At 39.5% G+C, this 106,523-nt stretch overlaps 1 protein-coding gene across 1 annotated transcript; it reads right to left on the reverse strand.

Moving 5' to 3' along the window:
* Positions 1–9,706: 9,706 nt before the first annotated feature.
* pitpnm3 (PITPNM family member 3) lies at positions 9,707–104,369 on the reverse strand. The gene is made up of 23 exons (XM_062419869.1): positions 104,250–104,369; positions 93,198–93,339; positions 92,771–92,851; positions 90,340–90,507; positions 90,126–90,221; positions 66,466–66,576; positions 48,025–48,095; positions 47,638–47,858; positions 34,640–34,829; positions 32,170–32,292; positions 31,455–31,642; positions 27,787–27,944; positions 27,062–27,232; positions 20,734–20,934; positions 20,025–20,173; positions 16,610–16,726; positions 13,386–13,502; positions 13,127–13,275; positions 12,738–12,887; positions 12,308–12,491; positions 11,976–12,104; positions 11,421–11,821; positions 9,707–9,817 (listed from the first exon to the last, which is right to left on the reverse strand). The coding sequence occupies exons 1-22, from the start codon at positions 104,367–104,369 to the stop codon at positions 11,492–11,494; spliced, it is 3,366 nt and encodes a 1,121-aa protein (XP_062275853.1). The 3' UTR covers positions 9,707–9,817; positions 11,421–11,491.
* Positions 104,370–106,523: the final 2,154 nt, after the last annotated feature.

Raw genomic sequence — 106,523 nt, forward strand, 5'->3', positions numbered from 1 at the left:
GTTTTGTTAATGACGGCAGTGGAAGATATGAGCTCTGCTATGAAGGGACGCACCCTCGACCTAGGCCTGACTAAAAACTCTCTCTCATTGATAGACCTTGACTCCTGCATCAAGGCAACTTCTCCAATTCAGAAGCGAACAGTATGTTCCCGCATGTTTAATAACCAGTGTGCCTAAAACCTCTCATCTATTTTCTCTGATTGATATAATAGCCTGACTCAACCCTCGAACATTAATGCTACAGTCAATAATTTCAATAACCATTGTTCCTTTTTTGTTAGATGCCATCACGCCGATCATGACCAGGTCAGTAGTAGCCACCAAATCATCTCTGTGAATAAATTATACTATATGCTATATGCAGCTGCAAGCAGGACTGCAGGAGGGCTTAGCACAGATGGAAGAAGACAAAACTCAATGTTGATTTTCTACACATGAAAGAGCTTTTGATTTTGCTCAACAGCTTAATTCTTATTTGCTACTAAGAAACACAATCCCCGGGCTCTGTTTAGCATAAGAAATCAGCCTGTACATCTCTGCCACCTCAGCTAAAGATAATTGTATTAATCTTTTTTTGTCAACCAGATGAATAGAATCAGATCTAACATTGTGCCCCTGTCTTCTGTTTCTGATCCACCTAGTAGTGTTTTCAATTTACTAACCCATTTTGCCCCCATTACCATACACAACCTTATAGAGACAGAGACATCTGCGCATGTCTTCCTGCCAGCTTGATATCTTGCCCCCTAGATCCTTCAAAGACGTCCGACCTGTCATTGGCTCTGCTGTACTTATTATAAACATGTCCCTCACTTGGTTATAGAGACATTGCACAACGCGTCATACCCCGAAAAGCACGCCCACTGGAAGGGAAAAGAATCAGTAGCATTATATGCAACCAAGGGCTGAAACACTCTAGCTAGCCAAATACATTAGATTTCAGCAACTAAAATGACTTCTCAGCACACCATGTCAGCCAGAGAGGAAAAGGTAGTTTATACACGGTTGCCAATAAAGTTGGAATAAAATATTTTTTTACCTCTTTCCATGAAATGATTGTGACAATGTGTTGTAATCTTGATAGATAAAGTGTATATATTCTCAAAATTGTATTGATCAATCTCATTGCACCTGGTCAAAGGTGATTACTGATGTGTATAAATAGAAAATAAAAAGAGGAATGTTTCTGAAAACTTTATGGGCGACCGTGTATTAACCTGAAACTTGCTATATAGTATATCTTCAGATGCAATACATGGATGCAACGGCTGACATCCCATCTACAGTGAAGATAGCACTAGTTTGCCACATAACAGGCTGGCATGACACTTTTCACAACTGATATGGCGACCACAGTTTGTAAACATGGGCGGGGAAATTACATGCACAGAAAAACAGTAATTTCCCATTTAGGCTTTATTTACAGTCAGCATTCCAGTTGAATCCATTAGCTATTTCTGTGATTTTAAACACTGCAAAACATGAGACCATTATTATCGGCCTCTGACTTAGAATGTACCTGTCATAGTCAAGATGCCCTGTCACGTCTTCAGCTCGTTAAAAGATGCGGAAACTTGGCTATTAAATAGCCTCACTGCATTGGCTGCCAGTGAAGTTCAGGATTGATGCTATGATTCTTTTCATCACTTACAAGGCACTACACAGTTGAGCTCCTACTTACATTTCTGAGCTACTAAGCCCTCACACTACCGAGCGGTCACCTAGGTCTCCCAACCAAAACCTGTTGGCCATACCATGTGCCACACTAAAAAAACAACTGTGATTGTGCTTTTGCTGCAATCCCGTAGTCCCCCTCCTATTACATCACCTGAGTCTGTTCACTGTTTAAAACAACATTTTTAACTAAAAAAGTGCTTTACATCAGGTGCTATATAAATAAAGTTTCACTGACTTACTTACTTACGCAACCTGTCACCTCTAATGTCACTGTGAGCAGTGATGTGTGGCACAGGCATCTGACCCTCTCTTCTTCAGGGTATCTCAACAGATTTATTGTTATTCTTTTTTTTATTCTTGGGCAGCGGCTTTTAAAAGTCTTTATAATTTCTTGTGACCCAGAACTGAATTTAGAGGATGTGCAGCAGTCTAACGTAACAGGATTTTTTGCGCATCCAAGCCAACAAGCCTCCAGCCAATACTATCCAGAATAAGACCCATTTTTAATCTAGCTGCAGTGCATCCCTGGTCATTTCCTTAACTTTAACCAGACAGCTACACTATTTATTCCAGTGGTACCCTGGCGGCAGACAACTTAGGTCAAATAGAAAGCTGGGATCATGGCACCAATAAACTATATTATTACTCATAATAACAAACTTCATGACACATGGAAACTCCCCAGAAACTACTATACTAAAGCAATTTTAAAAGATTTGATTTCTATATATTTTGACGTTAATAATAAATCTGGTATGACCTCATTAGTACAAGTGCTTTGATGCTGGCTTGCCAGAGGGGGAAAAGTTTATCTCAGTCTCTTCTTGCTGATCTCAGAAATGTGCCTTGGTTAAGAATGTGTGCAGTCTTTTATTTACACTATCTTAGGATACTGCTGTTGTGCAGAAACCAGGCTGGCTCCAACAAATATCTCTCTCTATATCTTTTCCTTGCTGTCTCTGGGCTGGTCTGGACTGTTGATCTATTCAGATTTTAATGCATTCCTCATTGCTGCCCTGGCATCCAGAAATCACCTGCCAGATCACAGGACAAATTAAAGCACGGTCTACTGTTTTGGAATAACAATAAGGCTGATTCAGTGGTGCTGCTGACGAGCAGAGCTGGAGGTCATGGTAAGTGTTAAGTTGCTGCTAGGTAACTGACTTGTTTTGTGTTGCTGAGCATAAAGTACATGAACCAAGGTACGTGAGGATGACGGTTTCTGTCTTATGCAAGCTTTATGTTGTACATTTGAACAGTAGCCCTTAATCTACATGTGTTGTATTAAATATGCTCATTAACATGAGCCTATTAGCATACTGTAGAATGTCTTGTGAGCAAAGTGATTCTCAGAATGCAGTGTGCAGTAATAACACTGACAAAGTCTCTCAACTGGCATACTTTAAACACATCATCTGAATCCTAAATCCCTGCATCAAAAGCAAACACTGATTCAAGCCCATCAATATTTCTCTAGACAGGCCATGTGACCTGAAAAAGAAGCCTCATATATTCAGAAGAAAATGGTGCTATATGAGCAAGAATGACAATCATGCATTGTGTTTATTGACAAATACACATTGTTAACCCTTTATCAGGCAAATAACTATATTTGGTAGTGTAACTTCTATACACATCCAAATTAGCCTCCCCATATCTCTCTGTGAGGATGTTGAACCATGTAGATTTTTTTATATAACTTTTTAGTAAATTTTATCCCATAGACCAGTGAGGAGCCATATATGGTAACTTCATTAACTTTGACTTGCAACATAAAAATGAAACATTTTGAAAAAAAGTCATGTAATATCCCCCCAATAACTCTCTTGGGAATTTCCAAATATTTCATATTTGCAGGTTTGGTCCCTGTTAACACATAAAATATTCAGGATGAAAATAACAGAACACATAAATAGACTGTATGTGTGTGTGTGTGTGTGTGTGTGTGTGTGTGTGTGTGTGTGTGTGTGTGTGTGTGTGTGTGTGTGTGTGTGTGTGTGTGTGTGTGTGTGTGTGTGTGTGTGTGTGTGTGTGTGTGTGTGTGTGTGTGTGTAGTACATTATTGTGTATGTGACATAAACATGTTATACAAAGTGTTACATTTTGATTCAAGCAATAAGGTTTTAGGTATTGGCCAGATGTGACTGATCCAAATTAAACACAATTTCTTAATTGGTATCATAAAATGTAAAATATTCTGCTCCCAGTTATACCTTCTTTCACTCTAAACTAAACTTTTATTGCCACCGTAATGACTGGTACATAATATCACCTTAGTTATTACCATGTTTCAGGTATTGAATCAGAGCCCAAATTCAGGGATCAAATTTGGGAGGTGTTGAATCATTAGTGTAGACGTTGAATGAAGCAAAAATGTTTTGTCTCACAGTGATTTACATTAGGTAGCTTATTCAGGAGTTTCTATCATATCACATGGTCATATAAGGACCTATAAACTCCAACAGTAATTCCATTACATGTGTGTATACAGAAAACTATGACATTTTGACCTGAGGCAACACACCAATTTTTAGGGTAGGGGGTGTGGGTGGGCACATTTTATGATTTATATATCAACATGGACTCCCAAAAACTGGAGTGAAATATTTTTTTCTCCAAAAAACTATAATTCATGCCATAGAGGGTTAGATGAAACAAACAATTGACCTCAGAGTCTGTCTTGTGAAGTGTGAGATATTTATTTGCCTTTGTTATCAACACAAATGTAAAACAGTAAAAAGGAAAAAGAAAAAAAAGTACTGGTTGAATAAAGATGATGTGCTTCCACTAGGTCAGTGGAGCAGTGTTGGTTTTGTGGCTCTCATTTCTATAGCACCACACTGATTAGTAAAGCAGCATTCCTACTAAGGAAAATTAACTTGATTCAAGATATTGACCAGCTGAAGTGACTCATGGGAAAAACAAATTACAAGAGAAAAACACATACTGTTTTAACATCAAGAATAGAAAACATAAATTAGGAGCACTGTGAGCCAGAAATAACTGCTAAGTTGAGTCATAGCTTTCACTGTGGTTGACTTTAGCTATCATTCCTGTGAATCATGAAGCTTGCAGTATGAGATACCAAGCAGCATGCCTTCCTTTTGCAGGGGATGAATTTATTGCCTGTTTTCCCAGACCATTTGTTACTAATGGTGTTTAAATGTGGCTTGGAGAATCACAGCTCCAGCTCATTAAAGCAGATGCCTGGGGTAAGATAAAAACACTTCATACAGACCCATGACAGAGGTCGTTGTCCCTGTCAACTCCACTATGATCAAAGCCATTCATCAGTTTGAAGATCTGCTCAGTTATCTGTTAAATGGCACATTTCTGGAAAAATTATTTAAACAGCTGAATTATCAACAGCTGAATAATCTCCATGTTACTAACACTTTATATAATGATCTACCTCAACTCAACCACTTCATTACTGAGCAGCTAAAAGGTTGTTGACGTATTCTTACATTATAGTTGTAGTTTTATATAACAAATATTGAAACATTTGAAAAAATAATCTTATCACAACATCCATTTAGTAGCTGTTCTGGAGTTGTTGTTTCTTTTTATCATATTGCATGATATTCAACATCAGCAGATGTTGTTTGCTCAGTTGTCATGGAAGTGTAGATGTTCATATATTTATTTTTAGTCACACTAGTGGGTGTGTCAGGATAGCAAATGTCATTCTTTTAATTGGTCTCTTTGGTCCAGACTGAAATATGTAAACAATAATTGGATAGAAACTTTGTACGGTCATTCATGGTTTCCAGAGAATGACTATACTGACTTTTTGTGAACCCATGACTTTGTGTTGACATTTTGATGGAAATGTCTAAACAATTATTGAATGGACTGCCACGAAGTTGCACACACTTATGCCTCCCTCACGATGAATCGTAATAACTTAAAGCAAATGTCAGTGCTAATTACAATATGTCAGAATGATAACACGCTAAACTAACATGGTGAACATGGTTAACATTATATCTGCTAACATCAGTATGTTAACACCGTCATTGTTAGCATGCTGACATTAGCATTTAGCTCCACTGTGCCTAACCACAGCCTTACCTGCCATTATGTATGTCGACTCTTGTTTCTGAGCACTTTTAAGACTGTCTTGTCCACTTGAACATGAACGTTCGTTTTTGTCATTTCAAACAGCAGTTGACCAAATTATCTAACAAATACTAATTAATATTTTACAACTAGATTTGTGCAGTGCTCTCAAGTTCCATGAAAAGTTTGGCGTGAGATTACACAGACATCAGGGAGGTCCGTTCCAGGAGCAGAGCTATAAGGACGCTTTGCTCTCACACGTGCTGCATTGATAGTCACACAAACACACACACGCACGCGTGCAGTCAGTCTCTAGCGTGCGCTCTTGCTCGTTCGCTCCAGATTCCGTGTGATTGGATCTCATTTACGGGCGTCAGGGAGCCCCTATCAATATGCGGGAGAGTTGGGATGTATGGATTACTTTCTGTATATAATATATTAATTTCTGTGCGGTGGGATCTACCACTTTTCAGGGTGAGAAATGATAGGTGTGGCGTGTGAACTGCTTGAAATGCGTGTGTCTCAAGGTCAGTGCGTGAGACTTGAGGGGTCTGATTTGTGCATGCCTGAAAATGATGTCTCTTAAATTTTGTAGTCTAGTGTAGCACTAAGCAATGATAATGACTAATTGTTTGATTTCCAGCAATCAGCACTGTTTTGAAGCCTAATGGCAATGCAAGTGCTGCTCTGATAATTGTGTGACGCAAAATAAAGCCAGCTGTGGCTGCAAGAGCACAGTCTCCCTAATGTCTTTAATCCATCAGTGTGAAGTCTAACCAATTTATTTATAGGTCAGATGATTTAGTAAGTGAATGAAAGAAAGGGGATAAAGGAAAGTTGGAGTCAGGTGTCTAAGTTTGACTTTACAACCCAGTAGGCCATGAAAATCTAAATAAAAGGATATCGCATTTAGGTCTGATGCCCTACAGTAAAAACCCTGTCTTTGAAGTTAGCTTATCGTAGGTGATTCCGGTTCCATCTTTAGAGATGAGGAGCATGTGGGTCAGAATAATAAGACGCTACTGCAGCAAAACTAAACTCTTCAACTGTGAAATATCTTTATTTACGCAATGAAAGACGGACTGAGTCCAATAAACACAATAACATGTTCATCATCACAGGAGATCTGTACAAAACAATTTTCTTTGCAATTTTCTTTTCCTCATTTGTCAAAACACCAGTGTCATATATTCATAAAACCAAAAATAATACCACAAAAAAACAAACAAACAAAAAAAATAATTACCAAAGCAAATAAACAATTTTCCAAAACCCCCCAAAAAACAACAAAATACCGTCACACCATGGTTTAAAGCTTACATTTTAAGTCACAAGAGGTGTTAATAAATGGCAAATTAGGTCATACCCAATAGTTAAATCATAATTTAGTGAATAATAATCATTTGACAACATTAATTTGTACTTATTAAGTGGTTAATCATATTTATTTAAAGATAATAATTGAATTGAGAATTAAAGACAATTCTCTCAGCAAATACAATAGATTTATACATTAAACAACATATCCTGATGTTGTCAAAGTGGAGTGAAACTTAAATGTATTTATAAGCTTTGCCAGTTTCCATTAAATAAAGGAGTGAACGTCTGAGGTAAAAGCAAGAGAGGAGAGAGTATTCTTAATCTAGAAAACACATTTTTTGCATAAAATTTGGTGGCCAACTGTATGTCCATGAATTATTATTCACCACTTATTTACAAAGAACTATTCTTCTATTGGTTAAGTGTACCACAAATGTGACAACTGATCATCATAACTTATGACAATATCAAATAATAAACATGCCCAGAACAGTCACTATTTAACCATTAGATCATGTATCATATTATTTGCCATTTACTAACATTGAAGTAATGAAATGCTGTTCAGCTTAAATAGTTCACTCTTCAAATGAATCATCATGGCAGAAAAATATCACGATGTGTAATATAGACTGATGGAGTCACTTTGATTATTTTGTCTACACTGATGGGAATGATCATCTTGTTGCTTGGATAACAATATTTCAGTATTAACAATCTAAATGCAGAACAAAAAACAAGTTAAGTATTTTAATATTGTTTCTACAATATTATACAATTACCAAGGAATACTAATTAGTGCACTGCAATTACAGGGGCGGCACTACAGGGAGTCATACATACTTGGTAGTAATCAAATAGCTAATTACTGGAACACCTATGGTGTACAGGAGGCGAAAGAAAAAGAGTTAAAGATAGCTCCCTCCTGGCTTGCAAGTTCCACTCTTCACTTTCAGTTAAATCAATACACCCTAAGAACTCTAAAGCCCCTTTTCTTTTATAGCAGTTATAAAAACTTTGACTATATAATCATCTGACACACTGCTTCAATCCAAACCTATAAAAACACATGTTCAGTTTCAAAAGCCGGCAGTAGTTAAGCTGCAGTGAGAACACACAGGTATGTTAACACCAGCCTCGCTGTGTCCTCGTCTGTCTTCGTGTTCACAGTAAATACAACTCCACAAGAAACACTAAGACACTCACACACACACGCACGCAGGCACGCACGCACGCACGCACGCACGCACGCACGCACGCACGCACGCACGCACGCACGCACGCACACACACACACACACACACACACACACACACACACACACACACACAGAGTACCTAAAACATGTCAAAGCAAAATATCGACTATAAAATGCACTTTGTCTTGAAGAACAGTAAAACTCATATGCTTTGGTTAAACAAATAAAATAACTTTGTATCTCTAAACAACATCAAATACAATTTAAGGCAAAAATCAACCATTAAACAAGTCAAACAACAAAAGGTTCAAAAACATACATTGAAAATATTTCTATTTACAATATTTCCTCATAGAAAAATATGTTTGACTTGCACAGAGTTTTAACATGGCCACAGTAAGACTCAAATTCAAGTGCACAAGACGGCATCAGATTTAATCACAAATCTATTGGTTTCAGTGCCGCTGTAATAAATGGATGCAGGACACCCTTATGGAATTTCAACTGGCATGGGGCCTAATGTACAATATCCTACATGTCACTGCAACTACCAAGCAACTAAGATACCATTTCCAAAATGGAAATTGTCATTTCAATTATGCAGATAAACAAGTTCTGATTTAATTTAACAACTGTGTCTATCAATCTGTAAACTTTTTTTTTCAGTCATATCAACACTGTACGACAAACTATTTGTGTTGAATCCTCCAGCAGTAGCAGTACCCAACGGACAGCGACAGCACACAATCTGCAGGAAAAAACAAAATCTACAAATACAACTAAATACAAACGCAACTTAATCCAAAGCCACTACAGTATACTTCAATAATGCAAATGAGACCTCAAGGGTTGAGCCTAGCAAGCCGTGGACCCAGTCTGAGGTGGCTGTTGACAGGAATGTTCTGCCTGACTGGTTGAGGGGAGCAGGGAGGGGGTGGTGATGGGGGGGCACTGTAACAAGCCAGCCATAATGTGAGGGAGACATCTAACACTGGGAGTGAAATGGAGGCAGAAAATGACGTTCGTCGAGCTCGTGTACGGATTGAACCTAAATATCACAGTGCTTCTGTGTCCAGAGGCCCATACAGGGATGGTGATGTGTGTCCAGTATTTACAACGTTGGTGGTTTAGCACAGGAGTTGGTCAACATGACCACCTGTCAGCACAGCAGTCAGAACAGCACCAGAGTGTGTGGTGCAGCATCTGGTAATCTGTGGGCTGGGGTAAAGTCTCAACAGGTCACCACACTGTTGCTACATTTTTATCATTTGAAACGTGTGTGTGTGTGCATGAATATGTGTGTTTTTACTATCTGAAGTACATTCTTCGGATTTTACAATTAGACACAATTTGAGTTTAACACAGACATTTGCAAAAATCATTGCCATCCCCCGACTTAATATTTCAGGCACAAAGACTAAGGGGCATCATTCACCGGGCAGGTTGTGAAAAAGGGCCAAACAGGTGGAAAATTGTTGAGGGCCAAGCAGGAGGTAAAGCTGAGCTGGGAGGGACACCAGCTGAGGATCCGATGTGCATGTACAGGAGATAGAGGTGACACTGCAATTACGAGAAAGGACAATTAATGAAGTCTACCACATTCAAAGCAGTGTTAACACACTGATTAGTGTTTTGTGTGTCCTGTATCAGCATATTTGTTTCTACATGCTCTCATAATAAGACACTTCAATCTCCATAATTGCATAGACAATATTTCCAAATCTAGAAATTAATGCATTTCAAGCAGTACTTGTATAATCATAGATGAATATACATTCTGTTGTCGTAAGGAGCTGCTGCAATAATAGTGTTTTTTAATCAGGTTGCCACAGAAAAGTGTACTTGTCAACATTGAGAATAATCAGCCAATTGTAGTTACTTTCCTTTTTTTGTCTCTTTCTTCTTTTCCTCCTTCCATCTAATTTTCATCTTTCTTTCATGCTCTTTGACATAAGTTAATTTGTAAAAAATAAAAATGTGACAGAAAGTGTGGAGACCCTAATGTATCAGGTACACCACAGAACAAAATCTAATCAAGGCAGACATTTATTCACTTTGTAGGAACTCAACATATGTGAGCAAAATCAATCTGTGTTTTCCTCAGCGCTTTCGAAGCCTCAAGCTCTTACAGGTTTAAGAGACAATGCAGTGAAGTAGAAGGTGAAAGGCTGCATTATTTAAGAATAATTTATTAATAGTGCCTTACTGTTTGCTGTTGTTATTGCAACAGTGTGGGAAACAATAAAACTTTAATCTGCAATGGGAAAAGGTGTACTGTCACATTTTTCCGCATTTTGATGGTCTTTCCTAGCATCTCATCAGCCTCTGCATGATCAGAAAAAGAGGTAAAGGTGTTTTCCTAGCACAGCATACAGTAGGTGCTTTGCAAAAAATGTCTGCAGCACACTCAAATATCACCACTTGGTTGATGTTTGCTTATTTTATCCCTATTTTGGTTCCCCACTGGTGTTAATCAAGAAACTAATTGGCGCCTCATGACAGCATTTTCTGCTTTGGCATTTTCAAAATGTAACCAATTTGTTTACAGCTGTATCTACAGTGTTGTTTATCCCTCTGTATGAACACCATCAGGCAAACTACCAGTTTTATACAAATAGTTAGCTTCATTGGGCCATTTCAGCATTTGGTTTTAGTCTCCAATTGCTGTGTCCTATCAAAACAATGGTATTAGCTACAGAAGTCAGACTTCTAACATCCAATGTGGTGTACAGAGTTAGATTTGCATATAAAACTGATCTTAAAGTGTAGTTCAAACTTATGTCACAACCCTAACCCTAACTTTGGTTATAATTTATATAGTTTCTGATAATGTTGTACTCACCAAGACAACAAGTCAGACAGCTTTCAGACAATCAGACTGTCAGGTTGTCAACATGTGAACTGCTCAGCAAGATTTAAACCACATTATTTGGAAGTAAAACTATAAGTGAAATGTAATCACAGGAACTCATTCTGAACTGTGAGGATGTTTGCTATGGACAGGTTGGGTTATAATTGTACCATTCACCATTGTTTTCTCAAGATGGGGCTTCTATATTGGTCTGATTGGCTTATTAAAACAGTGGGCAAACCTACAAAAATAAGTACATTGTAAAAAATGAATAATCATTTAAAATTCCAGTATGAAAGTGTAAGATCTAACCTTGGCCCAGGACACTAAGACCCCATTGTTCTCATCTATCCTCCTGCAATCTTTCCATCTCTTTTTTGACGTCAGGGAGTGGTGTCTCCACGATGCATGGAGGCCCGTCCCCACGTGCCTTGTCCACCACCTCCTCCACTTCCTCCTCCCCCATGGTCCTTATCTGACTCCGGTTGGCTCTGGGCTCTCTCAGGCTTGGGGTTAGGGGCAAATGGTGGGTCAGGTTGTTGGACCGACATGGTCCTGCGCAGGTGGGTGCGCTTACAGAGGAAGTCAGGCTTCGCTGAGAGACCAAATGAGCCTTTTCGTAAGACCATACGAACTGACGGGGATTTCTTGGGTCTAGCTCTGTGCCCAAATTGAAGGGTTGAGAGGTGTGCTGCGTATCCCTCGCTCAGGAACTACACATACCACACAGAGAAAAGAAATAGTAAGAAGATCAAGGTAAATAATAACAACCAAGAAGAAAACTAATACCCCTCAACTTAAGTAAGCAGACAGAAACACAATGAAAAGCTATTAAAGGAAGAGCTTAAAGACACTAATAAAACCTACCTGGCACTGGTTTTGGTACTTCTTTGAAGGTCTGCCAACAATATAAATCTGTGCGGGGCTGAGGCCGAGCATATTGTAAACAGAGATGTCCTTCATGGAGCCGTAAGCAGAGTTGATCTTAATGTGACACTGGTAAGAGAGGAAATAATCAGTTGGAGAGATTAATTTTGATGCAGCACAACCAAGACTACAACACTGTGAGCTTGCAAAAGAGTGACACAGAGGAAACAGGTGGAGAGATCACTGCGGGGCAGAGAACAAAATGTGTCACATGCTTTATAAGAACGATTAACTGCCCAGTTAATGTCAGATGGCCTGTCTGTCAAGTGTACCTCCTGTATGAGGTTCCTGAGGAAGATGGTCTTTTGTCGCAGCGGATCGTGCACCAGGCCTTCAGAAAAGAAGATCATCCCATGGGGAAAATTGTGCTGTGACAGCCAAGATACCACACGCTGCTTCTGCATATCAGGACGGCCTGTTATATAGATGATCAGATATCCCAGGTCCTGCCAGTGCCTGCATGTAGAAACACAAGATCAACACAAGACTCAAAGTTCTATCACGAAAAAACTCAAAATTATACTCAAATGCTTAAAAAATGTGGTGTGCAAATAAGCTGATGCATCTTCTGATTCCTTCTGATACTTTTTTAAAATCCCCTTTAAGATGTGAATAATTTACACAGACTTGCACTACCATCATGCTATCTACCTTATACACACACACACACAGACACACACACACACACATTCAGAGTCTGACCTGACGACATCGACAGCGCCAGGGCGGACCTTTGGGTCACTGCCCATGATTGACACGCTGGCAGCGAAAGAGCCGTCGATGCTGAAGACCACACACTCCATGCCTCGCGGCAACACAGTCAGGTAGGCCTCTGCACTCGTTTGATCCCCCCTTGGTATAAAAAGAGTGAGGGAGGATATAGAGAACAAGAGAAAGATACCATGAGAAACTGTTGTCGCTACATGGTTGTTAATCTATTACAGGCCACCATATACATGGCACTGTCTGGTTAGAAGCTCAAGTAGGAAGAGCAAGGACATAATTCAATAATTCTCTCTTTTTTCTATGTATTGCAACATTTGATTTGATAATGCAGTGCTCTGTGAAGGGCAAGCTACATGGATCCTTACTTGACCACCATTTTAATCGGATAGACTCCCAGGCCCAGCTTCTTGCTTTTGGGTATGGTATATGTGACTCTGCCGCTGCTGTTGGTCACCTCAGTGTCAAAGTGCACCCAGCGGCCAGACTGGGGTTGTGTCATCATTAGGATGTCCACCTAAGATGGGTCAACAGGTAGAGATAAATGTACTGGAAGTCTTTGATACACAAATTTACAGCACACTAGTAACTTAGAGTGAGAACAATAAGCTTGTTGTTTCTTTTCACCTTTTCTCCAGTTAGGGTCACCATGTCCAAGGGACCATACATGAAGCGACCAACCAGAGTCTGCAGTCCATCTTCAGTGGCAATGACATCATTCACCCTGTGGTTTCCAGTGACATTCTGGGGTAAGTGACAAAAAGCAGCATAAAAGACAGTTTAGTCAAGACACCTTTCATTCATTGCTCAAGTGATGCTCTGGAACTAATCTTAGCATTCATTGATGAAGACCTTGGGGATGTGGGTGAAAGCATGACTTTTAGTCAAGACTGTTATGTCACAACCTCAAGTATTAAACTGCATGCTAAAATCTGAGCTATTTTGACACAGACTGTCTATCATCTCCCAACAGAGCCTGAGATACACAACATTGGACAAATATGTAAACAAATTTAAATCTGTTAGTAATGGATCAAATTGTAATGTTAAAAGGTTGCAGATATTCCAGATGCAGCAAGCAGGCAGCATTTTCAGTAGTTAATGAACCTAATATAATATTCAGCAGCTAAAAAGCCAAATATTTTTTTCTCAGGAGTTGGTGGAGGTCAAACCAGAGTTTAAAGAGTGTAAATGTTACATGTACATTCGTCAGGTGGCCAGAAACACAACCCCATATTAATGCTTTCTCCGCATCTATTGGATGTAAAAATTGGCAGTTGTATGCTAAAAACAACACCATATCAATTTTGTAAGCTGACAATATATCAACGAAGCTTTCACATGTAAATAAATCACATATAACTAAATGAAATCACAGGAGGAGGCCGGGATGTAAGGGGAATTAACATGCTAAAAGGAGGCAGTGGTGTATAGTAGCAATGAGGATGCAGCAAATAAATTGAGCACCACCACAGGACATTAGATATATATGTAGAACATATGACTATGAAAGGTCTTCCATGTATACCTGAACTACTGAAACTCTATTAAAATCACCAGAGGTGTTTGTCCATGCATGACCAATATTTACTAGCCTTTAGGACTTACATCACATTACAACAGGAGGGATGGTGGCTGAACCTTTTACTGCTTTAATGTGTTACATTTCCAAATTTCACTGCCCAGAAAAATGTTTCTAAAGTAAGCACTGTGCGACCTTACACAAAAGAGTTTTGACTCTCTACATTGCTTCTTTGTCTTGCTCTTTTCTAAATATTGCACCATTTAGTGCGTACATCCGAGTGAGGCAGCCGATAAACACTATTCTGAAATCTCCTCTTACTGACATGGTTGCATTTTAATAGCATATTACGAGCAGCCTAAATGCACAATTCTCAGACTCAGCCAACATGAAAGAAACTTGAATTTGCCTACCAGCTTCTCTGCCATTTCTGTAACCTTTACTATATCCAGGGAGATGTGTCACACATGCTCTTTTCCCAACACCCTGTGTTTTTTCCTTGAAATTAGCTTGTTACTCTGTTGATTGTATCATGTCCTACAAGCTCGTGCAGGACTTATGACTAAAGTATCAAGAGCTTGTTCAATTTCTACTTTTTCACTGAACAGAGTACTTAAAATAAAATATGTATAAAACAAAGTAAAATAATGCTACTATAACCAAAGATACGATTTCAAGAGTAAACAAATGCAACTCAAGTACGGCAGCAACAATAAATTTAATTGTTTTTTACACCTTTATTTGATGCAGTGTTTTCATCAGAAGTGAGAGGCTGCAATGGCATTTTGTTTTCCTCAAAATGCTCTGCTCTGCTGTTAATTGATTGCACTCACAGAAAGATAATGGAGAATCTGCACTTAACAAATAATGCGATGTGCAATGTGATCAACCATGTTGCAGTTGCATTTTACTGTTTCAACACACTGGCTAATGATAATTGATTTAAAGGATGTGACATCTAACAAGGATGTTCAACATTTCCAGCTGTTATCCTGCGTTAGCTTTGACAACAATTAATTATTTGCCTGCACGAGGTCTCACTAACTGATGCAGTAATTTCACAAATGCAGAGTAAACAACATATATGTGTACACCTGCGCACACACACACACCCACCCACACACACACCCACCCACCCACCCACCCACCCACACACACACACACACACACACACACACACACACACACACACACACACACACACACACACACACACACACACACACACACACACACACACACACACACAGTACATACAGCATTACAGTCTGCTATTATGGCCTGACAGAGTTCAACATCTAGTTAGACTTCCATGACATAGTTTACTTGGAACTCTCTGTGCAGTCATATGTGATAACAAGAAAGCAACATGTACCTCCATATCACCATCCACTCAAAAATTGCATAAGAAATTAATTGGAGAATCAGACCCCTGACTGTGAAGGAGCAGCATGTACAAGAAACAAGAGCCATACTAGTGGTCCCTCTCCAGCTGTGAGAAACGCCTCTTACCAAGAAGAGGAAGATCAGAAATAGATGCCAAGCCCTCTGAATAGTATCACACTGCAGCAGGTGAGCTGAATGTGGCCAGATTGAATCAGCACAGCTCTAAATATCCACATACTGAATGGTATTCAGGGCAGTGGCAACTTTTCAGAGCTGCTTTTCTTTAAGCACTTACATCAGAGACATTACTTAGCCAAGGTGAGGCATGAACACAATGAGACTGAGAGAAAAAGTCAAATATAGATACATATATATGTTTCCATGGTACTATGGTTGAACCATAGGGCTGAACAGTTCTATTCATAGCTCTCATGAAAATTCTTGTCTTTAGAAAATGGCAGAAAAAAGTGTATTCAGTGGATAGCAAAGTGACCTTGATTGTCCTGCTCTACAGGGCTCAGAAGCATCAAGTAATTGTGTTTGTCTGCATGCTTCAGTGCTTCAAGGTGAAAGTGTGGGAGTATTTTAAGAAATTCAGGCCAAACCATTCATGCAGACCATGGCACTAAAGCTCTAAAACCTCAGCAGTTAATCATAACTGTATTTCTAGGTTGAATGAATGCCATGAATTTTGCAAGAAGTTTGAAAAATAATTTCTGCACTGTGTGCATGTGTGTGTGTGTGCTTGCATATGTAGGTGAATGAGAGGCACCTTAGAGACAATATTCCAGGTTGTATAATATCTTTTGACCAAGCCTTACAATATCCATGAATGTGTCAACACAAAGTTTGAATTAAATTAAATTCATATTTCTGTTATCCTACAGAGCAAACTAGGACACAAACATAACTGTACAACATAGACTATCAAATAATTTATTACCCTTAGTTTGACATGTGTCCTCCTTCTGAGCCACTTTTCTCGTGGGCTGGAGGGAGAGAACGGAGCTGAGTCCAATTTGTCCGCTTCCTGGGTCTTCACACAGTCACATCGCATGAGCTGTGAACAAATAAATAATATAAGGGTAGGCTTTTACGTACACACACAAACAAACACACAGTTGAAATCACATCCTTTCATTATGTAGACAGAACAAGTTTGTCTATCAGTGATGTCTCTAGTCTCACCTGAGGACTTTCTGCAGATTGATGCAGTGAAGGATAAACAATAATAACGTGGAAGGTTTACCATCCAAAGCCTTGAAATTAAATCTGCTGCTATGTTTAGAGATCATAAATCACAATCGTAATGGAAAGCTTTTGTGACACTGACACAGATTAAGGGCTAAGGGATGATATGGAGTACTTGAAGAAAATTGCCACTCGTTAGTTGAAAGAGGCCATGCATATCATTCCTTACTCAATCACTGGGTGCTTGAACCTGCAGTAGAGAGGCCCACAATGGAAGACATTCCCTTAGACACTGAATTTTTGGCTGAGAGAAAATTAAATGATTTTAACTATAAATAACTACTATGACTACTATAAATCACTAATGCAGGAAGCCTTTCTGTGCAGCTCTTAAATTCCATGACAATCCACTAATATGACGTGGCATTTACTGGAGATGAAAAGCACTGAACCAAAATAATGATCTTTGGGTTTATTAACTTCCTGATGGCATTGATAGCACTTTTTATTTCCTGTGTGCTCAGCAGGGTGAAAAATACACTTGCTCTTGGAGCTCTACATTCTAATTATCAATTTCCAGTGGTTCCAGTGCCTTTTAATAGGACATGACGTAACACACTTTTTTTTGTCTTCCTTTTTTTTGTCTGGTATCTGAGGATTCAGTGAGCAAATTATCATCACAGACTCATAAATACACACTATGCATGAATGTGATTACTGTTAAAGATGTGATATTTTCATGGGCTGCTCAGTTAGCAAATGGAGGAAGTACAAAGTTTAATTCCGTCTTAGTGCTTAAAATATATGCACTGGTGGCACTATAAGGCTCTTCTCATCAAAGGTGGTGACTTCAGTCCTTATGGCTTAAGAAAGCCAAGAAATAACTTGGGGCTTAAGTTGAGCACACATTTGCAGACCTTTAAAATTCTACTCAAATGCTAAATAATAGTTGTCACCACACATTTAATGGTTGACTTTTGCAGTTTACAGTCATGCCCCTTTACATTTATTCAACCTACCCAAACCACAAAATCCTGGTTAGATTTGTTCAGATCCGAGTCATAAAATCAAATATGTTTGGAATAATTATGATGCCTCCCACTGGCCTCAGAGTGAAGTGAGGTGTGAGGTGTGAGATTAATACTACACGTCTTCACACAAGTAAAGTAAAAAAATAAAAAATGTACAAATGTCAATGGTGACCTTCCCTTTTTTTCTGCAGACCACTGCACAATCAAGGCTGAAACATGGTAGAAATTGGTCTTCATATCATTGTGTAATGTGTTCTCAGCTGTACATCCATATGTAATGATTCAGGACAAGATTCTTGAACTAACAATATTTATGTTCAACATTGTTGATATACATATATATTGTAGCTGACTTTGTAAACATAAAAAAACGAGGCAGACTATAAAACACCATATTTCACCACCTCAAACTACAGTATGTATTTACCTGAAAACTTAAAGAGGATGCAGCATCTAAAACATGATATATGTCCGCACTATCACTTTTTATTCTGTCAGATTTTAAACAATTTTATTGTACTAACTTTCTCCTCTATTTCTTTTAGTAAGGTTTTGTTGTCGCTGTGTCTTATTTAAAGAACTTTGAAATACCCTGTGTGTGAAATGTCTATGCCATGTAGAATAAAAGTCTATATTCTTGCTGTATGTCAAGAAGATCAAAGACTCACAATGGAACTTTCATTCTGGCAACTACACCGATGAGCCACAACGTTAAAACAATTGACAGGTGAAATAAATAACATTTATTATCTAATTACAATGGCACTGATGTCCGAATAATGAGTCCTGCCACACTGCAAAAATGTTCAGGAATGGTTCAAGGAACATGAAAACATGAAACATTATCAATAAAAATGTGTATTCCTATCTTTACTGTATGTCTCTGTTGACATATTTCAGAAACTGTGTGGATACATGTAGGCAGGCATGCTTGAATGAGACCCTGTTAATGTTTCTTAGTTTCAAAACAGAAAGTCTACACCTGTAACTAAGTTAACTCTGACAGTTTAGTGAGAATTTTACCTTATTTACAAGTGTCTCTTTTGGGGTTTACTGCAAATAGCCTTGCTTCTGTGGAAAGGTATTTAAGGTTTGGCTGTGTCCTCACTTGTCAGAAAGACAGCAATCTTTTCAGAGGCATGTGTATGTTCTCTCTCCAAAATGTACTGCATTGTATTTTGATTACACTACTTAAAAACTGCCAATGCTCTTTGTGTGCAGGTGTTTCTTAAGTGATAAAGGCAATTTTTCCACAGCACAAGACAAAGAGTTCAAGGTGTTGCCTTGGCCTCCAAATTTCCATGATCTCAATCCGACTGACGTGCTGGAAAACAAGTCAGAACCCTAGAGGCCCCACCTTGCAACATCTTAATGCCAAATACCAGAGGATACCTTCAGAGGCCTTGTTAAGTCCATGCCTTGATGGATCAGAGCTGTTTTGGTGGCACAAGCGGGACCTACATAATATTAGTCAGGCGGATTTATCGTTGTGGCTGTGTACTTTGGTGTAGTGGTGCCCTTTGCAAGGACTGTCAATGAGGTATTTACGGTAATAAACAAGAGACTGCATAGTTTCTAACAGAACGCCTCCACTCAGTGTCTCCACTTTCTTGCTGATAGTTTTTTTATACAGTATTACAAAGTTTGAAACATATTAGTTTAAATTTCCTAATGTGAAAACTGATGATGCAGTGACGGCTCTCGACTTCCTGCTGCTCTCAGTTGGTAATAATGACGTCAAAGATGTAAACAAACCTGGAGGCCATGTGTTTGAAAATTACCACAATTGTTACAAAAGTGAATACAGTGTTCATATGTAAACTATGCTCTGAAAAAGGGACTTGGCACATGCCATATCCTTTGTCATTTTGTTTCATTTATTTCCAGAGCAACTTGTTTACAAAACCTCTCTACCTTTGACTTGGAAACATTCATTCTCAGTGTTTAAACTCTAAAATGATCTGCTCTGAAACAGCATTCAGATTACGTTAGTTGGAGTTAAGTGTACTTATAAAATAATACATACATTCATATACAATATCTTCCATTGCAAAATAATGTAAAATTAAAAGATACATTTGTAGTATTAATTTGGATAATACTTAAACAATAAGGCTGTCATTAACACTCCCCTACCTGCCGGAGAACAAAGGCTGCTACATCAGTGGATTCCCAATAGGAGGCATGAAAAAGGTGAGGCAGAGCTACTGTTGGGAAGGCAGTCAGCACATCAGGGCAGTACAAAGCATAGTCCAGTCTCTTGGAGCCCCACCAGCTACTGGAAACTGAAACACACACAGGTTTTCAGTTACATGGGTAAAACTGCGGTCAAACTGTGAAACCTCATGAACCTGAATTAATCTGCAGTAGATAACAAACAATAATAATAAAATAATATATATATATATATATATACAGGGTGTCCACAAAGTCTCTTTACAATTTAAAAAATTCATTACAAAAGCAATTGATGAGATATGTTAATCAGATTTGTTCTATGTACTCAGTGGTTATCAGAGTTTTTAATCACATTGCATTTGTGTATCGTCTATCGAACAAAGATACGGGACATCAACGACCTGAAGCAAAAGATCACTGATGCCATTGCCACCATTGATGAGGCTATGCTGCAGCGAACATGGCAAGAAATCGAGTACCGCCTTGATGTGCCTCGTATAACTAGTGGTGCCCATATAGAGGTGTATTAAATTATTATATTTCCACAGATTTGTCTATTCATTTGCTTTTGTAATACATTTTTTAAATTATAAAGAGAGTTTATGGACACCCTGTATATAGATGAATAAGTAAGACAGGACAGCGTCTCTCCTTCCCTTCCACTCACTGTTAGTGATGGCGTTGCCCAGCTGGCCCATTGAGCAAATCGACATTTCACTTTCTACACTGGTCACGCTGGCTCTGCGACCTCCCTCTTCTCCTCCTCCTCCTCCTTCGGTCTTTGCCTCAGAGGAGGACTGTGAAGTCGGACCCCCAGGATTTTGCTCACCTTCAAAAAACACATTTGGATGTCCTTGAATACTCTCGGCTGGGGAGGATGAGAAGAGGAGGGAAAGAGAAGGACAGACAGAGAGGAAAGAAATGCTTTGATCACACAGCTGGCCACAATCTTTAAATCAATGCTGTTATTTTACCTAATAAGATAGTGTTTTGCTGTGTATTGACTTGCTTTACGTTTGATCAAGGAAATTCAAAGACAAAGTAGTACTATGACATAGACAGCTTCTTCTCACTTCATGGAGTTGACTCCAACTGCATTGGAAGTCCCTCAAAGCATCTTGCCCTTGGCTGCAGCTGACAAGTAAAATAATTTATCATGTTGGGCTCTTCTCTCCCACCAGCATATCTCTGCGTGACTCTCCTATTTGTTCTGTGATAATACTATATAATAGGAAAATGAGAATTTTCCCCGGGGACCTTATTTTAACTGGATGTGTGGATCTACCAACATTGGTTCAATAGCACATTTATTTTAAAAACTATAATACAGCCTGAGGACAAAAGGAGACTTACTGAAAGTAATACAAATTCCACCTAATGGCTGACATAGCTGAACAACAGAAAGCTGAACAACACAACATAAAGCCTGTTTCTTTCTTTGGGATCCGTTAAAGAGCGCTCCCTCACAGTTTCCCTCTTTTACCTGTATTCTGAGCAGTTGAAAGGGTTAGCTTATATAAAATGTTTACCAGAACAAATCATATCTGGGTTGGTCTTTTATATGGCAGGATTGCGCTGCATTTCTGTAAGAGAACAGATTCCCTTAACAGTTTCGCTTGACACTATTTTTCTGTGTTTACATGACTTACACTCAGACTTAATACAAACATTAGCATTAGAGGCGCTACCTCCACTGGTAGAGGTCATAAGTGCCTGCCTGCGTTCAATCATTGTAACTGGGGATCAGTTTGTATGTGCATGTATCAAATTATCACCCAGAATATTGAGTTTTGCTTCACAAAGCAGCGGGTTATTGACAGATTAACCCTTTTGCTGTCATCTGCTCGAATTAATGGTTATAAATCAACTGTCAGATGCAGCCACATGTTGCGTGTTTGTGTCTGTGAAGGACAGCAGAATAGGGATCTTGTTAAACGCTGCTCTTGTTAAACGTGGAAAGAATCGATCACAGCAGTCAAGGCAAGGACCAATCAGGATTTGGGCTTCTTATAATAATGACAATGATGGAATCTGACAAATGGTGAATGTGTCAGTGTTGCCAGATTGGATTGTTTTCCATCTAATAGGTCTAATAGATTGTTTAGGCTGGTTTAAATCAATTTTAGTCATTTTTAAAACTATGACTTTTGCATTCTGCTTACATAACCAGATATCACTGCGTCCTTTTTGATTGACTAGCATGCAGATTCACAGGAAATGGGTTCAATCCTAGTTCAGACGATAGGTTTAAGCTCAGTCGATGTTCTGTGTGCATGGATGAAAATGTCTGCAGCTTGTATGTGTTTGAAAAAGAGAGTGAGTAAACAACATTTTATTATCTTTGACAAACAAAGTAGGGAAAGTCAATTAATTGTCATTTGTAAAGCAAAGCTTGCTTCAACTTCTCAAATCCAAGGATTTGCTGCTTTCCTAAGTTTGATGGGAAATTTGATGGGACATTTTCTGAGCAGAAAACAAGTGTAGAAACTGTTGTAAACAATCAACAACAGTTTCTACACTATTGTTTGTTTGCAACCCAACCGCAGATGAAAACATGACTGTTATCCTGAAATGTGATACTTACTGTAAGATATGATGAGCAGAAAATGTCAGTTTTAGAGGACCTATTATTGATGGATTGAGTAGTAATCCTGTGCTGAGGTGCAGTGGTCAAATCTTTGTTTGTTTGTTTGTTTGTTTTTGAAAAGTAATTACTGAGTTGGAAACTGTCCACAAAAGATTAACATCCAGTAGCATACAAAGGGGCACTTTATCTTGCATTAGATACCATCAAATCAAAATCTGTTGTTTGGACTGTTATGAAAATAATGAAATGCCACACAAATCCTAATACATATTCCCAAATCAAAATCTCATTAATAACTGAAGCCAGGATCATTGCGTACACAATACAGTGTATTTTTCTTCCAGTGATTTCACCAGTTTTATTGAGGTTTTTATTTATGTCACATACACAATCATGTGCCATACACACACACACACACACACACACACACACACACACACACACACACACACACACACACACACACACACACACACACACACACACACACACACACACATAAACACACCATAAAATCTGTTGTAATGTAATGACTCCTGCCCTGAATCTGACACATTTGTTGACACACACACACACACACACACACACACACACACACACACACACACACACACACACACACACACACACACACACACACACACACACACACACACACACACACACACACAAAGAAACTGAAAGTTGAGTTTATAGAAAACTGCAAGGACAAGGTGGGACTACATGGTGAAAAAAAATAAGGGGGAGAAAAGAGCGCTTATGTGTTTGTGAATTGCAGAGAAGAAAGGCTTTTAAAATAATTACAGTACCATTCAACAACCAGTATGGAAAAAGAAAGATTATGATTGAAGCAGGAGGCTGGAGAAAGTGAAACAGCTGATGACAGTGGTAAAAGGAAGGACAAGCACAGAATTCATAAGGTGAGGGGGGATGATTACACTGTGGCCTTGAAATGCCTTTGTAACAAAAAAAAGACTGAAAGAGACTTTTAACTCATCACTCTCCCCTTCAGCTCTTTCCAAGCAGCATGCTATTAGGAAATAATTTCATGGTGAGCAAGAAAAAACTAGAACATCTTTACATTAAAGCACCATTACCCATGTGATCAATACTGATAAAAAATGACTAATTGCATGTGCGCTTGCTGTCTTCGCTGATCATATTTTCCTTTTGGACCATAGCTGAAAATCAATAAGAAGAGGGCTCATTCTCTCTATATTAGCAGCATTCATCATAATAAAAGCTCCACTGTTGGCAGGTGTTGATGTCAAAGTCATACCCATAGGAGCCTGATTTGATTGCCTTTCATAAAAACTAATTATCATATTACAGAGCAGGAAATGGGTGATGCATGCCACTGTTTCTTCTGCGTGCCTGTGTGTGTTTGCATGTCTGTTTCTGGCCATGTGCACCGGTCTATGGTTTTTAATTTAACATGTAATTTCACAGCATCCAAACCCGATCAATGGAACAGGGATGCAAACCCATAATTAAAACCCAGTATAGCTGCAAGCCTATGCTGTGTTTCTGCTTTACACTCCATCACCTTTATCAGCACTACTGCCTCTGAGAGGCGTCAAGCATCCCACTTTGTGACTCGCTGAACATGATTAAATTAATAAATCACAGCTTGGGCAGCCAGTTCATGAGGGTGAAATCACTGTGTCATTTACTATCACGTGTCATATATATGTTCTATATAGGAACAAAACACAAGGATTACTCATGGATTCCCTGTTGGAACAGCAAACAAATAAACTGATTGACTCTAATTTATCATGAACATCTAAAGAATGGCACTTTTGTATGTTTGAATTACTTAGTCGGTTACTTAAGCCACTTTAAGAAATACATACCATTATTGGCTTCGTCTATCTGCAAAATTAATATCCCTGTTGGCATTCAAACATAGGTTTCTGTTATGTAACTGTTCTGTTTTGACTTTATTCAAACATGACAGGATATTAACAGGAAAAGCCACAAAACATATGCAAAATTTGGTAACTAGTGCACATGAGTGAGAAATGGCACAGGTTGTATGTAAAACTTATTTTGCTGTTAAAGCCTTGTGACGTCCCAGCTCTCTCTCTTTTTGCCTGCTGCTTGTGTGGTTGGCTTGGCTCTTCGGCTCAGGAGCCAACAGGTAGAGTTGGAGAGGACATCAGGAAACCGCCTACACCTGCATAATTGGGCCTCAGCCTATTTAAGTGGCTTAATATCTCACTTTTCTCTCTTCTCTTACTCCTAAGCCTCCAACAGTTTGGTTAAGGTTTTGGATTTACATGCATCATACATCACGCTCATCCACACACTGCATTCATTACTGACCCAGCTGAGTAACATTATAATTATGATATTTTTTAGCTTAAGTTGACTAAAGTAATCTTTACAAAATGTATTCATGTCCTTCCTTTTTTTGGTCACAGACTCTGGATGACTTTGTGACAACCCTTGCCCTCATTTTTCACAGTGTATACATTTTTATCCTGAATTTTTCTCAATAGATAGAGAAGTCTCAAAGACCAAATGCATAGTCTGACTTGTTCACACTGTAGCATTTGCTGGGAATTCATACGTTCATCTATGCCTTGTGCATTGATGAAAGCTGAAAATGTAGGGACACATATACAGTGTCTATAAAAAGTATTCACCCCCTTTTAAAAAAATGTTTTTAAACAAAAAACAACTCTTTAATGTCAAAGTGAAAACACATTTCTACAAAGTAATGTCAATTAATTAAAAATATATAATGTAAAATAGGTGACTGCATAAATATTCATCCCCTTTAAAATGACTGACCTAATTCAATAGAGGTCCAGCCAATTATTACTAGTATTCTCACAAATAGTGAAATGGAGATCACCTGAGTGATTGTGTCTCAACTGATTATAGTATAAAAACACCTGTGTCTGGAAGGTCCAGTTATTGGTTAATCAGTATTCCTGCTATAATTACACCATGAAGACAAAAGAACACCAAGAAACTCCAAGAAAAGGTCATTGGAAAGTATAAGTCAGAGGATGGATACAAAAATAATTCCAAGTCACTGAACTTCCCCTGGAGTTCAGTTAAAGCCATCATTAAGAAGAGTATGGCACATCTGTAAATCTCCCTAGAGCAGGCTGTCCTCACAAACTGAGTGAGTGACACCTGTGACTACTCTGAAAGAGTTAAAAGCTTCAGCAACTGAGGTGAAAGAGACTCTACATACAACAACTGTTGCTTTATGGTAGAGTGGCAAAGAGAAAGCCACTGTTGAAGAAAACTCATATTAAATCTTGACTAAAGTTCACCCAAAGGCATGTGGGAAACTCCAAGGTCAACTGGAAGAAGGTTCTTCGGTCTGATGAGACCAAAATGGAGCTTTTTGGCAACAAGGCCAGGTCCAAGGAGTTCAAGTTAGTTAGTTCAAAACATGATGCCCATGAGTGTTTAATAGACACCAGCTGGATAATCATTATCTAAATAATTTCAGGTGTCCGTGTACAAACTTCAAATAAATAGTGTGCTAAATGCTATATGTGAAAAGTCACATTAACTAACAATCTATCACACTGTTCTCTGTAAAATTGTCTGTAAAAAATGATCAATATATATATTGAAAACTAACTACAAACTCATTTTCTATATCAGTGAGATGGCACATCAGACAAAGCTCCTTTGAGTTATACATATTCCTACTGATTACATGTTGAGTAACAGGGTTTCATATTTAAAGCCTTGCACCAAACCACAAAGGCTTATCTTCTCATTTGAGTTCATGCTTGCAGGCTGTTAGCACAAGTGATCTGCCCTACTTTCTCTCAGTGAGGTAGGTGGATAGAGAGGCAGGGGAACGAGGCGATGCGTCATAACGGCTGTTTAGAGTGAGTCTCTGTCCCAAAAGTGGGCTAAAACATGCTTCAAATAAATCAGTGACTCATTAAGGACTTAGTCTCTACAACCAAGCCCTCCAGGGGGATTATAACAGTACTGTGCCACATCTAGCAGACTAATATCTCACATACTGTGCACGATCCTTGGAGAGTGGTGCCAGGCTAAAGGTAATGCACCACAAGAAGATGAAGTATAATTACTTGAAACTTCAGGCTTTGGGGGCAGGATTTGACTCTGTCTCTGCAGGGCAAGCTCAAACAGATGAGATCAAGCCTCTGTGTATCGAGGCTCTGTGTATGTACATGTGCACCCAAGAATATTCATATTACTGAGTCATAAAATCTCTCCACTGCTATAATCTAGTCTCAGCAACAGAAATTCTCAAAGGTTTCACACCAGCTTTGAAATGCAAAATCCAAAAGGTTATTAATATGGCAATACAATTATACCAGAAAAGAGATTAAACAATGAAATATTCAGCAGGAGCTGCTCTCGCATCTCCACACACTGGCAGATTGATTTCCTTTCTTACCTATGAGCATTGAGCGTCCATCTCCTAGAGGGTAGCGCTGGTAGCGTGGCACAGCAAATGGTGGCAACTTGTGGAAGAGAGGCTGCAGCAGTGGCTCTAGTCTGGAGGCTGAAGGGTCCGAGGGGAAGAACAGGTTGAAAATCTGAGAGCAGGCTGGATGAAGCTGGCTCACTGAGGGTCAGAAAACATAATGGACAGACATGACATGAGTAATTTTTACTGGTTTGAGATTTTGAAATAAAATAATTAAGGCTCATTATTTTTTGTATGTATATAAAAAATCCAAATGAAACACAAACACAAACAGTTATTGTATTGTGTTATAACTATGCATTTACATTTTCTTCCCATTTCAGTTAATGGAAGCAAATTTTATGTGAAGGAAACAGGAAACAACTTTGGGATGAGTAGAGAGGTTAATCGAGGTTAAAATCAATGTAAAACTGAGATGATCCATTTAAAACCATTTCACAGAAAATCAGTAAAAAGATTCAGAAGAAGATCAGAGAACTGATCCATGCATCTATGTCATATTTCACTCACATTTCAATCTCAGTTGAACACTTCATACATGTCAGTGCAGTTAGTTCTTTGTAGGTGACTGATCACCGCATACTAATGAACACATGAAGAATGTGGCTGTGAACTTTGTTTGTGCATGTACACATACAGTACATGAAGAATAGTGTTCTCTCATATACTTTGCGTGTGTTTTTGAGTCTTACCCTGGACGGCAGGCAGCACTGTGCGTCTCATGGCCAGCACCAGGCCCAGCGGACAACCCAGCAGGAAGCAGTCTGACACCTCAAAGTCAAATCGACCTGGGTTCAAAACCAGACTGGTGCTACTGCCTCCGCGCACCTCCACACTCTCTTTCATCAAACTGGGGAACAGACACGGACATAAAATGTGGAATGTTATCTTAACGGCATATATATGACAATGTACACTTTCTCCTTCGTGCTGATTGAGTGTGTCCATAAGCTTAGAGCAAGGGTTAAGAGCACACTCTTGATGCTTGCTCTGACAGGCACATTTTGGTAAAGAATCGCTTATGCCCACGTTCATGTTTCAGCATCAGTATGCAGTATATTTCACTTGACAAGAAAATGGATGAACCTATAGGCTACAGGATTAGTGCACCATTAAACTGAATGGCTTTGTTTCTATTCCAAGGGAAATGTGGGGGTAATCAGATTTTAATTGTCAGCACTGTGCATACTGAAACTGGGATGGTAAACATGGGTCTTTACACAGATGAGTCAGTGATGTTTTTGCTTTGTCCTGTTTCAATTGTAGGCTGGTTTGTTTTAACATTCTGTGGTCGTTGTCAGCACTGGGCCTTTTATGACTCAGCTTCACAGGCTGCTTCATGCTTACGGCTGTTTGAGCAGCCGTAAGCAGAGCTGTTCAAAGCAGCCATGACCCTCTGTTGCTTGACGAGATCGCTGTGCTCTCTAGCGAGCCAACATTTCCCCATTAAGTCCTGCGTGGGGAAAAAGGATTAGCCATCAGTCTCCAGCCATCTTTAAAAGCCAAATAGATAGCGCTTTGATCTACTTCTGCTTCGATTTTAGTTTTTGGTGTTATTTCTCATAATGAGTCCACTTCTTCATACCATGCAGTTCAGAAATGACTGAACAACTACATGCTACTTCTGCAAAACACTCATGTCCCATACCAACATGTTAAATGTATTTCAACAAAAATCTATGCGCTGAGTAAGTGGCCCATTTCATTTGCAGGCACATAAAAATGCTGTGTTTTAGATTTTTTTTGTGCCTGGATGGGCTTTTGTGGAATTCAATATATCTTCCAATTTGAAGCTATAACGCGTGTCACTTAACTGCACAAAGTTACCAATATGCTAAATAAATACCACAAATATTGCATTAGCTAACTGTTATCGAGTTAATGGTTGACATGTTTTTATGAGTAATAATGAGCAATGAGCATACAACGTGTCTCAAAATGCCCAGCCTTTCAGCCGCAACAAATAGATCTGACGCTGTTGCCTCCCTATTAAGCTTAAGTATTGTGAATAGATTTCCTTATGGCCATCCAGCATAAAACAAGCCTTTAACTGCACATATCTTTTTTTTCTGGGCACTTAAGACTAAATTGATTTTGAAATGCTGTTGATTATGTCTATTTAAGTGATTGAGATGTTTTTGTTATTTTTATTACTATCTATTCAAACATCTGTGAAATTAGTCAGAAAAAACATTCCTAACTTTGAGGCATTGTGAAAAATCGTAGCTGTACCGCTTGATGCACTTAGTGCTTTCTACTGGGTTTTCATAAGAGCAGTGTTACTGTATGACCATTTCCTGATCTCATGATCTCACAGGCAATTCACAGTCAGAAGGCAAAAGCAGAGAAAGGAGCATGTGGAGACATCTGAAATGGAGTGCAGCAGAGGTACACAGCTGTCTGAGAGGCCATTCTGATATGATGGATAATGGGTGGGAAAATGAGATTTAATAAGCCCTCCTGGTGACTGGGAATGTCCACTGGGATGTTCAGGGGAAAAGAGCACATTCAGGAGCAGAGGTTACACTCCAAACAGTCAAGCTTGGGCTTAATCAGGAGTGTAACAAGACGTGCAAGGTGAGAAGTGCTCTGCCATGAACACAAAGTGACATAGCACTGAATTGATGGGATCCTATCTTCAGTGGCTGTGTTACTGGTGTGTGTAGCCGTTATGGTGTAGCCCTAACAGAATGTGTGATTTTGAATGGGTACAATGGTTGCTTGAAGTGAGTCAACATGGCATTTGTACCCCCTCCAGTCAAGCCGACCCAGCTAAATTCACCCGCAGCGTTTGGTCTCCCACACAAACTGGCTGGCACAGACACAAACAGGCTATTTATAGTCCAGCTGAGGCAGGTAGGCAGGCAGGGCAGTCAAGCTGCAAATATTGATAAAGAGCAGGGGTGTGACAGGGTGACATATTCAAGGAAAACCTGGATGAGAGCCAGCGTGCAACATCTGGGTCATCATATGAAGCCCTAATGCACTGACAAATTCTGTACGGTCAGAAATGGATGGCAGAAATTCCAACATTCCTCAATATAGTGATTTGCTTTTTTCTCAAAGTTGTAGGTGTTTTTGTGTGAAATCAATTCATCATAAAATTATTTAAGTGTTACTTTTTAAATTTACAGATGTATATAACAATGTATCAATTACTAAAATTATTACTATTACTAAATTACTAGCATTTGCTGGGAATTCATACGTTCATCTATGCCTTGTGCATTGATGAAAGCTGAAAATGTAGGGACACATATACAATGTCTATAAAAAGTATTCACCCCCTTTTAAAAAAATGTTTTTAAACAAAAAACAACTCTTTAATGTCAAAGTGAAAACACATTTCTACAAAGTAATGTCAATTAATTAAAAATATATAATGTAAAATAGGTGACTGCATAAATATTCATCCCCTTTAAAATGACTGACCTAATTCAATAGAGGTCCAGCCAATTATTACTAGTATTCTCACAAATAGTGAAATGGAGATCACCTGAGTGATTGTGTCTCAACTGATTATAGTATAAAAACACCTGTGTCTGGAAGGTCCAGTTATTGGTTAATCAGTATTCCTGCTATAATTACACCATGAAGACAAAAAACTAAATATGCGGTTTGTGGCTTTATACAACTACAACTGTTGTGAAGTAGAAACAGTCTGATTAAGATTATATGCTTTCTTCCTTTGTCAAAGTGTGTTTGTGTGAGTGTATGTATGGCTGTGGTTTTGCACTGAAGCCAGATGAGGTCACTTTCTTTGAAGGGAATAAATAAAATCAACTCATGACTTTTGCAGTCAAATGCCGTTTGAAATTTGGTCGATTTTTCTTTGCTTTGCAATCAAAGTAATTTGATCCAAGTCCAAGATTATAAAGAGATAAGTTACGCTTTAAAAAAAATGTGACATCAAGGATGCATATTAACATCTATGTGTATACAGCATATCATGAAAAGGATAGACTGATGAGGAATAATTGCTAGTTTGGAGTATTAGAGGTTATTTCAGGTTTAGGTGTTGCTTGTTTGGGTATAAAGATCAGAATCTGGATCAGTTTTAGGTTATAATTATTACAGGCAGGCCTCATGTTCAAAATATAGAGCATGTATTTTTTTGTTGGTAAGAGTGGATGATATGGATCAAATATGTAATTTTATGTCATGATATTGTTACATATGGTGATATTAAAATCTGTGAAATCAATTGTATTTTTTGTTATCAGTTTGTGTATATTTATTAGTAATGCTTTATTTATTTAGTTGTCTATTGTTATCTGTATATACTGTGTGTGTGTAAAAAATAATAACCTGATCTATATCGTCATTTCGCCCACCCTTGTGTTCATGTGCGCTGCTCTACCTGGGAAAAAAGCTGTGCTGGCCTGTGGATGAGGTGTCTCCATCATACGAGTCACTCTGCTTCCTGCTGAGTGGCGGCCCACCCTGGCCGTGCCCTTCGTTAGGGGCGGAGATATCGATGTTGCTCTTACTCAGCCTTTTACTAGAACTCAAACCTGGGCTGGACTCCCCAAGCATGCCCGAGTTGTCCTGAGTGGAAGGAGAAGCATGTGTACACAAAAAAACTTAATATGTTGCAAGAGGAAAGTACACATAATCAGTAAAGTGAACAGTTAAATGTGGGAGGACACGTTGTGTGGGTTGAGTGAATCTATTAAATGTGAATATAAAAATTAATCTCATGTGCGTCTTTTATTTAGAGTATTTACTTTTATAAGGCCTCTGGAAAGACATGCTGCTGAGGACATTGCCATTGTCCCAGAAGGGTAAAAGACATGTAGAGGCCATTTCTTGATAGAGGGGCTGTATTGACTGCTTACTAGAGAGGACAGGGAGTTGTCCAAAAGGTCATTGCCACTAGTGTACAAGAGGCTCGCTTGTAGTAATTAACTCCACTAATGAAGATAAGGTATAACACAGGCGTGTAATCTTGATAATTTGAAGGGATCTCTTAATCATGTATCTCCTGTAAAATTTTCCTCCAGTAATGGCAGGCCTGTGTATCATACAGTCTATGATATCATCACCATGTCATCACTGTAACACTGAGCTCCTACCTTCAGGCTCTCAGTGCTGTTGTTCCTGCTGCTGTTGTCGGGGCTGTCAGGCCTCTGGTGGTTGCTGAAGCACAACGCGTCAAAGCATAGCACACCTCCCACACAGTCGCCCATCAGGCATACCTACTCAGAAAATATACAATTTAGACTCCTTCCACGTATGGTGCACACAATCAGTAGTCAGCAGAGTTTGACACCAAAAGGCTGTTTTCACAATCACCTTCTGAAGAGGGAAAGTTACTGTGTCCTGTCTGAAAATCTGAGTTGAAGGCCAGTATGTACAATTATGATTTGTGACACAACTAGTTTGGAGTGTGATGTGGCAACTTGAAGCTTCCCACGCTCATACAATGAAAATGGACTTTACAATGAAGGTGGAGAAGGCTAAACATTAAGTGTTGAAATTAGAAAAATATTTGTATGTTCATAGATTGTGTATTTTTTTAATGGGGGAGAAGGTGTAGATTTCTTTTAAAGACTTTTTAACTAGCTAATTTGGAAGATCAGACACTAATTATTATTCAAACGTTGTACACAGTATTTTGATATGTGCTAAAATAAGTCTGGAGGGGATCTTTAAAATGCAGTGTTTGTGTCTGGTTTCACTTGTTAAATATGTAACACAACAAAAGCGGCTCATTTAGTATATTCATCTGCCATGACTACAAGGCCAGCAGTGGGAGTAAACATCTTTTATTAAAATTTGCCCAATTTGACAGTTTTCACACAGCGGGTTTTCTGTTGGTTAGCATCAGTATGCAGAAGTATAGAATTGGGACACAGCTCTTGTTTTTAAGTTAAGTGGTGATTCCTGTTTCCATCCAGATGATGATCACCAGACAATAAACTATTGAAAAAACACTAGAAAAAAAACTGCAGAGCAAATTGATCTTTTTAACAACGCTGTAGAAATAAGGTGGGAGTGGGAGACAGAAACACAGTTATTAGCATTATACACTAGTCCCTAAATCCCATGTAAGACTATAGAGTGTCAGCCTATAACAACCTAGAATATCCACAACTGCAAGGACTAATCAAGAGTAATGGATATTGGTTGTAATTACCTTTATTGTAATCACTGTTTCACACATCACATTGTTAACTTGCACCTCTAGATTGTATGCCTATTGCTGTTGCTGATTGGCGAAACAAGATTGTATTGACCCTTCAATCAAGGCAGAGTGTTTTCTTGTCTAACAAGCTGCTAAACTACAGCAATGAATGTTTTTTAAGCAAAACAATCTGCAGAAAACCTGCTTTTTTTTCAATTAGTTGTCAGACAGCCTGCCAATACACTTGTGGCTGAAAGGGGATGAGGAAAATAGAGCAGCATAGTCCTTTACATCCAAGGAAAGGGAAGGTAAGTGGTACAGGAGAGGAAATAAATGAGACACACCTGTGAGGAGAGAAAACTAACAACAGCAGCAAAGACGAGGGCAGAGAGGAGTGAGAGTGAAAATGAGGGAAATAACTAAACTTAATCCAGTTTGTACACAACATACCTCACCTCTTAAAGAATAATAGTGAACTACATAACAGTAAAAGAGAGGGGCTGCAGTAAAAGGGAACCGGCTGGATTTTCCTGGATGTTCCATAACAATCCTGGACTGAGGAAGTGTTCTGATCCCCAGAACGTATTTGGGAGGAAAGTTTATCTTAGAAGCTGCTCCCTGCTTGGGTTGGATGTGATCCAGAAAGTGAAGTTAAGTGTTAAGTCTTCATCTCTGTAACTCTCAAGGCTTCTCCTAGTCTCTCCCCTTTTACCCTCTCCCCCCTCAACCTAATTGAACATACTCAACTGCCTCTTTCTCTGCCACCTGTCTCTTTGGACAGCCAGAGTGTGAAAGACAGACTTTGAGTTAGATTTAGAACCTTATTGAGTGTGTTTTGTACTTTTGTAGCTAGTGTAATAGGCTAACTGGGATAATCTTGCTAAACTAGTTGTGTAGATTTTTATTTTCTTTAAAAAAACGACGATGTAACAATGTTTTTTTTAATATTCTCCTGTTTGGCACCCAACATTTTGAACTATAGGTAGCTATATCAGTCCTTCATGCTACACAGTCATTGACCTGACTTTTTAATTACATTTGTAATATTTAGTATGATTTAATCTAAGCAAAGAGGATTTGCATTTCAGAGCCCTGCCATAATGCTGTTAAAATCAACTTAACTGTTTCACACACTATTACCTAGTTAGAAAACATAGGTTATTACAGTGTTGAGAGCCTCGTAGTTGTTATGTACAAGAGAGTGAAAACATCCTGCTTAAACTATAGAGATCTGGAGCCCTCTGAGGGTCTGAGTGCCCACAGTTTTCACAGATTACACAACCCACTCAAAGGCAATCTTTACTTTCTTTGACGACCATTGACTTCAATTAAAGTGGTTACAACTCATTACTCAGTGATGAGAAAGTAGAGTCTAGAAGCTCTCATCTCCTCTCCAAACAGAAGAAGGCAAGACAGACCTGACCCGTGAATCCCTGGCCATCTTCCGACTGCAGGAAGCTGTGGTAGACCTGGTTGGCCCGGGCGATGACGGTGGCCACGGCATCCTGGTAGCGTGGTGAGACAATAGCGAGGAGTGGGAGGGCAGCTAGGGGTAGATGGTCAACGCTGCTGGACACACAGCTCTCGTCATAGCTGTAGGGGTTCAAGCTGGAGCAGGAAGACAATGGGTTGGAAGGAGGAAAGCAAGGAAGAAGGGATGAGTGGATGAAAGAGGGAAATACAACAGATTATACAATCACTTTATGTCTTACGAAGGTGCTGTGGTGGTTTTTTCTCAGACAGAAAGTTCAGGTTATCTAAAATCTAAGTTTCTTTTGTGACACACTTCCCCTTAACTATCCTACATTTACTAATGTATCATCCAATCTGTTCATGATGCAATCTATCTAATTTGAAGCAATGTTTTTCCACAAGAGTATGGTGTGTGCTGGAGTGTGTGTTTACACAAGTGAGATAAGGAGAATGATGTTATCTCAAGGAATAAAACAGAAGCAAACCTGCGCAGATACCAGCAATGAAACCAGAGTGTTTGTTTAAATTGTTTCTTGATCGCTGTGTAGTCTGTAATGGTTGTGTGTGTGTGTGTGTGTGTGTGTGTGTGTGTGTGTGTGTGTGTGTGTGTGTGTGTGTGTGTGTGTGTGTAACAGTGACAGTACACAGGCAGATCAAAGCAAGACACTTTGTGTGACAGTGTGGGGACAGTAAAAGATGGCGTTGCCCTGCACTCTCTCTTTGAGCGGCGGTGCCAACCTTGTCACCATCCATCAGCTGCTCTGATTACAGGAGGAAGCAGCAACGCCACACCAAGGCTGAAATATATGACACCACGCACATGACACTACACTGAGGGTTACAACCTCTGAAGTGTGAAAAGATGTTTTCATGTGGCACTGATACAGAAAAATACGTACTCAAACATGGGTAGTGCACATTTTTGTGATCTTGATGCCACTAGATCAATATTAATTCCACCTCTGTTCAATCTAATCAATACAGAGATAGCTTTGTGACATGTTTAGTTTGGCTTAACACAAAAACTGGCAGCAAAGAGTGGAAAGGGCCAGCCAGCCTTCCAACAACTTCAAAACCGTTAAATATTGTGTTATTCCATTTTGTTCTTATAGTCAACAAATCCCATGAAAAGACCAAAAACAACTATTTATTTAATTTAATACTCCCTGTCAGTATCATACATCCCCAAACCCATTCACTCTTACAGTCAAGTAAAGTATTATTTATGAAAACTAAACTCACAAATTTGCTACAGAGGGTTTGTGTACAATATACAACACCCTCTATAGATACTCAAACTTGGATAAGGAAAGGAGAGCAATAGAAAACAATAGAGATGTGAATCTTTAAGACAGGTCAAAACTATACATACTATGAGGACCCCAAAATTGTTGTAATCGTTTAAAAAAAACTTTCATTACAAATCTGCTGGTCATTGTCGTTTTTGGAAAATATTCCTCAAACATGAGTACATAAAACATTTGTTAGGGACTATGTTCAGTTACTGATCAATACATGCTTATTAGTTTTGCCGGCAGTAGGTTGGTGTATATGGGACTGACCTAAAATAAACTTCCCAAATTCACTGTAACACAATTATTGGAAAAGAATGAAGCACAGAGGAATAAGATATATCAGACAAACGTTTATAGGATTTTGCCTTTTCTTGGGGACCAGCTTTTTCGTTAAGACAAGTAAATGAGCAGTTAGCTTACATATTGGAGCTAATTGACTAATTACCAACACCTGGGCTGAGTTACTGTACAGGCTTTTCACACACTTTCCACTAAAGAATCCCAAGGTAATTATTAAATGTATGATAACTAACAAGATACAAAATGGAAATAAAATTGTTTTGGATGGCGCACAGGTGGTCGAGTGTTTAAGAGTGCATACCATGTACGCAGCCAACCCCGGCCGGTGGACCTTTCTGCATGTCACACCCCCCTCTCTCTCCCATAATTTCCTGTCTCTTTACTTTCAAATAAAGGTGTCTATGCCAGAGAAAATCTTTAAAAAAAAAAAATTTGTTTTGGATTTGTTAGGTGTGTTTTTTGTATTTTCACAGAGACTACTTTTTTTTTTCTAGCGCTACCAGCTTAGTGCTTAGACAACCTGGACCACTTAACTGTATTTCCAAAATGTGGGAATTGTTCTTGATGTTCTGCTAATTGGTCTAGCATGATTTATTGGTTAGAGTTTTTATTTGTATTTTTAATGTCCACTTATATTAAGCAATCCTATGGTAACTCAGGGGCTTAATGGAATGTGCTTAATTAGAGCCAAACAGCACGTTGCCATGGTTATAATATCCCAGAAAAGGAAAAATGAAGACTGTGTACCATCTATTCAACAAAATATTACCCCCTGTGTGGGAACAATTGGGGCCAGAGACTGACTGTCAGACAGATTTATGTGATTGTTTGATCCAGTAAAGTCTTCATTATATTCCTGGGTTTTTTATGACTAAAGCACTTTTAAACATACTTTGAAAATTGATGAAACTTTGCACTTTTTATAAACTCATGTTTATTGAAGCACTGGGCAATTTCTGTTTTCTGTTTCTGAAATACCATGCCACAGGCTTTGGAAACCTGTTGGGAAGAAAAGAGAGAAGAAAATAGATGTGATTGTTATGCTCCCAGCAACACAACATTCACCAGTCAGTGTCTGACATCTACTGTGGATAAAACCACTTCCACAGTCCCCATTATGGCACACATTGACATATCTGTATTGGAGGCAATCATTTGAAAAAGTTATTGTCAGGCAGTTTTTTTTCTACCTGAGACATATATGAAATTCAAACTGGCAAACTTATTATCCATAAAACACTTGGTAAGCCTCTGAACAGGTTCTGTTTATATGTGTTTTGCTTGGAAAACGCATAAAAAGCAAATAACACAACTGTGATTTGCACCTTTCACCTGCTCTGACGAGATGGGTGCTGAAAGCAGAAATACCAATAACACTTGACACTAAGGTTACACTGTGCCCTTGATAGCTACTGACACACCCATTACTGTGCCTATTCTCTCAGTTGTGCACAATTGAGTTCCCAGCAAGCCACCAAAATATCAAGTGGCAAAAAAGCCTGCAGTATCATTCCTTAGAGTGATAGTGGAGAATTATTATTTCTAAAAATATTTGCACTGAATCAGAAAATCCCTTTTTCCTTTTTTTTTATGTCGATATGCAGCAAGTAGCTCTGCCTCTCAAAATCTGGGCAATGCCTGCTTAAACTCTGCAGATTTAATGTATGTGTTCTAATTTTCATGTTTTTAGGTTGTTATTTTTTACCATTACAATTAGCCTTAAGAAAGTTAGCCTTAAGAAGAAGTTACTATGTATTTTTATTAGAAAGCATTTAGTAAGCACAACTTGATATATTAGCACAAAATGATACCATAAACATTGTATTCCCCAACTTTGAGAGAAACTTCTGTAACATCCAGCAATTCACCGCTACAAATACAGAAATAGAGAAGTAAAAGAGAACACCCATGTGCTTATCTGTCTCTAGGTAGAAAATATCCCATACTACATTTCACCTCTATTTGTATATAACACTATATGATGGATATCAACTGTGTAACTTCACTACGGTTTAAAAAAAAAAAATGCAATCAAGGTGAACAAGCATCAGTTGTAATCAGAGTACTCCATGTGGTATTGTGATCATACTCACTCCAAAGACAGGAATACAAAGCAGTAAGATAATATTGCATGGGTATTGGGTATTGTGGCTTAATCAAATTATAGCTATTGTAATTTGATGAACATGTAAATGTGAGAGGAAAATAAGCAAACATAACTAAGAGCAAAGGGGTTCATGATTTTAGGGACATGCGCATAGGCACAGTGCCTTTGCTAATTTCATGGTGAGTCACAAAATTACTAAATGGAGGCAGAAATTAATTGGATTATCACTAATAAAGACTGTGCCTGCAACAGCGGAGTTGATTCATTTAGTCTTCTCTAGTTCAAACTGTACTGGCGCCTAACATGCTTGGTAGAGGCATACGGATTTATTATGTTGCTGATGTTTCTAATGTAACACTCTGTGAACATTTGCATTATAACAGTGTGTTTTACCTGCTGGATAATCTCTATAAGTATGTTCTTTATACAGAACATATTTTATAGTTTCATCTGTAGCAGCTTCACTCACAGGACTAACTCCCTGTGGGCTAGTAGCTAATGACAAGCAGCCATGTCAGGAGTCACACTCCAAGATGTGGATCTGATATGTAGCTTGTCAGAAGAACAGTTTGAGGAGAGCATCTGAAGCCTCTTGAGAAGTTGTTTGCCTCTGCAGTATCAACACTGTGATGTGTGAGTCTTTCTCTTGAGGGCAGCATTTTGAGACAGATTCTACACTTCAAACAGCTTCCAAGCAGATTTGTGAGAAAACAGGTAGAAAGGGAAACCTTTGTAATATATTCTGTGCCACTAGAATGATGTGGCAAAGTTATTTGCATAACAACAGTTTCATTCCTTCTAAAGATGCTACTGTGTGAAATATTCAGCACAAGAAATCCCATCATCCCAGCTTAGTGCCAGTGGGGGTTTGGTCCAAGCTTCGCAACTGCCTCACCTTGATCTTATTAGAGTCTTGTTAACAGCTGCTGCAAACACACTCTCTCACTGAGAATGCAAAAAAAGCTCCAATTAATATTCCAAACAGCTCTACCGCTGAACAGGGTTCACAAGTCATAGGACGGGAACAGAGGTTCAACACCTGCTGCACTGTTCAACAAATGTCAGGTGAGACTCTCATTACTTGTGTTGCATAATTACTTGATTACGCAAGTGCTTGTTTGCATTATTATGACAGAGGAGCCACTGTTTTACATTCAAATGATTTGTTTGTTTGTGTGTGTATGTGCGTAGACATGAGCCAAACTGTTCTCCGGTTAATTTGCGGAGGCACTCTAGAGATGTAACATCCTAAAGGACTGCTGCTATTCTCTGTCCAAAATCAATTTTCCTTATTAATTTCAAGTCAAGTCAAGTTCATTTTATTTATAAGGCAGCAAATCACCACAGAAGTTAGCTCCAGGCACTTATATACCACATATAGCAGGTCTTAGCTAGACTCTTTACAGAGATCCAGCATTCCCCCATGAGCAAAACTACATTTGGCAATAATGGCAAGGAAAAACTGCCTTTTAATGGGAAGAAATCTCAAGCAGAACCGGGCTCTAGGTGGGCAGCCATCTGCCTTAATCTTTGGGTTGAGAGAGAAAGAGGGAGAGGGAGAGGGGACAGAGAGATATAGTGAAGCACAGTAACAACGATATTAACAATAACAACAATAATAAGGGAAATATGACTAATAATAATAATAGTGGTAGCAATAGGCAAATATGACTAATAGTAGTAACTGTAGGCATCAAGCTAGACCAAGGGAACAGCAGATTGTCCGCAAACTGAAGGTCACCTGCGAGACGAGAGACCACAAAACTCCAGGGAAGATGCCAAGTTAGTAACGTGCATTAATGGGACATGCATTTGTACAGATGGAGAGGGAGTGAAGGAGTGAGGAGCATCACGGGAAGTCCTCTGGCAGTCTAGGCCTACAGCAGTATAACTAGGGGCTGGTCCAAGGCCTGGGCCAGCCCTAACTATAAACTATTTTTAAATGCAGCGAGTGTCTGCATCCTGGAAAAAAACTGGAAGATAGTCCCACATGAGAGGAGTCTGATAGATGAAAACTTTGACTCCCATTTTACTTTTGAAGAATCTAGTAAGCCTACATACTGAGGATGCAGTGTTCTAGTAAGGTAATAAGAAACTATGAGATTTTTATGTTGGTGCCTAAACATCAAGGGCTTTGTAGGTAAGGATAAAAACATACTATTCTGTATTTTACTGGGAGACTGTGGAGAGAAGCTAAAATGGGAGAAATATTATCTCTCTGTCTAGTTGTTGTCAGTACACGTGCAGCTGCATTTGGACCAACTGTCTTCAGAGACTTGTTGGGGCAGCCTGAAACTAGTAATTGAGACCATAAACTCATTCGGAAAAGAATGTTTACTGAGGTACTAAATCAGGTGAGAAGTAGGGCCATTCCTCAGATTTCTATACTTATATAAATTTGTATGCATGGAGGATTCATCATTAATATACAAATGGGAATCAATCTGACAAAAAGGACTTAAATCAACTTAATGCAGTTTCCAGTTATTGTATTAGGATGTGATGGTCAGTGGTGTCAAATGCAGCACAAGGATTTAATAAGACAAGTGCAGACAGAAGTCTTTTGTCTGGTGCAATTTAAGGGCGATCATTAATATATTTATCTAAACATACATGTGCACTGTAAAAAGATGCTCCGCCAAGCAACTCAAAGCCTATTTGAATTTAATGGCTATAATTAATCTTAATAATACTAACTGTAATTTCCTCTAAAATGTGAGTGATCAATAAGGTACTGGCTGTGATATCAGGCATATAGATCTGACAGAGAAAAACTATTAAGTGATGTATTTACTTTCAGAAACAGAAACAGATGGTGCTCTATAGTCTGGATTTGATAATACATGGCTGCAGATGTAAATCTTCAAATAAGAGTACAAGTTTAACGGGCTACACGGATAATAAATTACTTGACATGGTTACATAAATACATCAGCACAGAGGCAGCAGATAATTCATATATACTGCTTGGGAGGCTGATGCTTTTGCTCTTCAAAAGAGGTACATCAACAGAGCCCTGAATGGCAGAGGAGTGTGCTTCACGTCATCATGACGAGTCTGCCCCTGTTATTTCAAGATATGAGTCATTAACAAGTGGCGCCATTTACCCCATTCACATCTCTCTACTCTAATTAGTAAAATGCAAGCAATACTAACTGAAAATATGCTGAGGTCACACTGGGGTGTCACTAAAGTGCAAGTCTTTGAAGGCTCCCATAACAAAAGAAGCTTTATTCTCTTCATTGTTACACGGTGCAGTTTGCGTCAGATTAGGTTGTCCTCCATCTTTGAACCAAGCAAGCTTTCCAGTTTTACCACTTTGCCCATTACGACATGTTAATTATACTAGAAACACAAACAAAGACTCATTCAATGACACCCACATGCAGGGCTCTTACTACACTACACTATACAGAAGGATGTATAGAAGTCTTCCTCAGGGTGTCGTCGTAATGTGGTGATGAAGAGATCCATTAATAATGGCAGGGAGAAAACAAGGCTTGGTTAGCCAATTGGTTAAAAAAAAAAACAACAACAACTAGAAAATAGAAAAAAGAATAGAAATACAAATTCTAATCAGTTCATCCTTGAGATCAAGCGGATGTTTGTGCCAAATTTGAGGAAATTCCCTAAAGGCATTCCTGAGATATCGCGTTCACAAGAATGGGACAGACGGACAAACTACCCGAAAATGCTGTCGCCAGCACAGAAGCATATAAAGGAAAATAAAACTGAAATCAGCCTCATCTCATGCAGCATGACCTTAAGATAAACTCTTAAAAAAAGCCTCTTGCCATATAATGTCAAACAGAAAACTCAGAAGTCTGTCAGATTCCTGCTTAATTACTCTCCCCAATTCTTAACGGTTGGCTGAGCACTGCATGCTTGCACAATTAACATGAACAGCAATCGCCCTCCACAGAGTCCTCTTAATTAGAGAGGGGACCCAGAAATAGTAGTGGCACGTCCCCAGCCGTCGATGGCCAGAATAATGAGTCTCTATCTCTCTATCTCCTATTCAGAGATAGCGTTTCGCCTATCTCTGAACGGAGGTCACTTGCTGTGCACACTGACAGTGGACTTCCTCCTCTGTTCTCCCTGATAGAATACTGATTCTGCACAATGACACTGAATCTATGAGATAGGAATCAATTTTATTTTTCTCTCACACGGTTCAGATGTGGTTTTTAATAGTTGAAATGTTTCTTTTTCTTCAAACTGTGACAAAGACGGTGTGTTGGTTGTGAGAGGAAATCAATTTGGTAGCCTTTTCACTGTTGCTGTTAATTGGACGGGCTATAGTGCACGTCAGTTTTCCCACCATTTATGTGTGGGATGTACTGGTGCAAGTGTGTTTATGGATTGCATATGTGTGTTGTCTTGACACCAAACTCCTAGCCAGCACTGTAAGGTACCTTCATTAGCAGCCAGAGCTAATAATGAGCTCTCAGAGTCTCTCAGAGCACAGCAGGCTGTCCACGCACAAGCCAACAAGGATGACACAACATGTTCATTCTCCATGAGGACATCCTAAAATATATAAGGAATTGTCAAGCACAAAGTCCAAAGTGATTTGTTTGTGTGAAACTTTTTCTTTGAGGCACTAAGAGGTTTTGACACCTTCATTCCGTGGTGTTATTTTCAGCTAAGCTGTTACCCAGAATGAGAGTAAATCACCCACCCAGCAGCAATTCCTTCCCGCGTGGCTGCCTATTCCTCTGATGTTTATGTTGGCAGAAAAAATAAATGAGGCTCCACACACCCACAAGTCCAACACTGTCATTAGAGCAAACACTGTTAACTGACAAAAGTGTAGTTAAATAAGTGTTGTCTTTGTTTGTAAGACTGTGAGAGTATGTTAAGGACCTGGAGCCATCTGGGGATAAGAAAGCTTTGTCTAATTTCACTGGACAGCTAAAACACATATGCACTGCTCATTGTTGTCAGGAGATTTTCAGCAAGTTGTTAATGAGCCAAATGACATTCTGTAAAGGATTCCATGAATTGTGTAAAATTATATTTTATATTTATTAATTATTATTTATATTTTTTATCTATTTATATCTTTATATACAGTCTATGACATAGGCACAGAGCTAAATGCTAACATAAGCATGATAATATGCTCACAATGTTTAGCAGGTGTTTACTATTTTTAGCATCTTAATTTAGCATGGCAGCATGCTAAAATTTGCTAAAATAATACATCCCATAATTGAATGGCATTAGTTTACAATTACAATATAAATTTGACCAGCAAGTCGTGCTCTTTGAAATAGAGATATTTGACTCTTAACCAAAGTGGTGGACCAACAAACTGACACTTCCATTTTTAAAAAGGATTTATAAAATAATTAATGCATAAACTGAAAGATAACAGAATGAACCAAAAAGCAAAACAAATCTTTGAACATGTACTAAATTGCACAAATCTTTTTCATTTTCCACTTCTAACTCAGGATGCCACTTTTTTGCATAATTTGTTTTCTGTCAAAAGAAATGTTCAATACTATTTGTCTTCTTTTTTTCTACACCAAAATTATCAGTGGGTTGGATCACGGTCCAAAATATCAGTAAAGTACCTTGACTGTACAATTGATACAAACGTATAAATGAAAGCAGAAAAAATCATTTTAAAAACGCATCACAAATTGAGGTCTGAGGTTATAGGATACACAATGAAAATCCTGCTGACAAAATGTAATCCTGCTAAAGAAAAATAAAGTGTGCTAATGGAAACATACAGCCTCCTGTAGGGAAATAAATCCTGACATCACAGTTTAAGACCAAATGTGGAAATGTAGAAAGTGGAAACCATTTATTATTCTCTTGCATTTCTGAATTTCTGTGTTCTCTTTTTAAATAAAACATATTCATGCAAGTTTAAATGTAAATGGTATGTGTAGCATTGTGTATACTTGGGTATTCATGTGTGGGCTCATGTGCCTACATGCATACAAGAACAGGAAATGTATGCAATTTCCTGTTCAAACAAGCAATGTTTTAAATCCCCATTGGAAGTTGTTGTCTTTAATATTTTATCTCTGGATGTGTAAAAGCCAAGCGGATGTCAAGCTGCTGAGCAGCAGCAGAACTAAAATCAAGCCATGACTTGATTGCGTAACCCATCTATCAGCCACACTGATTAGTGACAATTCCGACAAAAACATCCTCAGTATGTAATTGGAAGGCAGCGAAAACTAAGCGACGCTGTCAGATGTAACTGGTGACCACTGAGATATGTGACATTAAATATGAAATGAAACCATTAATTGTGCTTAAGCAGCTGCCTGTGCAGGCAGCAGACGAGACTAAAGTTTTTACCTCCTCTATCTCAGAAAAATCTTCCAGCCAAAGACACCACTACTTTAGAGACATGATTGGAGGAAGGAATAAGACATGTGAGTTTTAATGGAGCTAATAATGTATAATTTATCATAAAAGACTCATCCACTGACTGCTGCTCATCACTGAGGTGCAACTATGACATCCACTTTTAACTTCTGCTCAGAAACTGATCAATGAAACCTGACAACAAAACCCAGCTCAAGGCTGGACAAGGCAGGACAGATAATACATGAGATGTAACTAAAGCATATATTTCTTGTATTTAACTCAAAGATAAATAAAATTAACAACAACCAAACCGAAACAGGGGGGAAGCCAGAGAACAGAGGGCAAGTGATTGTCCACGTGACCTAATCTCCCTGATGACCCAACTCCGCCCTTCTGGCTCCTGCAGTTTGACCGGAGAGGGTTGACACGGTGACTAATAAACACATGATTGCACTCATTCTTTACAGAGACCCCCAGATCAGTGGAAACTGTTTAATACGATTTAGATGTTCATTTTAATCCTTTGTCTACTAAGGAGCTGCCTGCAGGACTTAACGTTGGGATTAACAATTTAAAAACAACAGCACTTAGAAAGGTTAGCAGTTAAATATTCCACACGGCCACATGCTTGCAAAGGCTGAGAAATGTCATCAGCATACTCATTAACATTGCATTGCCTGTTCAGGGGTCTTTGGTCAATATATTTTCTCAATTAACCTTCACCACCGGGCATTTTTGCCTCAATGCTAATTCCTGCAGACATTACTTCAAACTGGTTACATTCTTCAAATGTCTCCTTCAACAGCCCATTCATTGCTGCGTTATAGTAATTATGGCTGTCTGTCAAACTAGTGAGAATGCCAGTTGAATAAAAAATAGAAAAGGGAAGCAGGATATCGATATTAGTTACAATGTGAAAAATAATATCCTAAAAATGGTTTTATAGACGCATGATGGCACCTGAATAGCAGGTTCAGTGAAACTGTAATCAATCCCCTAATTTACAAACATCCAACTATGCATCTTGATTTGATCAAATAGTTATTTGAAATTTTAAAAAAGCAAAATTTAAATGCAACCAAAAACCATTGTCAAGTGGTTCCAATCTGATCACTCGAAACAGGCCTTTTTCACAGCAGATTGTCACTTGTCATAGTAAGAAAAGAAAAGGTGTTACTAATCACATTAACATTGTCTTACTTGTATTCAAGTGTCACAGTACATCATGACCCAGCATGTACAATACCAGGACCCTGAAACAGAGCAACTAAATAGAGTCATTATTAGTGTCGCTTTTACTATTTTCAACACCACTTCTCCTTGCCTGCTTCTCCTATTGTGACATGTCAAAATAACATGTCATAACATCATGATATAATCGCATATCTACAAGATTTTAAACCTGCAGTGCAGAACCACCAGGTCATTTCTGTATTCCACAGTTTACTGGTGTATTTAATCTGTTCAGTTCAGGTTTGACATTCGTGTGCTGGCCAGATGAATGCAAGAATGCAGACTTCCACTGGCCAAGCCGGTTAACTTCCAGTTGGCTCTCTGCTAACTTTAAGGGGGATTCTATAATTTATTCATGCTGCTCAATCTAAGTCTAATGGTTTAGTGAGTATTTAATCAGAGTCTATGACATAACAATATGTGGACAATGTTTTCGTAATAACTCTCACTGCAAGCAGGAGGAGAAATAAGTCCCGCAACCCAGCTTTAGCACTGAAAGTAAAGAAAATGATGTCAAACTGGACAAAACACACTGGTATAAACCCTGCGTTAAAAATAACATAAATAGTCAAGACAAGCTAAATTATTCAGAATAAGAACAAAGGAGAAGGCGTTCCACATTCACGCAAGTCGAAGGAAGTTGCTGCTACTCTGTTCCACTGAACACAGTCAGTCCAGAGAACAGCAACAATAGCAGCCTTTCACTGACAAGTATTGGTGACTCCTTTCAAGGAGAAAAGTTAAGGTCTGCCAAAAATGTGTTGCTACGTGCCTTTTTTGGAAAAAGGTCACTGAGGGGGTCTTAAAAGTCTCCAAATCTAGTGAGAAAGTCATGAAGTTGGCAACACTGTTCGCCTCAAACTAGGTAAGTGGTATCAGCTGTTGCATTCACAGTTCACAGTCACTGGCCCATTCTTCGGCTGACTGTCAAAATCCAATCATATAAATATACATTATAATCTAACAACTTTCACTATTATTCTTCTGATTCACTCCTGCTAATGCCAGAGCTTCCTCCGCTGTGCCGACCTCTTCCTTATGTATTACATTTTTTAATGTTCATGTGTAATTATGTAGGACTAAATCTCCAACAAAATGCTCAGATTCTTTGAAAGCTCCCTCACAGAAGCAGAGGCTTTTTCTACCAAACCTGCCATAAATGTATAAATGCATACATCCCCTCAAGCTACTTATAAAATCTGTACTCCTCCCAAGTGTAAGTACATCAGTATGTAGAAACAGCCAGTTACCAGGTCTTAGAGCTGACAATGGCAGTTGAAGTGACACTGAAATTGAACTGACATTAGCCGCCTTTCTGTCTCATAAGAGCAAGACACAGAATGTCAGGACAGCAACTTCAACATTTGTCGTGTTGAGGATGTACTGCATCGTGAGTGCCATGATGTCTCACTCATAGTCCCTTTATGCATTTTTATGTTTTTGTTTTAATCAAAGGACATTAGCCTTAAATAAAAGCTGCAATCTGCATCTGCAATTATAATAGTTCTCCACTCATTTAGTTGTTTTCATTAATTCATCACCTTTCTGTATGTGGCTAAATATAAACAAAACTGTATTACGTCACAACTGGATTTAATCCAAATATGACACACTTGAAATGACAAGTGTAAATGAGGCTAATGAGACACTCTGTCCTGGCAAAGTCACTCACTTGGACACCAGAGAGAAGGCTTCAGCACAAACTGCTGGACATGGCACCAGCTTGATCATCACGTGTTCAGCGGCAGTCTGGAAATGTGCCCGTGTCACCTTCTCCAGCACTGACGCCAGGGTGGCCACATCGCCAGCCTTTGTGCTGGGGTCTCCACCTGCTGTGTCCAAGATGTTTCCCCCGTGCACCACAAGCAGCAGCACATGGGCTTTACATTTCCTCTACAAAAGGATTCGGGTAGAAATGAAAAAGAGACATTTATAAGGAGAAACTCAAAGAGAGGAGTAGAATAAAGGCAGCATTTTGTGAAAGCAAATCAGGTACTTCTAGAGTACGTGTTCTTGGCTTCTGGCTAATATACTGACAGACTCTTCATAATGATCCTACCTCTATGTCTTCAAGTCCTTCGATGCTGCTCTGAGGAGCACAGTGTGGACCTCCCAGCTGGTAGAAACCCCCTGCATAAAGTGAAGAAATAGGCAGGAAGAAAAGAGAGAAGAATAAAAACAGAAAAAAGAGGAAAGAAAAGGGTCACTGCAGGAGCCACTTCACCTAGATGCACCAATAACAGAAGCATAAATGGATATTGATCTCTGAATATGGTCAATATTACTAATGCCTCTTCATCTCTCTTCATTCCTACTCCAAACTGGGTGATGGGTCTATGTACCCTTAGGCTCAAATGGCATAACCATAAGATTCCGAAGTCAATACTGACAGTAAACAGCAGGAGCATGGTCGTTTCTCTGCTGCAGCATCCTAAGTAAAGCCATCACATGTAATTGGATTTCGGCTTCTGTGATGCAGAAAAAAACAATGCATTTCTTCATGGAAACAAAAGATGAAGGGATGGACACTTTTTCTAAAATATCAACCCTGATGACTGGAAGCATTTCTGCCTCTCTACATGCAGTGCAGCATATCATGGGAACCTGGCCAAACTCATTACCCTCTCCGGAAGCCTCTGCACGCTGTGTCATCTTATTCCCGAGCTTGTCCGTCTCTCTCTCTCTCTCTCTCTCTCTCTCCCTCCCTCTCCTTTCTCTCTTTCTATTTTCTCCCCCCAGGCTCAAGGCATGGCTCTATGCTTTGCTCACTCGTTGTTTATTTGGCCTCCTCGTCTGGGACTGACTGTCATGGGAGGCTCTCACAGACTCACGCACTGTCAGCTCCCTTCTACTGCATTCCCAGACCACTGCCTGCCTGTCTTCCTACTTGTCTAGGACAGCTCAGCACTCACAAGGGACTCAGCACACTGCACTATTTTTGTCACAAAGTAACAGGAAATCAATAGAGGTTTTCCTTAGTTTTTTTTCTAAAAAATGGAGGTAGGCAGAAAGTTAGTCCGAAAACCTTGTAAAGTATTTCAGTGTGTTAACATCGCTTGATAGGGAAAACACTGTGGGATTTGACAGTGAGCAGAAAGATTTCATGTCACACCGCGTTTGATGAGAAAGTGGTTGTACTCTGCAGAGTCAATATAGTATTTTTGAAACCCAATTTTTTCTTTGGAAGCAACTGATAGACATATTTATTTGATATTGGTTGCTGTCATACAAATTCATGGTATCAAAGGCAGAAGTCTAAAGTCACGAGTCATTGGGGTTTAAGCAGTACTTCATGCCAGATTTATACAAATATGACAATAAATTAAGTTTCACCAGACTATACTGCTATAACATTAGTATAATATCTATATTTAAGCCATCAAGTGATACTTAACATTTGCATGACATTAATATAAGTTGGCAGAAGACACTTGGTTGAGACCAATCTTCAAGAAATTTGCTATTTTCACACTAACAAAAGCCAAAAGTCTTCTCAACTGTAACCCAGACAAAATACAATTATTATAGGCAAATTAAAGCAGTACCTCGAAGCAGAAAGATGGGTTTCACTACAAGTTTCACAGACTACAATTCCTGTAGTGAAAAATGCTAAATCAAATGTAATCTGTAACTGACTGGGTCACTAGGACGCCCCACAAAACATGTTTTTGTTTTGTTTTTGAATCCACCTCTATAGGTAAAGCAAGGCAAGGCAGCTTTATTTACATAGCACATTTCATAGGCAAGTCAATGTGTTTTACATCAAAACAAAATTGCTGTACATCAAAACAAAATATTGAGCAGTAAAAATTGGAAACATTAAAACATACAATTTAAAAAAAGAAAACCGAATTATAATAAAAAGAAAAAAAGTACAGAAAAATAGAAAGAGAGAAAGAAAACAAAAAGCTATAGAGCAATGAGGCTTTGGGGGGATCACTCTAGCCCTCATGTTGTGTTCATTTCATGTTAAACAATTTTGTGTTCCCAGTCAAAAATGATCGTTCCATTAAGACTCATCATAAAAACTGTAATAATACATATATTATCACTATTTGTTGTGTTAGATCTTTTTATCAACTTCAGTTCTTGTGAATATTGCAAGTTTTGAACTTCTATTTATGGCCTGTATGCCTCACTGATCTGAGCGTATACATCTTGAATTTGAGTTCTAAAAAGTATCATTTCTGGATTATTTTGACTTTAAAAAAATAATCAGATGAAACATAGTATATTGTTTATCACAGACTACTTTGGGTCAAAGTTACCGAGGACATTTGTTTTGAAATAATTTTAAAATTGTATACAGTCACATAAAGTAACACCAGTCGTGTTCCCGGTCAAAAGTGACCGGGAACATTTTATTGTGTACAAAGGAAATTATCCCAAAACTACACTTGACAATTTCACAATATTCCAAGATCAATGTCTTAATACATTAAAGAACAACTAACAAGAACAATAACATTACAATATTCATCAGTCTATCAGATGTGTTTTTGCCTGATAACAGAAAACAACTGAAAACTGATAACAAAATCAGGCTTCTAAACTTGGTGGAGGGGGTTTACTCAAACTTCAATGGTGTTTTTTCTCATTAACATGTTGGACAATATGTGCAGGTTGTTGCATGTGCCTTGCAAACATATGCATTGCATTTATGGCACATGATGCTTGTTTTCACATCTTTTGGCACACACAGACTGCACCTCTTCCTTTTGTCACCTCTCTTGCAGCAAGTCCTCTGGCTTCCTCCGACCAGACTCTGCATCCCATAAATTGCTGGTAGATTTGTTTCTGGATCTGTACACACCAGCCAAAATCAAAACACCCATGTATGCTTTCATGTCTGTCTGGGCTACCTGCTTCCAATTGTTTTTGTAAATCTGTTTCCCCTCCAAGTTGGTCATGTTTACTACCATGGTTTCGATGGACTCAGTCAGGAACAGTTCAAAGCAGGATTTGATGTAATCAATCCGGGATATGGCATATTTTGTAAGTCCTGGGGTCATCCTGATGAGATTTTCAGCTGAAAGCCTACCTTGATTCTCAGGTGGGGATGAAGACCAGGATAAGTTCCCATTCTTTGACTATTTCTTGGTCTGGATTCTGTGTCGTCTTCATCTTCTGACACTTCCTCCTCTAATCCATCCTCACTGTCAGTTTCCTGGCCTCTCTCCTCCTTACCAGCATGGTGATCAAATATATAATCAAGAGCCTTACTTACGGTATATTGATCTGCCATGCTGCTGCCACACAATGAACTGTGAGCATGGCCTCAAAAAAGCATTATATAGGCTACCAAAGCTACGAGAAAAGTTCAATATTATTAAAACATTGTTGCAACTGTGAGAACTGCCAACAGGTGTCGTTCCCGCAGGAGAGAGACTCTACCGGGCAAAGGTTCCCGTAGTGGTTGCCAGGGAACCCAATGTGTGTGTGTGTGTGTGTGTGTGTGTGTGTGTGTGTGTGTGTGTGTGTGTGTGTGTGTGTGTGTGTGTGTGTGTGCGTGTGTGCGTGTGTTTACATCTGACAAATGAGGATGTACCTGAACCATGACCTGAGCACAGTTTTTTACACTAATTGTAGTCTCCCCCATTCATTTCTAATGAAACACCAAGAGTGTACAAGTTGAATAAAACACACAAAAATGTATGCAAATTAATACAATTTATTTTGTGTGTTTAAATCCTCTTTGTAGACAAAGTCATGGAATCTTAGGTCAGTCTGATCAAATTAACTACATTTTTCATAGATAAAACTTTGAAATCGGTCAGATTTGACCAGAACACAACACCCCTTGTGTTGTGTTCTGGTCAAATAGATGAGCAACTAATCATTTTTTTAAAAACAGCTGCAAAAATGGGTAGTGGCTTATATAATGCTCCCCATGTCTTAGTCCAAGTGGCGCCTTGCAAGTTTATAAGTTTCATCTTGGTAAGTACTCAGTTATCTGGTTAAGAGCTGCCAAAAAAGCTTGATAAGCTTCAATTAGTGCATAGAGGAGCACGATTCTGTTTGGTAGGAAAAAGAGCAAGTGCAGGCTGATTTTGTATGGCTGGGGTCAGTTAAGGGTCACATTATGCTACCCCAACCTAAAAGCAGTTCAACAGTTTCACAATCACAACAATCTCACAAATCTACAACAACAAAAAAGAAAGAAAAGGAACAGTTGAGATTATTCTTGAAAACAGGAATTCAAAATAAATAAGCGAAAGATAAATAAGATAAATGTTCAGTTCTGGTTTGCACCTGCACTCTATTTTCCTACTAGTGTAACCTTTCTGTGATCCTCAGCCTCCCTGCACTCGACAGAGACAGCTGACACACAGATGCTCCCTCTTTAAGTGCTTTTTCAAATAAACCTCATGCTTTTAGGACCTCTATTTGTCCACCATAATATAATTGTATTATAATTTCTTCAAAGACAGGCTTTCTTTCTCTCTCTATTTTTTTTAAAAGTCGGATTTTCAAGTGAAATAAGATTATTATTGTTATTCTGCTATACCAGTAATCCCATTAAAATTGTTCTATGCCATGTAAAGTTTTGATGTAGTTTTATTGTGGGGTATTTACATACTGTTGGTTGTATGTAATGTAAGTGCAAACATATTCTTTGAATATGGATCCCAAGAAGAGTGGTAGCTTTATCCATAAAGAAATTCTGTGAAACAAGTACAAAATAAAGTATAGATAAGACAACAATAAAGTATTCAAATACAGCCCATACAATAACATGGCCTCTCACACATACAGTAGCATGGTACTAGAAAATACACCGGCTGCCAATCTGAAACAAACAGCTGCATTCAGCAGATTGCAGGAAAGACGGTGAGAGGAAATAGCAGAGCTTCACTCACCTCATCATTTGTCAGAGCAGCACACATACTGGGATGCTTCTGAAATCAACGATAAGTATGACATTTATCTGGTATTGGAGCAAACTAACAAAATCATCTTTCTGCTGGTGCGGCACAGTGGTATAAACTGTCTTCTTGTGGTTATGGAGCCAATTTTTTTCCCCCTGCAGCAGATTTGTGCTGCTGCAGGGATATCCTAAGAATCCATCTGCTTTTCTGATTTCATTTCTTGCGCTTCCTCTCAGAAGCCTGAGTCCTGCCAGTCAATATGTGCTTTATGATGCTTAGTGGTATTTAGCAGATCTCTCCCTGTCCTCATTCTATCTCAATAAATGACTTAACCTAAAAAGCACCCTGTGGAAAGTTGACAGTGCCATAGTTAAGAAGAACCATGGCAATTTCCAGTGGCTTAAAGCCCAGTCCGGCACACTCAGTGCATCTGTTATCACACTGCAGTCTAAGATATTTCTTAACATTTCGAAAAGAGGAGAGAAAGAGAAAATTGAGCCCAGAGAGGAAGAGGATTGCAAAAATGAAAGAACTCTACAAAGAGTGCAACCAGAGCTGATCAATGAAGCATGAAATATTGAACTATTGATTCGTGCTTCGATCCCTCTTAGGTGTCAATCTGTCTATGTAACTATGATTTGAAACTAATTTTCCCATAAAACTCAATAAAAGATTTTCTAGCCGTTTTGTATCTTTTCTTTCTCTCCATCGTTGTTGTTTGTCTCTGCCTGCCTCTCTGCCTGCCTCTCTTTCAACACGCAGACTTTCTCTACTGCCTGTATAACCATCACTCATTTATCACCTTTGATTAAACAGGTGGGCAAAAGACGAGTTTGGCAGGATGAAAGTGAGAGGTAAAAGACTGCATTCATCAACAGGAAGATTGGCTTCCACACTACAGATTTATATCTTCCCAGGGAGGATAAAAATTGAAAAAGTTTCCTGCCTGCTGGAGTGTGAACCAACTCATTAGAGAGCTGCAGTATCAGAATGAATTATCTGTGTTCCTGTGTAGGTGTGCACAGAAAACAGAAGCGCTGGCTTCTTTTGTAAATTATTTTAGCCTCTAAATCCAAGCAGAGCAGGTTTAGCTTAATTCAACAAGACGTTCTACAGTTTGAAGCAACATAAGAAGAAATTTACAATGCAGAACAAAGCCCTTGATAATATTTGTGGGAGATCAACAACTGTGTTATATGGAAATCATTAATTATAAACATGCTGCAACAGGCTTGTAGTATTATCACAAAAAGTGTCATTATGGCAACAACCAGCCACAGCAATAATGTGTATCACCTCTTGCCCTCTCTGCCATTCAATCAAAGCCAAACATAGCTTGACTTAGCTATTTTAGCTGTGACATCATCATTAAGTTTCACTCAAATTTACTGACTTTTTATTTATTTTATTTTTTTACATCACTTAGAAGCAGTGCAAGAAGCTGCATGTACATGACATCTTTTTGCCATTTGTTGCTGGGCAGGTAATGTACAATTGATTTATCATAGCTTTGTCACTGAAAACAGTTGCAGTCTGCTGGAGAAGCGAGAGTGAATCACAACAATGAGATGAAACAGTCTATATATCTACATAGACCTGAGTGGAATTGTCAGGTGATAATTATGTGTGGGTTTGTTTGTACTTGTAACCCCTTTCACATTGGTCATGGCCATTCCATCCAATGTTAAAATAAAAACATTATTGCAGCTTTAAGCCTTACATATTTTCATTTTCTCTTATTAAGCTGTCAATATTTTTGATAACCTGGTAGTTGGAATGGTCAAAGTGCACGTTTCATATACTGTATTATAAAGTGTTTATTTACTCCAAAACAACTGAAAGATTTCTTCCATAGAGTACTGGCAGGGTGAATGACAAATCACATTGTTGCCTAATCTCTAGTTCTGAGTTTCAAGTTTATTTCATTTATCCAGCACTTTAAAAAGCAAACAGGTTTTGCCCAAAGTGCTTCACACAGACACACATCTGTATACACATACACCAAAAAGACATATGTGCGCAGATGCTGTGAAAATGAAGCAAGATTAAAATAGAAACTAGTTTAAAAACAACTTAGAACCCAAGAAATCAGAAAAAAATGTAAACATGTTAAAGACAATTAAAAGCCAGAGAATAAAAGTGGGTCTTAAAGTGAATCTTAAAAACATCAATAGACTCATCCTGTCTAATGGCCTCTGGCAGGCTATTCCAGAGCCGAGGAGTCACTACAGAAAAAGCCTGTACCGCTGCCTTTTTTTGCCACTAATGGGCCGGAGCCAACATGCCATTGTGGGAGGATCTGAGGGGTCTGGTGTAGCTGTAAGTGCTAAAAAATTTCAGAGATATATTTAGGGGTGAGACCATAGAGTGATAGACAATTATCACATCCCACCGCCCATGTATCACTTCCTGCTTCTGCAGGGTATGATTGCACCTGTGTTTGGCATTGCCGTTGCCTGAATATCCTGGTGTATCCCGACCGCGAGGCTCTCCTGTTCATCAGAGTGTCTGTGATGGAACATGGTGCTTTCACTTCATGGATTAAGTTCTTGCAAACATGGCAGAAAGGGAGGGAGAAGGGCAAAGGTCCAAATGATAGCTAAGACAGCTCGGAAGAATGAATTCCCCATAGAATGAATTCGCCCATAGAATGAAGTCTATGGAATGAATTCCCTTTATCTATGGCTAGGAATGCTAGACTCTCCTTTCTCTGACCTGTGTTCCTCTCCCCGGGAGATGATTGCCTCCCCCCCGGTGAGTGAAATCTTCCTGCGCAGTGGAGAGTGTCCCTGTCATCTGCGCACTCTGCCCTAAGGTGTGACCTGGGATTCCCCTGTTGACAGCTGGGTGGCTACACCTCTCAGAATGGCACTGTAAATGCTCACTCCATAGCAAACAAGTCGTTTGTACTAAATGATATCGTCGTTTCTAAGAAGACCACTCTGTACGTCGCTTGGTGAGATTTTCTGTTCCTGACTGAAACCTGGCAGAGGAATAAGGAACTTAGCCCTCTCATTGAGCTCGGCCCGAAGGATAATACTTTTATCAGCTCACCCAGACTTTCTGGCTGCTGTGGAGGACTTGCTGCAGTGTTCAGGAGACACTTTTGTATGTTGCTTGATGCACTCTTGGTTACTCTTCTTTTAAACTTCACCATTTACCATTTCAAATGATTAAATCTGGGTGTAATAATCCTCCACCTGGTTAGAACAGATCGTTTTTAACTGAATTGACTGACTTTTTTGAACTGACAGTCTTGCCTCTAGATTTATGAATGTCACAGAGTCTTTTAGTCTCACTTAACATGTATCTGGCCCTACATACAACAGAGGGCATACTGTAGAACTTGTTTTTACTCTTAGGTCTTTATTTTCTGAGAATACTTTTATCACTGTATTTAATTCAATTTGTCATTTAATCTAGATTCCTTACCTTGAAACCAGATCATTAGCTCTCACATTTTTAACCACCTTTCTTTTTTCTTTTTTCCAGCTGAGAAACATTGCAAAGCTCAGGCCCATTTTGTCTACAGCAGAGTTGGAAATGTTAATTTGTGCTTTTATATCGTCCCGTCTTGGCAATTGTAACTCCCTTTTCACCTTACTCAGAAAAACATCCCTGGATCGTTCACAAGTGGTTCAAAATGCTGCTGCTAAACTCCTGACTAGGCTCTCAAAAAGGTCTCATGTGACACTTATTATGATTGCTCTTCACTGGCTGCTCATCAAATTCAGAATCCAATTCAAAGTTGTGATGACCTTTAAAGCTCTGCCTTTAGTCAGGCTCCTGCCTACATAAGATATCTACTGCAGCCCTACGTCACCAGCAGGTCTCTGATCAGGGTTTGCTAGTTGTCCTTAGAGCAGGGCTTAAAATGAAAGTAGACTTTGCTTTTGAGGGTGTGGCTCCTAAACTCTTAAACACCTTTAAAAAGCAGCTCAAGACTCATTTGTTCTGACTTGACTATGTGTAATTTTCCTTTTTTCTATTTATTCTGTTTTATGTCTCTATGTATGTTTTTGCTTTACTACCTCTATGAAGCACTTTGTGATACCTCTACTCTTGAAAGTTGCTGCATAAATAAAGCTGCTTACTTGTTTACTTACTCACAATTAGAAGGATTTTGAAGTTTATCGTCAAAATTAATAGGGAGCCAGTGTAAGGATGCAAGGATAGAGGTGATATGGTGTGATATCTGAACTTCTGCAACAGATTTTAACTATGTTAAGCATTTTGGGATAATTGTACCACAAAATGTTTGTATCTGCACACCCTAAACAAAATTATCCACCAAATTTACTGTGTTTATGGAAATAAATATAATTAGAGGTTACGGTGCTCATTTGGATGAAGGCTGTCTCCTGACTTGGCCAACAGCCCCCTCTGACCTCTGGCACGGTGCAGGCATGCTAACATGCTCAGCCATCTGTTCACTGCTGTTGGCATCAGGGTCTATCGTGTTGTCCTACTGTGAAAAGACCCCAGGAGACGCCACCAGCTCCACCACGACAAACCTGCTGAACACACGCACACACACCATAAGGCAATGCAGCACATTAACCGGCTCAAAAACATGTATACATTCAGACACACGCACACACAGTCTGTCTCTAACAATCCCAGCTGCTCCCTGTCTATATGCAGCAGCATGCTGTACTGCAACAAACACTCCCACACATACAAAAACACACACACAGCAGCAGTGACGTAGCACAGGCTTGTTCAGAGTGTGTAAGGGATGTAATAGTCCATATCAATCTAATTCTAAAAGAAACACTCCATCAGGAAATAATGACATGTTGCAAACTGATATGAAGTAATGGCAAATATACCCCAATATGTCTGAAATATCATGTAAATACTTAACAACAACAACAACAACAACAACAACAACAGAAAAGGCTGAATAGAAACTTTTTGTTTTATGTAATCATGCCTGATATCCTAACATCAGTCTATATAATTGTTTGATTATGTCACAAAAGTGTAATTTTGATACAAAACACTCAAAACATAAAAAAAATTGTTTCTGTTTTGTATCAAAATCCTTCTCCTTTTTTTCTTCTTTCATTCTGTAAATTGTTAAAATGTTGTTGATGACTCATATTGAATTCAAGGGCACAAACATACATTTATCAAATCAAATGTGATTTGGGGAGAACAGTTACCATCCATCACATTAATCCACATGTACAGCTAGTAGAGCTATATCATGAGTTTTGGATACAAAACAATAATAAAGATTTTGTTTGTTTTCAAAGAATGTGTCTCAGGTCTAATTTATGAATTTTACCCCTCGCCCTCCGCCTTCAGCTATAACTACTAACAATGCTGGTCAGGGAGGTTGTGTGGGTGGAGGCCAACAGCCTTCTACAGCTCCATATCTCGCTACAGCTGTGACTCACTCCATATTCACAAACACACAAAGACTTTGAACAATCCAATCATCCAATTAAATCAGTAGATGTAAGCAGAAAAAGTATTGCATAGGCAGATATGTAATGTTTTGGTATCTGTCTTGAAAGAGAAAAACTAAACATCAACTTGGGTCAAATTTATTTATATATGCCAAAATCACAAATGTGTCTCAGAGGGCTTCACAGTCTGTCAAACATACAACCATCGGATCCTGGATACTCCCTTCATTCATATAAGTAAAACCATGCAAAAAAGACCATTAATGAGAAAAAACCGAGGAAAACTCGAGAGCACCAACATCCAATAGGAGCTATATATACAAATCAGACAAAAAAAACTTGCAGGGCAATATGAATAAAAAGAATTGCAGTAAAATACGAACCAAATAGTTAAATATAAAGTGTTATGACATGAACAGTTTACGTGGTATTGACTCATACCACTACAGCAGCGACACGCCGCTTCTGCAGCACATAAACAACGCTCGATCAACATTTGTCATGGGTCATAGAAAGTGTTAACCATCAGCAGAGGAAATCTATGTGGAGCTGAGAGGCGTGTCATACAGCGTGGGTTCATTCCTTTTCATCTCATACAGTGCCTCCTCCCTCCCCCCTTCCCCCTTTTCTCTTCCCTCTTGAGCTCCAGGCGGCGACAGTGTTGTTTGGGTGTGATTATCTGTTCCCAATGTGTGATCACACAGCATTTTTTTACCTCATATCCTGTCAGACAAAAACATGCACATATTACACACACACACACACACACACACACACACACACACACACACACACACACACACACACACACACACACACAGACACACACACACACACACACACACACACACACACACACAGGTAAACAAATAGTATGCACAGATACAAATAGACTGACGGACTTACAGACAAAGGCTGAAAGGCTGTAAAAGTATGACATGAGGCAGAATGATACCCCTGACATAAAAAGTTGAGCCTTCAAGGTTACTTGTTATCATCATCTCCCCTGCTTTTTTTGTTTGCCTTTTCAATACTATTCTGCAGAGAAACAACTTTTGTCCTTGCAGCTTTTTAAGTAGTTTTGTTTTGAAGAGAAAGAGAAAAACAAGGAGAAAAAAAAAAATAAATTTAATGGCAATTAAAGTGAGAACAAAATTGTGCCTCTGTGCGCATCATGTGTTAAAAATGACTTGGCCAGGGGGGAGGCGGTGGGTGGAATATATATGAGTTTCAGACGTTAAATTTATGTTTTCTGTCTTTTTCGCTCTGCATGTGTTTCTGAATAGAGCCAGAAGAAAGGGCTATGGAAAATCAGTCTCGCATTTAATATATTTCTCTCTGGGTCACTTTGTGTAGCGTTATATTCTCATATATCATGTTGCCTGAAAATTGCCTGTGTTGGGGTGCGGTTTGGCCGGACCTATCCCTTAGTCATCTTCAGCAAACTGTCTGCTTCCACTGACAGACCCATTTTAGCAAATGTTATTCCAGCTTGGCAGCGAAAGCCAAGAACGCAGCCGAGTCAGAGCCAGTAGTGTTTCTTCATCGTGGAGTCCATAATTTTCTAAAAAATTCAGTTATGTAAGACAGCTATTTCAGGTCCAACTTCATTATACAGCATCAGTCAGTGAATGAAGTGGGGAAAAAAAGATGGTGATAAAAAGAGTACAGCATAAATATACAGATAAGACTGTTTGCATAGTGAGCAGATGGGGAGCCTGAAAGACATTGGCACTGATGTTAGAAGATGAAGAAAAAGAGCATGGAGGAAAATAAGGGGCAGTTGTGCTCCAGGCGTTCCACTGTCACCAAGGTTTCCATCACTGTAAGTCGCATCCATTGGAAGGGAAAGTGTTTACAGTCACCAGCGGCTTGTGGGGTAATGAATGTTAGAAGATAGAGCGAGGGGAAATATAAGAACAAGATGAGGTGATGCGATGGGAAGGGAGTTAAGGTGGGGATAAGGCTGGGGAGAAATGAATGGGTACAGAAGCTGTGGAGAACAAAAGAGGAGATGAAGGATTAATCGAGAGCAGAGGAAGGGAGGTTATAAACCCGTAAAGGCTTTTTGAGGAACCGACAAAATAGATGGAGATCAAAGGGGAGGTGGATGTCACCGCTCAACTGCTACAGCTGAGAGTCGCTCAGCTGCACCTTGAAGGTTTTTTGATAACCAGAGATTTTAATTGCAGATAGCTTTCCCAGGGAAACCACTGTTCTGACCTGCACAACACCACAATCTGATCCACTCTTGTGTCACCTTTTATTATGAGCCACTCACAATAAATCAAGAGCAATGGGGTGACTAAACAAATGGGGAGCTGTACTGTAGCTCTTCATGACTCATTTAACAGTTTTCAAAGATGACCATTAAATATCACAGCGAGACTGCTGGACAATTTAGATACTTTTGTAGAAAACCTGATTTCTACTGGATCTTTAAAGGTCATAACTGACATGTTTGAGTTTAAAAAATGATTGCAATATAACAATCAGGACTTGATTTTAACATAACATAAAAGATACACATTTTTTAAATAATTCCTTTCCTTCGCTTGTGACCAAGATATGTGGAAAAAAATACAGTTTCATGGCTCTAAAGTGGCCAAACTGGTGTTACTATTCCTCAGTTACCTCAAACATATATTTTGGTATGTCTGTACTGTATTTTTTTGTTTCTAATCAGCAGAAAATAATTGATATTGGACAATTCTGCAAAATACCTTCAATGACAATATGTTTACATTATTTATTTCTGCAATATCTAAGCATGGCAACTATAGTCTGATTTAGGTTATAGGGACACATTGTGGATACCCTGGTGGATTGTGGTTTAAGAATATGGCCAGCAATAGTCAATTGTGTGTGCATCAAAGCTCTGATACTGTGTTCCTTTTGCTGTAGACCCTTTTTTTTTTTTTTTAGAAATGGCTTCAAAGAGTTTAAAAAGTGATCACATTTTCAGTCTCCAGAGAGCTGCTAAAATACAGAAAAGCAAACATTTAGTGCAGACAACCCCCACATCCTTACATTCTGCTTCTTCTTTAGAGACAAATCACTGCACTGTCTGATTTGTCTCTGAATGTTGGCATGTGTCCAATATTATATTCCCAGGGATGCAGGACTTTTGATAACACATACACATATTGATTTAGCTGTGACAAGCTAAAATCATCTCATACCGTCGATCAATCAGTTTTCTCACTTTGACTTCAGCCATTTTTGTTGCAGCAGCTTGAGTTGATGCTTTGAGATTTTTGTTGTTGCTATTTAATATTCCTGTGCCCACACTAGCATGAGTTTAAAAGAATAAACAATGCAGAACTTCAGTGAGCACACACAGATTTGTGTGCAGCACCATGTTGAAAAGTGTCTCTATTTCAGGTGAGTTGGACTTTGTTGAAAAAGAAACTTAAGGATGAGAGACAGACAGAGGGTGAGAGAGAAAGCAATAACCAATACTTACACAGTAATAATAGATTTTAGTTATCTCCCAAATTTCATCAGATCTTTTGCTGCTAATTTGGGTTATCTGTCAAATAATATTAAGCAGGTTGCTAAGAATCTAGGGTTATATTTGATGATTACATCTGTTTCGACAATCAGGTCAAAAAGGTTGTCAAATCTTGTTTCTTCCAGCTTAACTCTCTAGAATTAGGTCATTTTATCAGTTGCTGATTTACAAAAAGTTGTACATGCTTTTATCTGTTCTTAGCTTGATTATTATAACGCATTTTACTTGTGTATCAGCCAAGGCCCCTCCACAGTCTACAGCTGGTAAAAAATACTTCTGCTAGACTTTTTGGACTTACTGGAACAAAGAGACTTGATCACATTACCCCTGTGCTTGCCTCCCTACATTGGCTCCCTGTTAAATTTGTCATTGATTTAAAAATGATCACATTTAAAGCATTAAGCAGCCTTGCACCTAAGTACATCTCTGAATTATTGACCTGATGTGTGCCCTCTCGTCCGTTAAGATCTGCAGATAGAGCCCTTCTTGTTACTCCCAGGTCATGGTTGGTGATTAAGGCCATCATGCATTTCGTATTAGAGCTCAGCTCCCACACTATGGAACTCTCTGTCGGCTGAAATCAGTCACACTAATTTGCTAACTAGCTTCTTTTAAATCTCCTCTTAAAATGTTTTCTTTGTAAAAGCTTTTGCAAAATATCTGATATATGTTTTCATTTATGTGATCTTACTCAGTTTATGGTCTCTACTTTCATTTTACCTGTATTGACTAGTTTCATCTTTTATTTTTGTAAAGCACTTTGTAACATTTTTAAGAAAAGAGCTATATAAAGAAAATGTATAATATTATGTTATTATAAAGTAAAATTCTCAAAAGTGATCTCGGAGCTTCTCTGAGGCATGCTGAAACCAGAAGCTGAGCATTTTTTTTTATCTCAGAGGGGCTTGAGTGGAACAGGATATGACTGAGCTGAATTCAGGGCTTGATAATAATAGGTTTTGTGGAGCACAAATTTATGCAATATTACTAGTGTTTGCACACACATATTGCTGTTTCAGACGTGTATTGAGATTGAAATGGAAAGCACCTGCTGTATGGGATACAGCTTCACATTGATTATATTACACAAGGAATATCTAATCTGCGCTGCACTTCCTATTTCGTGGAGAATATTGTCCAGCGTCCTCAGGATATTTTCATATATTATAGAGGATAAATAAGAGATGGTCTTATAAGCCACTGGGGGCACATGCAGTTTTACACGACACTGTACCACCACATAATTTGTCTCTGTTCAGCATCTCCCATTATGGACAGATACTCTCTCTAGACTGCAGAGACACAATGTACATCACACACACCTACTTAGGGCAACCTATCTAAAGTCCTCCATTGCACAGCTTTTTATTTTCAATGGGCACTGAGAGTACTTGACTTCTCGAGCACTGCTGATATGTGCACCAGCTCCAACATTACCCTGTTATTAATGGAAAAATGGTGCACAAAGAAGGCTCTCATTTTTTTATGATCTGACTTCAAATGCACGAGCCAAAAGCTCCTAGATTTACAGTAACTGATGACAGAGGCAGCAAGAACTAATCAGCTACCTAACAAACCTGTTCAACCCAATCAAGTACGCACGTTAGTCACCTTGCTGTTTTTAATTTATATGACCTGTCATGTTCAGTGCGTAGATGTATAACTCTTACATGAAACCCCCTCCTGTGGGGGTTCGACTATTCTATTAAAAAACACTGATCTGCATAAATCCCAGAACAGATTTATGATCTTTGAAGGTATAAACTGAACTCTTCACATTGTGTCTGAAAAATACTGCGCTGTCAAATCTTTGGGCAATATGTAATTCAGTCATTCTGGTTGGATAATCACACCAGAGACTTTGATGAATGAATCACATTAAATAACATTCTCAAAAGAAGAATTTATTAGTAGAACTGCTTGATATGAAATCTACATTGAGGACCAATATGGAAGCCTGCTGAAATTGTATATTCCTGCTGCCTTTAATTTCACAAAAATTTCTACAGCTGTACAAATACACAGTATTTGTCCATTTTAATGCATCGAACGATTCTACTGACAACACACATAAAGAACGGATGTAGATGCTTACTGGATTATACGAGAATCTTATTGTCTGAGAAAGGATCAAATCTGTCAATCTGGGGCTGAGGCAAAAATAAAGAACAGCAGTTGCCATGTAATCCCCAGGACCCTGAAGTGAGAGCAACGAGGATGGGTAGACACAAAGTCAAACAGAAAAGATGGAGAGAGGAGACATTTCTGAAATGAAAGAAGATTCTTTTCATTAGGCACAAATAAAATATTTCCATATTTGCATCTTCAGTGCCTCATTAATTCTGCTCTCTCTGAGGAATTATTGTACATGAATAAAGAGCAAGACGAGGCTGAGCATCCACATATATCTGTGATCAACCTATTTGTTTTGTTTGAAATGTGACGGTGGTCAAATGGAAATGAAACAGGTTGGAACCTTTTCCCTTGCAAATAGTGACTTTGCTTTAGATGCACATAAAAACTGAAGAGCAGGAGAAGAACACCGGCATAAGCACAAGTTTCGAGCTCAGTGCTCCTCAGGCATCACCGAGCACACAGAAAGAGCACTGAGCTCGAAACACATTGCATATCTGTATGTAAGATCACAGCCACTCTTTTGTTCATCTTCTGCTCACTATGTGAGTCTAAAGCAACAATAACAGAATGTTCACCACTTTTTTCATATTTACATTATTTTCTGGAAACCTGGGGAGATTATTTGAGGGGAGTGGAAACATTAAACATGCATGAAATTACATTTTAAATATTAACATGGTTTCACTGTTGTAACACTCATAGTGCCAGAACCAGAACACCACCCACTTGCAACTACTGTGTACTTTTGTAGCTCTTTTTTTTTTGCTTGATACAGGACCTGTGTACTGAATGTCTAACATCTACCTGCAAATCTCCTGGATAATTTTTCATGGAGATGATAAGCTGAACCATTTCTGCTGTATAAGCTGTGTTCATGCTTACGATAGCACTACATCAAAAAACAAAGCCTCCTCATCTTGCAGAAAAATTCTGGCTCAGTTTTTGTCACAGTGCAATGCAGCGTCTTCCATAACAAACTGCATCAGCCAAACAAATAGAAAAAAACCCAGTTGTAGGCAGAAGTAGACAAGCCGCCATTACTGTGGTGGCACTTACCTTGTAAACCCAATAACAATGTAATGTGTATAGAGGACTTTCACTATTTAAGTTCTTTTGCCAAAAAATCGTTCATGTAGAGCACGTTATATGTTGAAAATATAGTCATTAAATGCCTTTAAAATATAGGTTATGAATATATATAAAACTTTAACATTTTAAGGAAGTTCATCCCAGTTTTAACACAGAGGAAGATTTATTTACTGGGCTCTACTGTTTCAGCTGCTCCAACAGCAAACTGCAATTATGGAGAAAACAGAAAGTAAAGGTCATAATTTCTCTGATAAATAAAATATTTTTTTATTTTCAAAATTTCAATTAAATCCTCATGTTTCAATCCCAATCTGAGTGAGTTGCCGACAAAGGACAATCAGGGGACACTAATGACCAAGTGATCTGCCTAAATGAATTAATGGTGAGCCACTACTCTGCATAACATCCTCTCTTTCTAGCTTGGTAGTAGGTTATTGGCTAAAATGTAATTTTGCAGTATCATGTACAAATGAGTACAAAAAGAGTTAAAGATCATTTAAATCATAAACTAGCTCACAAGTAAATTTGGCTGCATTTGATTACTGTTGCTACTCCACATAGCGCATTCACACCCAGACTGTTGAGCTCAGACAGAAGCGGTATATTAATGTTATTTTCCCCAAAGTCTGTGTCATAATCAGTGTTTTGAGAATAAATAACTTCTACATTCACACAGACTACCTTTATCTGTTGACCATGATTGACTCACCCCTCGGGGTGTATGGCTGTGGCTCAGGAGGTAGAGTAAGTAATCCAAGTCGAAGGGCAACACACTGAATCTCAAATTCCTGCCAATGGCTGTGCCATTGGTGTGTGAGTTTGTATATGAATGGGGGAGCATAGAGACATTGTGGGGCACATTAGGAAACCTTGAATGGCAGCCTCTGCCATTAGTGTATGAATGGATGAATGTTGGCATGTATCGTGCAGGGCTTTAGTCAATAAGACTAGGAAAGCGCTATGTAAGTGCAGTCCATCTACCATTACTTTCTGCTTCCGCTGGCAGACTAAGTGTGTTCATTTCCACTCTGTACAGTAATGGCAGTAGGGATTCATCTGTACATGAAAGCATCATTACCGAACAGAAGAAATTGTTGCATTGTGCTAAAATAACTGTTTACTTTGTAAGAACCATAAAATGTTGTTACCATGATACCCGTCTGAAGAATAAAGAATAAATGTATTTTTGTGTTTAATTGGCCTAAATAGAGCCAATAGCTAATAGTCCATCTACAAAAAAACTAATTTCAAACAATTTTTGACCATTATTATGGCCATGTGAGCAAAACACACACCTCATTTTGTATGTTGCTGTGTGTGTCTGAGAGTGAATATAAATATGTGCATAGGTGTATGTGTGTTCGGTGTGTGTGTGTGTGTGTGTGTGTGTGTGTGTGTGTGTGTGTGTGTGTGTGTGTGTGTGTGTGTGTGTGTGTGTGTGTGTGTGTGTGTGTGTGTGTGTGTGTGGTATGTACCATGCGACTGGTCCTCCATGTGTCCCAGAGTTTCAATCTGCTCCACCAGGTCATTTGAGTTCCACTGACTCATGCCCAGAAGAATGGCGCTCTTCCCCTCCATAACATCTGCTGGCACACACACACACACACACACACACACACACACACACACACACACACACACACACACACACACACACACACACACACACACATAGAAGTAAGATAATGCAGTGCAGAAGAAATCCCATTTCCCCCTCTCTCTACATATCAATAATATGGCAACTCATCAATCTTGAATTTCCAACAACTGATCAATGCACAAATGACTCATATTACTTGATTTGACCCTTGAACCCCCCCCCCCCCCACACACACACACACACACACACCTTTATCAGAAAGTGCACTTTAACACTTGACCAGTGCTGGTAAGGTGGGATTTCCACTCCATTTAAATTTCACACAGAAAATGACATGTGCAGCTTAGCTGAAAGATGAATGTGCAACACTTAAACAAAAAAAGAGTGCCACATGAAGGCCAGCAGCATGGCAGTGTGGTTAGCCTGGTAAACACATTACTTTCAAATGGATTGTCATGACGGAATACAAATGGAAAAACTACTAGCTTTGCCAACACTTGAAAGCTTTTCTAACATAAACTTGGCCTGATATTTACACCTAAAAAGGAACATTGCCTACATCTATGATGTTTTTTATACGTCTTAGTGCAACTTATCTCCTATGACAAGCCTGACTGCGCTGTTTTGATAAGATTACATGTCATACGTACTGTACAGACATAAACTGTTAAATTTATATTCATTTCTAACCAAAATGGATTTATTGTATCATTGAGGCCTATCAAAGGTGCTGAATGCATTTCCTTTTTCATTAAACATTGTTAAAAAGCATTTTTAAGGATAGTGGCATGGCTTTTGCGATGAATATGTCAATCGGCCCACCACTTGGTCCAGAGTGAAATATCTCAACAATTATTGGACTGTCATGAAATTTGGTGCAGATGTTCATGGTCCAGAGAGCACACCCCAATGACTTTTCATGTACCACCATAAACATTTCAAATTTTCCAATATTTTGGATTAACTGTCCAATGTTTTGCTTTTCTTTACAATGAACATTACAGCCTTGCAGAGCCACTAGTGAATCTTTAGGCCCTTACACCCAGTTTATGCCTGGTTTTGAAAAAGCGATCTGTTTCAGTTTCTGATCTATAACTTTTCTGGAGAAAGGAAAATGTATGCTAATGCAAGGAATAAGTGCACACAGGAAGCACTGTGATTGCAATGCTGTCGGATCAGCCAGACCACATTTAAAGATTGTCAGGCTCACATTGTGATCGGGTCTCAGCCAGGTGTAAATGCAATCTGTACAGTGTGACAACATTCATAAAATAAAAAAAAACAGCAAGTCACCTAACTCCACCTCTTTGTTCAAATTTAAACAAGCCTGGCAAAAACTGCCAGTATAAGCTGTAGCTAGAAGCCTTCCCTCACAAAAAATGAATGATGGCCATCCCAACATTGCTTCCTGTGACCTGATGTTAATATGCGGGTGCACAATGCACATACACTCTGCCTGTTACACACACAGGGACAGGCAGCGGCACAGAAACATACAAAAAAATAAAAATAAAAGTATTACATCAACATATTAAAAAATACATGTCATATTGGTTAGTCATAATATTTATCAGATTGAATAAATTGTAAAAATAACTAATGAGAATGAGCCTTTCACTACTGTGTATGTTTGATTGGGTGGGGGAGTCAGCGCTTTGAAGAGTGCCGCTGCGGACAGTAGTAAGAATTGCATGAAAGGGTAACATGATTAAAACAGTTTTTGAGCAATATTTAACACATGACAAAGCGCCACAATGTTTGTGTGGTGTGCAGCTGCATGCACGGTGACCTGACGGGGGGCGACGTGAAAATATGCAGCACAGAGGGACGTCTGCTTCTAGAGGAAAGCCGCTCCGCTGCTACTTAGTGATTTTATCAACGATAATAGCATCTGAACATCTGTGGTTAAAACATCTGTACTGATCTATTAATGAATGTGGGTGATTCTTACAGTGTCTGTTATCCACAGCTGTTTATACTGTAGGACTGATATGTGGATAAGTCTTCAGCCTCTGAGATGTTGCACAGAGCGCAGTGCCATTACGCACAGCCACTCACCGTTCATTAAGTCAGCTGATGACACCAGGCTGCTACAGTATCACCACACACCCCTCTACACTCATCAGACTGGTCGGTTATAACTCCATATTCTTCATTTTTATGAATGATACGTCAGGTTAGCAGCTCATCAGCCAACTTTCTTTTCAGCAAAAGTAACTCATGTTCCATCCATCCATCCATCTTCTTTCCGCTTATCCGGGGTCGGGTCGCGGGGGCAGCAGCCTAAGCAGGGAAACCCAGACTTCCCTCTCCCCAGCCACTTCGTCCAGCTCTTCCCGGGGGATCCCGAGGCGTTCCCAGGCCAGCCGAGAGACATAGTCTCTCCAGCGTGTCCTGGGTCTTCCCCGGGGTCTCCTACCGGTGGGACGTGCCCTGAACACCTCACCCGGGAGGCGTCCGGGAGGCATCCTAACTAGATGCCCGAGCCACCTCATCTGGCTCTTCTCAACGCGGAGGAGCAGCGGGTCTACTCCGAGCTCCTCCCGGATGGCCGAGCTTCTCACCCTATCTCTAAGGGAGAGCCCAGCCACCCTATGGAGGAAGCTCATTTCGGCCGCTTGTACCTGCGATCTCGTTCTTTCGGTCACTACCCAAAGCTCATGACCATAGGTGAGGGTAGGAACGAAGATCGACTGGTAAATCGAGAGCTTCGCCTTTCGGCTCAGCTCTCTCTTCACCACGACGGATCTGTGCAGAGCCCGCATTACTGCAGACGCCGCACCGATCCGCCTGTCGATCTCCCGCTCCATCCTTCCCTCACTCGTGAACAAGATCCTGAGGTACTTGAACTCCTCCACTTGGGGCAGGATCTCATCCCCGACCCGAAGGGTGCACTCCACCCTTTTCCGGCTGAGGACCATGGACTCGGATTTGGAGGTGCTGATTCTCATCCCGGCCGCTTCACACTCGGCGGCGAACCGATCCAGTGAGAGTTGGAGGTCACGGTCTGATGAAGCCAACAGGACCACATCATCTGCAAAAAGCAGTGACCCAATCCTGAGGTCACCAAACCGGAACCCCTCAACGCCCTGGCTGCGCCTAGAAATCCTGTCCATAAAAATTATGAACAGGATTGGTGACAAAGGGCAGCCCTGGCGGAGTCCAACCCCCACCGGAAACGAGTCCGACTTACTACCAGCTATGCGGACCAAGCTCTGACACCGGTTGTACAGGGAACGGACGGCCTATATCAGGGGGTCCGATACCCCGTACTCCCGGAGAACCCCCCACAGGACCCCCCGAGGGACACGGTCGAATGCCTTTTCCAAGTCCACAAAGCACATGTGGACTGGTTGGGCAAACTCCCATGCACCCTCAAGGATCCTGCAGAGGGTGTAGAGCTGGTCCACAGTTCCACGACCCGGACGAGAACCACATTGCTCCTCCTGGATCCGAGGTTCGACTATCCGACGGACCCTCCTCTCCAGTACCCCCGAATAGACCTTACCAGGGAGGCTGAGGAGTGTGATCCCCCTATAGTTGGAACACACCCTCCGGTCCCCCTTCTTAAAAAGAGGGACCACCACCCCAGTTTGCCAATCCAGAGGCACTGCCCCCGATGTCCACGCGATGTTGCAGAGTCGTGTCAACCATGACAGCCCCACAACATCCAGGGCCTTGAGGAACTCCGGGCGGATCTCATCCACCCCCGGGGCCTTGCCACCGAGGAGCTTCTTGACCACCTCGGCGACCTCAGCCCCAGAGATAGGAGAGCCCACACCCGGGTCCCCAGGCCCTGCTTCCTTACCGGAAGGCGTGTCGGTGGGATTGAGGAGGTCTTCGAAGTATTCCTTCCACCGATCCACGACGTCCCGAGTCGAGGTCAGCAGGGCACCGTCACCCCCATACACAGTATTGACAGTGCACTGCTTCCCCCTCCTGAGACGCCGGATGGTGGTCCAGAACCTCTTCGAAGCCGTCCGGAAGTCGTTCTCCATGGCCTCACCGAACTCCTCCCATGTCCGGGTTTTTGCCTCATGTTTTATTCTTGAAATGCATTGCTTGACAAATGCGCCGTTATAATAGCAATCTGCCAAAATGACAACGCTCCTGGCTATTAAAGGGAATGGGAGATGACACTCTGATTGGTTTACCGTGTGTTACGCCCAAAACACGCCTATGATTAATCAGGGGACTTAAGTCCAACCTTTTTGGACCATGCGCCTGACGCATTGACCATTTTTCCGCAGTTCAAATAGCAAAAGTGGATTTGGACATGCCCAAAGGCACTTGCGCTACGCGCTTCACGCCATGCACTATAGATCGTTAAAATGGAGCCCACCAAGTTTGCTGACAGGTCTGTCAGCCCTGCATAACTGAATAGGCCTTGATATTATTTAGAAAATAATTTGCTGTGCTCTTCAGTTTGTATCTATGTTTGCTAGTTGGTTTTTCTAGCACATTGCTATGTTTCTGGCATGTTATTGCCACCAAATATTGTTCATACCATGAAATCAGCAGACATTACAAACAAAATGACACAAATCAAACAACATGACCCATACCACTACTATTGGCTCAATAGCAGCCAAATGGTCACTCCTATTATTATGTGGAGTCTACTGATCTCATATAATTCCCACCCAAACTTAACCTGAGCTCTAACCAGCCAGAATTATTGGATACATGTGTGGTGGCAAACTGGGTCTTTAAAATACGAACCACCAGACTGTCATAGTAAATGAAAAGTTCTGTTGTATTGGACATTTTCTACTAAAACAATAAGCCAGGTGTGTTGTGTGGTGCAGCATGACCAAAACGGCTGTCTGCTCATCACAGACTGTCATCCAAGACAATGTGAGACAGGATGAGTCATGCAGGAAGAAAACCCTCTACCTGACAGACTTCTCTCCTCTCTCACACATTCCAGCTTGGCAGCACTTAGAGTCTCTGACGTAGGTCGACACGGCCTGTCCTTTTGGATCACACAGCGGAGGGTCTACTGATCATAGTTTGTCATTCGCTATCTGCTCTGACTCCCTCCCCCTTTGGTGCCCCCTCTGTTCCCTCCGGTTACAAAACTGAGCTGAATGTAATGATGAGGGGACATAACAAACACTTGCAGACTGAAACATAAACAGACAAGCACAAAGAAAATGGAGCAGGGCCAGAAAGGCACACAGAGAGATGCATATTGGATTTGAACAAAGCACTGCATGATGTAAGAAAGCCGTTGTTTGGACAGGAGGAGAATGTAAAGCAGGCTTTACACCAAGTCTGGAAAATCCAGATTTCTGATTCATCTCCTGGAGAGAGAGCTGAGCTGAGTTGCTCACAGCCTCAACAGAAGCTCCTCAGAAAAGCAAAAAGTATACAAAAAAACAACTGGCAGCACACTAACAACTAGCAATATGCACTAGTCAGATGCAGCACAAACAAATGCTTTGCACAAATAATGAAATGACTGGTACCACCAAATCTCCTGCTTTTGGAATTTATGTGAGAATACCAAAATCTGATTTGAACACCAGGTGAAAAGAGGAACAGAAGTGTGAGATTCGTCTGCAGCCGACAGTCCCGAGGGAGAGAAAAGAAATTTAGAAACATCCTTCAACCTGTCAGCTCACAGTGAGTCAGTGTCAGAGTAGAAGAGAAAGAAATATATGCTGTGACTGTTAAATGATGAGCAAGTGGCCTCAGTTGACTACTACCAATCCATTCCCCAATTAATTCCTTTAGCATTTCTCAATTTCTTGATCTCATCACCATACATTAGTTACAGCAGTGGAATTACCAAAATACTACTTCAGGCATTATTTCAGGCCCATTCAACGTCCGCTGACGCACTATGAAAATGAGATTGCTAAGGGGATCATCCTGTAAAATGGCATAAACAGGATGAGTCTGTCAGGTAAGTAGGCTACCAAGGAAGGAAGGCATTGAAACACCACGAGTGTAGCCCACAAGCAGACAATATAATTGGAATTCTAAAAGTGAAAAAAGAGAAAATGTCTTTATGGCATTTAGTCATAATTCCTCTCTTAAACCATTTTTATACCCTTATGAAAGCCATTTTATACTATTATATGTGAATAATACACATGAAATGAGCATATGTGATTTTTAGATATTTACATGTGACGCATGCACTTTTTGGATGTTTCAAGTGATGAATTCATGGCTTGTGGTTTCCAGACTAATGTTACCCTATTTCATACAGTGGAAACACTGATGCATTACATATTGAAAATCAGTGTAGTCTATGTTCCATGTTTACATTGGAAAGTCCCAAAAAATTCTAATTGCTAATTTGCATTTTTACAGTTTGTTTTCTGACTTTTACAGTACAAATGCAGATTCTGAATGAGTTATTAGTTGCAGTATGATAACTATACAGTATATTATTTATAGTATTTTGGACTGCTCTTGTTTTTTGCCATTTTTCTCTACATTGTATCTTTGTCCTGGAGCCTTGTATCATGGCACACTTGGTAACCCACTCATCCAGATGCTATAGGGGATTTGCAATTATTTAAACATAAATGTTGTAATAATATACATTTAAATAGTATAACACTTTTCATTCATAGTGAAACTCAAAGTGTTAATACAGTATTAATAACATAGAACACACAACTAGTATTGCGGACCCCATGGTTTGGAGCCTAGTTCCTCCAGTGGAGGAAGCTGCTGGCAGATCTGAGGGGGGTGATCAGTTCCAGTAGGTAGGGAGGTCTGTTGATGGATGTGTATGTGAGTAGCAGGACTTAGTTGTCAAGGCAGAACATGGCTGTACAGCTGGGTATCATCAGCATAGGGATGAAAAGACATCCCATGTCTGCAGTCCAACAGGGAGCATTTAGAGCAGGGGTGTCCAAACTACGGCCCGCGGGCCAACTGCGGCCCGCAGTCCATTTTTAATTGGCCCGCAGAAATTTTATAATTAGAATAGAATATGGCCCGCACTGCTTTGCATCTCAACCACCAAGTTTACTCCTGACCTTCCAGCCATCCTTGAGTCCAAAACGCAGCATCAATGCTCCCACTGAGTGCAATGCCGTTCCCGTTTTAGGTGAGTTAAAAATATATTACACAGTATCCGTGTGTTATTAAGCATAATAACTTAAATCACAAGCTTGAAATGTACCCAGGGTTTCCCACAGCACTTTACAGTTAAGGCGGCCGCCTTAGCAACACACGCCTGCCGCCTTAACTAACGTCTTAAAAAAATAAAAAACAAAAATAAATATATATATATGATCAGGGCCTGAATTTCAGCGCGGAATTGCAGGTATTGCGCACAATTTAATTGATTCCCGCAAATCCAACACTTATATTCCCGCACACATTTACAGCAATGTATATTAATGTTCAACCAAGTCTGCAGCGGTGTTTACTGCAGGACGACTGGCCGGAACCGCTATGTCCGACTGTCTGACTTCGACCCTGAACACACCTGTAGCTCTCGCTGTACCTCCCGCTAGCATAACACAGACAAGCTAACAGTGATATTAAGTTTAAGGAAACAAACACAGACCGCTGGTTAAAACATAAATCTACATCATCTGAGGCAGAACCTGCTCAGAAAAACTAATGCAAACAGCGCCATGTGATGTCATCATTATCAACGTTAATCCTCAAACAGGTAACTGTGACGTTACTATAGCAACACGTTTCAGGCTTTCTCATTCAGCAGACCTGAAGAGAGAGAGTGAGGCAGATTCAACAAAAACGTGATGCTACTGAAGCTGAATATCAATACTTAACTGTATAATACTATATAACTTGTAATTACTATAAAATAAAGTTCAGAGAATAAGTTAACTATATAAGATAGACTCACTGGCCTAACCTGTGCAATCTAATTTAATCCAATACAGCAGCTCTGCTATAAATTCTACATTTATGAAGTTTATACTACATTTTTTAACAAGAAGGTGAAAATTCTGCTTTATGTTCATTATTGAGTGATTGTGGTGTATTAGGATGCATTATATTGAATGGTGTTCTTAATATTTTGTCCATTCCATCAACATACATGAGGAGGGCAAAATATTAGGAACACCTTTCAATATAATGCACCCAAGTACACCACCACCTCTTAGTACGACCTCAGTAATAAACTAAGTGGAATTATCACATTTTTGACAATGTCAACAAAAACCTCCGTCTCACTGCTCCCCACCACCTTAACTAACACATTTTCTGTGGGAAACCCTGGTACCCATCCCATTCTCCCCTTTATTGTTCTTTTTCTCTGTACTGTGAATGGGATCACCATCCTGACTAAGAAGAAATCTGAGGCTGCTGTTCTGAGAATTAGCTACCAACCCTTTTTCTGAATAAATCAATAAAAATCCATTTATGGAAAGCTGTGATGATGGCTGATTTTTTTCTGTAAATATTCTCAACAATATAGCAAATTTGACCAACTTTTAAAGGATTTTTCTTACTTTAATACAATAGATGTGAGGCTATATACCTCACCTCTAGTAAGTGGCCCAGCCCCTCGTATATTTTGCCGTATATGGCCCTCAGTGAAAAAAGTTTGGACACCCCTGATTTAGAGGGTAAATGGAACAGGGCCAAAACTGATCCTTGTGGAATGCCACAGGTGACAGAGAGCAATGAAATATAGTCAGGTCTGACTGAAATTTCAAATAGGTTGTTGTTTTATTGTAGTCCTTAACCTCTGTAAGTAACTCCAACAACTTTGATAAGAAAGGGAGGTTGGAAATAGCTGGCGAGAACTTCTTGGTCCATGGTGGGCTTCGTGAGGAGGGGGCGGTTGATAAAATTGAGGGCAGATGGAGTACTATCTGTTTGAAGGGAGAGGTTGACATTTTGGGTGATCATAGGGATGAGAATGCAGATGTATGATTTGAACAGAGCTGTGGGAATGGGGTTAAGGGCACAAGTACAGGGTTTTATCTTACAGGATTTCCTCGATGTGGCTTTGCCTGACGCCAATAAAAAGGAGTAGCAGCAAGCTCCCCGACAGAGGGTCAATGACAGGAGGAAGCAAAGAGTTGGAGCTGGACATCAGAGAGCGGATGTTGTTGACTTTGGCTTTGAAAAATTCAGTAAAGCTGATACATCGCTCTTCTGTAGCCTCAATTGTGGAAGATGATTGTGGCTTCAGGACATGATTTATGGAAGAAAAGTTGCCAGGACTGTTATTAGTGAGATTGGAGTAAAATTTTAAGGAACTCCTTTGATGCTCCAAGAGTGTCTGAAGCGTCATTCCAGGACACACCCAGGTCATGTTATGCATTTTATCACAAAGTTTATGTGTATAATTATGGCCAATATATTTTCACATATGTATAATTTTGCTTTGTATTGTTTTAATTTAAAACTATAACATGCTATCTTTGTTATACTTCTAATCTTTGTCTTTTCCTTGATTCCCTCTTGTTTTATGTTCAAAACTATACTACACAATCTGCACGTGTGGAGCGGACATGTGCGCGCGCGTGTGTGTGCGTGTCAGTGTCTTCTGCGTGGTATATTACATGGAACAGGTGCTGTGCAGCAACAGTTTCATTAAAATCAAACACTTCAGCAGCTGATTTCACTGATCAACACACCTTCAACCAGAGAGAAAGAAGTAATCAGTAGAATCACCCCCTGCAGGGACTGGTTTACAATGAAAAATATCTGAGCTTCAAAAATGTGACATGGTTCAGAACCAGTTTAGCAGATGTTCGGTGTTGACAAGGGGCCTTTTTCTGTACTCCAAAAAAAACAAATAAAAATCCCTAACAGCTTATCATTTGTCTTTCCCAATGCAATATTAAATAAACAGATCACTGTTTAGCTTTTGAAGATCTGAATGATGGACTTTACCACCAGAATGTAAAAACAGCATCATTCTTGCTGCTTAAAAACACTTCTGGATCTCTGCCAAAATGTAATCAACTGTTCTTGGGTCCAAAGTATGTCAGTCCATAACATTTCAGCCACATTCACTCATGACCTTTTGAGATAACTTGTTAAAAATGTACAACAGACAAGCGTCATCATCTTCCAGCTTCAGTGGCAGAAGGAAGAAAATACACAGGAAGGTTGAGTAAAAACACCCTGAACACTATGCTAATACAATTATTTATGAGAAATACAACAAAACATTTTTGAAACCGAGATGTACTTTGTCTTTCATTTACTGTTCTTCAGATCTGTCATACAGACATAAGATTAAAGTGAATGAAGATAGACGAGCGGTGGATTTCTTTAAAGTACAGATATTGATGGATACGCTGTCATTTCACAAAAAGCTCAGAAAAACAAAAAGCAAGGGGAAATATGATGTCTGCCATTGTGAGGACCATTAGTTTTACACATAAAAAAGGTAAAACATTATGTCTATGTTGGTATGTATTTTAGTATAAACCAGTGTGTGTGTGTGTGTGTGTGTGTGTGTGTGTGTGTGTGTGTGTGTGTGTGTGCAGGCATATAAATATGAGTGAGAAAGAGTTCTTAGGTAACCTTCAAAATACACTCATATCTGCTGCAGCCACATCCCATTTGTTTAATTTGTGTTAGAGAGATAAAATGATGTAATCATCCACATGTAAGATACTGCTCACACAGAAAATTAACAAAAATGGAAATTTAAATGTCGGTGGATAAGAAAGTAAAATCTTCATGTCTTCCTTCTTTCCTGTAGACTTTCTTGGTTAAAATATTGATCATATTCAGCTCCAATCATTGATGTAAATATGTAGCTGGCATATTAATGTATGAATGTTACTATTGGACGATTCTGTAAAATCCCAAACTACATTCAGTGCCAACGTTTTTAGCCACGCTAGCAGCATTGAGATGGGAAGCCATTATCTAGACTGAGAATGAAATATATCAACAAATATGAGGACTGATGGATTGGCACAGATATATGTCCAGACATTCATGATTCCCAAATGATAAATCATAATGGCTTTGTTGATCCCTGACTTTACCTCTAGTGCCAGTATAGGGTTCACATGTGTGGTTTTGGGTGAAAAGTCTTACTATTAAATGGACTACCACGAAACTTGGTGAGGAGATTCATGTTCCCAGCAGGTTGGTGATCCCTTAACTAGCTGCATTGTCTAGATTCTTACAAAATAATGACATCCCGATCACTGTCAGCTGCACTTTATGTTGAGTGCTATTAGCAAATGTTAGCATTTGAAAACAAAAATAAAAATTGCAAACATTATACCTGACCATTTAGTTCAAAGCACCACTAAACTGTACTTTAACAACCCCACAGAGCTGCTAGCTTGCTAGTAACCTCCAACACCAATATTTGTCGTGCACACATCAGCCTCTTCTGGGGGAGGGACTTTGGAGGCAGGGCAGGAGTGCAGCGGAGAGGGAGGTGGAGGGATCTGAAAGTTGTACTTCTTCAAATTTGATGGTAAGTCCTCTCTCTCCTCAAAGTTACCAACTGCAGCTTTAAGGTTAGGTAAAGTTAATGGTTACAGAACATAAAAAGGGGGAAAGTTAATTGCACCAAATGCGAAATCCAGTCCCCTGCATTAAAGTCATATACACTGTATGCCCATCTACCACACTGACCTTTACCTACCTGGAGGCCAAAAAAGCCACTTCCTGAAAACACACTGTGCACGCTCTATGGGCCCAATGCACCTATGAATCATGCTCACTGGAGGCTTCTGCCAGCCAAGACAGCAGACTTCCAGTTGAGTCCTCTAGCTAACCTGAATGGAGATAAACCCAATTCAATTTTGTGGCTCCTCTAGACTTTCAAAATGCTATCAGACCAAATGCATGAAATTATGATAAAATTCAGATAGTGAAAGTACTTTCATGCAGGATTTGACGCTCAAAAAATGTATATGCTCATTTACAGACCTCTCTTTGTAAGTTTGTGGAAAAAAGTCTTTTTGGGCTCAATAGCATCATGTGGTATTGTAATTACACGGTTTGGCCGCTATGTCAAATCGGCTTCAGAACCTGGCACTGTTCCTGTCTCCACTTCTCTTCATACATCCATAATATAGGGCACATTACTTCCTGCATTGGCACTGAATACCTAATTAATAGGTATACTAAGTTGGGTAAAATAAGATATATAATGTCATGGTGTAAACATATAATTGTACTATTGTTGTATGATCATTGTAATAGCCTTTAATAAGGAATTTTGTCATTAGATGGCATTACAGAATAGAAAATAATGACCACCTTGTACAAAAGAGACACACAGTCACTGCAGTTTCCATCTGGTCCACAGTGAAATACAGCAACATAATAAGATAGCCGCCTTATAATAAATTGATGTCCTACTTGCATACAAACATGGTTTACCTCCAGTTGCAATTTATTATGGCATTAAACTGTGGAGGCAGTCAACACCACAAATTACCTTTCAGCCTCAGTCTGTCAATTCCCCTCGTTATTTAAATTCATGTCATCAAATAACAAATCTGGATTAACACAGCAAATTTGCCAACCGCTCACATCAATAAACAATGTGAATTGAGTTGGCATTCGCTTGAGGAGCCAGAGGCCACATCCAGTCAAGATAAAAAATGACTTTTCACACCTATGCACAAAACTCATGTAGTCTTAAATGTGTGAGAGGTAAACAGGGGTTGAGTGATGCTGGAGGGGCTATAAGATGGATGTGGGGTGAGGGGAGATACCAGCACACTGCTCAGTGGAAGAGAGGTATGAGTTTTCATTTATATTACTACAGGCAAGTGGAGTGCCACGGGAATTGATCTGATTCTTTATGCAGAGTCAAAAGAGGAATTGAAAGCAATTCGGCATAAATACCCCCCGCAGATGCTGTTGCTCACTGGTGGCAGGAGCAGCCATGAAAGAGCTAAAACCCTTTACTGAAAAAACGATTACACATATCAAGATATATGTTTATGAGATGATACAGCACAGAATACAAAATATTCTGTACTCTAGACTTACAAGAAAGTCTGTTTTTCACTGTGATATACCACAAACAATTCATGAGCAGGATTTAGTCCATTATCAGCACTCAATTATTAAAACCTCCGTTTAATGAAGATTTGCTGTTTTAAAAGGTTTACGTTTTATTAAAACGGAAACAAGCAGGCTACAGAAATTAATCAATATTGTTTCACATCTCACAAAAAACAAAACTGACACGGTTATCCTCAACCCACAACAAAGCCAGATTTTTCTGGATGCACAGTGTTTCATCTTGTTAAACAAATATTTAAAATCCAGTCCTGAATCTCACACAGCTTCATGAGCCAACTGATGAAGATGAGATGTCACAACTGGGGAGTTAAAGTCATAAATATGAACAGAGTATGACATGCACAAATTATTCAGTAAATTTCTTTTTTTGTGGAGTAACAACATCAAAGGAATAAATGTATGGGCCCCTTAACAATACATGGTTTAAAGGATTTTTTTCTGTTGGCTTGTTTAAAGTGAAACGTAGGATGTTTCAGCGTGCTTCGTCTTCTGGCTTCTTCTCTGAGCACAACGCTTCTAACAATTCAATAGATGAAAAGTATCTCCATCGGAGAAAAAAAAAGAATTTCTTTTGTAACCTTTTTCTGAGAAGAGCTTTTTAGATGTTGCTTTTCTTCTTTTAATGTGAGCTTCAAATGTCTTCTTATCTCCTTTCCTTAATTTGAATGGTTGCATTTAAGAGCTTTCATGGCTGGATTGTAGATAAACTGGAGTTTTACCTGCAACTGGTGGAAAGCTTCACTTTGATCCATCAGTGTGTCTCCATGTCAGTGTGACACTCTCTGCTCTAATAGCAGTCTTTGTTGCACTTCTGTTTTCATCATCACTGCAGGCCTACTCACGGGGGCCGTGGCGATGTGACAAACTAACTGTGCGTGTTTCAGTCGGCTTTGCTAGGGGCAGCTGTGTCGATGTCAGAGGAGTTGATCAACGGAGATGACAGCATCAAACAATCCAGACAACAGCTGTGTTGCCTCCACACCGTGTCACACAAACATTGGCTGACACAATAACATCAGCTGACAGAAACCGAACCCTCAACTCTCATGTTGACGGATGTAATATCTGCTGCCCTGTTATACAGCAACCAACTACAAAAAACTGGCATCAAATTCCTGGTCATGTTTTAATCCATGCTAGTGGCATTGCTATAGGGATGATTCCACCACTTTGATTCAGACCACAGAGGATGAATCCTAATAACCTAAGTCATCTCCGGACCTTTTCTCTCTCTTGCAGCAGTTCCAACTCTTTATGGATTTTGTGAAATGTCTCAAAATCTACTTGATGCATTGGCACCACTTTTTGGAGAGACATTCATGTTTTTTGAGACATTTAAATGTAATGTCTCAAAAACTTTCAGATGGATTACCAACATAGGCCCCCCTTCAGACTTGTATATATTGTTATTACAGAGTTTTAATAACTGATGATGCCTCAACCTCTCATGTAGCACCATCATCAGATCAAATGTGTAAAATGACTCCCATTCCCAGCAGCCTCAGTGGTACTTGGTGTTAAGTGTTTATTAACAAATGTGAAAACTAAGTGTTACACTATGTGCTTACAATCAGCAGGTTGGCATTGTTAATGGTACTATGTTAGCATGTTGACAGTATCATTTTTGCTTAAAGCACTACTGTGCCAAAGTAAGTCAAGTCAAGTGAATTTATTTATAGAGCACATTTAAAACAACAGACGGGAACCAAAGTGCTTTACAGAGAGATTAAAATTTGACTGATGTTTACAATCACACAAAATTACAGGATAAAAATATCAACACAGTCACAAATAAGATAAAGTACAGCTGCCAGGCTGCACTTCCTTATCTTGGTAATCTCCTTTACACAGTGTATGATTACAATAATAATTTTTGTGTGTATTTTATTCAAGGAAAGTACTTGTATGGCTGCTTGTGTTTAGACAACGATAAGAACTTCTTCTGTTGAAGAATTTTGTAGAAAAACATGTTCACTGTATAATACTTAAAGTAAGACATAATAGTAATTAAAGCCGCAAGCGGCGATGGCGGGCCCTCGCTCACCCATGCCACCGCGGGGTCTGAGGCATGGCGGGCTGTGGCGTGAAGCAGAAAGTGAGAAAAAACCTGGAAGGAGGCCAAAAATGCAATGTTTCGTTCATCCAGTAGGGGGCAGTCACAGGTAGTTACACATATGGTCTGGTGTGTTCAGGGCGGCCACTCATCAGTCATGTGAAGTTTGGAGTGAATTGGACAAAGCATGAAGGAGTTATGAGAGGTTGATGGTTCATCCACCAGGGGGCAGTAGAGTGTAACAAAACACAAGCGGTTGCGTTCAGGGTGGGACAGTGATTACACATGTGAAGTTTTGTGGAAATCGCACAATGATGATGTAAAATATGGCACTTCCTGTTTCCACTAGGGGGCGACACGAGTGAGATCGCCTATGAGCGAATGGAGACGTTGAGGTCAGCACCCTGGACCTGTGTACCAATTTTCATGATGATACGAGTTCAATAAAGCCATCAAAAAGCCAAACGTATTTTCATGGCGAGGAATTGATGGACGCCGCGTCGCCACACGGATGCCATTACTCGTAGCTTCACAGTCTTCATAATGTAGCTTCACCAACTGGTTCTGAATGAAGTTGATGGGGCAAAGTATGTAATTTTAATGAATCTTAGTTAACTTCCTGTTACCACCGGGGGGCGCTATGAGTTACGTGGGAAGTTAATATATCGGGACGTTCAGGGCGGAGCCATCATCATGTCCAGCAAGTTTGAAGCTGATTGGATGAAGTATGTGGGCGTGAGAGCCACTCGTATGTACATGGCGAGCACGCCAAAGTTAGTTGAGCCCTGGCAGACACGCCCTTTGACCTACGGATGCGCAGAGCACAACTTAAGCTCAACTAGGTCTGGAGATGTTGCGTACCTAATTTGAACTTGATCGGGGGAACGCTGTGGGAGGAGTTAATTTTAGGCGGGAAAAATCAAAACCAAAATGGCCGACTTCCTGTTGGGTTGAGGTCATGAGGTCAAGAGGCTTTTTTGCATATGTGGGTATAATACATATGTGTACCGAATTTTGTGAGCATAGGACAAAGTTAGCAAAATTCCCTATGGGCATTTTTGGACTTTGTAGGGGGCGCTATTCCGCCATTCTGCGTCGACCATGTGCGACCACCCAAAAATATCGAATTTCGGATGAGGCCGGACGTCCGTGCAAAAGTATAAGCATTTTCGCATTTGGGAAAGGGGCGAAATTGGGGCACGAAATGTCGGAAGAAAAATAATAATAATTAATGCCGCAAGTGGCGATGGCGGGCCCTCGCTCACCCATGCCACCGCGGGGCCTGAGGCATGGCGGGGCTGTGGCGTGAAGCAGAAAGTGAGAAAAAACCTGGAAGGAGGCCAAAAATGCAATGTTTCGTTCATCCAGTAGGGGGCAGTCACAGGTAGTTACACATATGGTCTGGTGTGGTCTGGTGTGTTCAGGGCGGCCACTCATCAGTCATGTGAAGTTTGGAGTGAATTGGACAAAGCATGAAGGAGTTATGAGAGGTTGATGGTTCATCCACCAGGGGGCAGTAGAGTGTAACAAAACACAAGCGGTTGCGTTCAGGGTGGGACGGTGATTACACATGTGAAGTTTTGTGGAAATCGCACAATGATGATGTAAAATATGGCACTTCCTGTTTCCACTAGGGGGCGACACGAGTGAGATCGCCTATGAGCGAATGGAGACGTTGAGGTCGGCACCCTGGACCTGTGTACCAATTTTCATGATGATACGAGTTCAATAAAGCCATCAAAAAGCCAAACGTATTTTCATGGCGAGGAATTGATGGTCGCCGCGTCGCCACACGGACGCCATTACTCGTAGCTTCACAGTCTTCATAATGTAGCTTCACCAACTGGTTCTGAATGAAGTTGATGGGGCAAAGTATGTAATTTTAATGAATCTTAGTTAACTTCCTGTTACCACCGGGGGGCGCTATGAGTTACGTGGGAAGTTAATATATCGGGACGTTCAGGGCGGAGCCATCATCATGTCCAGCAAGTTTGAAGCTGATTGGATGAAGTATGTGGGCGTGAGAGCCACTCGTATGTACATGGCGAGCACGCCAAAGTTAGTTGAGCCCTGGCAGACACGCCCTTTGACCTACGGATGCGCAGAGCACAACTTAAGCTCAGCTAGGTCTGGAGATGTTGCGTACCTAATTTGAACTTGATCGGGGGAACGCTGTGGGAGGAGTTAATTTTAGGCGGGAAAAATCAAAACCAAAATGGCCGACTTCCTGTTGGGTTGAGGTCATGAGGTCAAGAGGCTTTTTTGCATATGTGGGTATAATACATATGTGTACCGAATTTTGTGAGCATAGGACAAAGTTAGCAAAATTCCCTATGGGCATTTTTGGACTTTGTAGGGGGCGCTATTCCGCCATTCTGCGTCGACCATGTGCGACCACCCAAAAATATCGAATTTCGGATGAGGCCGGACGTCCGTGCAAAAGTATAAGCATTTTCGCATTTGGGAAAGGGGCGAAATTGGGGCACGAAATGTCGGAAGAATAATAATAATAATAATAATAAACATTACAATTTCAATAGGGCTTTCGCCAGGCGACTTGCAGTCGCCGCTCGGGCCCTAATAATAAACATTACAATTTCAATATAGCATTTTTCCCCGGGGGTCTTCCATACCACATGATTACTTGATTACTTGATTACTTTGGGGTCACTTGCACTTTGGGGTCACTTGCACGTTGGGGCATGAACAAATTTCAATAGGGCTTTCGCCAGGCGACTTGCAGTCGCCGCTCGGGCCCTAATAATAATAATAATAATAAACATTACAATTTCAATAGGGCTTTCGCCAGGCGACTTGCAGTCCCCGCTCGGGCCCTAATAAACTGATACTTTATTGGTGCAAAAAGTGGATTTATGTTTAGGATTTATTTTCCTGCTGTATTGCTCTAAATGGGAATCATGTATGAAAAAGGCTAAGACTGAATAAACTTATAAACAGCACTTTAACCTCCTGGTAATTGTTACATCTCAAAGTCAATCTGCTGTATTACAGAGCGCAAACATCAGAAATGTCAAAAAAACTTGTGTCCTGCACTTGTGGGTGCATTTCCATCTTTTGATCAGGAAGCTTTGTTCTTGGAATGCATACGGAATGTTTAGCTCGCTTTGCCTTTGATCAGTTTGTAGCAGCTGCTGGCTGCTGCTGGCATTGAATTGTCTCAAAAAAGTGACATAAAGAGGATCACAATGTAGCCAACTCTAAACATTCAAACATTCAAATTTTGTTTGCAGGAAAGGCCCCTTGAGATGCATCATCCTGTTTCACGTTGATAAAACATTACATTTCACAAAACACTCTACAAAGGGACGTGTCATGGGCAAGACAAATGAGAATCATAAAAACACACATACACACACACACAGAGTTATAAAGACAACAGCAACAATAACAGTTGGGACTTGTCTTTTTAGCAGCAAACAGAGCACATATCTGACAGACTTCATACATTTTCCTCTATTCTTAGTCCACAGGGTTACAGAGTGGATGAAGATATTCATCACAACCACATGAATAAAAAACTCCCCCAAGCTTATTGTGACGGTTTGAGTGGCCTATAGTGGGGCACACCCATCCTGAATCATTCTTTCATTCTTCAAATCTAATCCTTCCAATTTCACTCTTTGCTTTTTAATATAAAAAAATGAAATTACTTTTAGCTAAAGGAAACATCTATCCAGTCTGCCTTATAGAAATATAAACCTTCACACCAGTTACCAAGCTTACCAGCCAAGGCGGAGAGTCCCAGTCATGCAGTTAGCTACTGTAGAGGACCATAATTTCAACAACCTTTTAGGACCTTGTTCTGGATTCCTTTTAAGGGAGGCATCTGTCATACTGAGTATATGTTTATGTTTGGATTAACTTGCTCTGTTGCTTTTTCTGCAGCACACAGCTCTACTTTCCCTCTGAGCCCAGACACTGGAGTCCAGTAGCAACAAAAAAGAAAATAAACTATTAAAACATCTCTTTTCTTTGTAGTTTTCTTTACTACATTAAACTGTCTTTGCTGCATCTTCCCATGTTGCTCATTCTTAAGAAGCTTCTTTGGTGATTAAAACAGCCATGCTTTCATGCAATTTGAAAGGTTAATCTGAGATTTTTCACAAATTAATACCTAAAAAAAACTGCCCAACGAAAGTCCTTCCAATATTATTCATCAGTGAGAGATGGCAAAATGAGATGTGATATGTTTGGTCTCCAGAGAGCAAGCCAGCAAGTAATGAACCAATTAGAGTTGAAAAAATACCCGGCCTGAAATGAAATATGGGAACAAAAAAGTGTGTGTACTTTCACCACAACCATCTAGACTTTTTAGCTTCGCTGCAGTGTGGAGGGGCAGAGGCATTTGTTCACCATAACAGATGGATGTGGAAACTTCAAAATGATTTATTCTAGTCAAAACTCTGCCAGACTGACTCCAGAAATACAATAACAACACACTGACAATAACAACACATTTGATTAATTAATTCAGTGTGAAGGCTTTGTTCCCAAACCATTTATATGTTCCAAGGCTGCAATCTAACAGCCCCTCGAAAAAAATTGAATGGTTAATCTCAAGTTTTTTATCCTTAATATATAGACAGCATGGCTTTTATGGTAATGTACATCTAGGTTCTGGTGAACCCCTGACCCTTCTGCTAGCGCCACAAGCAACAGCTTTGTGGTTCACAGTGAAATATCTTGACAACTATTGGATGAATTACTGTAAAATTTGTTACAGATATTCAGGCTCCAGAGAAGACACATTTTGGCGATCCTCTGACCTTTTCCTTAGTGCCACAGGCAGATCAGAGTTTTCATTTATTCAGTAAATAAATCTATTGCGTGAATTGGCAGAAAATTTGGTAAAGACATTCATGATTCCCAGAGGATGTATACTACAGACTTTGATGACCCCCTGTCTTTTCCTCCTGTGCCATCAGGAGGTTAACATTTTTGATTTTGAGTGAAATATTGTGTGCTGCCATCTATTGAATGGGTTGACATGAAATTTCCTACATATATACAGATAAGGTCCCTAGAAGATGAATTCTAAAAACTTTGGTGGTCTTAACTTTTTATCTGGTGCCATCATCAAACAAAAAATAATATTCCCCCCATCCTCAGATGTAAACTAAGATGGTAAACATCAGCATAAAACCTCCTTTCATTTGACACATAACTAACCATTGCTCAGTCTCTTTACATGCTATTTAATTAAAAGAGATAAAAGCCATCTCTGTGTGTCTTCCAGTCAGTAAAGAAATTTCATAGGTGAGTGTAAAATCTGGCACTGCAGACAGAGTGAGGATGATGAGGTACATCTGTTGACATACAACACATCCGCGTGTTATCTATTGCTTGTCACTGATAGGTGCGTTAACACCAGTGGGTAATGCATTTCAAGCAAAGCACAGCTCTTCTCTGTGACACTGTGATAAGGATAAATATTTTAGATATTCTGGGACTGTGTGCAGCAAACAGAATATGCAAAAGAAGGGGGAATAGGGAAAATCAGAATTAAGGGACAGGGGAGGGAGAAACTGACAGATTGAGGCAGGACGAGTCAAAGGAGAATGAGATCAACAAAAGTGAGAGTGAATGACAGATGGGAATGAAAAACACAATCACATTTTTATATACAAAAGCATGTGACTTTATACCACGGCACTGAAAATTTCCTCCAAGGACAGAAGTGGAAATGGAGCAGAGCACATTCCAGAAAGCTCTAATCTATTACCCACTGAGCCTCGTTTTCAGCATATTTTTGAATTATATGGGGGAATGTTGGACACCAGAAACACCCAACACACTTCTGGCTATTGAGTTACTTAATATAAAATAAGAAAGTGTCATAATAATAACACATAATTGATTAGAATCTCTAGCATCAGTCTCTTGGGGGATAAGCACTTGGAGAGGAAAAATTGGTGGGATAAGTATTCCACTTGTTCGCTTATGAACTCCCTCTGGGACTGTGAAAAGGCTAGCAGTTGAACATGTTCTCAAGTGTATCTATTTCTGGTCACTCTGACGTCTTGAATAGATTTACAAGAATCTTCAGCAGTAAAGTGGACTGTGAAATCGGTTAAAAACGCTTAAGAATGATACAAAATAAACACATGATCCATTTGTAACTCATTCTCCCTGGTTTGTCCTGCAACCAGACTGTGAAGATAGACTTCACCCAAAGCAGTCACAGTCAGTGTCGGGGTTGTTCCTCAAAAGAAAAAAGTATTGCATTACATTTCATTACTAACATTAAACCCTACATATGTATGACAACATATCAGCTAACATCTCTATCCCAATAAGGAGGACATACACAAGATCTTTCTTTTATGCCATTTTAAAGAGTTATACCTCAAAACCGACAGCAAAGAGGGTGAAAACCAGCCCAAAGAGCACTTCACAGAAAAAAAATATGGTGACAGCAAGGCTCAATTCCATCTCCGAATACCACTGGGCCCTTGGCCTTTAAAGTAGATTAAACAAGGTGGCACTGGCAGCAGGCTGTAACTACCTCAAAATGAATGGCCATCTTAACATCGCCTAGTACAAACTTTAATTGCCTCCAAATAATACATCAATAAATAAAATAATATAAGAGACAGGCCTTCTCAACACCATTACATGGTAACAGACTTAAACGAGAAAAACACATTTAAATGGTATATGAACTACATTTAACAGGCTAAACACACTCAAACAAACACACTAACCGAACTATGGCTTTATAGCAGACTAGTCCAGCTTATATGATGTGTTTATCAGTAAAGCAATGGTTATGACTCATGAAGAGAAGCGGCACGAGATTGGGCATAAGACTGCCTCCAAGAGCGTCTCCATGGGAGCACCAGACGGCGTCACTGTGTTGAATTTCATGCATATCATGCACATTTTTATTGTAGGGAAACAGTTCAAGATCTCCATCACTGACCCAACTTCAAATATTCAATGACTTATTAAATAAATTATGTGATACAAATAACAACATAATTGTTTCATTAGTAACTGCGATGTGATTTCAGTTTTCCCCCCCACACCACCACCACCACTGGACATAATCACAGATGCACATAAACCCTCCACCCCACCCCTCAACACCAGAACACACTATAGACTATAATCCTCCAGATCTTGTGAATCATTCATCACAGTTATCCTGAATTTTCCCAGCATCAATAAATAAGAGATGTCTTCCACTGCAGGAACTTAACAACCCATAACCTGAACTTGTATTAACTTGTATAAACTACTGTGAGATTTTGGTGCAAGGCTCTTCCTAAAAACTGGGACATTTCTAATATTAACTATTAAAGAGGCAGAAGAGTAGCCAGGCATATTATGTGCTGTTTGGTACACGAGTGAAGTAAGTAACATAAAGAGTGTTGCTGATATTGTTATTGATTTTCTTTTGTGTTTAGCACCAAGTTTAGGCACACAACAGCATGGTACGGTTTAGAAAGAGATTGTTTGGGATAATGCACTGCACACCCATGGTCATTCCACAAAGTTGTTTTCACTTAAGGTGAAAAGAACCACATAATCCTGGCATACAGGATGTGCACCTAACTTCAGCCTGAGCAGAAGTCTAATTACCCAGAATAAGTGAAAACACCTGTGTGGGTGTATAAGGCCTTTAAAATAACTGCTTTGTTAAGGTAAGGGAACCATCGTGGAACACTAGAAGTCTCTGTCAGGTAAACATGAACACAGGATCAATGCTGTTGTCTTTCTTGGGAGTTTAGTCTGACATTTACAAGCGTCAATATACAAGTTTATGCACCAACAGAGAGTTCAGGACACTACTGGGGACAGCAAAAGCCTTTCAGTGTCTAGCACGTCACATAATTTGAGGTTTTTCGGTTTGTTCAATAGCACACGTTGTGATTTTTTTCTATAATGACATACATATGGTTATCATTAGTCATTATGAACAATTTATCAATTAATTTAGCAGATGCTTTTATCAAAAGCGATGTATATCTGACAATTAATACAATGTAAGCAAGGATCTAGCCAGGAGAGAACAACACAATTAAGTCAAGTCCGATAGAGGCACAGAGGAACAGAGGCAATGTATAGATTGGATGCATAGGATGCATAGCAGCAGATTTTTTTTTTCTCTAACATTGAGAGGGACTCTGCGGATGACAGTGGAAGTAATTGTGTTTGTTTGTCTTTGACTCGTCTTTGTTGTACCTCGTACCTGAAGTACCTGGATCTTGCATTAGATATCACCTGCTGAGCAGTACTGAAATTTGGTTCAGTGGCAACTGAAGCAGAACCCATCACAATGACTTCAAATTATGTTGTGTTTCATTTTAGTTCCTGGAGTGGAAAATGGCTATAAGGTGGTCAGAAGCATGCTTGATGGAAAAGGAACCCTTTCAGAATGCTGATACAAAAGTTTACGTAACACTCTCAGATTATTACTTTTGAAGAGACAGAAAAGTTATAAGGGGAAGAAATGAGGCAAAGGGTAAATAAAATATAATACTAACCTCTGGCATCAAAAAACTCCTCATCAGAGCTGTCAACAGATTCTTGAGCGATATTTTGCAGACACCAATGAGAGGCGCTGTGCTTTCGTGATGAACCTGACAAAGAAAAGAAAAAAAGAAAAACATTTCAGGCTGGAAGAATGACGGGCATGGCCATGTCATTAATAACAGAGCTGAAAGATGGATAAGTCAAGCATATATTTCTTTTTCTGACTTTTTGCTTGATGGTACCAGAAATTCTGAACGAAAAGCAAAGTGTGGATGCCCCAGGTGGGGATAGGTGGCCTTTCGAGTATCACAGCAGGTGAAAAGACCCTAATGGACTTTCTTTTGAGTGGTGTCACAACACTCAAGTGTCTCAGCACGGAAGCCAGGCCGAGTTCTGATACAACAGTGGGGATGAAAAGGAATTAAGAGCAGCTTTTCATTTGTTGACAATATTGACTCTCTCAAGTACCCAGCTATAAAACCACTGCAAACAACAAATGATTCCTTAAAATCACACCCAGATAGTGCACGGACAGAAATTGACAAGACACAAAACCTATTCTGCTAAGCAGAACATGCACCAATGTAACAAAGTTTAGATTAATTATGACTTGCAGGCCCTTATTTCAAGTGCAAATTCAGCTGTGCCAAAGTTCAAATGAAGTTCTTTTAATGTCATTAAATGATTTCCTGAGGTCTTCTTTCACTTTGGGATAACGACTTTACAAGTAAATTCTCCTGTCAGCACTCCTGCACTCAGATGATATAGCTATAATGAACCATGTTTCCCTGCTGGCGCTCGGACAGATTTTGAAGCTTCATTTTCCCATAGTCTGGATCCCTCCAAGCACAGATACAGTATGGCCGTGACCAATGTCAATTACTGCAATGATATTCACACAAGACCAAGAAATATATAAGTAATATGTAAAATGTTTTTCTTTTAAAGTATATTATGCCTATTATTATGAAAATGAGTGATCCGTCTACCTTATCCTTATACACCTGTGTGTTTACTATGATGAGGCAGCATGCTTAATATATATTCAATGTATATAATGTTCTACTGTTGGGGTATTGAACCGTTTTCACCCCTTTTTTGCTATTCACACAATATATCACATGCTTTCACCTCAAGTCCTTTGCTCCTCATTTCCTCCTCCTTTAAAACAGAGGAGCAGGCTGGGAAACCCAAGGAGGCTTTGCATTAAATGTGTGTGCAGTTGTATTCTCCCAAACATGCCACTTCAAAATTAGTACTCATCCATTGCAACTAACAACAAACAAGAGTGTTACTTCTGTTATTTTATTTAACTAAACATTGTGCACACTTTAGTATCTTCCAATATGACAGAAAAACATTCTGTATATAGCTTCCATGTCATTTTAGATTACGGTCAGGGAACCATGAATAATCTTAAAAGAGTCGTGACATTGTTTTTAAGGCTGCTATGTTGTCAAGAAAAACATTTCAATTTTACAGTATCCCTGTCCACACTCTCCATGCAGATTTGGTCATACAGATACTGCAACTGTACAGCTTTTGACAAGGCTGTCACTAGTCATCACTTCCTGTTACCATACTGTACCACACTACACTAGCTACTTTAACCAACATATTAGCGGGCTGCAGTTTATGTGTAACAAGCTTGTTTACTAGCCCGTAGCACTATACTGCAGTACAATAATAAAACTATGTTAGGCTATACTGAAGATAAACTGTGAGCCTATCTGATGAGGAAAAATTATGCCATGCTGAATATAAATAGTCAACATGCCTTCCAGATCAAGGATAAGCTGAAGCTCCCTCCTCAACATTTTATTCAGCAGCAGCTCTGCCAGTCAGTAGATTGTTCTCCAGGGTATCCACTATCCAGGATCCAGACTTCCAGCTTCGTGAACCTCTAGCCTATAACCCAGTCCTGTCAGCCTCCACTGGAAGATTGAGTGAAGAGGCTCAGGCGAGGATTAGTTTGGCACATGTGTGAGCATTTATTGCGCATCAACATACAGAACAGAAGCAGCAGCCTGAGCAGCATTTTTCCTGCACCTTATACATTCAGCACTTATAAAACCTCCCTGAGTACTCATTTGTGCCAATGTAACTATCAGTGAGGGAGCTCAACCTACACACAGTTTTGCTAATTCATACAATTCTGTGTTTGCCATTAAATAGGCAATTACTGAGCATGCAGTCAAGATGATTACTGTTTTCAGGAAAATACCTCTTCATCAACAAGATGAAACCAGTTGCTTATAAGTACACCTGAAATGGACAAACAATGGACAGCTGACACGTCTGCTTCTGGCCCTTGCCCAACTGCTCATTTATGTTTCATGCTTTGTGTCAGACTGACTTCCCCACACAAGCACAGACATATTACACACACAGCATGAAATACATAATGAAATGAAGTCTGCATCACAACACTTTATGGTCATTTTCTTTACTGACAAACCCCTCACACTGAGAGGGATTGCATTTGGTTATCTGCCTCCAAAATATATGTTGATGAATTTTAGCTACATTTTTATCATTTTAATAAAACCATAAGATACTGAGGATTAAAATGTTTGTTTCATTGAGTAAACAAAATACAAAGGTTTGGTATCTTATACTTTGATATGTTGCTTTCTTCAATTCTTGGCTACTTGACCATCTGAGTATTTGGGAGAGCCATCCTGAGGAGGTATGTGGACAAGCAGAGGTGTGCTGTGTGGCACAGTGTTGGGAGCTTCTGCAGAAAGAGAACGTTCATGCAGAGTGGGAAGAGGAGCTGATGAGGTGCACAGCATGAGCATAGGAAGAAATACTCTGAAAAAAAACCCCACCACCCATTCAGGCATCCCAAGCCAGCTGCTATCCTAAGCTTACGCCTCTTGCAATCATGGGATCTGATTTATTGAGTGCACTAGAGACACTTCCACAGTCACCTTTGGAGGCCTTTTAAGCGATCTTAAAGTACTGATTTTATTTAACGTGACTACTGCTGGCACAGACACTAATGTAAATTCTGTGGATGTTACTGCATTCAGTTTACTGCTGGGCCTGTGTATGCACTTTGAATGTCTTATAAGGCTTACCCAAATGCTTGTGTGGCCTCAGACTCACACGGTCACACCTATCTTCAAGCGATGCCTTCCCCACCAGGTAATGGAAATGATTGGTGTAGTTCCCTGCAGGGTATTTATTGTACACTGTATCCCCACAGATACAGAGTGAATGCTTGAAAGAGCCACAGATTATGATCACACAACCAGCAGGACTGCAAAATGTAACCAGGCTATTCGACTTGTACCCAGAAGCCAAAGAAAGGTGTGCTGACTCTATGTCAGCAGATCATTTTTTATAAGGATATCCCTCCTCTTCACATTTACCAGTCAATTGTTACAAGCAGGTACTGTATGACTACTGAGGCAGGGAGGAAAATGTTCCATGATGAGGATATCTCACTGTGAGAATAAGGCTTATAGTTGTAACCTCGATTTCACTAAACTGTACATTGGAAATCAGTATTGGTATAATGAGATCGTAGTTCCAAATTGATGTGATTAGCTTAGCATTGTAGATGGTGTACTAATTAACACCATTTACAAAATGAAGGTTGCTCTGTATTACTTCAGCATGAATGGCTGTGAAGAGGGAGTCGTTTTAAACAGAACAAAACAATGTGTGAATGAGCATTTTAAATATGTCCATTTAAAAACATGTGCATGGAATTGTAGGATATAACCCATTATCCGAGGGAAAGGGAAAGTTCAATTAAGTTTTTCCAGTGCTATATGTGCAGCCTAACGCCACATTCAGATTCCCATATAAAAAACTTGTCAGCATTCATGTCATCAAACACTATATATAGTTGCACAGCTGCAGAATTGGTTGTGTGAGAGTTAAAACAAACTATTAACTGATTGGGTGTTTGTGGATGAATGGTTCAGATATAACCACACTAACCCTTGTTCATCTCCAGCTGGGGACCTACATGTCCTCTCTCAAAGTTTTCTGCCTATCTATGCTATCAATTCTACGGTAAAGGATAAAAGAATACTGTGCATTTGGATTTTAGCACTGTATCCATTAAGACACATGGTGAACTGGAACTTGATCTGGAAAGATCGCAGTTGTGACTACAACTTGGATGTTGAGGTGAATGGTATTTACAAGTTGGAAACTGGATACTTCAGTAGCTCCCAGGACATGAACACAGAACATCAACTGAACAGACATGTTTAGAGTATGTGACAGGCTCAAAAGGTAAATGAATAAATCCTGCTCAGGTGTCATGCCTCTTCAATCAATGTAGTGTCCCTTGGTATTTTTCATTTACATATGTAAGCTAATATAAGTTTAGCAAAGCTATTGTCAAGGTGAATATCAATCTGAATTTAACCAGATGTACCTGACCCTCTAACTAATTATGCTTAAGTGCCAAAGTGTTTTAACAGCATTGCCCACAAAAGTACGTTGGGTATTCATCAGTTACATCAGATCAATTTGCTTCCGTCTGCAAAATGAAAGCATGCAAAACCCAAACAGCTTGTCTTTTGAACACCAGTGTCCAATTTATGGGAACTAACAAGGGGGGAGCAGAGAGACAGGGAGAAGCCCAGCTCTTCACTGGGCCCGGTTCAAAGAGAACCTGTGTGTGACTATCTAAAAAGCTTTACTTCAGAGCAAGACAACACAAGGTTGTTCATGATTCTTCTTGTCCTTCTTTGATCTCTTTTTTTCCATTATCCACTGCCAGCAGCATTTACACAGAGGCCTGCAGCCGGTTGAAATGGTGGGCTAACAGCATCCATTATTGGAGCAGCTCCACTGCAATCACAGATTATACCCCCTCGCCACTTGCATGCACAAATGACTCTCAAGCTTTGCCATGTACACACCGCTTCAGTGCTACATATTGTATGTGTCAATAGGAGATGCTGACATTTTTATTTATCAGGACACTTCTAGTGTTTTGACTTTTAATGTAAAAGTGGTATGAATGGCTGCTATTATGACTAGTTCTTGAAAATGCTCGATTAGTCAAAAAGGTGCCTTTCTTTTTTTACTTAAATGGTGTTCTAGTCAATATTTTTATGTAAACAATTGATCAAAATAACCACAGTTCAATGGGTGAAATTGGTCAGTCATAGTGTGAAATGCCCAGAGAATTACACCGATCAGCCATAACAACCATTAAACCACCGGCCTAATATTATGTAGATCCCCCTATTGCCACCAAAACAGCTCTGATCCATCGATGCATAGACTCCACATGACTTCTAAGGGAGTCCTCTGGTATCAGGCACCAGGATGTGTGCAGCAGGTTCTGAAAGTCCTGCAAGTTGTGATCTGACTTGTTTTTTCAGCACATTCTTTAGATGCTTGATCTGATTGAGATCTGGAGAATTTATCTGGGCAACTCTGTCATGTTCCTCAAACCATTCCTCAACATTTTTTTCAGTTTGGCAGGGTGCATTATCCTGCTGAAAGAGGTCAATGCCATCAGGTAATATCGTTGCCATAAAGGGGTGTACTTGCTCTGCAACAATGTTTACATAGGTGGTACATGTCAAAGTAACATCCACATGAATGCCAGAGCCCAAGGTTTCCCAGCAGAACATTGCTCAGAGCATCACACTGCAGCAGCTTGCCTTCTTCACATAGTGCATCCTGGTGCTATTTGTTCCCCAACGACACACACGCACCTGCCATACACATAATGTAAAAAAATGTGATTCATCAGACCAGACCACCTTCTTCCATTGCTCCATTGTTCAGTTCTGATGCTCATGTGCCCATAGTAGGCATTTTTGGCCATGAACAGGGGTCAGCGTGGGCACTCTGACTGGTCTATGGCTGAGACAGCTGAATACAGGGCAAGCTGTGATGCACTGTGTGTTCTGATGCCTGTCAATCATAGCCAGCATTAACTTTTTCAGCGGTTTGTGCTACAGTAGCTCTTCTATTGAGGGTGCTACCCTCCACTTCCGAAGTGCATCAATGAGCCTTGGGCACCAATCAACCTGTCACAGGTTCACCAGTTGTCCTACCTTGGACCATTTTCGGTAGGTACCAACCTCTGCATACTGGGAACACACAACGAGACCTGCCTTTCAGATGCTCTGACCCAGTTGTAAAATATTTCTGTTCAAATCCTGTGCTTGCATATTTTTTTGAGCTCTTGATATTTTTTATAGCATCAAAAACCTTGAATTCCTGTGTTATAGGAATTGTAAGAAATAAAGGATAAACATGTTTTCAGTAAGTTTCTTAAAATTGAGGGCATTTGAAATGGGAATTGTGTCTCCAGTAATGTCCTGGATATTGAAAATAAGTGTCACACTTTGACAAAAAACCTTTGGTATATGGAGGAATAAGTAGTATCGTAAATGGCCCTCTCAAACTGCAGTGGGCGTATCTAAATGTGTTTTCACATAAAATGATGGATGTGTTTATACACATACAATGTATATCTACATATACATTTTACCATGTGCATGTTAGAAAGCCCTGATAGTAAAGGCTTGCATTAATGAGCTATAGTGCAATGCATGCAGACAACATGAATTTCTTTACTCCTTCTTCCTGATGTTGCTCCATGTCTGCTGAATATATAATTGGCAACTGTTTGTGCGTAATATATCATAAATGGATAATCAGTTAAAGTTGATGACTTAATACAATACATGTTTTAAGGAAATATGCTGACAAGACAATTACAACCTTCTGTTACAGGCAATAGAAACAAGCTTGGTGGATTATAAGACCTCATGAATACGTAAAAGATCATATACAAAAAATAACTTAACAAGACAGTTTTACTTGTGTTCTGTTTAGCAGCTGAGCCACTGGAACAGAGAAAGTAAGTTGTACTTCAACGAGTTGAAGAGACTCCTTGGTCTAGTATTCCTCTCTAAGCAGCTTACAAAGACAGAAAATTATTGTACCTAAGCCTGTCGCAAAGGCAAAGCCATTGGACTCCATATTTCGCCTTCCAATTGACTCTCCGCCAAACGAGGCCACCTGGTTTGCTTTAAGGGGCATTTTGTCTGGGAGTGTGAATGACTCGGAGAGGCTTTAGGTGGGTTTTATTGAGCAAAGGGAGGGAGGCAAATGCATCTTACGATTTGTTGAGAAGCATCGTATCTGGTTTTTGTTCTAAAGCAATGCAGATAGGTTAAAAACTAAATTTCTCTGAGCAATCCAGTTACTGTCAAAACACCTAAAGACAGTATTCTATCATATCCTCTATTTTTAACAATGAAGGTCTTGAAAATAAAAGGGCTCTCCAAGATTTGACATTCTTCCAAAAGATTAATATGGAGAAATAGTAAGGAGACAAATCCATACAAAGGACTGGAATGGAAATGAATAAAATTAAGTCAATATCCGACTGTAGCTGTGGTGATAATTTGCTTTGTCATATTTATCAAACTGCAGATGTGTCCAGTCTGTATTTAGAGAACGAAAAGCAAGATTTGAGCAATCTTTTTTTTCTTTTGGTAAGTGAATGTTAAGAGAATAATGAGTGAAGGAAAAACATCTTTCATCCTGTATGACTCATATGTTATCTGATATTCACACTCAGGTGATTTTTCCTGAAGCATACCCTATAATTCATTCATCTATATAGTATTTTCCATTGATTCTTGCTGTAATGTGCACACTAGATACATGATTACATGATTCATGAGAAATCCAATAGAGACATGTTGACCTGTAAGACTATAATATAAAGGGAACATGTTTTTTGGAAGGCAGCTGTTGAAGACGCTCTGAAATTTTAAATTCAGGATGGTAACTATGGTACAGAAATAAGAAATAGCTGAAGTGTAGCTCCTGAAAGATTTATAATTGAACTCATTCATCTTTCTATCTTCCCTATCAAATACACATATATATATATATATATATATATATATATATATATATATATATATATATATATATATATATGTGCCTTGACTACTCTGCCTAAAATCATAGTAAGAAGATAACATCTAACCTTGGACTGCACAACTGCCTCTCAGTTGGAAATGTATCTCAACATAGCTTTTCTATTATGTTTCAAGTATTTGCTAAATTGTTCAGTGTTACATGTATATTTAAAAGCCTGTTCAATGTTTAAAAAGGTTATTTAAAGGGCAAAAAAAAGGAAAATCTCAAAGGCAAATTATCTGAGAATTGGAGCTCTGATACCTCCAGTGGAGCAAAGTAGATATCATTTGTAACAATCACACATTGCAATGGTTTAAGAGTATTTAAGATAAGGCAAGGCAGCTTATTTATATAGCGCATTTCATACCCAAGGGCAACTCAATGTGCTTTACATAAAAACAAACATTCAACAGTAAGAATTGGAAGCATAAAAACATACAATAAAAAAACCCCAATTATAATAAAAAAATAAAACAAAGTACAGAAAAATAGAAAGAGAGAAAGAAAATAAAAAGCTACACTAAAATAGAGCATGAAATATGATAGTGCAGCATAAAATAATGATTTGCATGCAAATCATTAATAGGACATACAGTGCAAATACATGATTAAAATGTCAAGTGCTTTAAAAGAGCTCAATCATAAGCACATGAAAAGAAACATTTTTAAACCGGATTAAAGATGTTCACATTTGGGGCTGATTTCAGTTCTGTAGTTTGCTCCAATTGTGTGCAGCATAACTAAAAGCTGCTTCACCATGTTTAGTTTGAACTCTGGGCTCCACTTTCTTACCTGAGTCATTAGATCTCAGAGCCCTACAGGGTTTGTATTCTATTAACATGTCATTCATGTATTCTAGACCTAAACCATTCAATGATTTTTAGAGAAATAGCAGAACTTTAAAATGTATTCTATAGCTGACTCTGAGCCAGTGTAAAGACTTTAGAACTGGAGTAATGTGCTCTGATCTCTTTGTTCTGGTTAAAACTCGAGCTGCAGCGTTCTGAATGAGCTGCAGCTGTTTAAGTCCAGTCAGAAGACTGTAATTGAGTTTACTGTAGATGAAAGCATGAATCAGCTTCTCCTGGTCTGTTTGGGACATAAAACCCTTCAGTCTGGATATGTTCTTAAGCTGATAGAAGGCTGTTTTGGTGATCGATTTGATATGACTGCTGAATGTCAGATCTGAGTCTATCAGCACGCCAAGGTTTCAGACTTGGTCTTTAGTTTTTAGAGACAGTGACTCAAGGTGTTTACTGCCTGTTCTCTTTATTGCCAAAAACAATTTTTGTTCAATCAGTTTTGTCCTGATTTAATTGAAGGAAATTTTTGACTTGCTCTAAACAGTGACATAAATAGGTCTGTAGTTGGTTAACATGGAAGCATCCAGCGTTCTCTTTTTTAAGAGTGGCTTAATGGCAGTACTTTTAGGTGTTTAGGAAACGTGCCTGATTGAAGTCAGATGGGATTGGAGCCTGATGGTTTAAGATGCTGAACTGTTTCCTCTATAATTTTTTGGTCAACTGTATTAAATTGTAACATCGCAGTTGAGTTATTCCTGGGTGGTTTTAGGGATTGCATCATGTTATTGTTTTGATGATTTGTGTTCATATTTAACCTTATGGATGGGATTTTTTCACAAAAAAAGCAAGCAAATTCATTGCATTTTTTCTGTGGAAAGGAGTTCTGGACCTATCTGTTCAGGGGGATTTGTAAGTTTATCAACCATAGCAAAAAGAGTATTGTTGATGTTTTTATTAATAATTTTAGAAAAGTTTCGCTGTGTAGCCTTGAATAACTCATAGTTAAAATTACAAAGACTTTGTAGAGGTCATGGTGAATTTAGTCTGTTCACACAAAAATGTGTCTTGCGTCCACAAGACGATCATTGGAAATAATGCAATGCAATGAAATAATGCAGCTTAAAAGAACGGTAATCAAAATGACATATACAATATATAAGCAACATCTGAGAAAACACTGAGTCCTTCGCCTGTGTTTCATTAACTTGCAAAGTTTTTTGATAGGCTGCTGGTTCACTTGTGGGTCTATTGTATGCACGGTGTGATGATTTGGGGGTTCATCACTCAGCCAGCTTTAACTTCATCTGAAGTCATCTTGCAGGTGACCTTCACACATAGGCATCATTTCAGACAAATCTCACAGGATGTATGCATAACCATTGTCTTCAATATTGTATCTCAGAGCAGCATAAATGGAGTGAAATGTGTGGTAATTCCCAAAACAAGATGTATTATACACCCACTGAAGTACATCTGCCTAAAAAATGTACTGAAGCACAGTAGTGTTAGAAAAAGGGCCTAGTTTGTTTTATTCAATACATCAGCTCAACAAATAGTTTTTGCATCTTAAGACATCATGCATTATCATGCACTATTCTTCCAAATGTTTACACTCCATATATTTCATAAGGTGGGTTTGAGTTCTATGGAAATGATCAGTGATTTCCTTTTAATAATCTGTTTAGAGTTCACACTGGCTTATTACATGTGACTCAGTCCTATGACCTCAGCAAATTTGGCAGCTTACATCCTGCACAACATTATCATTCTGGTGACTAAGAGATACTTGTACTGCACTTACTGTAACTGCACTTGAAGGCATTATTCATTCTTTCCAATGGTTATGAGGAGCTTACAAACTCTCCAAGTTACACACAGTATGTGCTTTAGTCAAGACTTCAAACAACACCTCATGTAGTGCCTGATGGGGGGAATGGTTGTCATGAAGAGCAAACTATTTGTATAACTGTGTTTACTTAAATGGGCTTTAATTGATTTTTATAATAACAATGTTTTCAATGACAACCTGTTATGTGAGAGGCATTGCTGGTAGTGATGAGCCAACAGAGAATTATCACCCAACTGTGCAGCTCCCTTCAGTTTTACACAGCTTTATAGCAAATTTCAGCTCATTGTTTAGCTTTACAGTCTGCAACTTCACTGCTTTGGTGCACCCTCACTGCTCTCATAGTGTTGTTTCAAGAGGTGGCTGTTTTCAGAGAAAAAGATCTAAAAACCCTCAGCACACTACTTGTTCAGCACTAAATGACAAACAGATTGTTAGCGACCAGCTGGTCAACGTAATGGAGCATTTCGCAGCTAAAGAGCCAGGTATTTCCCTCAGGAATTAGTAAAAACCAAAAACAGAGCTAAAAGAAAGTGAATATTAGACAAAAACACAAATGAATACTAATGTTTTTATCGTATTTACTGCATGTGTAGATAAGCAACTGTTTGCTGACAATGATTCGTGATATCAACTCAGTGTTGTGTTCAAAACTTATTTTTGGGGCCCCTAAGTGGCCAAAAAGCCTGTTAATACAAATTTAAACTTTCTAGTGAGTGTCACATATACTTTTGCACAATCCTGTGCAGAGCTCAGCAATAATGCATGACTATTATACTGTATATATTGCCTTTTAGTGAAATAGTATATATTACTGTCATGAGTAAAAAAAATAATAATTAAATTGTCTTTTGTTTATGGGCTGAAAATCATCTACATTTTAGCCTAAAAAAGACCTTTAGTGACCATGCGAATTATGACTTTTGTCAAGCAAAGTTTCCAATAACGTAGGAAATTGCTGATAAAGAAAACAACATGAACGATATTGAAGACCAACTCAAAAGTCTTCTTCTCAGTTACATATATAGTAAAGCTATTTCACTGCAAACATTCTGCTCAACAGGATAGAAACTCTCGAAAACATGGTGATGGCATGACAGTAGTCTCCTATTAGGTAAGTTAGTTTGATATAACTCCAGTTTTAAGTCTGTGGGTAGCCACCTTTAGTCTATATCACAAAATACAATATAAATAGTCAGTTATACAATCATGTACAAAATATGTATCTAGCTTTGTAGTGGTGAAATCCAACTGCAGATCATAACCTACACCTTAAATATTTACTGCATAACTCCATGGAACATTACATGGAATTGTTATATGTGCAAGCTGAAAGTATTACAGTCCCAAATGAGGAATTTCTTCAATGTGAACTTGAAGATGGTACTCATGAAGTCTTCAGGTTTTTAGAATAAGGAGTGACCATTAAACATCAAGGCCAGCCCCATCAAAGGAAACTCTCTTCATCAGAGACCTTATCTGCTTTTGATCACTTACCATCCTGAAGCAATTTCTTGTCACTAGAGTTTCATCTCTCATTGCCCTCACTCCTCCCCAACCCAGATGATCGGTAAACTACGTGAGTGCCAATCTCCTCATTTTGTAATTAGCAGCATTAGCAACGAACTCAGAGCAACTAATAGTATACCCAAAAGAGCGACTGGGTCATACATGATAGCAACAGCTGCAGAGACAAAGGGCAGGGGGGCTCTGTAATGATCCAAACCACTTCTGAGAGAATATTAGACAAGCCACAACATCTGAGGGTGGTATCTATCACGTCAAGAGGAAATCCAATAATGTTTTTTTTCCTGTGTATGGAAAGGAGAGGAAATGAGAAGTGCTTCTGCCCATCATTTGACATGCAACATGTCCCAGTGGAGATGGAAATCACATGAACATAACTAGACATCATACTGTACAGACATCCACAGAGGGAAAAGGAGAATATTTGTGATTTTGTGTGTGTGTCTGCCTCAGTGAATATCCCATGGTTCATGAAAGGTGAACAATAAAGACAAGTCTGCTTGGTCCTCTGTGAGCGGGAAAAAGCTATTAATAGCCAGTTCTCTAATTTAATTAAATCTCATTTCAGCACACAGTAAAAATCAATCGTTGCAGCCAACGAGAGACATAGAGGAGATTGATCTCTCCGCAAAAATGTTAAATCGGTCACAGTTTCACCTTCCAGACATGATCCTCCTGGATGCTATTTATCTGCACTGCAGCTATGCAGATCAACGCTTGCATTGACTGCTAATGGACTGCTACTCGACGACTAGCTGATAATCACCATTACTAAGTCTGCCTCTCTGGTCTGTGCAACAATTACCACATACTATAAGTCTAGCCTGTGTTTACAGTGATCTTATGACTTTGAATTAGATTTATGCACTGGGAAAAGGAGGTAATCTATTAACTACAGCTTCCTGGTGATGCTGGAAAGATGACGACTACACAAATTGTAAATTTCCAGGGTCAGTTCATAATTTCCTTTCATGATGAGCATAAGAATATTTGATTATACATTTGGGGAGTACAAACATGTTGGTTTACACGCTAGCATGGATTTTATTTTTCACTAAAGAGCAAAGCCGTCCCTGCTCGCTACATTACAACAACATAACTGTCGAAAGTGAAAGAACATATGCTGTTATGGATTACCAGTAATATGTCAACTTCAACTGTTGATTTCCTTACGATATTAACATGATTGAATTTTAATGGTCAGCTTTAATTTTGTGCTAAATTATATGACAAACCTTTTTAGGGCACACTCACACTAGGGCCAGTTGTTCCGTACCGTGCTGAAGCACGAATATCCCCCCTCCCCTGTCACCCGCTGGCCCGCACTCACATTACCCCAAACCCAAGTGTACTCAAGCACAGTTGCCTCCGACACATACATCATCACGTTGATATAGGACATACGCATGGTGTGACGTCATCATTAAAGCGATGGTTCGGCGTAATTTCGACCTAGCGTCATATGCACCATGAGGTCTATCTAATCACCGCCTCAGCCCTTTTTTTTCATTTTGGCATAGTGGAGTTAGAGCCATCAGCTGAATGGCTTAGTACAGGTGCTAACAGAACCACCAGTGTATCTCGTAAATTACCCCACTAATAATGCCTGGATTGTTATCAAACTTCTACAGTAGTACAAATAGGGTCTTTACTCATAAATCGATGCATTGGAATATTTGTAAGTACACCAGGAGTTTATTAAAATAAACACTTACCTGATGGCTTTTACTCTGCTGCTACTGCTAAAGCTGTAAACATAGTCAAAATCTCGCGCGACCACTGAAATACTGTGTGGTCGCGCAAGATCCTGCACAGCACATCTAGAGATCTGTGAGGGATCTCGCGCGACCACACGGTATTTCAATGATCGCGCAAGATGTTTACAGCAAAAGAGCTGAGGCAGTGATTAGATATACCTCATGGTGCATATGACGCTTGGTCGAAATTACGCCGAACCATCGCTTTAAGTGACTGTTGTTTTGCCTTCGAAGCTCTGCTCGCTAACTACAACTACACTACGCGGATTTTACCAAAAACTTTGAATTTTTGTGCGTCTTGTCCAGTTGTTGCTGGATGCCATCCTCTGCCCAAATCTCAATCAAACACTCCACCTCTTCATCTGACCAATGTGAGCCCTTCGACGCCGCCATTGCTATTGTTGTTGTGGAGGGATGGTCACATGGTTCATATGTCTTCACCATGTTTTGCGCGTTGTGTACGTAACCGTATGCGCATGCGTGACCAAGTGTACCGTGCTCAAGCACACCTCTTCCAAGCGTACTGGACTAGGGAAGTGTACGGTACTCAAGTACGGTACACTTGCACTCACACTAGCCAAATAATCCAGACTTTAGGGTGCAAACTTGCTTGGGCATGGTACAATTGCCTAGTGTGAGTGCGCCCTTAAAATTGCTTATTTCCACATCCAACAATTGCAGAAAAACATTATCATTCATTTGGAGTTTCTGGCTGCCTGTTGGAATGTAAGTCCAATATTCGCTCTGTATTTAGTTCTGTTTTCCTCTCTGAAAATAGCTGCCTGCTGCATCTGGAAACAACACAGATGAGAGAGGGTGACTGAACCAAAAGAGTTATGTAGTGGCCCAAAAAAAGCAAAAAAATGAGCTGAAAGACACTGAAAAGCTCTGTAGAGCTGAGGGTAACTGCTTGACCTGTATCCCAACTTTAGATTTCGGAGAGATTAATTGTATTTTTGAGGGAAAACTACATTTTCAAACCTTGAAAGCCTAAACTTTTTTAAACCTTCATATTGAAAAACAATGGTTAATCTGTGATAATTATTTTTTAAATACCCTATAAAATGTTATATTATAGCTTTTATTGCCCATGTTAGACAAACTGTCCAAAACCTAAAACAATTTAGTTCACTGACATGCAAGACAAAAAATTGCAGCAAATGTTCATGTTTGAGAAGCTGGAACTAGAATTTTATTTGCCTAAATTCAAACGATTCAAACGATTAATTAATCATCAGAATGGTTGCTTATTAATTTCAGTTGATCCTGTAATCAACTTATTTCAGCTCTTATGTGGACTTGAGTTAACAATTTCATTTAGAGACTAACAAGTCAAGTAGGCACAATAACAGGTGAATCCCATCATTCTACAATGGAAATAAGAAGAAACCCAAAATAACACAAACCTGCTCCTGACATTTTGTCCCTGGCAGGACACACTAGAACGCTTTTGCACTAAATGTGTTTGCTAATGGTCTATCATTAGAGAACATAGTAATGCCTTAAAAAAGCCTATTTCCATTGTATGAGAGCTTCTTCGCAGAAATTTGAGATGAAACTGAAAACGCTGTCTCTGCCTTCAACCCTGTATTCAGGCACAAGTGTGACATGACTTTTAAGACTTTTGGCTGTGACAAACAACAAGTACAAGTGCTGCAGGTGAGCCGATCCCCTGCCATCATCTCGTTTCTGACCTCAAATAGCAGCGGCCCAGCTGGCATGTGCAGTATGAATAGCTGCTCCCCGACACAGGCCCAGTGTGTTTCCCCATGACAAGCAGCTATTAAATTTAAATTAACACTATTTTGTATGATCAAATAAAATAACAGAGGTCACGGGCTGAATGCATTAGCACACGCCTCTGTAGAATTCAGAGAACATCATGGTGCTGCTTGTTGAGAAGGGTGTCTGGGGATCATTTGCCAGTACAGCTACACTACACACAGCACACTGTTGGGATAAAATAACGGTATTAGTATTTATCATGTCATAAACTGAGCAATAAGTAAGCATCAAACAAAAAATCACGATGAAGAAAATGTGCCAGAAAGATTCTCTCTAATCAGGAAACGGCATGATACAAAACTGTATTTAAAAGTGGAAGAGCAAATGGTTAGTATTCATCTAGAAATAGAGAGGGAGCGAAGGAAACAGAGAGAAAAAGGGAGAGACTGTTCATCAGCATCCTTCAGCTCTATTTTTAGCAACAACACTGAATCTCAGCAAAACAGCAGGTAGGCTACCAATTTATTTTATTTGGACAGCAAATAGAAAAAAAAGCTTTCAGACTGATCCAATTTCATCAAATATGAGGAATACAAAATGCTCAGAGGTGCTATGACTCATACCGAGCCCTTGAGTGGTCTATGAAGTCTTTGGGAGGATGAACAATGGGGGATCAGTTTGAGTGGTCCTCACTCTGGGAAAGGGGATGACGAAAATGGACAAGGTTGATAAGAGAAGCAAAAGTTCTTTAAGAAACTTGGCAGCAGAATACCTTTCTGGCTTCAAGCTGTAGTCATGCAAATGTTTGGCGATAGCCTTGAA

Source organism: Scomber scombrus, chromosome 5 (genome assembly GCF_963691925.1).
Source record: "Scomber scombrus chromosome 5, fScoSco1.1, whole genome shotgun sequence".
Lineage (NCBI taxonomy): Eukaryota > Metazoa > Chordata > Actinopteri > Scombriformes > Scombridae > Scomber > Scomber scombrus.

What these genes read in the sequence shown, in the direction of transcription:
- pitpnm3 (XM_062419869.1), bottom strand. Translation starts at nt 104,369, where the DNA reads ATGGCGGCGTCGAAGGGCTCACATTGGTCAGATGAAGAGGTGGAGTGT. An exon ending in CTCTCCCAAATACTCAGATG is followed by an intron (nt 90,508 to 92,770) that starts GTCAAGTAGCCA and finishes CTGTTGTATCAG; the next exon opens with AACTCGGCCTGGCTTCCGTG. An exon ending in ACAGCACTGAGAGCCTGAAG is followed by an intron (nt 31,643 to 32,169) that starts GTAGGAGCTCAG and finishes CCTTCCACTCAG; the next exon opens with GACAACTCGGGCATGCTTGG.